The following is a 104,229-nucleotide window of genomic DNA, read 5'->3' as shown; positions in this document are numbered from 1 at the left end:
CCATTGGGATTTTTTGATCCATGAAAAAAACATGGCCACTGTTACTAAAAATAGAACATAAGGGCCCGAATGCAGTTTTTTTTGCAAATAACTCAAAAGTTGTTTCCTTTAGCAAAGTTTTGGCAGCAAGTAATATTGTTCAGCATCATGGGACAGACCTATGCTGAAATTTTCTAAACAATTCATCATTTGATGTAGGAGTTATGGCCCCTGAAACAGTTTTTTTTGCCATATTTTGCAAGTATAACTTTGACACTCTTCTTCTCACAAACCATTTTACAGAATTAAATGCAAGTTGGCTTATTTGTACCTTAGAGTATCCTACACAAACAGACTGTTGGGATTTTTTATGTGAGAAAAAAAAACATGGCCACCACTACTAAAAATAGAACATAGGGGTCGGAAGGAACGTTTGACAATTAGTTGATTTTTACTTATCCTGTCTCATTCCTTAAGTTTTTTTCAAATAAACAAATGATTAACCAGGTGATAGATTCAGGCTCTATTGAGCCTCTAATTCTGAGCAGTGTAGGTCCTGTCTTTTCTCTGACACAAAGCACCGAAATATATTTTTATATTAAACTAAGGATAGATCCTGCCATTTTAGCTGAAGGCCATGTGAGCTGTTGCCATTGTTTGACATCCGTCGTCGTCGTTCACTATTTTTAAAAAAAAAATAGAAATATAACATAGGGGTCAGACAATATTTTTTTGCGTACATCTCCAAACCGTAAGGTTTAGCAAATCTGACAGAATAAAAGTGTTCAGCATGATTAGATCTACATTTTATATGTGGTGAAATTTTCGTTTTAATTTGGTAAACCATGTTGGAAAGAGTAATCAAGGGAACCATGGTTATAGCGTAATCAAAAGAATGTAATCCAAGGACAAAGACCAGACATGGAAAACAGACATACACAACAAAGAACATAAAGTAACTAAAATCATACATACAAAGTAACAAAAGTAAATGAGCAACTCGGACTCCACTAAAAACTGGGAGCATGGACCAGGTACACCGGTAGGGTAAGCGTCCTCTGCTTTTCTAGAAACACCTACCGAGTTGCTCATAAAAAGTAAAGTCCGGGGTATACAAACGAGGAAAGGAAAACTATGACCTGCTGAATACATCAGTTTTCATGGTGCTGATGGATACACCATAACGATCCACGAGTTCATGATGACGACCATAAAACTTCTGTAGTGATGACTTCAATCTTGTAGCAACATAACCCTGTTCCAGAAGCCTATTTGTTAGAGTTCTAGCGCGATACAAAAAGTCTACGTAGTTTCGGCAAGCTCTGGCATAACGTATGAGTTGTGATATGAACACTCCATACGCAGCAGCCGAAGGGATGTTGCCACAGATGAAAGGAAAGTTGACAATTCTGAATAAAAAGTCATCACGTTTGTCGTAAAGTTTGGTCAATAGTTTTCCTTTACCATGGATTTCTAAGTGTAGGTCAAGATATGAGGCTGACTTCACAGTGTCTGTGGTATCCTTTATCTCAAGTTCTTTTGGGGAGATGCGATGTATCAAATCCCCAAAATTAGGATTGTTTAAAGATAATACGTCATCTATATAGCGGAAACTGAGATTGAAGGATCTAGCCAAACGATATTCTTTCTTTCTGATCAGATCAGCTATAAAGTCAGCCTCATAAGAGTGAAGGAATAGGTCAGTAAAAGTAAAGGAGCACGATTTGTTCCCATTGGAATGCCGACCGTTTATTGAAAAACACGTCCACCACAGTGGACAAATATGTTGTCGATTAAAAATTCCAGCATTTTGTAAACATCTTCCTCTGTATATTTGGAAAATGATTTGGAATTATTTCTTACAAAGTATGAGGAATCTCTACCAAGAACTATATATTTGTATCTAGGTGTACTATCTTTTTTGTAAAAACAACGATGTATAATGTTTTTAAGTCGGGATTTCAACTGAGTATGGGGAAGAGAAGTATACAGTGTTGAAAAATCATGGGTTATAATGCTATTATATTCTGATATTAGTCTTGAACTGATTGTCTCAAAACAAATCTTTCGAATTTTTCAGGATCCACATTGAATTAATACCACTACGGGAGTAACACGTGTTGTATTAGGACTGCAGACCCTCTTTGACAGTTGTGAGTATAGAAGTTAAGTTTTGAAAGATTTTTGGTGGTACATTTTGCAGATCCAGCTATGAAACGTTGTTTGTATGAATTCTTGTGAAGTTTGGGAATCCAGTACATAGACGGTAAATCACAGTCATCGTCCTTGGTAGAGAGACCAAAAGAGGATAGCACAGATTTATGGTTTTCCACAATCTCTTCTTTGGAGAGAGTGGTAGCAGTGTAGGCCCTATCACTGCTATTATTTTCTACGTCTACCTCTGATAATAAACATTTGATATAAAACGTTTTGCAGACAAAAACAATGTTGTTTTGGGCTTTGTCTGCTGGTACGACAACATATTTGTCATGGCACTCATTGACCTACTTAACACTTTCATTCGTTTCAAAATTAAAGACCTCACGGCCTTTATTGCCCTTTTTCATTTTTTTTTTTGGCTATTTTTTAATGTTGTTTCTTTCAAAAATCTTCTCCTTTGACACTATTTGACCAGTATGAACCAAAGTTGGGGTATCCTGCGTAGATCTGGTGTTTGGATTATTTATCCATCGAAAAATATGGCTGCTGTTACTAAAAATAGAACGTAAGGGTCAGACAGAGGTTTTTCGCATATAGCTCCAAAATCGACAGGTTTAGTCTAATTCTGACTTAGGGTAAATGTATTCAGCATCATCCAAAGTTCAATTTTCGTTTTAATCTGTTAAGCCATTTTTACAGTTTTCAGCCAATATCTTGAAAACTGACAGATAAAAGAAATTTTCAGTTGCTGAAATGATCCTTATGATAATGCCTATAAAATTCTTCGTTTAGTCAAAATTGTCAGACAACTCCTTGTTAGAATTATTGCCCTTGAAAGACAAACATTTAACCAGGTCAGTAATTCAGGCTCCTGAGAGCCTTTTGTTTCAAATTTGATCCTGGCTAAACCCTCCCCCTTTTCCGCCATAAAAATTAAATGGTAATTCCCTTGTGTATACCAGAGGCAGGGCTGAATTGGTTTTAATAACCCTTGACATCTACCGTTCAAGATTTCAATGGGTTATTTAAAAAAACAATAGTCTTGAGGATGCTTTCGTGTGGGGTTTCAGCCAGGGTTAGCATCTCATTACAGTAGCATCTATTCAAATAAACCAGGATATACGAGGGAACCAAGGTAAATTTTGCGCTTGATTAGTTTATAGTTTTGATAACTTGACCCGTGAAAAAAAGTAATTTCTTCTTGAAACCTTGCTCACACAAAAAAAGTAGTCACTTGGACGTCATCATAGGGATCTGCAGAGGTATTTTTTTTTATCTTTTCTGCTGTCTTCCTTTTCTCTTCTTCTAAGTTTCTGTTTTATTCATTTGGCAGAAAGGACTCATTTTATAACATCTCTGGATAAGGATCATTCCTTTAAAATAAAATGTAGCGACGACCATGATCAGCAACAAAGGCTGAACACGCTCCTTACTCTACTAAAAAAAGTCGGTGTACAAATTTTGAAGGTTGGAGATGTCGGTAGATCGTGATCGAGAAAGTGGAAGTTTACAATTGGAAAGTTAAAACATCACGTTTGTCAAAAAGTTTCGATCTCAAATTTCGTATGATGGTATTAAGCAGAAAGCTGTATTAGTTGTCTCTTTATTTAATTTCAAGTTCATGTGGGTATACTAGTGTAATGGGAGTGACGTGATTATCATATGATTTCATTATGGATATAAATAGTAGTGAGCTGAGCTCGGAGTTTTACATTTAACTGTCTATTTTACATATGCTTAATGTGTTTGAAAACGAGATTGGGTTAATAAACACGAGTGACAATCGTCGCAATGATTGGTCAATTCAGTAGGCATTTAGTATTTAAGCTAGTTCATCGGCGCGGTTTATCGCTTCTTCTATAGATAGCCATTCAGGTGTGTAAGAACACCGACTCAACGCTGTAAGACTGTTACAGTCTGTATGTTCTGTATGTTTTATGCTTCAAACTTATCTATGGTTATGCCGTTTTCTCATAGGAATGTAACATTCTGAGAGAATACTTTGCTTTAGATTTATTCGGACCTTTCGGCTTCTTTACTCGCTGAATTATCATGAAATTATTTGTATTTTTGGTTTTCTGTCGAGCTACAAATATGGCGTGGTAAACGAACGTTTAGGGTGTTAGTCAGTCACTTCCAGTTGCATTGTCATACTGATTAATTTTGAAGTCATTAAGCGTTATGCATTTATAAGCGATATGCACCATTGTTTTATATCAAAGGCTGTGTACTTGGCTCAAATAAACTGTGTTTCTAATGGCGTTTTCATTTATACAGTGTTATAGTTACAGAGCCCAGTGCACGAACGTACCACATAACAGGGTGTCCTGTATGAGGTTACTAAGTCAGAATATAGGTAGTTGATATTGACACATAAATCTGGAAAAGCGAATACATCAGCGAACGTTCAAACACTTACCACCATTTATTAAAAAGAATATCACACTACTTATATGGTTAGATTGATATAGCTGTTTTCTTAGTCAGATTTCTATGGGTTAATTGGCCATTTTCACTGAGAAACTTGCGCATGCAGAAGACTCCCGTTACACTAGTATCACTTGAATTTAAGATTCAGAGATGATACATCATGTGCATTGTACATAAATAAATTACAGCTCTATGATAGAGGAACAGAAATTGAAAGACTGGGCTGGTCACTTTCTGTAGTAGCCCTTGTAAATATCTAGTTTCATACAAAAATAGAAACAGAACAGTCAAGATTGGAGCACAGTTAGTTTCCATAAGTATCCAATGGTCTGTTGAAATACTTGTACTCTTAATTGACAAAAATCACTGATATCTATTGGGATTCCTTTGTTCGTTTCAACTTTTTGTTTTTGTTTTTTGTTTTTGTTTTTGTTTTTGTTTTTTTGTTTTTGTTTTTTGTTTTGTTTTTTTGTGGGGGGTATATTTGTAATCATTACTATTTGTTACCGATTTCGTAGAAGTTCTATTTTTTCAAAAATATTGATAAAATAATCAAAATGGTCCTTAGTAATCTTATTATCTTTAAATAAAAATCATGATAACCATCCTCCCAAGTCAGGGTTTTGAGTCGACATTCGCTTCCTCAGCGATAAACCTATGATCGTTTGTTTCATGTAAGTAATGATCCAAGTCTGTATTAACTTGTTTTTAGGATACCTATATCAATACACCAAGTTTAGGCATAATTATACCTTTAACATTGACACCAGTATATTAAAGGGAAATATATGTTATCCGCAGTTTTTTATATACTTTAGCCTTAAAAAAAGAAAATGAATTCGAAAATAAATAACATGTCGTAATGGTTCCTTCCTCTCAAAGTCAAATTAGCGAGAGATTTAAGATATTCAATCTACACGTACAATCAATTACTCCACAAATAAAAGCAGATTTTAAAATAAATATTTAAATTCCTGCTGCTGTTGAAAGAATTTTTTTAAAACAATTTTCTCACTCCTAAAAACTTTTCCAAGATGACAATGATTGTTGCCTAATATGTCCTATTTGGATAGAAAAATCTACAAAAGATATTATGACATTCTTCAGTTTACAAGCATTATACTGACGGGTTGTTGAGCGACCTACAGCGAAAAAGCAACATATTCGTTTCTTCTAGGTTCATGTAACAACAGGAAAATTTAAACTTTTTTTATTTGAGCATAGGTCGACCTAGACAAGTAAAACGTAACCATGTTGTAACTGGTGCTGACGACACTCTTAAACCATACACACTGTCTTTTACTCTATCTTATGGAGCCTTGTTTATAAGACAACATAACTACTTGTACTTGTTTTTTTTTTTCATTTAGTTTTTACGAAATCAAAGGTAAAACTAAAGCAAAATATACAGATTCATCCTTGGGACGATATCTTATTAATTCCTTTCAAAGATTAAATTACAGAACAAATATTTGCAGAACTCTCCGGAATCCAGGGTAGAATTCTGCAGTAGGTACATTAGAATAGACGTCTAGCTGCACTGAGGAGTTTTGGGTCAAGTGGGTTTTGTAGGTTTTATTTCGGCAGTGATGACATCCCATTGACAGGGCAGATCTCATTCCTATGAAATATGCTAATGAATAGAAAACTTGCGATAAACGTGTTATATGGCTGTATTTGATCCTTTGTAATTTTGAAGGGTTTTCAGAGTAGAATGGTTAACGTCAAATTGAAATTTGTTTTTAAAATCACAGATTTTATGGAAAAGTAAGGTCGAATCCAACAAATGACTTTTTAAATGAAAATTATAATATTACATGTTTACCGATACATTGTGTTAAAACCGTAAATCTAATTAAGCGCTTTTTGTGTATTCATAAATAATTGGAGAAAAATGAAACGGAAAGAAGGCGTTAACCAAGTTTTCTTCTTGCTACTTAAATATTGTATATCACATTTAAACAATTATTTACTTTTCATTGAAATGAATTTCTGATATGACATATGCTTAAATTTTTAAGTATTGATATTTTAAAGTTGACATTCTCAAATTAGAATTTTATCGGTAATTGCAAACCTTCCGATGTTAAATGTTCAATTCTATTGTCACTTTTCCGACCCCTATTGGATTACGTGAGAAAAGAATGATTTAAATACAATTTCAGTTTTTTTAACGCGTCATTAATGTATCTTGTTTTCAGATACAGTTTGTGATTGTTATATTCCGGATTCTGTGTGTCGTGTTTCTCTTTATAGTATACCCATACATACAAACTTTGATGTCTACACAAAGATGTGTTTGTTTAAAAATTCTGATCTATATATGACAGGTTAAACACTGAATTAAAAGGGTGGCAAATTTCACTTCACATATTGGCTGTGAAGTGCTTTGTTTATTGGTTAAAAAGGCCGGTTTCAGTGATTAACTCAAATGAACAATATTGTGCTATTTAAGCGGAGTTTAATAGATTGATTTTGATAGAGATTTTGTCATTTTTCAACACAACATTAATGGTCATGGCTCAGCTCCAGCATCGAGTTGTGGAACTCATATCAAAGAAACCGCCCCTAAGGAAAGACCGTGATATTCTAGTTGTGTTACCATGGTTAAGGAGGAAAAGTGACTTACTTAAAGACCTAGACAATGGTAAGTTTATTTCTTGTACAAAGATTTCCTCAACGGTATGATAGGTTGTGGTTAAAAGATCGGTCGAAATGATGATGACAATAATAGGAGTCGAGATGATGATGATAGCAGTCGAGATTATGACAATAATATGTGGAATTATACATGTACATGTGCGTGTTCTTATTGTTGTCAAACGTGTATTTGCGTTAATTTTAAAAGTAAGAATTTGGCATTAACATGGTGTCGTCTGTGTCGTGTTACTGTAGTACTTTATCAGGTGTTTTTTTTTTTTTTTGATGTTAGGTTATTAAGACCATTTACATTTTGACATTGGGGATATTTTGACTATTAATACTCCCGGGATCTTTAATACATCACTTCGGACTACATTCCATCTGTTGTTAATGCTTACATGGGTTTCATCGATTTGTCAGCGTGAAATTTCAGACTTTTCTTTTCACAGTCAGGGGACAAGGTCGTCAAACTCATTACCTCTCTGACTTTTAAAGGGTATTCTCAAGCGCATACCATAATGCACCATGTATCGATATTCGCATTTCAGGTGCGCATTAGTGCCTCCCTATTACCAACGCATGTTCATTATTTTTTTTGTCAGGAAACTGCTCTCATGGTACTTACTTTTACAAAATTAAGAGGTCAGACACAACCAGTGGTCAGGAAAGATTTTGTTTTTCAAAATGGGCCATTTTTAGCTTTTTTTTAAACAAATAAGACCCGATGTAGCAAAAACATTGTCTACTATACATGACAAGTATGTTGTCATACCAGCATTGTTTTTGTCTGCAACACGTTTTACATCCAATGTTTATTATCAGAGGTAGACGTAGAAAATAATAGCAGTGATAAGACCTATACTGCTACCACATTCTCCAAAGAAGAGATTGTGGAAAACCATAAATCTGTGCTATCCTCTTTTGGTCTCTCTACCAAGGACGATGATTGTGACTTACCGTCTATGTACTGGATTCCTAAACTCCACAAGAATCCATACAAACAAGGTTTCATAGCTGGATCTGCACAATGTACCACCAAACCTCTTTCAGAACTTTTTACTTCTATACTCACAACTGTGAGAGAGGGCCTGCAGTCCTACCACAACACTTGTTACTCCCGTAGCGATATTAATTCAATGTGGATCCTGAAAAATTCGAAAGATCTTTTGGAGACAATCAGTTCAAGACTATTATCAGGGTACAATAGCATTAAAACCTATGATTTTTCAACACTGTATACTTCTATTCCCTATACTCAGTTAAAATCCCGACTTAAAAACATTATACATCGTTGTTTTTCCAAAAAACGATGGTACGCCTAGATACAAATATATAGTTCTTGGTAAAGATTTCTCACACTTTGTAAGAAATAATTCAAAATCATTTTCCAAATATACAGAGAAAGATGTTTACAAAATGCTGGAATTTTTAATCGACAACATATTTGTCCAGTTTGGTGGACGTGTTTTTCAATAAACGGTCGGCATTCCAACGGAACAAATTGTGCTCATTTACTTGCTGACCTATTCCCCTTCACACTTATAAGGCTGACTTTATAGCTGATCTGATCCGAAAGAAAAAATATCGTTTGGCTATATATTGTATTATCTTCGAACAATCCTAATTTAAGGGATTTGATACATTGCATCTACCCCAAAGAACTTGAGATAAAGGATACTACAGACACTGTGAAGTCAGCCTCATATCTTGACCTACACTTAGAAATCCATGGTAAAGGAAAACTATTGACAAAACGTTACAACAAACGTGATTACTTTTTATTAAAAATTGTCAACTTTCCTTTCATCTGTGGCAACATCCCTTCAGCACCTGCGTATAGAGTGTTCATATCACAACTCATACGTTTTGCCAGAGCTTGCCGAAACTACGCAGACTTTTTGTATCGCGCTAGAACTCTAACAAATAGGCTGCTGGAACAGGGTTATGTTGCTACAAGATTGAAGTCATCACTACAGAAGTTTTATGGTCGTCATCATGAACTCGTGAATCGTTATGGTGTATCCATCTGTACCATGAAAACTGATTTATTCAACGGGTCAGTTTTCCTTTCCTCATTTGTCTACCCCGGACTTGACTTTTTATGAGCAACTCGGCGGGTGTTTCTAGAAAAGCAGAGGACGCTTACCCTACCGGGGCACCTGGTCCATGCTCCCAGTTTTTGGTGGAGTCCAAGTTGCTCATTTGCTTTTGTTACTCTGTATGTATGATTTTAATTATTTTATGTTCTTTGTTGTGTATGTCTGTTTCCATGTCTGGTCTTTGTCCCTTGATTGCATTCTTTTGATTACCGCTATAACCTTTGTTCCCTTCATTACTCTTTCAAGCTTTTAATGTTCCATGTTTAACATTCTAAATAAAATCCTGTAACTTTGTAAGGCAATTTTCAGCTTCTATGGACATATGACCCCTGTCTTTCCCAATCACTGGTACAATGTCGCTCAACCTTCCCTGTAACTGTTCGTAATCAATATCAGTTCGAAGTTCTAAATAAGTTATTAAAATCGAGTTTTCCAATTCAGTATGTAAACGAATTATTTCAGAGTTGATAGTTGTCTATATGGATCAATCTGTTTAAACAACTTACTCCCCATGCCTTCGAACTTTACAAAAATCTTTACAAATGTTTATTTAGTTTGTATAAACAGTCGTTTAAGTAGAGTAACACTCAATAAGACATGGCTATCAGTTAAAACAGTTCTGGTGTTCTATTTGGCACTTGAAGTTTGCTCTACTTACTTCGGCTGTACCAGTCGAGGTGTACTTTAATGACATTTACGCTAAGGCTATATTCATTTCATTTTTTAAGTAAATGCATTGCAATTTTTTTAATTGCATAGCTGAAAACTAAACTCCGTAGAAATTATTCATTGCATACCCATTCCTATATTCAATAGAATTTATATTCAAGCAGTTATATATGAGTTTTGATTCAGTATACAATATGTATTGTTGTAGAGCGTTGTCAGTTCTTCTACTGCAGTGTTTGACGTTTTCAATGATAAATGTGTGCGACTAGAACACAATATTGTTTGCTGTTAAACAATGGAATATTAAGTTCGTATTTACCCATTTTTTTTTACCTTTTAGAGCATCTTTTAGGACTTATATTTTTGGGCATTCGTATATTAATAGTTATCTGGATCTTTCGCATGTTCTAGTAGACTAAAGTATTTGATAAACCAGGTCATGTGTATTTTATTGGTCTAGTTCATGGATTAACTAAAATGATGATTTTTGCTCTATTTAACGTTACAACACGCGCAAATTGTACCCTCATTTTAGATAGCACGAAAGAAAGATACAAAAAGTTTAACTCACAACATGCAGTATCTACTTATAGATGTGTAGCATCTGCCTCAACAGGCCTATATACAATTATTCACTTTCTCAGTGTTGACATATCTTATAAATAATCAATTCCTCTGTGTCGACGCTTTCTTGAATGAACCCGTGCAAATATTTGTGCAAGAAAACCATTGAGAAGACGTTTATAGACTAACCAACCAAGGGATGTTTGATTTTACCGTATTACTCTTTTATTTGCTCACGATTAACGCCAATATTTCATTTCCAGCTTATATTCTTTTAAGTGGATATTAGATTTTTTTTCAATACTTTCTTTAGTATCAATCGATTTCTCTAAGTTCTCATTTTCAAGATTTAATATAATAAAAATTGAGTTAAAGCTATTTTTAAAAGTTAAACGCTGTTTTTACTAAGTGTGGTCTAGAAAAGTACCGGTAACTATCGAATACAAAATAGTCTACGCTGAAGTAGTTTGGCTTTTTTGGTTCATAGACATAAGAATTTGTGGCAAGATTTTATTTTAACATAAAAGCTTTCGATAAAAACAAATCACCGAAATGTCATATTAATATTTCGTTTCTTTAATCTCAAACCTATTTGTTGGCTAAAATAAAATGTAAATGTCCCTTACTATCGCCGAGAGGACTTTTATATTACCGACAAAAATACCGATAAAAATCACTAACGCTTAATGGAAAAGACAACAGTTGTTATTCAGTTTTGATTTCACTCTGAATTATTTAAGACGTGTTTTGTTCCGGATGTGTAATATCATTTGTTCTAGGTGTCGAAACATACATAAATCTATATGTATATTACATAGTTTGTCTCATCAAAAGAAAGCTTATATTTATCCTGAGCTGTTGTTTGAACAAAACCATTAAAACACGAATCCTTATTTTCAGACAACCAATTGACTACATTTGAGTTTAAGCTCTTTAGAAATATCATATTAAAAAAGTTTGTATAAAGTAATGCCATTAAAAAGTTGGTAAATCGGAGTTTGGTTTCGAGCAGGTAAAAAGTACAAATTGGTTAATGTGAACTTTCTTCCTTTCAGCAATTTTGACCGACGTGATTAGGAATTGTGCCTATCTGAAAGCGTGTCGGGATGACGTTGTTATCAGGCAAGGAGAGACAGGGGATCGGTAAGTTATTGGTATCTACACACAAAGCCCTGACGAAAGAACAAAATCATAACAAATCTTTCGAGGAATCTCCTTAAAATGTTTGAAAACAACTATACAGAGCATCCGGTCACTGAATTCCTGTTCTCGGCAGATACTTTGTAGTAATGTTCTTTCAGACAAGTTTCACCCGTAATATTTTGGAGGCTTGTCTGTTCAGGAATCAGTTATGTTTACGCCCACGCCCTAAATCTTGGATCCGCACTTGAATATACCTTACTCCATACACTGTATTTTACTTTGTTTACCCAACAGTTTGAGTTTTAGCTCACTTGAACCTAACGCCCATATGATCTGCAATCACCACTTTACGTCCGTCATCTCTGTCGTTCCTTCAAAATCTCTCCTGAAACCACTCAGTGGATGATTACGTAACTTTGGCAACAGTTTTCTTGTGTGTATCTTCTTTCAAAATTGTGTCAATTGTGCAGATCAAGCGTGACTGTCATTGTTTTTTTTAGACCATAGGGGTGAGGTCACCAATTTCTATATACATCCCAAAAAACAATGAGATACTAGAAAGTACATGCAATTTGACTTCGTTTTGAAGAGCTTCTACAAAAGTCTTCATTTTTTCGAAGTTGTACAACTACTCTTTATTGGAGTAATTACCTTCGAAATGTCGAAATGGTGATATTTGTGATGTCGAAGCATATAATTTTACAATTGTAATAGAGGACTAGAAATAAACTTTTAATTATTGGAATAATTCTTATTAAAATGCCTACTAAAGTTTTCATTGGACCGAAGCTGTATTACTTCTGCTTCTTTAGAGTGTTTTCCTTTTAAAGGCCAAAATAACGATTTTGTGGGATTTCTCAGCTTATAATTTGAAACCTGTAATAGATATTGTTAAAATGAGACCTATGATAATACCTACAGAAGTCTACATTAAGTTATAGTTGTAGACTGACTCCTTATTAGAGCTATTGCCCTCAAATGGTGAAAATGACGCTTTTTGCAGATTTTAGTCAACATCTTGGAAATCATTATTGACAGAGAGAAACATTCAAACATGAAAAAAGGCCTACAAAAGTCTTTATGGTCGAGGTTGTAAATGACTCCTTGTTAGAGGTTAATTTTATATTTGGTTTTAGATAACTACCATCAAGTATTGTCCTGAAGACGAAAAGTGACACTTTTTTTTTCAGAGTGACTCATAGTTGGAGTTTTTGCCCTTTAAAGGCGAATAATACGTTTTGGCCAATTTTGGAAGCCATTATAGAAAGAAATAAACTTTCAATTGATGAAATGATCCGTATGATAAGGCCTACAAAAGTATCCATTGAGACGAAGTCAAAGAAATACTGCTGTCAGAGTTTAAAGTTATATTTGGTTATAGGTTATTGTTTGTTCATAATTACTATTCAGTATTATATATTTTTTTATTTCGCTACAACTCTCACGGATAAAAACGAAAACATCATTGTGCTGTAATGGTAGGGTTCTACTGTGCTTTTCTGGATCAGTGATTCAATACTGAACAAATCAAGACACAATCTAGTATAAAACAAACAAAGCATAACTAAAATACCTTAATTGTTATGCTTTCAAAACAATCAAGGGGATATTGTCCAATTTCACAGAGGTCCAATTCATTTATTTCTTTTTCAATACCTTTGATAGATTTTTCATTATGCTTACGGGAAGGACAGCAGTTTACATCGACACGACGAAATCCGACGAGGATAGTTCTCTAATGGAGAATGAAAAAAATGACCATGATGCACAAGACAAAACTAATTTGGACTTGGACCGCGGAAAGAAAAAGAAACTTGACAGGAACAAGTATGGGAAATTCATCTTACATTATGGTAAGTAAACTAGTTCACATACAAGTACAATGAATGATGGAACAATAGTATATACAATTGTATAGGTAATTATATGCACATTCCAAAAATCCACTAAGAGAAACATAACTGATTGTAATTTTGGTAAACAAATCATTGTTATTCAGCTCAAGAGATATTTTTTTTCTCGTTATGTAAGAGTAGTTTGGAGCTCTACACACTATTTTATAGACTGGGAATCACTGATTTTAGTACAGTTCACATGAACACATTAACTCAACTTATCGATAGCGTATATGCTTCTGAGGTTACGAAGAAACCAGCAAAAAAAAAAAAGATTATTTTAACAAAAAGACAGAAAAATACTCATTTACGACACCAGTGTTTTATTAATATAGGCAGACCGATTGGTGCGAATTTTGCAGATACAGATTTAGTCCACTTTTGTATTGTGAAAAGACGAACAAAAATAAATTATTCCTTGCGTTCTATCGCAGAAACAAAGATAATTAGACCGACTGCCCCTTGTCATTCATAACTTTATCGATTGTCCCTCGCTTCTTATATTTATAACTTTTCAATAAGCAACAAAAGCTCGATTTGAGGCCAATTTACCTTCAATTAATACGTTTATAGCCAATAAAGTTATTATTTTGTTATAAAGCTTTTATTAAATTCCCGACGTTACTATTCAGTTTGAAGTTTCTTATGGGTGAGTTCACGTAACGTTTTTGGTGCTTTATAGTATAAGATCGATTTCACTTTCAATGCATCATAAGCTCCGAAAGTTTAATACATAATTTTTATGTACATTTCAAACTTAATTATAACGGTTTTTGGACGTATTACCAACTTGACAAAACCGTTGAAGTTTCAATAACTCGATAACATCCTCAGAATAATAGATTCACCCAATGAATTCAAGCTACTATGGGGATATCTACATGTTGAAAATTTTAATCAAAATCTTAAATTTATCTACCCAGTAAGCCGTTCAAGTTATTTAATGATACAGTAAGATCTAGGTGGATGTTCATATCTCTTTGTTGGTGAATAGTCATTTTCGGAATAACATTATCCCAACGTCATTTTAGAGGCAGGAAAGAGTTTTGGTGAAGTTGCCCTAATGAGCGAAGATTCTGTCCGTAATGCAACTGTTATTGCTGACGAGGAGACGGACTTGCTGGTGGTTAGCAGGGAGTTATTTAACCGTTCAATGAAGGTTTGTCTATTGCGTACAAGTACCACGTACTCGATCTCATGCACCAAAATTGAATAAATTGTGCATTAAGGATAACCAAATTTGAATTCTTTAAACGTGAAGTTCACATCGATATTAAATTTTAAAATAGGAATTTGATTCGAAAATATTAAACCTTAATCGAAATAAAATTATGATTAATTTCAGGTAGATACATTTTAAATGAAAAAATAGACATAGGAAAAATAAACATTTGCCGTCCGGAGTGATATCTTTTAGAATGGTTAATTTTAAGTTTAAATTCTCAGTTCTAACTTCGTTGTCAATAGGAAAGATTGGTCCTAGATCAAATAATACAAAAGTACTTTTTTTTCATTTAGTTCAGAATTATTGTACTTTGTACTTGTGAAGACATATCTATCATTTTTTACTATTTGTTCTTGGCCATTTAAAATTATACATTACAGAAAACCACTCTATAAGTACCTCTCTGTCTAAGAATCATGGAAAATGTGTAGAAGGTGTGGCACATGAAGAAAAGAAAACAAAGATTTTTATGGCATTGTCCAAGTATCTACACCTCATGACCTCCAGAAACAACCGTCAGTGTGTTTGTAAAGTTTGGCTTTTTGAGATACTTATAGGTCAAATTTAGTTGAAATGCACAATGGAAAAATGGTGGGAAAATTTGCTAGCACTTCTTCCATGTATAAACAGTCAAAAATATCTATGTCATAGATGCTGCAGGATAAATTTAAAAAAAATGATGTGCCACCTATTGCCTGATTCTTACACAGGAGGGTACTTGAAGACGTCCGTATTTTTGGTCTTTTGTAAATAATATACAAGATTGATTTGATACTTTAAATCAGGCTAAACAAGAAGAAGAATACAGAGAAAGAGAAAACTTTATCAACACGTGTCCTTTGTTCCGCTCGTGGACACCCAGATTCAAACGTTTGTTAGAACTTAGTATACGGAAGGAAACATTTCCATTTGGCACAGTAATAGCAAGACAAGGGGAACCCGTGATTGGTCTTGTATTTATTTTGAGGTATTCTTTACCACGGAATTTATCAATGGTTTCTGGATTAACGCCAGTAAGATGTGCAACAGTTGCCAATTACTAATGCTGAAATTGAAAGTCGTATAATAAAATTGTCTTTACAAGCTGGCAATAAAAGATTGGTCGTAGAATTTGATTTTAATGGTAAAATAACCAAAACTGAATCTTTAATCATAGGTATAAGGTACAACAACTCAATTAAAGTTGAACTGTGTATGTGCGTGTGTGTATGTTTGGGTTGCTTGGTAGGCCCTCCATTTCCAAATACTTTATTTAAGAAATTCAGTACAGCAAGTGTTTGTAATCTCTATGGCCGGCTTAAACTATTATCCAAGCTAGTGTATTTCATTTTTGAAATATACAGAAACCAACATTTTCTTTGTTATTTTTAAACGAATTTAAAGACGTATGAACTAGTCAAGCATTAAGAACGACACCAGCGTCGTAAATATAACGTGAAATACTGACTAAAATAAAACTTTCTCCGTGTATTCTTTCACAGTGGACAAGCAAAATCCACAGTACAACCAACACTCCATGAGCAGCAGTACCCACAGTTGATGAAGTTAGACGTTAACAGTGTGGCTGTAGAGCTAGGAAGGTAAACAAAAGATTTCCTACGGAGAGGAAACTGTTTTCATTTCATCTCAAATACTTTTAAGGATTTAGTCCAATACATTCAATTAATCTATTTTATCATTCTTATGAAGTTGTTATGTATCACCACTAATAGAAGAACATTCTAAAACTAGCCAATATATTTTAACAGAGAAAACTACAATAGGGTTACACAAAAGAAAGATAAAGATTTAACACAGGAACAGATAAAGATAAGAAGAAAGGAGGGCTATGCAGCAGCTGAGAGACATAGGTACCAAAGCAGGATAGAGCTGTGTTCTATAGAAGAGAATGATCTAATAGGTATTGAATACTAATGTTCTAAATCACTATTACACTTACCTGGCTTTGATAGTGATTTACACTACCGGTATGTAACATTTATATGTCTATTGGACATCCTTTTCCATAATACACAATTACCCATGCAGTATATAGAAATGTCATTGAAAATTGGTATTTAAATATTTCCTCATTGGTACTATTTTGTATGTGTAAGGAATTAATACCTCCAGCAGCCAGAGTTTAACTATGTCTCACTGCAATGGTGGGGCGACATATTGTTTGTGTCTAACATGTTCGCATAATTCCTCTGAACAGAATTTCATGAAATTTAATTGGTAACAATGACGTCATACGTAGTTATGCATATTATCAGGAAAGTTTGATTCCCTTAATTTTATGGGAGTTATCATACCCTCTTTAAATAAAGAATTTATCATTAGTATTATTGTTAGCATTGTATGAAAATTCTATTCGGAACTTCGTGTTATTTGTTACATAAAATCTTTTTGCAGGCAGAAACAAACATTTTTCTATATTATTTGTAGGCGACCTAGAGATGGTGCTGGAATTAGAGACAAGCTTCAGTACGGTGACATGTACTGCTAATACTGTTGCTATGGTGCTTGATGCAAAAAATTACGACCGTCTAGTTGCCAAAAAGAACCAACAAACAGTCACTCGAATGTGCCAAACGGCAGCTCAAAAAATGCATTACAGACTACATGCTTACAAAGGCGATCAAGTACCATTTCTAAAATGTGCTTTAAAAAAACTTAATTCGAAACTCCCGAGAAAACCTGAGTCAAAATATCAGCGGAAAACTATTCAAACAGACAAATCCAAGATCATGGAAAGTTTAATAGAACTGTTTCTTCAGAACAAAGGCCCACTGATTGAACCCTATGTTCCAGATTCGTTGTACTACCGAAAACTTTCAGCAAGAAAACTGCGGCATATGGAACAAGGACAAAAACTACACGAACGTTTACATCCGACGAGAAAACGAAGAACCGTCCCGAGGAGTTTAAAACAATTAAAAAGAGTCGATGCCGAGAACGAACTCTTAAACTTACCGGTCAATAGTCAAACGGCTCTCGTTAGGTCATATTCACAGCGTCCAGGCACTGCTCTAGGTATCAAGGGGGAAGAAAGATCAAGAGACAGAATGTCTGCTGGTAGACCTAAAACAGCCACAGAGAGGAGTACTAGTTTTTTCATCACAGAAGTAGATGGTGACCATATTACGAACGTGGCAAAGCCGTTTGATGCTCCTCACATCTTCGAACAAATGGACCAAATACAACAAGAAAAGACTGAGGCTCGATCGACTGTAATTTGCTCTTTAACTGCAAAAGAGGAACTGAAACATTATATGAAACAAACAGATCATGGCACTGAATCTACAATAGATGGGTTAACTAACGACGATTTCTTTGATTGGGAAACAAGTGACTCGAATCTAAGATCTCTTGAATCAAGACTAAAAGACTTTTGTACACAATTTGACAGTAGTACTAGAGGGCCCCCTCTTCTAGCTGAGCTTAAGAGGTTCTTTATTAAAGACGAACGGGAGGTAATGTAAAAAAAAAATTATGATAATTTATTTAAATGAGATACCGATCCAGTTTTTTAGATATAAACTATAATATTTTATGTTATTTGTGATGTAATTTTTAGAAGAATGAATGAGTTATTTTTCGCTTCTGGATTTGAGTGACATCTTTTGTGGTTTTATCAATCAAAATAGTAAAATAAAACTGTAGAAAAAAATTACAAGGTAAAGAAAGTGCCTTTTTATACCTTTTAGCACAGATCAAATGGTCATAAAAGTTTATTGATCAATGCCAGCAGAAAATACATGTATAATAAATGTTATATTATTATCTGATATTGAAGGAAACATATAAAGTTGCGTTTGAAGTACTCGGAAGTAATGTCTTTAATTATGCATGTAATTTTAGGATGACAATGAATTCGAAATTAAAGTGCCAAGACCTGGTGGAACAGTCTACGTACGAGCCAAACAATGTGACGGCAAAACAGACGCACAGACAGGCGAACACCAACACGTCCGTCACTATGTAATTTCGCGAGAAAATAAACTTGACACTTCAGTAATGTTGCCACCACCACGACCGATGAGGTCCGGAAGACGCAGTGACTTGGGCAGCAGATCGTCATTCCGCAGAACTCCGAAGGCGACAAGTGTTACACATTAACCTAAAATTAGTTAGAATAAAGATATCACTAGGAAAGAAGCAATAGTGTCGTCTTATTTGTTTAATGATACGTTAATACATTGAACAAAAATTTCAGCTTTGGTCATGTACATCCTCTCAAATGGTTTATCATCTTCTGTGTCCCTGAGGTCTGAAGTCCTTACCCTGACTATCGGAAAGACAGTTATAATCAGTAGTCTTGAGTGTATCCAGAGAAAAAAAACGAAAGCAAAAGCAAAATCATTGGTCGTGGAGAGAGACAAAACAAACAATTTTTCGGTTAATACATGAAGCTTCTAATAAAATCTATAATGCAATCGAATATAGCATCTTCCATTGAACTATTTTACGAAACTAAGTTAATTGCTTTATGGGGTTCAGGGTGTGTTACTGTAGCTTCAATTGGTACTTTTCCAGAACAAAACATGTCATCGAGCTCCAATTAGTTCAATAAATGTGTTGCAAATAGTTAAGTTTCTTTAACTATAAATTGTCCATGATAAGGATATTCTTATTTTTTTTAAACTATGTAACTGTTTTTCAGGTAAATGTATAAAGCATAGATAAAAACTCTTTGCCACTAAATCTTGCGTCATCAGCCTCATGTAGCAGCCAGATTTAAAAAAAAGTACAGATGGAAAAGAAACTTTTATTGATGTAGATTCAACGGGGAGTCTCTTTTTAAAGATATGAATGTTGTTCGGTTGTACTTTCTACTTTTTTTTAGAATATATGGGGTCTCTAGAATCCTTTTGCGTTGAACATTTGGAAAGTTACTTCAAAATGTCAAATGTACTTGCAGAGTCTGAATTGAAATGTGCCTGTCATTTCACTCGGAAGATAGTCCATACTTGTCCCTTCTAAATTCTTGCCCTTCCTATAACGGTCTCTTTTTGGTAAGTTTTTTTTTCCAGATATTAAAATGAAGAAAGCTTTTAACCTATACAAAGTTCATTCATTTTTGCTTTTCTTTTTAAATTAGTATGGCTAATTTTGCACGTTAGTTGATGTTGTTTTTCTATCTACATGTTGCTGACATTCAAAATAGTTATCGGCTCTTGAGGAAAGGATATCGCCCCTTAACATATTATTAACCAATATTTCAGCATCGTTCATTTTATTCCGTTTGATTCGTTAATTTGATTTGCCAGTTAATGGATCCATTCATTGAACATACTAGGAGGAAATGCATGATAAAAAAAAATCGACTCAAGCACAAGTACTAGTTCATTGGCAAAATAAGATTTTAAATCAAATTAACAAATCAGACAGAAATAATGGTTCTCGGTGCTTTCCGTAAGTGAGTTTCCAACGATGCATTCAAATTTGATACAGCTCACTAATTCAGGTTTGGCAATGTATAAGCCTCTGACAAGATTGAAAGTGTTTAAGGAACTTTAAATTTACAATTAGACAGAAGAAATAAGTAATTTTTTAAAAAGCTGTAGAAAATAATTATTTCTACCCCTCCCACCCTTATTTTTGACGTTAGGACTATCACTCTCTTAGAGGACCCTTAACCCACCAAAATCTCCCTTTTCAAAACCAGTAAAAAACTTTTTAGGCCTTTAATTCCTAAATTGTTCAAGTCACAATGTAGTGACATCTTGTGGTACAATTTTAAATAGTTCCATACACCTATACTTAAGTTATGGTATGGAATTCATCAAAATGCCCCTTGTATATAGGTCATTATGACATAACATGAAGATATCATAGGAGAACTTTTATCTGTCATTGAGACAATTGGAATAGCATGAGAGAGACTTTTATCTGTCATTTAGACAATTGGAATAGCATGAGAGAGACTTTTATCTATCATTTAGACAATTGGAATAGCATGAGAGAGACTTTTATCTGTCATTTAGACAATTGGAATAGCATGAGAGAGACTTTTATCTATCATTTAGACAATTGGAATAGCATGAGAGAGACTTTTATCTGTCATTGAGACAGACAGGATACCATATGAGAGACTCTTATTTGTTATTAAGACAGATATGGTAGCATTGGAGACTTTCATCTGTTATTGATACAGATAGGATAGCATGGTAGAGACTTTCATCTGTTATTAAGACAGATGGGATAGCATGGGAGAGAATTTCATCTGTTATTAAAACACACTATGATCTGTTATTGAGAAAAATAGGATAGCATTGGAGAGACTTTTATCTGCCTTTGGACAGATGGGATAGCATGGGAGAGACTATGACATGTAATTGAGACAGGTAGAATAGCATTGGAAATACTTTCATCTGTTATTGATAAACATAGGACAGCATGGGAGAGACTTTCATCTGTTGAGACAGAAAAGATAGCATGGGAGAGGCTTTCATCTTTATTGAGGCAGATAGAATAGCATAGGAGAGACTTTCATCTGTTATTGAGACAGGATAGCATGGGAAAGACTTTCATCTGTTATTAAGACATAATGGATAGCAAGGGAGACTTGTATTTGTTATTGAGACAGATGGGATAGCATATGATTGACTTCTATCTGTCATTGAGTCAGATATGATTTCATAGGATATAATTCATCTGTCATTGAGAGAGATGGGATAGCATGGGTAAGACTATGCTCTGTTATTGAGACAAACAGGACAGCATGGGAGATAACTTTATCTGTCATTGAGACAGATTGGATAGCATGGATAAGACTTTGCTCTGTTATTGAGACGGATAGGATAGCATAGGAGATAACTTTATCTGTAATTGAGACAGATGGGATAGCATGGGAAAGACTACGACATGTTACTGAAACTGATAGGATAACATAGGAGATACTTCTTACCTGTCATTGAGACAGATGGGATAGCATGAGAGAGACTTCTTTCTCACTAAAGAGACAAGAAAATTCCTATTTTTAGCTGTGTGAGATTCCTTATCTCACCCACAGGTTGAGACAGAACACATGTGCTTTCCTGATAAAAAAAATGGCACAATTGAATAAAGAGTTAAGAACGATCATATCTTAGCAATATGTGTTTGAAAATTCTTCAAACATAATAGTTGTTTCGAGAATAATTGGTGATTGATTATTTCTTGCAGTTTGTTTATACATGTACTGTTTTAAGGGGACCCATATTTTACATCTGGTTGTGATGTATCACTTGCCTGATATGTCATGATCAATCGTTAAATGAAGGTCATTTCAAGTCTTTAATTGGAAAACTAACTCGAAGTAGAAAAAGAATCAAATACCTGCTTTTCTCATGCAAGATTTGGAAATCTCAGGCACCCTTGGGTTAGATGCAATAGGTCTTTAAGTTGGAAGAACCTTGTTAAAAAAAAAACAGTTTTGAAACAATTACCCTAAGGTTGGTGTCTGAGATTTCCCTATCTTGCAACTGTATAGGTGTAAGATTATTAATATCTACCATTTAGACAGACAGAATAGCATGGAAGACACATTAAACTGTCATTGAGAAAAAATATTTATGTTAAAACAAATAATTTATTGAAAGACTATAAAAACATTCAACAATAAGTACGAAAACAAAAATGTTACTGAAACTTACATACTGTTAGTGATCAAATATGCTGTATGATTTACAAAAAGATGTTTTACCAATATGTTGCTTACTACAGTATCTTTTGAAAATTAGTATGTTTACAGAAAATATTTTTAAGCTTTATTGACACTCCTTTAAAAGGAAGGAATGGGCGGACATAAACATAAGATATTTCATACATAATTGAAGCACTTCCAAATATTCAAATATGTATCATACATGTACTGTAAAAACTACTACTGGTTGGCTGCTAGTGGGAACAAAAGACTGTTGGTTATCTTACAAAGCCATATCATGAGTCGCCTGCTAGTGGGAACAAATGACTGTTGGTTATCTTACAAAGCCAGATCATGAGTTGGCTGCTAGTGGGAACAAATGACTGTTAGTTATTTCACAAAGAAATAGTGCAGATGATGAATAAAAGAAAATATTTACATGATGAAAAATGTAATCACAAAATAAATAACTTCCAGACCTTGGAACCAGATAAACCAGGTACCAGGTAAATTAATTGTATCATTTATAACTCTGTGTTTGCCAAAGATGGCGATAGCTTTTCCACTTCACTAATTTGGTTCTCTTTATAGGAATGGTTTGCTAAAAACCTTGGACAGACCTGAAATTAAAACTACAGGAATGGTATTTATACATTTCACATGAATTTACACATTTATGTTGTGAAATTATCAACATACACATTCTTTTTACACTGTTTTATGTTTCAATGGAGAATTTTTTGCCCAAACAAAAAAGCATAGATAGAAATGTTTCATCAACAGCATCTGATTTCTGTTACATAGACTCTTAAAATATGAATGAAGTATATATTTAAATAACATGTAAAATGATAACAATACCTTAATAGATGGAAGTCACAAAAATAACTTTGACTCTGAGAGACTTCACAAGGGACCTGATCTTAATGGTATGGAATATTGCTGTACAATTTCATTGCGATCCAGTGCACTGACTTTTTATAAACTGGTATACAGGTGAGGCTTAGAATTGTGGAAAATGTGAGATTGTGCCAAACATTTTCACCTGTTCAAGCTGAATTCATACATCAAAATTAAGGCAAGACAGTGCTTTCATACTACAACCAAGAAGTTGAAAACAAAATCAAATCATGCCTTGGAAAAACAACAGATTTTACTTAAAGAGGGGACTTCAAAACAATTTCATGTTTGTGACAGTATGTCACCACTAAATATAGGGTTAAATATTTTGACTGATTACACATGATAATAGAAGTGTAAAAACAGACTGAATGCAACTGAATGCAACAGTACCCAGTAAATAGAACTCCTCTCAGAGAAAGATGTTCACCTAAAAACAAATCAATTGTTCAATCAGATTAAAAATAACTTCAAAGTTTGAAAGGGAAAACAAATCAATTGTTCAATCAGATTAAAAATAACTTCAAAGTTTGAAAGGGAAAACAAACCAATTTAAAAAATGTATACTCACTGTAAATAAAAAGCTTCCCAGGGTGCCGCTTGATACAATTGCAGAGGTAAAACCCTGAACAGTTGGGGCAAGTATATATTTGATATTTGATGCAGTAAAAGAATTTGACCCTTTTTGGCCCCTAATTCTTAAATTATTTCACTCTCAAAAAATCAATCCATGGAAGTACATGTATGGAACTCTGTTGTAGAATTTCAAGGAGATCCATTCTTTTTTACTCAAATTATAATATATTAATCAAAGTGGTTCCTTTTTGGCCCCTTATTCCTAAATGGTACCAGTTACAACCTCCAAAATAAATCTAAGCCTTGCTTTGAGGGTATAGCAACTAGTGGAACAATTTCAAAGAGATCCATTCTTTTTTCTTCAAGCCATCATCCAGAAATCTGAAAAAAATGCTTGTTGCTGGCTCATTTGTGGACTTTTATTCATAATGACATCTTGTAGGAGTTTGAAGAAATCCATTTTAACTGGTTCAAGACATAACCTCCAAAATGAATCCATAGCATCCTTTGGTGGTTTGGCATCTTGTGGTACAATTTCAAATAGATCCATTCACTTATAGTCAAGTAGTAATCTTGACATCAGGAACATGATTGTTTCTGGCTCCTTTTTTGCCCTTAATTTTTAAACAGTTTCTGAAATCAATCTCAGTCAGACCTTAGTGGTATAGAATATTGTGGAATAATATTATCAGTTTCCATATGCTTCCACTGGAGTTAAATACATGTAGGTAATTCTATGAAATGATTGTTTTTGGCACTTTGCTGACCCTTGATTCCAAAACAGCTGGGAGCAAAGACTCTGAAAATCAATACCAACCTTTCTTTTGTAGTTTTAGACCTTATCATAAAATTTTATACAGATCACTCAAATAATATTTAACGTTTGTGCAAAAAAAAAAAGTGTTGTCAACAAGAATAGCCCATATGATTGTAGGACCACAAATATAAAAGTAATTGTTTAAAAAGGATGAATTTAGATTTGATTGGGCAGTACAATGAGTACAACTTTTCTTTATGGAAAAAGTAAGAACAAAACAAATGTAAGACTAGCTTAACTGACAATAGTTAATACAAATATAAAAAAAAATAAGCACTTCAATAAATAAATCATGAAAATAAAAAAAGAGATCTGTAAACAACAAGTCAAAATGTTTTGGATTAAAAGGATTTTTATACAGTAACACACAGTTTCAACTGCATCTTTTTTTATAAAGAATTACAGAACCTCAGTGAGCATGCTCACTATATCACACACGCACACATTTGCGTCCCACTATGTATTTACAACTACTAAGTTTGAAGGAAATTAATAATAAAATGGAGGCACTAAAAAATGGTCCTCCTTCACTGATTTCTGTGAAAATAAATATCATCCAAGATTTTATTGCTACTAATCATTTATCAAAGTTTGAAAGATATCAATAAAAAATGGAATTTCTGTGAAATCAGTACCAATCATGATGTTATAGGTACTAATCATTTACCAAAGTTTAAAGGATATCAATAAAAAATGAAGGCATTATCAATGTGACAAGAAGTTGTGATGGATAGACAGAAATATAGGTCAAAAGACATTATACCATAATAAGTATAATTTCAGAATTACGCTTACACCACACATACATGAAGTTGTCCAACCATTTTCCACAAATGTAAAACTTAGTCATGCAGCAGCTCAAACCTTACATATGTATTTAATTTAATTTCTAAGTATATACAACCAGGGCCTAATCTAGACATCAATGAGGAGAAGTTTTAGTAAATTATGTTTGAAAAATTACAATACTGAGTTTTGTTTTGTAATCTATCACAAACTTCTCCAAGACAAATGTGATAAAAGTTTTTGCTCATTCCTCCCTGTAGATTAGCTCTGTTTACAACTATCTACATATTTACAATATTACAAAAGCTCCTGATCACAGTCATTTGAAAGTACCAGATTGATAATTAACTGAATATACACTACAAAATACATGTTAAGTACCAGTCCATATAAAATTCAGACACTGCCTGTGGTAAAGTGATTCATGGTGTAGAAAACCCATGGATCCTTTCTGTATTTAGTTCTGTACTATTGAGAAAACTTCACTTTAACTTCCAACTAAAATCAACCAGATCAAACCAAATCAAGAACGATAACTCTTGCAAAGTACTAATTTCAGGTACAATCTATATAAATTTTATCTCAAAAGCGCAAACCCCAGATAAAAAAATAAGACTAGTTATGTGATCTATAATGGATGCTGTGCAAGAAATAAAACCGAGTTTGGTGGGTTTTTGACATGAATGAATCATCTCATGTCTGATTTTTATAAAGACTGGTACTTAAATACTCAAATTAGATGTAAAATCTTCAATAAAAAATCAAAACACCCCTAGACAGTTTTAAATTGGTTTTTGGTGTCATTTGCTGAAGTTTTGGCCTTCTTAACGATGAAGCATAACTAAATTATGCCTACAATATGTTTTCAAATTTTCAATCCAATTACAATCTGTATAGTAATTTTGAAAAGAATTCAAGGACATTTTATGAAAAACCTTATATCATAATTGTTTCACTAAAATTTAGAGAACAACAATTTGGAATTATTTTTTATTTAAGAAAAAAAGTAAAACAATAATACACAAACTTGACCCTTACTTAAGGGTAAGTCATGCTGTCATGACTACGGGGGTTAGTAAGTTTTCCTTGCCTTTTGTTATCCAACTAAACTTACCCCTTAGCCATGCCAGCACGACTAACCCCCTTAGTAGGGGTTAATTTCACAAATTATTTTTTTAAGCATTTCCTAAACTCTAAAATAATTCCCAAACAAATGATACCTTGTTTAAAGTACATTTCTAAATTACATTTTAAGTTTATACTAGAAGTATTTTCAACTGGAATGAGAAGTCATATTAAATTAAGAGTAAACAAAATCAGTGATTGAAAAAAAAATATCAGTGCCCAATGGCTGTGTGTTACCCATGAACATTTTCTTGGCAAAGTAAAGTAAGTCAATGCTTATATAATAACAAAACTGAACATGAAGAATGAAAGCTATGAACATCCAGGGTTTGCTCTTGCTTCCAAAATTCAGTCAGCAGGAAAACTTCCAGAAATTGGAGACAACACGGCAGCCAAAAAAAATGATTCTTTTTTTTTTTTTTTTTTTTTTAAATTTGACGGTAAGTCGACAGATGAGTTAAATTTGTCAATCAAAATAACTGTCATTTATGACATACGTGTACCCAAATATCACTCTTGATGCATGTATAAAGCAGGTTTATGACATACGTGTACCCAAATATCACTCTTGATGCATGTATAAAGCAGGTTTATGACATACATGTTACCCAAATATCACTCTTGATGCATGTATAAAGCAGGTTTATGACATACGTGTTACCCAAATATCACTCTTGATGCATGTATAAAGCAGGTTTCTAAAACAATAGTACTTCTCCAGATATAGGTGTTTTATTTTATCAAGGAATTTATATTACTTTATTCATATAGTCCCTGTTTTCAGAACTTGTTGACCTTCATACTTTGTGGTCTGATTTTTATCTTAAATAATTATTTTTTTATTATATAAATTTTCAACAATCTTCATTTTTTTATCTATGGGATGCAATTTCTAGCTAACTACCATGACCTATTAATTGTGTTAATTTTTTGTTCTTTTTCTTATACTGGATATTATGACTTCAATTCATCCATGTATGCCTTTAGTATTTCCTTATTTAGATTTGGGGAATCCCTTTTCTGTTTGTTTAATGAGTTTACCGCCAAAAAAGGCACATGGCCATTAGAAAATATAAACAAAAGACATCCATTTTCTTTTATCAATTCTTGTATTTGGAAGTGTTTTAGACAATTCCTGGTGGGATTTTAATTATTAGATTTAATATATTCTTTCATAAGGTAAATTTGCTTCTGAATGTATCATATGGTTTAACAGGGTTGTATGTAGCCACATACTAATGGCAATGATTGTGTTTACCTTTGACCAAATGATCAGAGTTTTGATTGGCTCAATAATATATTTACATCTGAAAGACACTTCCCATGAGTTATTTGAAGGGATGACTAATTAAATGAAGTCACCTGGTCTAGTTACCTTTGATAGGCTTCAGTCATAAATTGGTTATATGGTCAATCAACTCTAACCAGGTGTCAAGGTTGGTGCTGATTGAAGCCTGTTGCAGACAATTTTAATATACAAAACCTATAGGCACCAAGAACATCACCAACTGGTTATTTTGTCACCAGATCAAATACAAAATTGCAAATGCGACTTTGGTGAAGCCCAGTGACATCACTGGACATCATGTTTTTGCTTATGATAAAATAAAAAAAAAATTACTCATTTTCAATGAAAGCGTAAAATGTATTTGGTCATTTGGATTAAGAACAGATTATTTTAACTTTGAAATTAATAAGAATAAAAAAATGTTACTTGTCAAAGAAGTAAAAAAAATAAGGTTGATTGTTTCATTGAAATAAAAACTTCTTCGATGTAAAAATATCATTAAAGAAATCCTAAAAAGGTATGTTATGATTATTCACTTATAAGTCGCTTGCAGAGAATGCTATATTTACATGAACCTGCTAAAAAGAAGCAGGAAAATCATTTCTGATAAAATGACAAAATATTGTGATGTTTTAAGTTGATATAACAGCTTTATATCTATGAGTTAATATTAGGTCAGTCTCAGGGAAAACCAAATCCCTGGAACCCTTAATTACAGGCTGTCATTAAGCTCTTGTGCATGTGTTCCATGGTTGTATAATTAAGGTCAGTCTCAGGCAAAACCAAATCCCTGGAAGCCTTCATTAATGGCTGTCATTAAGCTCTTGTGCATGCCTTCCATGGTTGTATAATTTGGAAGACATAACTGGTTAAAACTAAAAATACAATATAAATATATGAATGTTGATATCTTTGTGGTACCAATCATAAGGAACTGGAAGTGGATTATTATTATCATATCTTTACATAATCTTACTCAATAATGCTTTCTTTACATAAAAAAAAACTGCAAAAAAAGGAATAACAAAAAAATACATTTCTAAGTGTTTTTTTTTTAATATCCTATTGAACCTTTTTAAATACTTTGCTAGCAAATAACCTTAGTGTGTATCTTATTAGTGAGCTACAAAATTTATAGAATGTCACTAACCATGTATGGGCAGTTGGTAAACTATCAACACAGTAAGATGTATGGCTGATGGTAAACTTTGGATCTAAATCTTTAAATCCCCCTGGTGGCAACTGTGAGCTACCTGTGGTGAACTGTAACAGTCTGGCCATCTGTTCATCTGTAAAACTAGCTACTATTGCCCAAAACCAACCTAACATCTAGAAAAACAAACAATATCATCAAATATTTTGTGGTATGAAGAAATACAATTATACATATTTGTCGACCCAACAGCCTAGCCTAATTTTAGGGGCATTAAGACAAGGACAAGAAGCTGAATATGAGTATAAACTTATTACTGGTCTCATCTGTCACAAATGGACGCTTTATTCACAAGTTGATTGATGGTGACATTGTAATTAATTTTATGTGTTATGAACAATTTATAATATCAATACAATGTACAACCATCTGAAACCACCAAAGTGGACAGATTTCTAATGTATAGTTTATTGTTTGCATATATGAAACTGTGACTAAGTGATACTCTCATAGTCAACAGACCATGACTGCAGGGGCATATGCATGAAAGAGAGATGGAACTGTGAAATAGTCATGTTTATGCAACTACACACCAAATAGGATGTACCTAGCACAAGTGATTCATGTTTAAATTACCTTATCAGAAAGCTTAACATTAAACATCTTAACAAGAAATTTTGAGGTCAATAGACCATAACTGCAGGGGCATACATGTAAAATGGATACAGAATTGTGATATAATGATGTCAGTGTAGCTGCATACCGAATATAATTGACCTAACATAAGTGGTTCATATCAAAATGACCTAATCAGAAAATGTAACATAAATTCTCAACATGAAAGGACTACACACATTGAGGGATGTTTTTGGCCGCTGGTAATAGAATGTAATCAATCTGCATTTCTGTTAAGGACTTCATGTAGGACAATAATATAACCACATTATAATTTATCAGTTACTTCTTATTGAGAAATTACAAGTCAAACATATTAAAAAAAAAAAAAAAAAGTTTTGGCAAAAATAGCTAAAATTTGGTACAAAATAGATCATTTTTTCAAACATGAGATGACTGCACCAATGTAGACTCACTAAATCTTCAAAAATTCTGATAAAAAAGACAAATATGCTTAAAAATATTACATGGGTCTATAATGCCATAGAGACTTGTATTTCATGTTGAATGGGTAATTTACTTCCTAGTTTTGTAAAATTTAAGAAAACAAGCTATTTTGACCAATAATTACAACTTAAATTGCAAAGTACAGATGAGTTATAAATATAAACAAAAAAGTTTTAGATTAAAAACTTTTGTTTAGCAAGTAAAATTTGTTCTGACTCAAACATCAATTTTCAAGAAAATAAGGGGGCAAATTTCACCTGTAAATGTACCTAAACCTTCGAAATTCAGAAGTCAACAGACAGTGACTGCAGGGGCATATACATGAAATGGATACAGAACTGTTATATACTGATGCTAATGCATACAGAACTGTTATATACTGATGCTAATGCAGCTGCATACCAAATATAATTGACCTAGCACAAGTGGTTAATATCAAACTGACCAAATCAGGAAACTTAACATGAAAATCTTAATGTTAATGCTGATGCAAATGCCAACCCTGACCATGAAAAAAAAATTGATACCTTAGTCTCGACTTCCTCAATATTAGTCACTTGTGAGACAAAAACTAAAAATTCCTGAAAATCTTACCTGAGTACCAACAAGTTGAGATACTTCAGCATATAGTTTAAAATCTGAAATACTGTAATTATCTGTACCACACATTAACAGCTGAAAAAAAAAATGGATTTGAAGATTTCATCAAAAAGAAAATTAAAAGATAAAATTGAACATTATGAATTTGGAATTTTTCAGATAAAGATATTGACATTCTTACGAAACACAAGTTTTCTGTATATATATATGGAGCACACAAAGTAAACTATGAACAACTTCATTTAGCAAATCTGACTTGATATATGATACACCAGTAAATTTATAACTGGGTTTACCTCAAGTTCATTTTCATCAAATATACTGAGTAAATTATCAGATATCATTGAGTTAAGTCCCTTGAGGAAACTTTCCACTTCCTCTTTGACACATGTCACAAGTTTGTATTGCGCAAGGCAATTCAGGTATTGAATCTTGTTATCCTCAGTAACTTCTGTCTTGCTGCCGTTATGGATTAAATCTACAGTCTGCAAAAAAAAAATGAAATGTATGAATGCTAACATGAATGTCTCCTATGAAAAAAACATTTACTTTACCAAGAATTTAGATGTAGAATATCTACATTATTAATCTAATTTTAATCAACTTACAGAAATGCAAATAATTTCATGCAATTTCTCGTATCACTTTAAAATGATTTTAAAATAAGTTACTCCCATACAGCAGGTAATTTTTGACAGATGCCAAATTTCGCAATGTGCTATGTGAATAGTAGTATAAAGTTTTCACAGACTCTCTTTTTTGCATCTTCATGGTTGAAAATAATATTTTTAATATCTGGACTAAAGTTTGGTGAATTTTGATTTTCACAATTTCCCAAATCCTGCCAAAATTTACTGCTATATGTTATATGAATCACAATCAAGATGAGTGACAAGGCAATGGTCAATGGTTGATTAATTCTGCTTTTCATTAGTTTTCATGTCAAATTCTCCTACATGGTATTTGCTTTTTTTCAGAACAAAATGTACAAGCTGAATAGATATTGTGTCAAGGCCTCCTATATGGTTTTAGACTTACCACAGGCGAGTAAAAAGAAGAGTTCATGTCCAATTAAAAATTTGTCACAAGAAAAAAAAAATGTTCATATGAAAACAAATGTGTTTCTGCTGCTGAAAAACAGATTTCTCTGAAAAACAATGAGTTTAGTATGTATACTTAAGACTATGAACATGTAAACCCTTAATTTTGATTTATCTTTTTTTGCAAGTATCCTGAGGTAATCATCTTCCTTCACTGACATATGAAACAAAACCTTTTACATTAAATTACAGTGAATAGTTTACAAGCCTGGAACTGGGAAAGTAATTTTTAAAAGTAGTAGTATCAATTGACATTTATTATTCTTCTCCATGCATATTTCTTTGAAACACCTAACCTGATGATTGAAAAGTTAGTTATTACATAAAACATGTACCTGTATGCTTAGGCAGACAATAAACTGACACAGTAATATCTATATACCAAGTATATATACCTCCAAGTTACGAATATATTTTAGGATGACTTTGGTCTTGGTGAATATATGGATATGTCCCATCCTCATTTTCCGTAAGAGATTGGTCCAATTACTCTCAAAAAAATAACTTTGTTTTTACGTTGTGTAAACTCATGTTCTGTGTTATTTATATTTATCCATGTATGTGACCTTAATCGAAAAAATGAAAACTGGAGTGGACCTAGTGCCACCACCATCTGGGTATTTCTTCAGTATTGTGATACATATCACCATTTGCCCACAATATCGAAATAACTATCTTTTGTGGTTCAGGTGCATTGTTGCAGCCCTATAAGAATCACATACCAAAAAATCAATTCAATGTCTGCAAGCATTTAGGAAAAATCTTGAAAACAGTAATTTTTATAAAAGGCCCATAATTTTGGTAAAAATCAGTGGAGCAGAGCGAAACATAAACTTGACCTGAAACTAATCATGGTAGACTCATATACCAAAAAATCAGCTCAATATCTGCAAGCATTTAGAAAAAATTACAAAAATCTAATGACGGACCAACAGATGGATGGGTCAAAAACATTATACACCCCAAAACTTTGTTGCGTGGGATATAATAAGATACCTTTGATAGCTGACCATCAACATATTCATCTTCAGAGAATGTTAAACCCATATCTTCTATACTGTTTTCCTCTATATACTTAATCTTGGATTTATACAAGTCTGGATCATCTGTTTCAAAATACTATCAAAACAAAAACACAAAGGGAGAAATATAATACTTCCAAGAAACATATTATGTTTATAAACATAATGTTTTTACAGAAAACCTATGTTATTAGCATTTACTTTACATAGTAATTCACTGGGCCAACATCTAATTCAGTTTTTCTTATGAAATGAACTTAGTGACCTTGAAAACCATTGGGGTTTTAAATATTCATAATGGTCAAAGCCCTTGAAGAATGATAATTTTTTAAGTTTTCAATTTGGTGTTTTGGATGGACAAACAGTAGTCTTATTGATTCCTTTCCAAGTTAGGAGATGAAAAGTAGTAAAGCATTATCTTAGTCACAAGCTAACCTGCTTAAAACTGAAAATACTTTTAGGGTAGTTTTCATGTAAAATAATTTTCTACTAACATACAAAGTACTTACCTTATAATTGACTTGAAGTCCAATTACTTGAGCAAGGAATGATCTAGTAAATTTAGCTTTTATATACATCTGAGAAGAAGTTCCACATGAGGAATCCAGTAAACATTTACCTACAAGTCTACCAGATAGTTCATAATATCTTAACTTTACACCAGCATTATATCTTGGATGGATCTGAAATAAAGCAGTATTTTTTAAAATGAACTAATAATTATTTTAATGGCATATTAAGGGCCAAGTATAGGTGAGTCAGTCTGATTAACAAGACCCATAGATGTTTGGACCTGCATTTCAGTCACCACACAAGTATCTTCAATATGTATATTAACACATAGCAAATTAACAAACCAGAGTCTGGGTTACCCTAAAGTAATGAAAAACAATGAAGTTCAATTTGCTAAAAATGTAATAAAAATTTAGCTACCAAAAAAAGTAAGGAATTTTGTGTTGTGCTTGCTTTGTCCAATTTCACGAACACATTTATAATATTTATAACAGTCAAGATACACCTACTAGGATATTGTTCATTGTTTGCTTATTTGTGCTTTGTTGTGCAATTTTGCTGAGATATGCAATTCATCAGTTATATCTATAAAAATTAAATTACAGGTATATTAAATTTGAGATTAAGACTATACAGTACTTCACAGTCCTAACAGTTTGATTTATTTGTAGCATGATTTAGAAAAAGAAAAAAGATGTGTGAATGTGTAACAATATAATTTAACATGATGAAAAAAAAAATTGCTTAAATACATTCTCTAAATATTGCTAAAAAGCCTCCCATTGAGTTCTTTTTGATTTGATAATATTCAAAATATAATTCATTCATTAGGGACCCTCCATGAAATCACCTGAAATTCTGATGGCATGCAACATTCAAATCAAGAACTTGGCATTTTATGTATAAACAGAATTACTTACTAAACCCTGAGAGTGGTCAGTAAACCTTGTAAACAGTCCTGACCTTTCAGGGTCAAATAATTCCGTACATAACACCAGTACCCACTCTCTTCTCAAACCTCCCCAATCTAAACCTAAAATAATAACAGTCAAACAGGATATTGATGTTGTCTGAGTTTAAAACAATATCCCATAATACAGCATTCCTAAATGAAATGAAACATCAAAGATGAGTACCTTTGCTGCAGAAAAATATGTCAAATTTTAGTTACAGATAGAAAACAGAAAAAAAATCACAAGGGTATAATATACAAGTCTCTTCTCTATGATATAAACATGACCAAATTATTGGCAACAAGCAATGACAAAATCAGATTGGACTTGCAATCCACACTAAAAACCCTAGTTATCACTGTTTTTTTAAGTAACTGTTCTCTCAGTTTTTTCCTTCTTTTATTCCCTTTATTTTTTTCAATAAATACATAAGAAATAAAACAATTGCTTTCATTATCCTACCATAGCAGCTTTAAGTAACAAATTCTTCCATAGATTGGCAAGCTTTTCCATAATTTCAAGATAAATTTTTTGTGACTTACCTAGTTCATTAACAAATTCTATATTAAATGTTTTAAACCAGTCAGACGAATATAAACTTTTACAGGCTCTGTATGACTACAATAGAATAATAAATTAGAATAAAATCTACAAAATTACAAAATTTATCCCAAAATTAAAGAACCTTAGTGAGCGCGCTCACATACCCCATGCATCCCCATGTTGGATACTCAAGTAAATTTGTTCATAAGAGAAATACATGTAGAAGGACCCCAATAAAAAAGGAATTGGAGTATTTTTTCAGGCATTAGATAAGATTGCAACAAATTAAAATTTAAAAAAGATTTTTGATAATTATTTTTTCTTTTTCTTTATCTTCTAACTAAATTCTGTTACACAGAATGGTAGTTTCAAACTCCAGATCATGATTTCTTTGAGTTTTAATTAATCCAATGTAAATATCATTGTAATTTGTAATGGTGAACTTATATACCAAAAATCATGTCATAATCTGCAAGCGTTCACAAAAAAAGTCTGAAAATCAGTTATTTCTGTGAATTCAGCTAAGTTCAAGGCATGTAATTTTGGTAAAAATCATAGCAGCTGAACGAAATGTAGACTTGACCTGTAACTTATCATGGCAAACTTATATACCAAAAATCCTGTCAATACATGTATCTGCAAAAACATTAAAAAAAAAAGTCAGGAAAACTGAAGACGGACTGACAGGTCAAAAACATCATACCCTCATAAAATTTGTTGCATGGGGTATAATTATGACTTTACAATGGATGTGAGTAAAAAATTCAATTACTGTATAACAGTTGTATTTATGAAACAAAAATAACTTTTCAATTTCTTACAACTTGCAGTTATGTTGAATAAAGTATTTCATTTGATACAGAGGATGAACTAAGATCAGTTGGGGAATATATGGACATAAAATTCAAGCTTGATACAACTTTAAATGTTGATTGTGATTGACATGGCACAGGTTTCTGACACATACTGAAAGTGGTCAAAGAAATTTAGAAATTAAACATTTAGTCTCAATTAGATCCAATATCTTATTTTTAATACATGTACAAGGTTAAATAAAGCCTACCTAAGAACCTGTAAAAATTCAAGTCTTTGTAATGAACCCTAATGAAATTGGAAAGGAAAGAAGCTATTTCAATTAAGTTGTTATTGCCTCATTTTGACCCTACTTCTCAACAAACAACCCCAAAAAAACAACCCAAACCTTGTTGCACAATATCACAAATATCCATACACTTATACTCAAATTATTGTCTAGAAACAGAAAAATGTAGTTCTTGACATCTTTTGACTCATAATTCCTTCTTTTTTTTTCTTCTTGTGGTATTGAATCTTGTGGTACAATATTATACAAACTCATATATTTACACTCAAGTTATTATCTGGACCCCAGATGCCCTTGAATGACCACATCATCTTAATTTAAAATGGCTTAATTTATTTGCATTCATTTGAAAAAAAAATTGCAATGTACGATAGTCTTTACATACACTATATAATAAATTAGCTCTGTCTATTTTCAAGGTGACATTTCCTCTTTTGGTTAACTTTTTTATTTCTTGGAAGAAAAAAATTCTTTTATCTTGGAAAGTCTCAGAACCTCCTAAAAAGAAATGTATACATTAGACTTCATCTGTGAAAACTACTTCTGTTAGTAATTATATAAGTATACTGATGTACAAAACTGATAGTTTTAACTTATATTTGAATCTGGAACATTGATGCTGTTATTTTGATAAACATTCTGTTTAACAAGAACTTGACAGATTGATTGTAAAGGAATTTCTTAATTGAGCCAATGAAGACTTTTAGTGGTGAGACATCACATCCAAGATGGATACAGCTCTGCAATGAAGCATGCAACCAAAAATGATTTAATATATATCAATAGTTATTACAGTTAAATAGTTAAATATTCACTTTAAAATCTCCGCTATATTAAAGGCATTAAGTCCTTTAGTACACGTCTATTGATAAATCTGACCTATATTTCTTAGAAGAAAGTTAGTAAATGTAGCTGCTATAATACTCCTATCCTTTGTTGCTAGAACTACTGGAAGCTGTGAACAGTCATATATCTTCATTACTGGGCATTCATATTTGTTGTTATATCCAACAAAAGAAAACTGAAAAAAAAATGAATAAAAAGGACAATGACAATATCTATTTTTATTTTGTAGAAATAATTATTTGTATTTTTTTCTCATTTAAAGCCTGAGAAAAACAACCAAGCAATATACCCTAGTTTTTGCACAGAAGGTATACAATTATTTTCAGAAAGAACACATGCATTCTGATGTAACTGAGTCATTGTCAAGTAGAAGTTAAAAATGGTTGATGCCAACCATTCCAAAATTAACTGAAACTGCCTTATAAATATTATGTAAATTAAATCAATTCAGGAAAATGTAGTGGAAGAAGAATTTAGAGTGAGATGTAAACAAAACTAGATCAAATATGAACCTCTGACCAATAAAAGATCTAGTTAATTACCTAAATAATAATTATCTATCTAAGTGTAAATGGATGTCTATATAAAAATGATTTCATTATAATAAAAGTGTAATTGTATTAATATTGGTGAATATTATCCTTACAGAGAATCATATTGCACTTAGAAGAATATGCAATATAATATCTGCTTGGGACAGTATTTAGGAAATAATTCATGACGCTGAGGGTCATATGTCAACATATGGACCAGTTGGTTGCCCTAAAAAATTATATGGACCGAAGCGTTGTTGAGGTCCATTGAATTTTTTGGGACGACCAATTGGTCCATATATTGCAATTTGATTGGAAGTAGCAAGAACTATTTGCTATAGTTTACTTTTTATATATAGTGTACTCTAGATCATTCAAGTGGAAAACATACACAACTTCTTAAATTATGATGTCATGTTCTTAATTTTAAAGCGAGGTAGTCCATATAACTTCCTACCAATATCAATCAATATCACGTTACATGGACTAACAGTTATTTCTAAGAAAGTAAACAAATAAAAACCTAACAATATGATATTAAACAATATAAACAGAATAACATTATAACATTATAACTGTACAGATCCTCTACTGTCTTAACCATTACTATAAGAAGTTGTGATGTAAACACGCCATCATTTACATCATGTGCTAATGTCCATATTCCATATATCTATGAGTTTATATCAGATTTCATGGTGGTAGGTTGATGGCTTGGAATCCCGCCAAGGGACACAAATTTGAAGCCTCAAATTGATTTTTGAGGTTTTTTTTTTACACATTTAGATTACAATAAAACTGTGTAGCAATAATCTAGGATAAACTGCCCATAACGCTAGGAAAAGACTATACCTATTACATGTATGATGAATAATACATCAAAATACATTAATAAATTGTTTTTGTCTACTTGATACATTCAAGTTATAAAAATCAAAAGCTACCATAAATAACTGTACCTTTGTTGATGGACAAACTCTCCATGTATGAAGCTTCTTACCAATTATTTTAAACAAATATTCTTTTACTGTAAGTTGCTGAAATAAATGTTGATGGACTGATCAAATGAGATTTTAAAATAAATGTGTCAAAAAGACAAGCATTCTCCATCTAAAAATTTCTCAAATACTTTTTAAGTCGTATATTTTAGATCTTTAATGTTTTCATCCTCAACAAAATCAGAGGCATAATGTTTATTTGTGACACATCAACACACCCAAAGTCAATACCAACCTTCCTTTTGTGTTTTGGTACCTTGATATGATGTCAAATCTTCTGATAAAATTTCATTAAAGTCCTTCGAATGCTTTAAGAGGAGATGTGCTGACAAGATATACTGGGTATGGACTGTTATATAGACAGATATGGGATATCCCATTTACCTCTGACCTCAAACTTAATTTGCAGAGGATATTAAAAATGTCAAACTGAAAAAATAATCATGTATCTTACCTTCGGTGATATATATACATAAACTTTCTTTGCTTTTTCTTCTGAATTTATACCATCTGACAGAAGCCGTGCTTCATACCATAAATTATGACTTTTCTTTGATGTTGTCTTATTTACAGTTTCTAGGTCATCCTCTGAAAAATTACAAATTGATTTTTCCATGAAAATATCAGGAATGATGGTGAGAACCTGGTTAACTTTATACCATATCAATAAACAACATCTGAATTATTGTCATTCAGGGATCTCCATGGATCAAAATGAACACATGTCTCACTCTCTGGTTGGACAAATTTTCATTGTGGTGCATGTCCTTATGCACAGATAATAACATGCCAAAAAAAGTATGATAAGGTTTGATGTGACATATTTAATAGCACAAGCTATAACATAGAAATCAACAATGGTAATTTTTTTTTCTGTCCGTATTGTCTATTTAAATTATACCACGGTAAAGTTTTCCCTTCCCTATTTTGTGGAAATATGGCAATTTTTAATCAGTCTGTAAAAGTTTGCTGTATGTCATATTTTATATCAGATAAAAAGAGAAAAGTCTGTAAAGTTATCAATGCAAAAGTGAGAACTTGGTGCCCGGACAACCATTGTAATGCAGGACTGTGTGTAGGGGAATGTTTTGAACTCTTTCATACCAGAAGGGCCGTTACAGAGGAGTGAAGCAATAGAAAATCATGAATAAAATAAAATTGGCTAAATTCAGTTTCTGTTTCTTTATTCAGTATTTGTATTTTAGTGAAGAACACTTCAGTTAAATTAAGATAAAAGCAGAAATATACAATGATCATGGTAAGTGATTTGGGTATAGATTGTTTATCTGTGTAGAGTACATGGTTGTCTAGAGCGTTCAATTAATTTAACAACGTAACAGGAGCCTGCAACGTTTAATTAACTACGTCGTAACAAAGGAAAAGTGATGCCTGTGATGTTACCGTAAAACACATGCGCCAAACATATAGATTTATGACAGGTATAGGTGATTAATAAACAAGAGGAATTGGGAAAAACAGTGCGGATTTGCAATGCATGACTCAAATTTGAATACATGGCGCACGCCAAATGAACATTTAATTCTAAACAAATGCTAATTAATTTTGGAAAAATTGATACCTGTGAAGCCATGGAAATTTATATCGTTTTAATTAAAAGGCTTTACCCTAAAAAAAAAATCAATCCAAACCTTTAATTGTAAGGAACATTATGATAATCTTCAACAGGGCCAGCTTTTAACAAGGAAATTTTTACACATTTTTTTTAGGGCTATTTTTACACAGTCTGTTAGGGGCAATTTTTCAAGTCAATCTTCTTCTAGACAGTCTTAATTTAAATACTTTTTTTATAAATTGTATTATAATCTTGCCTTGCAACAAGTTTTGGAGACAGTGTTTTATTTTTTCATTTAATTCTTGCAGCTTAATAATATAGATTATTAGATATCTGCATTCCCATTGAACATATCTTACACTGGCAATCAAAATTATAACACTTAGACTCATGCAAATGTAAACAGGGTGGGAATTTTCGTTTGAATTACAATATACACTCAACACAATTTGAAAGCAACATAAAACAGTAGATTCGTCTAAACATTAATAATGACTACAGCATTAAAATCTTATAGTTATTGGGATAAGACTGCCACCTCAGTGTGAATAGTAAACATCCTAATTGAATAATCTAACAAAAAAGCAAATGTATAATGTTACCACTGATGACTAGTATATTAAAATCTCCATTTCTAAGTTTATTATCTCCATATGAAACAGCAGCTTGGTAACATCCCTCATGTTCCATCTTGATGTGCATGACCAATTGTTTACTGTCAGGATTGTGTATGATTTGTGTAGTTGGTACATATCTTTCCTTTCTCTCAGTCTAAAATTGTAATATATATATGTTCTACACATGGATTAAAACTTTCAAGAAAATAACCAGTTGATTCATCAGTTTTGCATAACAAGCAAGACAGCATTGATAGCATAGGCAATAACAACTAACACAGCCTAATATCACAGACAACAACAACTAACAAAGCTTGATATCATAGGCAGTAACAACTAACACACCCTGATATCATAGGCATTAACAACTAACTCTGCCTGATATCATAGGCAATAACAACTAACACAGCCTGATAACAAAAGACAATAACAACTAACACAGTCTGATATCATAGGTAATAACAACTAACACAGCTTGATATCATAGACAGTAACAACTAACACAGCTTGATATCATAGACAGTAACAACTAACACAGCCTGATATCAAAAGACAATAACAACTAACACAGTCTGATATCATAGGTAATAACAACTAAAACAGATTGATATCATAGACAGTAACAACTAACACAGCTTGATATCATAGGTAATAAAAACTAACACAGTCTGATATCATAGGCAATAACAACTAACACAGCCTGATATCAAAAGACAATAACAACTAACACAGTCTGATATCATAGGTAATAACAACTAACACATTCTGATATCATAGGTAATAACAACTAACACAGCTTGATATCATAGGTAATAAAAACTAACACAGTCTGATATCATAGGTAATAACAACTCATACAGTCTGATACCATAGGCAATAACAACTAACACAGCCTGATATCATAGGCAGTAACAACAAACACAGCCTGATATCATATGCAGTAACAACTAACACAGTCTGATATCATAGACAATAACAACTAACACAGCCTTATATCAAAAGACAATAACAACTAACACAGCCTGATATCAAAAGACAATAACAACTAACACAGTCTGATATCATAGGTAATAACAACTAACACAGCTTGATATCATAGACAGTAACAACTAACACAGCTTGATATCATAGACAGTAACAACTAACACAGCCTGATATCAAAAGACAATAACAACTAACACAGTCTGATATCATAGACAATAACAACAAACACAGCCTGATATCATAGGCAGTAACAAATAACACAGCCTGATATCATAGGCAATAACAACTAACACAGCCTGATATCATAGGTATTAACAACTAACACAGTCTGATACCATAGGCAATTAAAAAACATAGCCTGATATCAACATCAACAATCTTTTGCCCATTTGTTTGCACAACAGCTACATTATTGTAGGGAACAGAATTATGAATTAAGATAACTGTTTACTTCACACTGAGTCAATTGAAGTTGAATTACAAAATAAAGAAAAAAAAAGATATTTAAAAAAATGTCACATTTTCATTTAAAATGATTTAATGTATTACCTCTTGAACCTTGATTTTGAAGTAGTTTTGATGGTCTGTTTTGTACAGTGCAGGGTTATCATAGCAATCTCTGGTCTCTATAATCAATGGATAGGACTGGCCTATTGTACACACTATGGTGGAACAATAATTGGTAAATCCTGTTCTACTGGCATCTATCACATCTACAAATAAACAAATAAATTGTTGTACAGAATATATGTGTGCAAGTGTACTTGTAGATGTAAAAATGTTATCAAAGGCATATTTCAATTTCAGATGTCTATGAAGTTTGAAGGAAATCTGTCACAAAAGGAAGCACTATTCAAACAACAAGCCTAAATCAATTATTGTTATCTAAGTTTACTTCCCAAAAAAGTTGTCTTCCTTGACAAATTTCAATGAAAATCAATTTTATCTCAGCTTTTATTGTGCCTCAACATTCACCAAAGTTAAAAGGAAATCAATCAAAAAATGGAAAAATGGAGGTAAAAATCAGAAACAATTTTTCTTTAACTAAGTTCCACATCCCCAAAAAGTAGTCTTCCTTGATTGATTTCAACGAAAATCAAACCCATCCAAGCTTTAATAGTTACCAATTGCTAAGTATTCTCCAAATTGTGAAGGATTTTAGTAAAAAAAAAAAAAAACCCAAAAAACGGGTAGTGACAATCAGATGGAGAGAAGGATAGATGGGTCAAAAATATTATACTACACAACTTGTTGTGTGGGGTATAATGAAGGTTAACTAACCTGCATCAAAAATTTTGGTAAATGGACTATTTTTGATGTGCTTCCCATTGACCAAGACATGGATTTTATACATTCCAGACTTATGTACAGTGAACTGAACTGGAACTAAATGTGTGTCTCCTTGTTCTGTACTTCTGGTACATGTGATCTTGTCACCTTTATGAATAATTTCTACGGTTATTGATCTGGTATCCTTCAACTTAAATGGTCTTCCATTCTTCTTAAAAAGCTGAAACATTGAAATATCAATCTACAGTATAGATCAGCAGTCATCAAATCAACTGGGCAAATTAGTTTATTTGGCTGAAGAATATGACTTAAAACCTCTTCGGTATAACAAAATAAACCTTCCTTGTTTCAAATGTACCAGGTACTAAAAAATTACTTATTTTGTAATTTGAAGTTAATAATTTTTTTTTAATTTCTCATTTTCAGATATCCAAAACATAACTAAATATTCTTTCTAGTTCAAAGAATTAAGTATTTTACCCAACCTTTCATTTTAAAAAAAAAAAGCAACATAAAAGCCTTTTTTCTCTAATTCATGAAAGATATACACAACTTGCTGTCTTTTCACATGTTAATCATGCCTTGATGGATAGCACAAAAATATATGTTTACTTGGGGTCATTACCTGAACTGTAAATGCCATGGTTTTTCCAACAACTTGAGGTTCCTTCCAATTCCATTGTACTGTACAATTCTGTGATGAAACATGGTCTCCAATAAACCAGCTCCAAAACCATCCCTTGTTAGTGTTACTTATGTTAGAATATCTAGTGGTATTAAGATGGATTCTAGCTGGACTTCTAGATAAAAATCTATTTGGAATCCCTTCAAAAAGCCTTGAGACACAATCCGCTACCATAATGAAGAAAAGTATTGCTCCTCCAAACATTAATGTCAAAACTGAAATTAAAAAAAAAGATAAATATAAATTACATCATAGACGTCAATAATATCTCATGATATCCTGACTGCTCTGTGATTGTAAGCTTTGATTATAACTGATTAATTTACTCTTATTTTCCATGTAAAGACATATTGCCAATATTCCAATACCTCTTAAATGTTTATTTCCTGCAGTAGCTTTAAACATGTAATACCAAAACAAAAAAAAAACAAAAAAAAAACATGAAAAACTCAACAACAAAGCAGACAATTTTAATCTTTAAATCAACTAAAATCAAACAGTCTGTGAAAGCACGTCCAAGAAAAGACCTTGTGTAACAAGATGAATAAATAATACGTGTTACAATGCAGACGTAACAAACTTTTGTCCAGTATTAAGTACCAATCCATATAAAATGCAGACACTGCCTATGGTAGAGATGATACAAGGTGCAGGAAAACCCAACAAACATATGTCTACATATGCTATATTATTACAAAATGATAGCCCTTTCTGTACTCAGATCTGTATCTTCAGAAAACCAACCATTTATCTTCCCTTAATTCAACCAAATCAAGAATGGTAACTCTTACAATTCACCAATTTCATACATTTCATTGATATAATTTTTTTCACAAAAGTGCCTCAATGTGTAGAGTTCAACTGGAGACAGAGTTGTTTATTTGGATTTTATTTAAATATGTGGAACAGCAGCATAAAGAATCTTGAACATTTCAACCAAAATGTGCATTATATATTCTATATGGTTTCAATGGTAATTAGTGCCTAAATTCTATTCTGCAAATTAGTGAGGAAAAAATGCTTAACAAAACTACACAAATATTAACTAAAAAGAGTGTTAAAAAAAACTGCCAATTGACAATTTAAAGCTGCTATAAATGGCTGAGCAGCAGAGTAAGTTTGTCAATCATCTCCTACTGCAAGTTCAAAGTAACTGAATTAAAAAAAAATACATACAGTATACCTCTAGTGGTCTTCTCAATGAAACAGTAGCAAAAGAGAATTAGTACTTTTGGTCTTCCAATATACCATTCTACATGTACTATGAAATATGCCTGCTGCTTTACATGGTTGACTTAATGGATACACATGATACAAAAGACAGATGGCATTTGGACATTTCTCGCCAACTATGATACAGAAGACAGATGGCATTTGGACATTTCTAGACAGCTATGATAGAGAAGACAGATGGCATTTGAACATTTCTAGTCAGCTATAATACAGAAGACAGATGGCATTTGGACATTTCTTGTCAACTATGATACAGAAGACAGATGGCATTTGGACATTTCTAGTCAACTATGATACAGAAGACAGATGGCATTTGGACATTTCTAGTCAGCTATGATACAGAAGACATATGGCATTTGGACATTTCTAGTCAGCTATGATACAGAAGACAGATGGCATTTGAACATTTCTAGTCAGCTATGATACAGAAGACAGATGGCATTTGGACATTTCTAGTCAGCTATGACTATAAAGAAAGTCTACTTTGGCATGATTTTAAAAAGCTGGAACTATATTCAAAGTAATAATAAGAATACATGTGACAGGTGCACAAAGCTGCCCCCTAACTTTGATAGTGTGTAAGAAGAATCAAATACACAGGTAAACTAATAACTTTGTCTGTCTGTATTCTAATTATCAAAATTTATTTTCAATTAAAACCATGGTTCTAAAAAACAGTCTGAAGAATTTGTCATTTTATCTTAACATCATACTGCTAGTTTTTCAAGATCCTGTTTCAATAAAGAAATCAATTTATTGTAGAAGAAAGAAATGTTATCTTTGAACACAATAGATGAAAATAAGAGGACTAATATCAGATATTTTGTACAAGATAAAAATGACTGAATAAACTTGATTTAGATTTTCTCTCCATTACTTCCTGTAAGAGATTTCAGTAAAAATTGGTTAACCAAATCTGATTGTAAATAACATCATTGAAACAGCATGAAAACTGTATTTGATTTATTGACATAGATTTCTATTCAGTGTAACAAAGCGATGGGAGTCATTAATTATCTTGAATGTTATAACTGCACATGCTATGTTTGGCTAAAATTCAGTTAATTTCTTTCCTAATTCATGTTGCAATGTTCATTAGATTATCAACATTTCTTATATAAACAGGCAGGCTACACTACTTCATCTATAAACATTGACTGACAAATTGAGTCAACAATTATTGTTGTGTTTACATCATTTCCTCATAGATTTGCATTGAATAGTGGCACACAAACAACTAAATTTGTTGTGCTGCATAAAGTAGATGTTTTCTATTACCTTAAACCTAATCACTTTTTGACTGAAGGTTTCAAGATTGTTCTTTGATTTATACTGATTGAGAATGCAAAAACACATACTACCACATTATTCAGGATTGCCTTAAAAAAACACCATTTATGAATAAGATAAAAGGTCCCATGAAGGACAATACAATCAAATACAATGATATAAAACCTTGATGTAAATTTGTTATTAATACCAAAAAACTAATATTCTAACCATCCTCTAGAAGCAAAAGGTCAGTCAATACCAAACTATACAAAAACAGTCAACAAAAACTTATTAGTAGAGAGAGAATAGAAACCCTAAATCAATCATAATTCACCATCATAATATGGAAGAGAAGCAAGTGTTTAGAAAAGCAGATTATGTTACTCTACCAGTGCACCTGGTCCATGCTCCCAGTTTTTAGTGGAGTCCAAGTTGCTCATTCACTTTTGTTACTTTGTATCTATCATTTTGGTTATTTTTTGTTCTTTGTTGTGCGTGTCTGTTTTCCAAGTCTGGTGTTTGTCCCTGGATTACTTTTGATTTCTGCTAGAATCTTGGTTCCCTTGATTACTCTGTCAAGACATTAAAGGAATCTGGATAACCGTATAAAGCATATTCTAAAACAAGTTCAATAAATATTTCAAAATTAACTCCAGGAAAAGCCTTCCTAATATTTGTTTCAGCTCTACATACATATTGTTAAATACTTTCATTTTCATACATAGAATTATTTCTCAAATTTATTCTACAGATTTCAGCACTTCCATTATCACCAAAACAGTGCTTCAGAGCAGAATACAAAAGAGAAAAATCATGAACCATTTCATATGTCAAATATACTCTAAAGCTTTACTCCTCAGTGATGTATTAAAACATTAAAGCATATCATTTGGTGACCAATTATAACGATTAGCAAAAATAGAAAATTTCATCCAGAGAGCTTTAAAACAATTACCATCAAAATCAAGTAATTCATCTGCATACATGTACACACCAGTATTCATATTGAAATATCACATGGGTAACCCTTACAAGAATTCACTGTCTCAAATTTACAATTACAATATTATAGATAAACTAGTAGACACCTAAGATTAAAATTTATCATTGATATTTATAATACTAATGAACCTAAGTTTTCTGTAAACCTTTGAAGCTCAATAATCTATAGTATTTGCACTTTGGATTTCAATCAATCAATAATGCTCAGACAAAAAGTAAAACATATAAAACAGGGATGATACTTCTCCATACTATTCCTCCCTCCTTTGAAAAACTCATAAAAATGAACACTTCATCAAATAGTATCAAAGTCTCTCCAGAATACAGTCTTCATCACTCATCCTCTGATGTGCATACACTTCTAACTGCTGCCACCCATGTCGCAGAATCGTGTTGTGTTGCATTGTAACAATATAAAATCCAGGTCGAATGGACATAAAAATGAAGTCAGTCCAATGTAGAAAAAAAAAAAAGTTTACTTGGTTGCATCCACACATCATCATCCTATACATGTACAGTCACAACAAATAAGCAGTTAAATTGGACATAAATAATTCAAAAACACCACACACAGACAAAACATGTCTACAGCATACAAAAGTTATTTACAATCTCCCAACAAAATTAACATAACAAACTCTTGATTATTCTAATTATGATTAACTAGGAATACTGTGAGTTTGCTGTGAGCAAGATCACAAAGAGAAAGGACTTAAATGTAAACACTTGCTGGATTATTTCCTTTTGGCATCACCCTATAGTACTTATATTCCTTCATGCACATCTACATATGATACCCAACATTCCCTTAGCATTTCATCCAAATCCCTTGAGTGGTTTCAACAACAGGAGGAGTTGTGCTTAAAAGCTTTTAACATGTAAGACCCTTAATTTGGATTATCATCCTTTGGAGTCCTCTGGGAGTCACAATATTCCTCCAAGCACATCTACACATGTTACTCAACTTTCCTATAAATTTCATCAAAATCCCTTGAGCAGTTTAAGAGGAGTTGCACTTACAAGAAATAAGGACAGATGGACGGACAGACAGGGTGGTACAAATTATAAATGTAATATAAATTATACAAATTTAAATGTAATAGAAATTGCAAATTGAAAAGTCAGGTCCACCGACTAAACAAGATATGTGTATGCTATATATATGTAGAGGTTCAGCAGATGGAAATTGGTAAACATGGTATGAGACCTTTTACTAAAATTGTATAATTCAAATTTTAAGTGGCTGTAAAATTTAGTTGCAGTATTGAATACTTGATCAGTATTGAAGGAAATGTTACTTTCAAAACTCAAGCCATTTCTTAATATTGGTAATATAAAAACAATAAGAAGCAAAAATAATGAACAAAACAAAATAAATAGCTGTATGCAAATTAAAAGCAAACATACCTTCAGGCCATCATGTAAGGAATAGGGATTTTCTTGTTTATATTGATCAGAACAATCCAAAAGAGAGATGAATTCAATTACCAAAGATATTACAGGATGGATGTGATCTATATGTAACACCTCTCTTTAGTAAATATTTCATGTATTTACAGTAGAATTTGATATTGCAATCAAATTAATATGCTATTATGAATATTATGGTATGGTTCCTTTTGATAAACCACTTTTGGCTTTCATTTACAAAATGGGATCAATGTGAGTAACATTAATTGTACGAATGATTTAACAAGTAAGGGGTGATTAATGCATATGCAATTCTTTGATTCCCTTGAGTTCAAGTAAAATCAATAAACACAATATTAGCTAATGAAAACAACAGGATGCTTCTGTAGAACAGGCAGACTTATATTTATAAGGAATATCAAGTCATTCATTAATTATATAGTCTTATAATAGGAGCATACTCTGTTTACAATAATGATTATTACTATGCTTTAGTACATATACCATCTCCATGGGCATATTTAAATCCTTATCTGTAGAATTTTAAATGTTGCTAAAACTTTAACAAAAACAGACATTTAAAAGCATGGAAATACAGTAATATCATCTTTTAAATTTTCCTTGCAATTCTCAAATAAAAAGTGGAGCAATGTGCAATATGATTCCCACAATAAATGGATACAAAAATAAAATGGTTAGAAAAAAATCATTGCAAAAAATTAATCAAATTAATCTTTCAAGGGCAATAACTAAAAACTAACTGGCATAAGCTACTGGCAAAATTCAAAGGAGACTAGCTTATTGCTTAAAAAAATCCTCAATTTGGTGAAAGTTGATATTCAATTCAATGTTGACATAGAAGAAATAATTTGACTTTTACCAATTCTGGCCCAAAATTGAAAACTTAAATACAAAGTTAGTTCCGGATAAACAACAAACTTTAAACATTCAATTTTAATGAATTGAAACAAAGCTTCATTTTGGCCCTCAACCTGGGCAAATTGAATACAAAGCCAACAAATGGCTCTAAAGAGACTGAATAGCTCACCGTGTTTAATAGCTTAAAAAAGTTGAATACATCCAAAACCTAAATATGGTCAAACAATTTTGCACAGATGATATTTGTCATGATACTGAACATTAATCATGATTCTACTTATGTTAACTGAATAATATACTAAAAGAGCAAAAATTGTTAATAAATGCAATCAACAAATATTTCCTAAATTTGCACCAATCATAAATTTTCACATACTTTTACATATATATTGTTTAAATTAACATTAATTATCAATTTGCTATTGTTTTGTTAACAACAAGCAAAAACAGGGAAAATGGTGAAATGACACTTTCAAGGCCCATAACTGCAAGAAGGGTCAACAGATATTTCTAATAATAGATATCGAAAAACTGAACATTTTATCAATTTACAATAATCATCAATCTGCTTTCATTTTTAAAATTTAAAATAATGGGCAAAAACTGCCAAAAAAGGTAAAATTAACATAAAAAGGGTAATAACTCCAAAATTAGTGAATCGATTATCTTGAAATTTTTAAGGAACATAAATCTCTTCGAGCCAAAGAGCCCAAGATGCATCAAATTTCTTCTATCTGTTCTGGTTTTTAAGATATAAAAAAAATTTACAGTAACACCCTTTATGTTCTTTTTTAAGTAACAGCATCAATGTTTTTTTGGTGAGGGATCACAACGAATGTAATTTTGGGAGTAAACATGTCAAGAATGATTGTCACCAAGTTTTACCGAATTCTGTTCAGTGGTTTCAGAGGAGAAGATTTTTAAAGAAAAGTTACTGATGGACAAAGCTCACGAGGGAAACCAAGTGATGAAAAAAGCTCACATGGCCTTTTAAGCCAAGTGAGCTAAAATTCAAAATGAAAAATAAAAACAAAAAGAAAAACTTAGAAATAACATATTGTATAAACCTCAAGAAATCAAAGAAAACTTTATTTGGGCTGTGGATCTACTTATAAATCAATTATGTAAATACTTCACAAATTAAGGAATCTGAGAATTTTTTTTTTTCTTTAAACTGTTTAACTGTGGAACCTTTGGACACTATTGTTTAGTAATTTGGAAACAGGACACAATAAATGCTTATTACACCCACAGAGGTTATACCCTGGTTAGCTGGGAAAATATGGACACAGCATTCAAGCTTGAATCATTTAATTTTATTTAATGAGACATTTAATCTTATAACAATTTGATACAGCTTTAATAGCATTAAAACCTATGATTTTTCTACACTGTAAACTTCTATTCCCCATACTCAGTTAATATCCCGACTTAAAAACATTATACATCGTTGTTTTTCCAAAAAAGATGGTACACCTAGATACAAATATATAGTGCTTGGTGGAGATTCCTCATACTTTGTAAGAAATAATTCCAAATCATCTTCCAAATATACAGAGGAAGATGTTTATAAAATGCTGGAATTTTTAATAGACAACATTTTGTCCAGTGTGGTGGACGTGTTTTTCAACAAACGGTTGGCATTCCAATGGGAACAAATTGTGCTCCTTTACTTGCTGACCTATTCCTTCACTCTTATGAGGCTGACTTTATAGTTGATCTGATCCCAAAGAAAGAATATCGTTTGGCTAGATCCTTCAATCTCAGTTTCCGCTATATAGATGACATATTATCTTTAAACAATCCTAATTTTGGGAATTTGATACATCACATCTACCCAAAAGAACTTGAGATAAAGGATACTACAGACACTGTGAAGTCAGCCTCATATCTTGACCTACACTTAGAAATCGATGGTAAAGGAAAACTATTGACCAAACTTTATGACAAACGAGATGACTTTTCATTCAGAATTGTCAACTTTCCTTTCATCTGTGGCAACATCCCTTTGGCTCCTGCATATGGAGTGTTCATATCACAATTCATACGTTATGCCAGAGCTTGCCGAAACTACGCAGACATTTTGTATCGCACTAGAACTCTAACAAATAGGCTTCTGGAACATGGTTATGTTGCTACAAGATTGAAGTCATCACTATAGAAGTTTTATGGTCGTCATCATGAACTCGTGGATCGTTATGGTGCATCCATCAGCACCATGAAAACTGATTTATTCAACCGGTCTAGTTTTCCTTTCCTCGTTTGTCTACCCTGGACTTATCTTTTTATGAGCAACTCGGCGGGTGTTTCTAGAAAAGCAGAGGACACTTACCCTACCGGTGCACCTGGTCCATGCTCCCAGTTTTTGGTGGAGTCCGAGTTGCTCATTTGCTTTTGTTGCTTTGTGTGTGTGGTTTTGGTTGCCTTATGTTCTTTATTGTGTGTGTCTGTTTTCCATGTCTGGTCTTTGTCCCTGGATTACATTCTTTTGATTACTGCTATAACCTTGGTTCCCTTGATTACTCTTTGAATGGAGGTTATAAGATTAAATGTCTTATACAGGATACTTGGTGTTGATCACAATGGAAGTAGTCAAATAACATAAATACTTATAATATTACATAGACAAACAGACAATGTGATATACAGTGTACCCCAAAATTTTGCTTCTGGAAGATACATTAACTAACTAAGAGCTTTGTGGAGCTAGGGACTTACAGTTCATTATGGGCAAAACAACTGGTTTGGGCACAATAAAGCACAAAATTTGTAATTAAAAAAAAAAATTCAACCAGAAATAAAGAAGTCATATTTTTAAGGCCCTTTGACCACTTATCACTCAATAATCATAAGAGATATCTGTAATCTGGTTGAAATATGCAGGGATTTTCATAAGGAATCTATTTTAAAATTTGGATATTGGACTAACAATATGAAAATTGTTGATTTGTTTGGGCTAGGCCCAATTTTTTACCTTTTTTAACTCCATAACAGTCAAAGATAAGCCTAACAAGTAGGTACCGAAATTAAAAAACAGAATCTCAAAAGGATTAAAATGACATCTGATTCATGAAAATCAGATCAACAATAAGCTTTTCTTATCTATTCTAATGATAACACCCATTTCCCCTCAATTTGCTCCTTATTTCCAAATGGAGTGGGGCAAACCCATTTTTACCCAATTTTTATAAAAAAATGTTTTTAAATTTCAAAAAGATTGAACAAGTTTTATTCAAGTTTTCATAAATTAAGTAAAGTTAACAGATGCATAAGACAATAACACAGAGAACAACTACGACAGTAGGTGACACCAATAAATGTCTAAAAAAAATTTGTGTGGCCATATAAAAAGTCGATCTTTGTGGGAGTCACCCCTTTGCCCCTTGTAACTTAAAAATCAAAAAAGATATCAGAAATCTGATTATAAACTGCTGGAAGGGGTTTAAAAGGAATCCGATAAAAGAAATTAAATCTGACAAAAAATAAATAAAAGATTTTTTTCTGGCATGGCCCAAATTCTTTCCCCTTTAATTCCAAAACTGTGTATGATAAGTCTACCCTGTAACAATAATTTTTAACAGAATTTAAAAAGAAACACATTGGCATCTAAATCATCAAAATCAGATTAACAACACATATTTTCTGTCAACTCTAATGATAACACATGTTTCCCAATTTTAGCTCTTATTTTCAAAAGGGATATGACAAAACCCTCCAAAAACAACAGGGCCCTCTACCATGTCATTAGGGAAAATGAGTTAAAATTTCTAAAAGATTGCATAAGTTTTATTCAAGGAGGACAGGGTAATACCATTACATGATAACTTTTTTGCAGATGTAATAATAATCTGTTTAAATTATTTTTAATGAATTTTTGTCATAAAAATTAGTATGGTAAAATTACAAACATTGATTGTAAAAAGTCTCTTTCAAGGGGAGATATATGGCAGTTAAGTTCTTCCAATGGGAGATAACTGGGTGGAAAATGTTCTATAGAAATGTAATGAATGGGAATTACAATCTTGTTCATATTACAAGAAAAAGAGATCAGTGACCCCCTAATTTCTTTTTGAAATGTACAAGAATATTAGATAAGTGATCTTTAGACATATTTTACAGATATTCTTTAAACCAGTCTTTTTAAGAGTGTGAAATTGTGAAAATTCCTTGCAGAATCATAAAATGTGAAAAATTTGCCATTTTGTTGAGTCCAATTATCTCGAAAACAAATTTGATGATCTATGTTTTTAACATTAAATTCTAAAGTATGTTCATTCAAGGTTGAGAAAAACTAGGAAAATCTATATACTAGAAATATTAGGTATGATCTATCTTAAATATTTGACACAGGAAAAGAATTTGACCAGAATCAAAGAGGCCCCTTTTTAACCCCTTCTTCCTCAATAAGCATACCCCCAAAATTCAAGCCAAGCCATCCTTTGGTGGTATGGCATAATTACAAAGATTCATTCACTTATAGTCAAGATATTATTAGATCATATGAAAGATGCATGTTTCTGGTCCAATATTTGGCTTCTGATTCCTAGGTGTTTTAAGTCACAACCCCTAAAAAAATACCAGGCTACCTTTTGAGCCTTTTTATACCATGTGGTATAATTTTCTAAAATTCTATACAATTATACTAAATTATTGTCTGGACATGAAATGTCTACCAAAGACAATACAGCAATGATTACAGCATGATACCATTATAGGTTACAGACCACTAATTCAACCAATGAGCATTTGGAACGTACGCAAAAATAGTCCTACGCAGAAATGACCCCTGTTCCTCATAGTGCTGTGAAAAAAGTTCTCATCTCATTTAAAAAATTTAAACAGTTTCTGAAAGGAAAAACATTTCTGTACATTTTATAGGTGCATTTTGCTTCTTGTGATGTGAAGCCTAATCTCCATAATGATTTCTAAATATACCCCTATCTTGTGAAAACACTGGGATTTCCCATGCTATTTATAGACATTTCACTTCCGGTGACCAGTACTGCACTGCAAGTCTGCTAACCCCACATGCCATTCTGAGGATTGTGAGCTGACATATGTAGAATCATGCTGATATATAGTCCTCTGCAGGTTAAAGTTAAGGTAAAGTCCAGAGAAGCCATCGAATATTGTGAAATTAGCATAGAAGCCTATGGGAAGTGGAATTAGTGGTTTTTAGCCTTATAGAACCACAAATTTGTTGTGGGCATATGACAACTACAAACCATACACTCATTCAAAAGCTTGAAAACTGAACTATTTTAGTATCTGTATTTTTCTAATTGAAAACTCAGTTTTTTACAGAATTTCAGCATTTCACTACTCAGGTCCTTCAATGTTTCTTTAGTAATGAGCTAGTGCTGCACTTGTATTTTGGCAAACAGACAGAAATGTTTTTTTTTAATACATCAATAATGAATTCTGTATAGGTCTACAAAAACCCTCTATGGTCTATAACAATGCATCAAAGTTTCATGGACATTGTTGATGGCATTTTTGATTTATAATCTGCAAACTGGCCTTTCATCCCTTCTGGGGTAAAGGCTGCCAAAAAGCTGCTTCTATATATGTCTGTCCAGATGTTCTTGAGCTGTATAAAAGCTGCTCTGGCTTTTCATACTCTTGCTTTTAAATCTTCATACATCCCGGCTTTTGGTCAACTATAATTCCTGAATATGGTGCCATGATATATCATACCAAGTGGTAAAGTAATATTTAGCCAACCCAGACCAGTGTCTGGGCTCTGAGCTTGGACTCCAGTCTGCAGATCCAATCCAGTAAAAACCAAACGTTAAACAAAGTCCTTCCACTGGCTCTAGTTGGAAGTTCTCTTCCAGCCTTTATCTGTAGGTACAGCTGCCATTTCGTATCAATTACAAAAAGAAATGGAAGTGTGATAGCATAAACTTGTGTGGATATTTAACTCATTTAAGCTGATAAAGGAAAAGCTTATTTAAATCTACAGATACATTCACTGTACAATAACCTAACATGATAAAATTTAGTTCCATGATTATAAAACACATACCAGTACATGTACATGTATCTAAGAATGACACTGTAAAGAAAGTCAGCAGAAGAGGAGGTGCTTGCATAATAAATAATCGGTGTTGGTAAATGCTTGGTTAAGACAGGTTTAAAAGGAAACAAAATGCCTGCAGATCATAATGGCAAGGAATTGGTTTGATTTTAGAGGATTTTAATGTATATTTCTAGGTCAATAAGAACCCAAAAGTTCAATACAATTCTTACTTACAACTGATAAATAGTTTAAACCAGGATGAATGGCCTTGATCCACCTCATTTTTGTAAAATCTTAGCATTTTCACATCTGGTTTGGCAGATTCAGCAGCTTTAATAGCTTTCAGAAGCATTGAATAGACATTCATGTCATTTCCTACCAGGTCATACTGAACTTGGTCAGGGGATAACAAGATCAATGTCTTCAAAGAGATAACATCAATTTTGTTTAACCTGTAAGTAAAGGAAAACAGGGTTTAAATTAAGTGCATGTATAAATTTGATGTGAATTTCACAGAACATCGAAAGTTTCAGTATTTGCTCCCATTTAACTATTAAAGGTAAATGATACAGCTGTAGGGTTGGCAGATCCAAATGCAAGTGCTTGTTCAAAATCACGATAAAAGAATTTGCAGATATAAAAGAAGAAACTGATGTTGCCGAGCCATGAAGAGTAAATTCAATTTGATTGTATCCATTGACCAATTTTATTGTCATTGTTGTTTATTCGGGGAGGGGCATCTAGCCATCTTGACACTGTCATGACAATTTTGTATTAGAAAGAAGTACAATGTAAAGGTATATCTTAAATATTTCATAATTGTACCTTTATCATAATAATTTTAGACTGTAAGGTGTTATCTAATTTGGCATATATTGTTTTTTAAAAAAAACAAAATAATGTACACATAAGGTAAATAGAAGTGCTTGATCTATTCACAAAAATAAAACATTAGATATACAATTACCTATGAATGACAATTTGAGGGATGTTGTATTCAGCATGCAGCCACAGATTAAGCAGTTTCTTATCCTTTGCAGCCGAAACTGCCTTTTTGAGCCGACTTTTAACATCCGTAGGAAGATCACTCAAATTTTCCACATCAGTTATATCTAATTCAGAGAGATCCTTAAGTTCATCACCTGTAATACACAATTTTACATCAATCAAAGTGGCTTTATCTGTAATATCTCTTTTACATGTACCCGATTTAAAATAACTATAAACTATGGATCTGTCATGAACCTCATTCAACAAAGACAAAAATTAATTGCTCACCTGTGTATTGCAGTGTACACAACTTATTTTTCATAAATAAATAATTCGTAAATTGAATGTGAAAATGAAAAAAAATCTATCATATTTGTCAAAGTTGCGGCGTTCGGTTACTACTGACTTACTAGAGAGACTTAGCAGAGATGAAAGGCAATATGTGTTTATTCACAGAATTTCCATGGCAATTTTGAGGCAGACTCTTCTGCCTAGTGCATATGAGGTTTTCTACTTTGTTAAAAGAAATGCTGGGTAGTTCCACTTTGCCACCTGAGCCACACAGGAAGTCCACCATTTGCAGAGGACTGTTTATTGGTCAACAACCCTATGAAATTTCAAAACACAGACTCTGGTACTTTCAGTCATATAAATCTTCGAAAATTTGCCATTCAGAACAATCAATGCCCCTGGCGGCCATCTTCATCCATAAAGTGGAACAAAAAGTTAATCATACATGTATGTCCTTCTTTTTACAGAGTGCAGCTTGCTGTGATCACAGAGGTGAACAGTTGAGACAAGTATGGACACAACATTTAAACTTGATACAGCTCTTTATTTGGAATGTGGTTAAATATTTGACAAGATTCTGATCAGAATGAAAGCAGTCAAAGAAATTCAAAATTAGTAATACATGCATAAAATAAATGAAGCATTAGAAGTGGTAAGTGAGGCCTAAGTGACACATGAATTGCCATTTACATGTATCTATTATTCCAATTTAGTGATACAATGTAATTCAATACATACACATGTACAATTTAAAAGTGAAATGTTTTAACAAATGCATGTTAAAAACAAATACAAAAAAAAAATGTACATGTACATGTATCATACATACTATGTATGTATTATGTCTTAGAAGTTATGCCATGAGTCCAATCAATTTGTAAATATTTTTTCTTCTTCTTTTAATTCTAAAGTCACATTCTGCTGAAATTCTAAATATACAAGAAATGTCAAAAACTGAAGATGACAGTATTCCAAGGCTTTGATTTGACACTTGTCTTTTCATTAAAATTGTACTATAGACTTATTGACACTGAAAAGAAAGAACTTATGAAAAATGTCTACAAATGTGTACAGTTTACTTAAATTCCTTTCTTTACCATTTGGTGGAAGAGTTTAGTTGGTTAGCCTGTTATTTTAAAATAAATTGAACTTTGTTATTCACTACAATTCATCTCCATAACAGAGTTCTGTGACAGCTGCAAACAGTACTTAGAGACTTCACAAGACTAATTTTAGAAGCACAATGAGCAAAGACAGACCCACATCACTTGCACTCATCCATTGACATGAACCCATCAGACATTGTCTTTAGCAAGGAAACAGCCAAGAAAAATGCTTCTGCTCAACATCTTGCTTGACCAAGTATAAAATAACAATCCTCACTTTATAGCATATTATGTAATTATGGAACTTGAATGTTTTTTTTTTTTATTTGAAAGTCTATGAATTATTTTCATGAAATTCTTTGTTGTGGTCCCTTTTTGGCTATAAATTTCCAACCAGTTAGGCCATAACCCCAAAAATCAATATCAACCTTGCTTTTGTGGTTTGGAACCTTGTAAAAGATCCACAAATAACAGCATCATACCATTATATGACCAGATGTTAAAATTGACTAATCAAAATAAAACAATCAATAGTCTCTTGCATCCACCTTCTATCAAAGGCAATCAAACAGTAAAGTTTACCTTTTATTGTTGCAATTAAAGATCATGGTAGTTACAAATGTACATCTGGTTTAATAGTCTTCAATGTATAGAAACTTGTCTAATTTTTTTTTTTTTCATAATGACCACTTCAGAAACTTTCGTCAAAGAAAATGCTACATCTACCGGTATATCTACTGAAGCTTAGAATTTAGAATTGTAGTCAAAACACCTGCTAGATAAAATATTTCAAAGACCCAAATATATTTGATTGAAACTCCTCAGACGTTATCAAAAAAACTTATTTTCAGCTTTAGACTGTTTAGATTACAAATATTTGGAATAGCTTTTGCCAGCTTCAAAAGATGAAATTATTCCAAAACAAATTCAGCAAAAATGGTAAATGACATTATGTTTATTTTACTTTAAAGGGAACATACTAAATGCTTCTTTAGCACTTAAGGAAAATGCCTACCTCATATTAATAGTGAGCACCACAAAGTGATGTGAGCTCTACAGTTATTACATGTATTAACTTAATTTCCCTTAAGGTTTCCCAGTATACTAATGAAAAAAAGTCATGTCCCGGAAGAAACAAATAATAACTGTCCATGCGGAGAAAATTCATTGCTTCCTTACATCAAACAAATCAAGATATAAAGGTTAAGATAACATTTCAGTAAAAATAACTTAATTTTTTCTTACAGTATTGAGTCTATTCTATTTTTTTTTACTTATTAATAGAAATTTATAGAAATGAATATGATGTCTTTTTAAAAAAGTTCCGGAAAAACATGGGATGTACTTATGTGTACCTCTGCTGTTCCACTGTTGCTGTCATCAAGAACCTAACCCCGTGTTGGGAAAAAAAGATAATTGATTATATTATCCAAATTGAAGAATAGCTTTTCTAAGATAGGAAAGGCAATTATTTTCCTTTTTAAATTGATCTTACTTGCTAAAACTGAAAAGGATGTTGCTAGAAATGCTCTTAAGGGTTGAAAATTAAAATATGGCGAGGTCCTACAGTTATCAACCACATTGAAAGCAAGGTGAATAGGAGATGGGGCTGGGATTTTGGAAAAAAACATTTCTTTACTCATTCACTGAAGAAAAAAAAACATTTATCCCATTATTTAACAAGGCAGATTTTCAAATAAAAATATTGATTTCACTTGCTGCTGAAATGTAAAAAAAATATTGCACTTGCGAAACAAAATTCTCATCTGATCACCATCCCTATGAGCCAAAAGTGTTTTTAATGTCCTTTACTATTTTTACGAATCTCACACAGATGGTCCATGTACATGTATGGTAAAGTTCATGTTGCTTGCAGATTTAGGCAATGACTACTCCATATTATAAAGTACATGTGTAGAGTATGGTTCTGAGACTGAGGAAATATATTATATATTATAATATCAATGCAATATCTCACCATTTTTCACAAATATCGACAAATTATCCTGATATTCATTTTCCTTCAACCAAGTCAAAACTGACTGATCTTCATACAGAAGAACACTATGTCCTCCTCCGCTTTTCCAAACAAGACAAGTTATAAGAAAAGTAACAACAATAAGGGCAACAACACGAAACCGGGCCTCAAAAGATAACTTCGTCCATGCATAAGGAAGTGAAATAAATCCTAGAAACAAAACATAAATTATGGATGTGACTGCAGTTATTGTGCTTTCTAATAAATGCAGCAACATTTTTTACTTTCATTTTAGGAAAACTGAGAATAAATCCGCTCAGAGTAAATCCAGCTTATCTTTCTATCGCTATTTTTATAGTGGTTTAAAACATTGCTACGACTAAGAATATTGAATATCGGAATCCTTTATGTAAGGATAAGAAAATACAAGAGGATATACGAAAGGTGTTCTAATAATAGTTTGCTCGTTGTCTTGGCAGCGTTTTAGGTGATGATTTTTCCTAATACAGGAATAAATAACTGATCTCATTCACAGATGACGAATTTTTATTGCCAATAACAAACAAAAACAAGAGTAAGAATTTTCCTCTGTCACAGTTTTCTTCAATTTGTGAAATTTATTTAAAGTTGATGCATTAATTGTCACAACCTCTATTTCTAGGGGGTTGATAGAAGTAAACTCTAATCTCTAGGGTTCTATGCTTTATTGCCAAATAATGTTAATGCCCTCACATATCGTGCAAGAGGCACATTTGTAAATGGTCACAGGAATAGTAAGTCTCCAGTACTACTTTATTGTACCTTAGTAATAGTTAAGTTGAAATCAGATGCGTATATAAGTTGAGTTGATAAGAATATAGGTTGCTAGATTCGGATGAACATAAAAACCAACATGTCCGTTCAGATACTTAGGTAAGAGTGTTCAAATGAAAAAGGAATTAACCCGCGACAATTGCCAACCAATAGATGACGAGAAAACAAGTGTGTACTAATCAAGCATGAAAAAGAATATAGAAGATTACGACTAGATTGCAATACAATCACCAGTTTCCGAAAGCTCGTCTGTCAATCGGTCCAAGTCAAATAGTAAAACATAATACACATTCATACAAGTCAAATATTTTATTACACAATACATAAAATATTCATATAAAACAACATTCCATACTATTACATAACTACAATTATATACATTAATTAAATTACCGATATATACATGTACATGCTGTGATGCATATATCATTTAGCAACTAGGAAGTCTCATGTAGTTGGGATAATCATGACGTGCATTGGCTGTGACAATAACTTATTTTTCAAAGGATGTACCAGAACTTATTTATCGATTGAAAATGGAACTTGCCCCACAAAAAGTTTTTAAGTTTGATTGAATAGATTAAATAATAAATTAGAACAAGACTTTATTTCTCTGACAGCCATATCAAAATTGGTTAAATTTATGTTGACATATGTAACCTTACCTGTCATATTGTGTCTGCCATCGTTTAAATTTGGTCTTAATGTTATCATTTTAAGTTTGGCAATCAAATACTTGTCTTACAAGTGGTCTGTTGATTTAAATAGATGGGACTGGTGTATGATTATTTATGTGTCCTTACTATATGTCTATGTACATTGTTGCATCAGACAAAGAGCCAGTTTTGAATTAAGAAATAATTTCTTCCAGGGGTAGATTTGTACTCATTTTAACATAGGTACGGCATTTATATTTGATTATTTAACTCCGAGCAACAGCAAGGTGTTAAATTAGAATATAAATGCCAAACCCTTGTTAAAATGAGTACAAATCTACCCCTGGAACGAAATATTTCTTTTCTAATATGACAATACGGTAATTTTTGTGACAAAAATTTCCCTAGGCATAGCCAAAATAACGGCAGTTCAGTTTAACCTCCCCTGTATGGAAGTTGGATTAAGTAAGAAATAAATAGTTTAACTACATATCCAAGTAAACCATCTATTGAATAAGATCCATATCAGTATAGTATTAGATAACCTCTTGGCCGTTAAATCATCAAGTTAACATTTTTAAATTAGTGTTTTGTTTCAAGTGACAGCGAAAGGAAAGAGACAGTGCGCAGGTGCTAAAGGTTGGGTTGTACCAACATATACTGTTTGACGATATGAAGACGTCATATTAGAATTATCAGTTTTAAATGAAAAATTTATTAGGTACACTGCATTTCAATTCTCTTCTTGTTGTTCGCTTATTATTTTGATTGTCACTGTTGCCATATCATTAAAGATGGATTTCATTTTTTCATACAAAATAATTTTTCTTGTCCCATTGGGCAAGATTCATTTGAATTTTATTTCTCAGACCATTTTTTTACTCTGGTATTGAACAATCAGACAAGCATAATTGTCAAGCTGTGGTTATATATTCGGGAGGTGTCTGCCTCATTTGCCATGATTCCTGTTTGATACCTGTGTCACTTCACTCCTTTTCCCATTTACCCCAGTTGTTTGGCCCTGATTCAACAAAATCTTGAATTGACACTGAGTAACTACAAGTACTTGTTTACAACATCTAACATTCCAGATATTTGTAAAAATTATCGGTCAAACTGTTCCAGGTTTGGCATTGAAAGGGGTTTTTTATCACAATCTCATCAAATGGAAGCAGCATTTTTGAAAAGTCCTGGTAGTTTCAATTAAATATCAAAGATGTCTTTGAAATGTTTTGTCTAGGCGGCATTATGAATATTTCTAGTGTCTTAATACATTTGTAGATTGTGATGTAGTGTTGTGCTTTAACAAAAGTTTCTCAAGTGTCGGTATGTTGATTTTTTGGACAGTTTAAATCTTCCCGATATACGGTTTGAATTGTTCTAAAGATACATAATTTGAATTGTAATGGTCTAAAATGGCTTTGGGCTGAAATGTCTGGCATTGGTAAAGCTGATAATGTCATTTTTGTAAACATTTGGGTACAGACACATGTACTGTAGACTGTTTTGGCCATCCCTAGTATTGTGGGGAAAATTATGATTCAATTGGTATTTAATCATTGAAGCTAGTGAATGTTTTCTAAGGCAGGTTTGGTTGTAAATTGCATTTATAACAGTATAGCTGCCATGATACTATTTTTAAGCCTGGATTGAAGGTACAAACAAGATATCTGGTTGTAAGTACACTTGTTTTTGTATATATGGACCCAGCTGATTATACATTTAATCAACTTATTGATTGGTATTCAAAATTTGAAACTGATTGACTTGTAAGTTTTGTGTCCTTAATTTTTATTTGTGTCTTTTATTAAATTAAAACTGTCTTTTGAAGAACTTTGAAGCATATTATTGAATTAAATCATTCATTTATGAATTATAAAAATCACCTATAAATGACAATACACAACATGTATTAAGATTATTAATATTTTGGTAAAGAAAACTAAACAGATCAAAATGTATGAAAAAAGACTACTGAACTATGCAAAAGAATGTTCTTATTAATATTCATTGTTCTATTGAGGCCAGATGACCTGGTTAGAATGGACCCAGGGTGAACAAATAATTGGGGCAAAACAACTTGATACCACAGGGAGGGGACCAAGCAAAATAAATAATAGCATATTAAGACAGCATTATTTGGACTAAGAGATATGAAAAACAGATTGATCCATCAAAATTCAGGAGCCTGAAATCTTATCAATGAGTGCCTTAAATGGCTCTAAAATAAGGTATACTGTCATAGGTATCTTCTCTCATATGTAACCAATGGGGTCTGACTTCTGCCAAGTCAACCAAAACTTACATGTTACTGTATTATCCTTGTAAATTCTAAGTGTTATTGTCATACAAAATATAGAAGAAACTTTTTAATGTTATCTTTTATATAGAACATTAGACAAGATTTGGATTGAAAATTTGAAAGGTATAGAAAATAATTTACAATCTCAAAAAATATTGCTGCAATTGATTCTGACTTTTCCAATTACAGTGCGTGATGTAGTTCGTAATGACGGTTCTGTGATTGGTCTCTACCATAGAGTGGACCATGAAGGATTTAGAGGTACTGTGAAGTTCATAGGGACACTTCCAGACACAACAGGTATATAGCACATTGAACACATTTTTTGAATTACCATATTTCCATATGATGCAATATCTTCCTGTTTTCATGAGTAAACTGATTATTGTGTTAGGTATGCATTCATCTAAACAAATAAGTTTTTTCAGGTTTCCAGGAGCCCTAGTATTCTTTTTCAGATTTTTCTGAATACATGTATTGCTCAGGATGTGGTGCGAAGCACAAACTTAATTGACCTTAGAAGATGAAAAAAGCTGAACCTGATATTTTCATCTGTGACCTAGGACCTTAAAAGGTTCTAGATTTGTTTAAAGAGTTATTATGTTAAGTGAAAAACATTGGTGGTTCGTTGATTCTATGTTTACAAGGCAATTACAAGTTGATGTAAGGGAGAACAGATGGATTGTGACTATTTCCCTTCATGATAATTTTGAATAATTACTTATTATGTAGGTACTTGGTATGGTGTGGAATGGGATGACCCCGCACGTGGAAAACATGATGGAAGTCACAAAGGGAAACAGTATTTTCACACAAGGTATTACTTGAACTCACATCATGAAATCATACATATAGTTATACCTGTCTATCCACAGAACTGTAAGAATTAGAAAAGAAGGGCACTTTTACAGCTTTCTTTATGGTATGGGTTTTACCCATTATTGAAGACCATATGGTGACCTGTAGAAGTTTCAATTGTTTGTTGCTTAAATTTTGGTGGATGACTGTCTCATTGGCAACTATACCACATCTCCTATTTTTAGCTCACCTGGCCATCACTTGGCATCTGTTAAAGTTGTCGTGGACAAGTTTCCAAAAATCTTCTCCACTGAAACTACTAGACCAACAGAACGTAAACTTGGCATGATTGTTCCTTAGACTATTGGTCACAAAATGACTGTTGGGATTTATGATCCAAGAGAAAAATGGCCTCCGTTACTAAAATAAAACAGAAGTGTCTGAATGCATTTTTTTTTGCAACTAATAAAAAACCGTTGCCTTTGGCAAAATTCTGGCGTGGGCAATATTGTTGAGCATCTAGAGATGGACCTATGCCAAAATTTTAAAAACCATATGTCAATTGATGTATTAGTTGTGGCCCCTGAAAAAGCTTTCATGTCATTTTTCGCATGTACAACTTTGAAAATCTTCTGCTCAAAAAACATTTTCTCAAATTCAGTGAAAGTTGGCTTATTTTTTCCTAAGTGTATCCCACACAAAATAATCGTTGGAATTTTTAATCCATGAAAAAACATGGCGGCCGTAATTAAAAATGGAACATAGGGGTCTGAAGACATTTTTAAAAAAAATTATTTCTTTAGCAAAATTCTGGTTCAGGTCATAAAAATGTTATTAAAAGCATTTCCTGCATTTGACAATTCAGTTAATTTTAACTTAGCCTGCCTCATTCCTCAAGTTTTTTCAAATAAGCAAATGGTTAACCAGGTGAGCTATTCAGGCTCTTTTGAGCCTCTGTTATTTTTGTATACATTAAGCATTGGGACAAAAAAAAACATTTGAGTTTTGATTCTTGGGATTTATATTTAAAAGTAATTTGTAAAAGTTATTTCATGTTGGTGTTTCTGTTGTTTTTTAGCTATTGCCATCACTTGGCATCCGTTGTCTTTGTTCTCTTTCGTCATCATTAACAATTCTTCAAGCATTGTCTCCTCTGAAACTACTGAATGGATTTGGATTAAACTTAATATAATTTTTCCTTAGAGTATCCTGCACAAAATAACTGTTTGGATTTTTGATCTGTTTAAAAACATGACTGCCGCTATGAAAAAACAGAAAAGAGGGGTTAAACATAGTGTATAAGTGTTCAGCATGATGAGATCTGTCTGTGGTCAAATTGTGATGAAATCTGTTGATCTATGTTGGAGTTACTGTTCTGTTTTGATATTTTTTGCTGTTTTGAAGTCATTACTTTCAAAAATCTTCTCCTTAGAATCTACATGTACTGTACAGAATTTAATGAAGTTAGTATTTCTGTTTTTTAGGGTATCCTGCTCAACCATTTGGATTTTTGATTGGTGAAAAATCATGTCCACTGTTACTAAAACTAGAATATAGGGGTTGAAATACAGTTTTTGGCAAATTACTCAAAAACCGTTGAATTTAGCAAAATTCTGATGGCGAGTATTATTGTTCACCATCAGAAGATGGACCTTCACTGAAATTTTCAAAATGATTTGTTGCCTGTTGTAGGAGTTATGGCCCCTGAAACAGATCTTTTTTGTTGTTTTTCACATGTACAACTCTCTGAAACCAAATGCAACAAAATTTAATGAAAGTTGGCATAATTTTTTTAGGGTTTCTTGCACAAACATGGCAGTTGTTACTGAAAATAGAACATAGGGGTCAAAATGCCTTTTTTGCTATTTTTTCCTCAGCTATAGAAGAATAAAGAATATTTAAGCTTTTCATAAAATAAACATGATATTCCGAGTTAACTGGTAATATTGAAATTAATTTTGGGCGGCCATTTTGCATCCATTTTCACCATTTGCTCAGATTCCAATGATTATTGGTTTCTTTAGGAAACTAGGTGTTTTAAGTTAAAAGATGATGATGAAAGATTGCTCTGGGCAGCCATTTTCATGCTTACTTTTATACTTGCTTTGATTTCAACAAAAATTGGTTCATAATGTAACGGAGAAGACTGTAGATAGTAATATTAATATTATTGTTTACTTATCAAACTGTTCACATGATTTGGCTTTGGTCATGTGACACTGTTACTGATGTAAACAGTCATAACGTTCATTTTGAGCTTGCCTTGGTGTTTTACGTTAAATGTTTGAGTCTCAGTATTTACATAAGTTCAGTTTATTTCAAAACGAGTTTTATCCAAATCGAGTTCATAACATTTGAGTTGATATCCTTGCTCTGATTGGTTGATTCATTTTTAAATGAGTATTTAAGCGAGTGCATGGTGCGGTTTATTGCTTCTTCTACAGATAGCCAGTTCCGGTGTTTATCACATGGTTTCTATACTTTACTACTGTTATAGTTTGTACGTTCTTTGCTTCTGACCTATTTACGGTTTTGTTGTTTTTCTCAAAGGAATGTAGCATTCCGGAGAATACTTGTGGAATTTTTGGCTTACTGATTTAGAGAATGATTTTGGATATTTAGGCTTCTTTATACACTAAAACATTCATACTTATTGGTTTGATGTTGACCGTCCAGCCATGTTGAAATGTAAATTAGTAGTTAAGGTTGGTCAACAGGTAGGATTTTAAATCCCACGCTTTCCCCGTGAACCATGTTTTGGTATTTAAGTTAAAGCCAGTCACCTCCAGTTAACTAGCTAAACCAGTTAATCACTCATAGGCGTTATGCATTTATAAGCATTATGCACCATTGTTTTCCGTGACGCTGTACTTTGTTAAATAAACTGTGTTTCCACATGTAGTTCTTATTCACAGTGTTTAATGACAGAGCCCAGTGCAGGAACAATCCATGTGGGGTGTACTGTATGAGATTTGGTCATAGGTAGTAGTTATTGACATGTAAATCTAGAAAAGCAAATTAATCAGCTAACATTCAAACACTTACCATAATTTATTAAAAGAATATAACACTGCTTAAATGGTTAGATTGCTATTGTTGTTTTCTTAGATTTTAAAGTGTTAATTGGTCATTTTCACTGAGAAACTTGCATTTACAGAAGACTCCTGTTACAATATAGTAAACATGGTCTCCTGATATGGATGGTGATGATGAAATTTTTTCCAATGGTTCTTAAATCACTTTGAAGGCATTTCCAACATTTTACAATTCCTTAGGTACTCTTTCGAACTTACAACATTTATCAGTATATGCTCTTTTTCAGCAATTTTTTTGTCAGACATGGTAACAAAGCATGATACCTTTCTTAGTTAATAGGGCATGGTTTGACAGGTGAGCGACAGGGTCTTGGAATGCCTCTTGTTTGTTAGTCAAAGAAGATTTATAAATCAGGTTGTGATATCTGTAAACAATAGTATTACAGTTAATCCTGCAATTGTTGTCTTCATAGCATCTAATACAGCTGTGTTGTTATTCTGTACATGTTTTTTGCCTGTAATTCATTAGCCTTGCCCATGATTATTTAAGGTTATTATGAAGCTGGGTATTCTCCATGTATTTATTTAATGCTACAAAATGAAATCGATTTGGCAGGACACAATAAGGATAAATTATAAATTAAAAAAATTCTACTGATATTTTAAATAAATTTTATTGCTTTTTCATTGCAAGATGAAAACACTATTTGGGTATTGTCAGAAAATACAGCCTGCATATATATACTGAAAAAGATGTGTACTCCTTGCAATCCCAGATAACCCTACCATTGTATGTGAATTATGATACTGCTTATCTTATTCTGCTAATGTCACATACATTTCATATGACAAATATGCCTGCAGTAATCTGGGAAAGACAATATTTGTCCATTACAGCAGTCTAACTGGTGGTTCATTTATCAGACCTAAGAAGGTTGACACAGGTTATAGTTGTTTTCTGGCTATAAATGATAGATATGGAAAAACAGCTGATGCACATGCAGGGGTCATTGTTGACGATCTGTTTGTCGTTGATGAAAATAAGAAGCAAACAAAAGTTGAAATGGTTGGAGCTGAAAAAGTTAATAAAAAACAGAGGTAAGCTTTTAGAAAACACTTTAAGACATATATACATGTATATTTAGTAATATTTTCAGCAACAAAAAATTAATGTGACAACTATTTAATTAGTGTACTTATGATAAGATGAAGTGCAGAAGTTCCTTTTACAATAACAAACTACATACTTAAACAGCTTTCTTGCCTTGTGTTTAAAGTTTTGAGCATATATTTGGCTTTCCTTTTTTTACTGTAAATCAACTTGTAAATGCATCACCTTAGTAATGGTATGTGTAATGTTTGGTTTTTGCCCATTGTTTAGTCATATGTTCTTAATCACATTATCCTATCATTTTTTTAAAACAGTTATTGTGATTGTCAGGGGATTTTTACTCTATTATGAATAATGAAGGTGCCATTAATCTCCTGCTTGCCAAGTGGTGGGGAGGGGTATATGGTGATAGGGGTGTTTGTCCTTCAGTCAGTACTTCCTTCCATTCATACTTCCTTTACACAGAGGGGTACCATTCTCTTATTCATTACTCCTACACTACATAAAGTGACTTCTCCTTTCCAGGAGTGATAGGGAGAAGTGAGTCTGGAATGGTTAGAAATCATACTTGCTGCTAGAATAATTTATCGCATTGAAATGAAGTTGTATCTGAAGGACATGTATTCTAATAAATAATAAACAAATAAGATATGTTTAATACAGTAATTCCAGTTTCTATACTTGCAAATGAATAAGTACATGTATGATAAGTAACTGTAATTGAATATAATAAGTGATCAGATTTTCATTGAGAACTTCAAATTGTTCTTCAAATCTAAGAATGGTCTGCACCTTCATGTGGTCTCTTCCTGAAAAAGAAAAAGATAATTTTTGTAAATCATCTCTGACATTATGATGAGTACATATTGTAATTGATACAAAGCACAAATCAACCTGCACAGACATGCATGTACATGTATATTTACATGTACATTGTTTAGTAGGATTATTTTCAAAGAATTGATAGTTATAATTTAAATTGATAAATGAATGACAGTGCATCTTGATATGGCTGTCTATTATCCAATAAATTTTCCTAATTTTTTTATAACTTAATAGTTGGCTTAATTATCTTTATTTTTGCCTTATCAAAACAAAGTGTCACTTCAGACCCACATGCACTCATACACACATAACTGTGATCTAATCTGAACCTACCAATTATTAATTTTCTTTTAAAACTATTGAAATCACAGTGAGAGTCTCTCATTAGGGTACCATTCTCTTATCTGCAACTGCTCCCAAATCACTGAACGGAATTTAATGAAAATTTTTCACAGAATATTTATAACATAAACAAGACAAGACATTTGTTTTGTAAAGCTTCACCTCTCATATATTCCCATTCCGTACCTCCTATTGTTAAATATGATCCAAACCAATTATAAGGTTTCATATAGTGAAACACAAACTTAATCCTATATAATATTGGGTACTCATCTCTTATCCATAACTCCTCCTACATCAGTGAACAGAATTTGATGAAACTTTTACAGAAGATGTGTGCCTTCTGTTATATATTTTGATCCAAATAAATTTTTAAGTCAATGTGCATGTTATCAAAGGGGGAGTTGGGGTGTCAATTTAGTGAGCTTCTTTTTTTGTTTTACTTTGTACATTAGTACATTTTTATATTTAGCTTTGTCTTTTAACAGCCAGTTAGATCAGTTACAAGAAGTTGTATTACATGGTATGTCAATGTATGGAGTTGGACCCCATGGTAATGAGTTACTCCAACACACTCCTAACATTCAGGATCTTGATATATCAGCAACAATGGTGTCATCATGGCTTTGTGTAGCAGAAATAGCGGAGTGTTTACCTATACTCAAATCACTTAATGTTAGGTATGTCTAAACTTTCTTAATATCACGATAATACTACTGAGATTGTACGTACCTGTTTAACATGTATCATTTTAATATTTTATCCAGTACATTTTTCAGAGGAATCCAGAATGTTTTCCTTTCAATTATGTATGGAGATTACAAGTGTTAAATTAATCCAAATGAGGTGCTTGAAGAAAATTCTAAAATATATTATTAAGTCAAAATATTTGTATTTTGCAGTGAGAATTTCCTACCAATTATGCCTGGAGCAGATAATGATATGCCATGTTTCCGTTCAGTAGAGACACTTTTTATTAATAGGATGAGCTACACATGGAAGCAGGTAGGAGACTCACTTTCATGAAATATCTCATGATGTAAAGAGCTTATTAGTTCAGTGAAGCCTTCTCATGAGGCAAACAAAAAGTAAAAAAAAGGCAAAATATTTCAGTTATTTACTGTAAATTGTTATTAGATCATAGTTCATATTGCAATGTACACAGGACATCACAGGGAATGTTTACTGAGGAATCCAGAATCATAGGCTCCAGTGATTAAATTTCAGACTGGAGTGATGTCATATTCCTGTTTGACAACTTCATTTATATTTTCACCATATGGTTACTGGAATGGAAGTGGGGGTATTTTTCTGTGAACTTTTCTTACAGTTTTTGTGGTCAAGCAATATATTGCACAAAAATCTATTGTAAAATTTGTTATCACAATGCAAATCTCTTATTGTTCTATCAACAACAGGTGAGCAATTCATACTTTCAGAAACATTTTGTTAATTTGGTAGTATAGCATTTAACAAGCCAGTGCCATTTTAAGAAATACACGTATATTGTTTCAGATTTTGCAGACTTGTAAGATGTTTCCCTCTTTAAAAGAATTGCACTGCTGCTTTAACTATGTTGAGAAGTTATCTCTTCCATGCTCAATGGATCATCTGACACTTCTGAATCTAGAGTCTAATAAAATTTCCTCATGGGATGATGTTTTACAGCTAGCTGGTTTATCTAGGTATGTCTTTGTAAGTACTGTATTTTCCGGACTTTAAGTTGATACTTTTTTCAGCAAAGTGTCAGCCTCGACTTATTGTCCTCTTCGACTTATATAAGGATTTTTCAAATTTGACTTATCTACGTTTTTTTGTCGATTTTGATCAAAATTAGGCAATTCAATTTATACAGCACATCGACTTATAGTCCAGAAAATACAGTAATAAATGTCTAGTGAAAATAAATCCAGAGGCTGAGATATGATTTTGATTAAGCATTTGACTTACTTAGTCCTTATGACTCTCGTAGATCTCTTTTGATTTTCAAGTTCAAAGGTCACTTATTTACACTGGGTTCCATTGACTTTGATTTTTGGGGGTTTTTTTTTGTGATGCAGGTGAAATATTTTGAAAATTTTAAATACTGTCACAGAATTCACATTACTTTTTTTATCTTTAAGCTATAAAAAGTGATGCCCCTAAGAAATGTTAAAATTTGCTATTATAAAGCATAAAATTTGATACAGCTATCTTACAATCACATATATTTCTTACATGTTAACAATCTTCCTAGCAGGAGAGTATGAGGTATGTTAGCTTGCTTTTTTAATATGTTATAAGGTTAGAGACATTGATCCTGAATGACAACAGAATAGAGAACATTTACTTCCCTGATGTACCACCAGGAGATACAACACAATGTTTCCAATCACTCAAGTCACTTTATGTCAGCTACAATAAGATATCAGAGGTATGATTCATTATGTCTTAATCTGTTACTTAGCCTAAAAGGCATGTTGAGATAATTTTTTTCTAAACCAGCTCACTTTTTTTTTAAATATGGGTGTGATAATATCTATTTTTCTCTACCATTGTGTTTAAAAATGACAATGTGAATCAAGTTGGCGTTTTCCCATGATTGTAAAGGAAGACTTTAAGTTAAAATACATCTCCATCTTGTTCTTTCACTCATGAAGTGTGCTGTTTTTCAAAGCCTTTATATAAAATTTTAAAGCTGTACCATTAGTTTTCAGTTCAAATGTCAAATCATTCCTATTATGGGTTGCTAAGAAAACTGAGAAAACAAATGAGTTGAGCAACCTAATCAGGAAAAAAAACAAACTTACACATGGTACAAACCATCCAGATGAAGGTTCAAGCCAGATTTCAAATTCTCAGGAAAGGTTGATGATATTTTTGCAGCCAAAATTTATAAAACCCTAATTAAAAACCATAACATAGTATTGCAAACAGAAAGTAGATTTGCAAACAAGCCAAAAAGAACAAAGAATCAAGTTTCACAATGAATTTCAAATTGATTCACCGAACATTTATAAAATCAATAAAAATAAGCAACAAAATCTTTCTGGCAAACATGAATTTGATGTGTCACCTACCAAAAAAGATAACAACCTTTCAAGATGAAGCTGCATACTGAATTTCAAATCAATCACATTTAGGGTAGCAGAAATGTTTGCTATGAAAAAGTTATTGGATAGACACCCTAAAAAAAGGAATAAATTGTTTCTGCAAATTGATGTGCACCCAAATCAAAATGTGTACACATGCTACAGTCCATCAAGATGAAGCTACATTCTGAATTTCAATTCATTCACAGAAGAGTTGCTGAGATAGTGCCTAAAAAATAAACAACAAAATCATTCCAGCTAACAGGAAGATGTGTGACTGAGCCAAATAGCTCACACATGTGACAACTTTTCAAGATTTCAAATCATTCTCGTGAAGAATTTTCAAGATTTTTGTGACAAAAATTTTAAAAAACAGATTTACGCTACAAATGTGAAGCAATAAAATTTTAATATTTCGATGTCTAAAGATGGTGTTAAAATACTTGATTCAATATTATGATACTTGTGTATTTTTTATGGTTCATTTATTTAATTTTTAGTGGAAAAGTATAAATGAATTGAACAAACTACATCAGCTGGAAGAACTAAAGATGGTACATACACCTATCATGGAATCAGCTTCACCTGAAACTGTTCGTCAGATGATCATTGCTAAAATATCCACTCTGAAAATATGCAACAGAACAGAGGTAATTTATTGTATTTTCAGAAAGTTACAGACCAATATTAATTTTTAGTAAACATGAGTTTGTGATCTCTAATAGATGAGAAAAAAATTTTTGGTAACAACGTTTGGCATGTGCCACTCACTGTTGGAGTCCAAATGTGCTAAATCATTTCTGTACAGATGTGGACTATTCTATTCAAATCTGAATTTATAGATTTATCAAAAGTAAGGAAGATCACATGAGCTACTCAAATTACATGTTTGAGAATTATTTATAAGTTTTCTCATGTTATTTCTTGTTTGAAATGTTACCATGATGGAGAAGATTTCTTTTCATTTTTAAAAATGTATACTAAGGTGATTATAACAACAAAACGAAAATAGGTATGGTGTATATGTCAAAGAGACAAACAAGCCCACCAGGGTGAAAATGTCTGGTCTATAAACTACAAAAACAGATTCTTTAAGAAATGTATAGGTGATGATATGATCAAATGTTTTTGGTTTACAGATTTTTGAAGACGAAAGGAGAGGAGCAGAAATAGACTACTTAAAAAGATTTGGTCCATTATGGTTAAAGTCAGGAGGACACCAAGATGAAACAAAAGATAGTACTAGTGGAGATTTTCTACAAGAGCACCCTCGGTATAAAGAATTTGTTAAAAGTATGTAATGTAATGTGTGTAATACTGTTATAGTACAAGTGCTTATTATTTTTCAATTCTTCATTTAAGATAAATCCATACCCATATTGATTTTGTTTGCAGTTAATGAAATTAAAAACCTTTACTACATTGTTAGGTTAGACTGAAGAGCAATTCACTGCAGTTACATTGTTTGCCTTAAATTACCCAAATAAGACTGCTTCCTCTAATGAAAGTTACCCCAATTTGTCCCTCCCCCCCAAAAAAAAAATGGCTGAAAATTCTCCTATATAAGATCAATTATTTCCCAATAGGAAGTCAAAGTGCAGGATACTGGGTATGTTGTTTATGTTCTAAATTACTGATAAATTGTTTCTGGCTTTTTATATCCTTGCAAATAAAGTTTTGGAGGGATTTTGATGATTTTTTTTAATGTTGAGCTTCATAGGTAGATGTGCATGAAGGAATATTTTTACTGCCAGAGGACTTCAAAGGGAGATAATCCAACTATTCTTTCATGCATTTCTACATATGAAGCCCAACCTTCCAATAAAATTTCATCAAAATCCCTTCAACAGATAAAGAGGAGTTGTGCTGACAATTTTTAACATGTAAACCATCACTGTCGGAGGACTCCGAAGGGAGATAATCCAACTTCAGGTTTTTTTATTGAAAACTTCTAAGCCCAACTCCTCCTTAACTGCTTCAGGAAATATGAAATTTTACAAGAAGGTTGGTATGTAGATTTACATAAAGGAATATAGCTCCTGTTGTGGTATTCCAAAGGGAGATAATTGAACTTAAGGGTTATATATTTAACTTCATATTTGAAAGGGGGTACTCTCTTTGTGAACTTGTCCACAATATTTCTTGTTTTTATTATCCTCTATAAGATTATTAATCATTCTAACTACAAATGTAAGGTATTGTACTGTTATTCCAAATTTTCTAATAAAAAAATAACACCCATTTTCCAAATTAAAAAAGGATGGAGCAGTTTGGAAAAAGCAAACAATATCACTGGTTACTGTGCTTTAGTAGAATGTTGATGGATATGGATACTTACTTGTTCAAGAATAACTATTTCAATAAAATTAATCAATAGATAGATGCCTATAATATTCTGTTGTGACTAATCTATAAATCTTCATACCATTTTATCAACAGCAAATACCGGTATATTTACTTTTAAAATTGTTGCATTACATAATATTTATTCTTTACTTCTATTCAGAGCATGGTGCCCCAGAAAACTCAGAAATGGAACAGAAATCAAAAACCTTAAAAGACAATCTTATCTGTATCCTTTACTATCAAACTCTTATTGGCGACTGGTTGGTACTGACTTAAACTACAAGACAGTACAAAAGGCTTGAAATGTTCTTATATTTTTTTAATTTGTTTTTTTTTCCAAGTAGCCACATACCTTGAAGATTTAATGTCTTAAAAGGAGATGATTTGACTGAAGACCTCCCAAATCTAATTTAAGCATTATCTCAAGTACTGTTTAAATTTAATTAGAAATTCCCAAAATCTTTTTCATTTTTCACTAATAGAAATGACAATGATTTTCTGTTCATATAAAGCACTTAATCTATACTGTAAGTGCTTTACATGACTACCATGTTATGAAAAACATTTTTTCATAGGTCATTTCCCTGTAACTTTTGCTATTTTTAAGTTTTTTCCTTGACAGTTATTTATAACGTTGACAAATTTTAAAACTGGATATTATAGACAAATCTAATTAAGATTTACCAGTAATTAAAAAAGTAATGAGTATTTGACAAATCTACTGTACTGATTTGAAGAAAATGGCAAAGTCCCACAAAACAGGAAGTCAATATCAGATGACACCCAAGATGGATATAAACATATGTCCTGTATAAAGCCACACACCAATTATGAAATCAATCCATCAATTGGGAAATAATTATGACAAAATTTGGATGGACAGACAGCCAATGAAGACAATGTATTCAGTATTTGTAACCTTATAATTATTTTCTACCTTCCTTAACATTTACTAGCTGTGAAAATTAGAAATCCAGACCAACCTGACCAGAAAGTCATTACCAAAAAGATACCAGGTAAACCTTATTACTTGCATACTTATAAAAGGGGGAATATTGAAACAAAAAGAAAAAAATAAATTTTGCTTCCCAAAAAATATGAATAAATATTCAAGTCTCTGATTTTGGAAAAAAAATCTGATTTGCACTAGGTGCACACATTCTCTGATTTGCACTAGGTGTACACATAATCTGATTTGCACTAGGTGCACACATTCTCTGATTTGCACTAGGTGCACACATTCTCTGATTTGCACTAGGTGCACACATTCTCTGATTTGCACTAGGTGCACACATTCTCTGATTTTAAATATTTGATTTTCTAGAAACACTAGATTGATATATTTAATTGCAAAATACCATGGCAGTGGAGTTTATCTCCTTCAGATAAATCCAGATGACAGTTCCTTAGTTATTTATAAGAAGTAAATGTACCAAATAACTTTGAATAGAAGTTGTTATGCTTATTTTGAAGAAGTCTTTCCTACGCAATACAATAAGAAATGAAGACTTCAATTTATAGTTGTGCTTTAAAGGCTTTTTTCCCCCTCTCATAGTACTTTTCTTTCTTACATTAGTTTGCAAATCAAATCTCTTTATATGATGCAAAATGCAAGTATTTACATGTATATGTTTCACACCTGGTCAGGATATGATGTAAAGGCTGTCCAATTGCCCGGGACAAGTAAAATTGCCATTCAAAGAAGTGTAAATTAAATAATATCTGTCTGAAAGACAACTAAATTTCTCTGAATTTTCAAATAATCTCATGAGTTATAGTATTTTCTTCTTCTTTTTCTCACCTAAACCTTTGTAAGAGAACAGTGATTCTAATTTTTTTATATGTCAGAACAGATTTGACTAGGCTAGCTTTTATCATTTCAGTCACTATGGTGCTTCAAAAAGTGAAGGCCTTAATTCAGAGACTGTACAAAGTTGGAGCAGTAGAAATGAAACTTTCATATGTCAGTAAAAAGGTATTTATGTATTATTTATGTATTAAACACCAAAAAATTCAGTAATTTTGCAGTATTTCCTATGAATGAACTTATGTAGCATTTACTAAGTTTGCTTAGTGCATTACCTATTTAATTTTTACAATGATACTAGATCTTTGTGTTCATTTGAATTGAATTCTATAGATGCATGTCAATGAGATGAAAAGTATAACCCAATAAGTAATAAAATATTCACTGAATCACAAAACATAGGGAATCTCATTTCCCAATTTGCATTTTAAGATATAAAAACAGGAGATGTGGAATGATTGCTGATGAGACAGTCATCCACCAAAAGCTAAGCAACGAACAATTTAACTTCTACAGGTCACCACGCAGTCTTCAATGATGGGCTAAACCCATACTGTTAAGCAAGCTGTAAAAGGTCCCAAACTAAGAGTTTTTTTTTCAGTTTTATCAAAGTTGTGTGTTGTAACTAACACTTAGTTGTAGAGAAACTATTATCTGTTCCCTTTGCTGTTTGAAGATTGTAGACCTTTTACCAACAATCATTTTCTCAACAATTTGTACTTTGTGGAGAACAATTTTATTACTTTAATTTCAGATGCCTGATCAGGAAATCCCTTTCGACAATGACCTTCGCCAGATTTCCTTTTACTCTGTAGAAACAGATGATGAAATATTTGCTAGATGGTGATATTCCAGTAAACCTTTTCGATTATGTTGCACTCAAATTGACAGTGGATTTACTAGCCAAGACGTTATTATAGTCCAACCAACTAGGAATGTATTGCTTGATGTAACAGAAGTGGTCATCATGATTTTGTACAGCCTGAGTTGCAATCCATACGATTCATTAGAAATAAAATCAATTTTATTTGCTTTTCAGAGAAGCGAAGAAGTTGGGAAGGGCACAATATTAAAACTGATTTTTTAATTATAAGTCATTATTTTGACAGATATACAATGGTATACCACTGTCTGAGTGTGTCAACTGTAGTACAATAACTCAAAAATTCTGTAATGGATTTTAATTATTTTATGGTACATTGTTTATCAGCATGGCAAAGTTCCCTCCATTTTTCAGTGTTTAATGTATTTATCTTCCTTTAATTTATTTCTTAAGGATGGGACTGTCAACAATGAAAAGGGGGAAGGGTATATCATGTGCTTTTGTGCAGCTGTTCTTTTTGTTTTTTTGTTTTTTTACAAGTGTTGTACATCTCTAAGTACATCAATTGTTTACCTATTTGAGCATTGTTGCCCTTTCGTAAAACTTTGGAGAAAAGAATGAAAATTTAAAGTGATGTACTTGTACACATATTTCTGAAAGATGTATATACTGTGTTCATTTTACAGAGTAAGTTAACATTCGTTTAGTACCACAATTATGTTGTTTAGAAACACTAATTTATGATTATTTTATATGACTCATTAATTTATTGATGATTGTTAAATATTATGTATTCTAATGATGGATAAAGGCCTTACTTAAATAAGTATGTTTCTTATTACATCTTGCACTCATCAATATAAAGCTTAGGTTATTTGTTGTAAAACAAATCATTATATATGAAGGTAATGATTGGGACAGGAATTGAAATTTAAAATACCACATATAAAAAATTTATTTTGCAAGAGTCCAATGTTACTGATTAAAATCTCTTAATGTAACAATACAAGATTGCTATGTATAGCCATATGTCCTCCCTCCTCCTTGCTGATAAAATTCTATCAAAGTTGCATATATACCTTTGTCCCAAAACTCTTGAAAACTTTTTTTTAGCAAAATATTGGTCTAGAATGCATATCTACACTTCATTACAATACATTTTACAAAATACAGAACTAAGGAGATGCATCCATAAGGTCTTGTACTGCTGAGAAATGTTGGAAATAATTACATAAAATTTGTTGAATCAAAATTATATATATCTACATTTCATAACGTGAATTCCTCCAAATTTGGAAGGAATCTGACAAGTTGTTTCATCAGAGATGTGACCACAAATTCTTGTGATGGCAGACAATAATTATGGCCATCCATTGTTTTATGATGGGGGAGAGTGACTGTGTTTGAACCCCAAAATTTTAAGGGCTAATCTTGACCAAAGGTCCATATAAGCACTTGAGTCTGTCAGAATCACCTGTAAAGATTGCAACTGAATTGTAAAGAAGGAAAGATTTATGAAAAGATGCAGAATTGGTTCCTTATGGTTGAAATTTACAGCATTGTTGACAGCAATTAACTATAAAAAAAATCTTTTTTTTTTGGTGCCACTCAAACCAACATAGGTGGCTGCAGCTTCATGTATCTAAAGTAAAAAAAAAAATACAGTCATAAATTACTTTTTTGGTGTAATATTTCTTCAGTCACACATATTTGGCAGAAGACTTAAAAAAATCACTTAGTTACACCCTATCGCTGAAACAGATCATTTAAGAAGTATTAATTTGACATGTGTTAGATGATACTTAAGAACATTACAGGATTGTGACAGCAATAACCTCTACTTATCATCCACCACTGGTAGTTCTTACACTGCAGTGACAATTGGAATATGCAATTTTTGAATATTGAATTGCAACCACATCAGAAAAGACATTATTTTTTTTACTCCACAAACAGGAATTAAACTGGGTAAGAGTGATCTTCTATAATTGATTCTGGTTCTACATGTACATTGTTGTTCAAGAATGTCACACAAGGCAGATTATAGATTCTGATTGGTTCATCTTCAGATACTCTGACATGATAGGTGTATAAAAATCCCATGAACAAAATTGCTAGACTAAAGGACGAAGTGAGCTTATGCCATCACTTTGCCTCTATCGTTCTTAGAAAACTTTTTACATTTTGCTCAACTACATAAACACCCCCGACCAATTTTAATAAAACTTGGAAAAAATGGGGTGACTGAGGCTGCTGGAAGTTGCCGTTGAAACCTTATAGAGATACCCATTTTGGCCTATATCTCTGTTAATACTGAGTCAAACTTGACAGAAATGATAATTGAGAAGGCTTCTAAACAGGATTTAATTTTGGTTCTGCTATCTAAGCTTCTAACTGGCCAATTTTCAAAGATCAACACCTATGAAATCATAGGTGCCAATGTTTTTTTTTTGACATGATAGGCCTGTTGACCTCAATGCTCTCTTAAACAAATGGTTCACTTTGTGTTTAACTTAGGTGGCTCAGTTGGTGGCAGAAATAATGTATGTGTAATGAACTTCTTTACATATTAAATGATTTATTTTTTTGGTTTCACTGAACGATACAAACACTTAATATGAGCCTCTAGTTTGTAAATATTATATTCTTCGTTTCATAAATCATATTTAAAAAAAGATGCGTAGTTTGGGCTCCCAGGAGCCTCATACATTGGGAGCACTAGATGATTGATATAAAAGGTAAAACTGACAAAAAAAAGTGTTTGTAGACAAAACTGGATATTGGATAACTCAAAATTATACATCTTGATGAATTTGGCAATAGATAGTAATATGAATTATGATTCCTTGAGTATCATCAACTAATTTTTTAATATTATTAGTTATATGCAAGCGACAAACCAGTTAATTTACATGTACATGTAATTGCTGTTATTGTCAGTCATCATTTGACTTGTCTTGTTACATTCCAACAGAAACTAACTGTATCTACTACATGTAGCTATACATGTATTGCAACTCTGGAAAACTACATGTAGCTATACAGACCCTTTCTTCAAACTTATTTCCGTTAATCCTCCTAACCATGACATTTCATTACATTCTACTGACTGCCATCACTATAACCATTTAATATAAATATACATTTATTTATAAAAAAGGTGGAAGTCAACCCTGGAATGGACCAACTACATGTATATGCAAAATAAAAAGGCAAGAATTGTTCAGTTAATACAGTTAATTAAAAACCTGATATTCAAGTGGTAAACTGCCAAATATGTCAAAAGAAACTACAAACAGGTACAGTGTATGTACATGTACCAATTGGTTCACATGTGAACACTGCGAAGTTTCATTTGATCAAAATCAAAGGTATGACCCATGAAACAATATCTACATTTATGTATTGCACATTTGATATCTCATGACAACCTTATAATATGTATACATCTAGTACTCTGAAGAAGAAGTAATAACCAATTATATTGCAATTGTCCTATGTTCACAACAGTCATAAACATACAGAACAAAACACTATTTTACATACAACAATTGTGAAATGCTAATCTGCTGACTAACCCTATGCAAAAACTTATTTTTTGTTACTCCACTCTATCTTCAGCACAACAACTATTCATAAAGCAAACAGAATTTAAAAATGTAGTTTACTTAGTATTAACCCACATATCCCAAAGGAAAGGTATTTGATCAAACTGTGATTTCATTTTTCTTCTTTTTATATCCATTGAAAGTTCAAACTTTGCCATGGAAGACTTGACCCTAGCAACTAAAGACTCATAATGTCTCACATTCAGTGGGGTTATTTCTCCAGGATCATTCCTAATGTCATAAACTATTGGATTACTGAGATCTCCTCCAATACAATCATTAGTTACATTGTTGTATCCAAAGTAAACTTTATAATCACCTACTGTAGCTGCAGACAACTCACCAGTACTACAGTAATGAAATAATACTTTATGAATTTCATCTGATTTTCTGTTTGGATTTTTGAATATTGATATTAAACTTTTACCATCAAAACCTCTAGTATGTGTTTTTTGTAGTTGATTGGGTTCACCAATTAAATGTTGAATAGTTGGAAAGATATCCAGAATAGAGGTAACAACTGATGTTTCTTGACCTGGAGAAGTCAATCCTGGCCATTTCACTATAGCTGGTACTCGTAATCCTCCTTCTAACAAAGAACCTTTCTCCCCTCGTAAAAGAGACATTTTACTACCATGTTTTAATGTTGTGCCTTTGTAAGGATCGGTCACTACAGCACCATTGTCTGACAGGAAGAATACAACAGTATCACTTTCTAGACCCTGCTGCTTTATTGTGCTCAATATTTCACCAACACTCCAATCTAGTTCTAGTATTGAATCATAATACTTGTTAATTCCAGATTTTCCAACAAAATTTTTGGAGACAAATGCTGGATGACCAGGCTGATGGAAGGAGACAACAAGTAAAAATGGAGATCTTTTCCTAAATTTAAGATAATGAACTGCTTTTTCGGTTATTTTATCATTTAAAGTTGTATCATTGTAAAATTCCTCCCTCACAACATTATTTTCAAACAATTTGCATGTTATGTTATTTAATGGCAACATCCAACAATAAATTCTGAATACAATTGTGCTACAACAGGAGAGAATGACTGCACATATCAAAATCTTCAGGCTTATAAAGGAAAGCATTTTTGATGTGATGAGTAATATAACAAATGCAGCAAATATTGGTGCTAAGTGTGATCCCATCATCCAAAAATAATCTGTATCTGTGAATACATCCTCAGAATCACTACTACAGCTAGGGCTGTGACCCATCATTGTCCCATAGAATCCTCCAAATCCATGGCTTGTAGGCAGGGTCCAGGGGAAAGATCCCAGGCCCCATCGCCCAAACAGAAATGCTGAACTTCCTTTCATACTATAGTATTTTGCCATGTTCATCTCATACTGTGGTATGCCACCAGATTGAGCTACACTCCAGAAACTTGGCCATCCAAACATTCCCTTAACAAGTCCCATTCTAATTGGTTGGCGCCCTGAAAAATATCACGAAGGTTTTATATCATTTTCTTTTGCATATACATGTACACATACTACATTTGAATTGCAAAGATACATGCAACTTTAAAACATCATTATAACCAAACTTAGAAAAAGTCAACAAAATAATATTTAATTCCAGTAAAATAACACATTCTTTATATTTTTGCCAAAAAGAAAATCAGCATAAAGCATAATACAAATGGACTCCAGCAGATCGACAAAACATTCAAATGTAAGACATATACAAGACTTATGTGAAGGAAGGATGGATAAAGAATGATATCAAAGTTATTGTCTTTTTGTGATCATTGGTATAATAGGGATGGAGTGTCGGCGATATACATGTACATGTATATGCTAAGAAACATGAATGGCTCAAAATTGTTCTGTCAGAAGTCAAGTGGCATACTTCTGAAATGAAATATGTAGTTAAGAAGTAATTGTTTGAACTTTAATTGCAGATGCACACTGCATGTCATAGGAAGTCTTAAATTTTCCTATTGTTCAAAACATTGCTCATATCAAAGTCATTATAGCGTACAAATAGTTCTGTCCCTCATAGGCAAAATCTAAAATCATATTATAAACGCATTTATCTACACTTAGCACTGATTTCTGTCAAACAGTGCTCAAATTCAGATGCTGCAATTCATAATATTTAGCAACTATGTGTTTTAATAAAACTGTATGTAGCATATTCATCCTGCCCATTTTGATTTTTTTAAATCATTCTTATCCATTGTCCAAAGCAAAAGTTTTTTATGAAAACTGATTTGTTCAATTTGGCATAGTTTTCCTTTTCTCTTTCGTCTACCCTGGCAGAGGATGATTACCTTACCGGTACACCTGGTCTATGCTCTCAGTTTTAGTGGAGTCAAAGTTGCTAATTTACCTTTTTTTGTGTCAGGGATTGAACTTCAGACTTTTTTCCACTAGCTAAATTCAGCAAGTACTGAAAATTTACACTCACTTAATTTAAGTTTTTTGGGTTATTTCTGTACATTACCTATATGACATATAGAATTCCACTAACAAATTTTAGCAAGTGGTAATAATTTCTACTAGCAAAACCGAATTTCAAGCAATTATTTCCCCTTAAATTTGTTAAAAGTATGTATGTATTATTTTGGTTATTTTATGTTTTTTGTTGTGTGTGTCTGTTTACCACTTCTGTTTTCATCCCTAGATTACATTTTTGATTTCCACTAGAATCATGGTTGCCTTGATTACTCTTGTATCAGGAATTTATTTTTTTTATATTAAAAAATAATTTCCTCAACTTTTTTTTCTTTTTATCAAAAAGTATTCAATAAATACTAAAATACCACTAAAATGTTATTATAAAAAATAGTTGTCAACCAAGGAACTTTTTTTATCAAACTCCCTGGTTGTGCTCCTTGGTCAAACAAGTTGACCAAAAAAAAAGAACTAATAGAAGATAATATTTATTATATTCTATTTACTGCTTTTTTATGTTCCGACTGTGTTCTACGTTTTGAACCTTTTTCATACCTGTGAGTATGGCAGCAAGACTGCCAGCATCCGATGGAACTGAATACATTCTGGTTAATTTGAGACCTTTTCCTGCAAGTTGGTCAATATACGGAGTTGTAATAAATGCGTTGCCAAAGCAGCTGAGGTCGGAATAACCTAGATCATCCGCAATCAAAATAACAACATTCTTTTCTGCTTTGATGTTACTTAACATAACACTTGATACATATATAATTGACAATAACGATGCCAGAGACGATGTTGTTGACATATTTTCTAAGGAAGTGATTAAACGCCAGGACAAACAGAGAACAGAACAGAATCAATTCCGTTATGGCAAACCTTAGGCGTTATCAACTGTTTTCATGTCTTGTACAACATAATTAAGCCCAAATTACCACTTATAATCTGTTATGCTAATTGGACCTTATGGGGTATTTTTTAAATCAAAAGTCATGTTTTTATAATACTTTTGTTACAAATTTTGTTGATCCAATTAACAGTCAATCAATTAAATATGATCGCAATTAATAACAAAAGAAACGAATTTCTCAGTTCTTCTGCGCTTGATCTCAAAATTCTGGAACGGCTTGTGGGAGGAGTTTTCTTTCCAATAAAAACCATCATACTTAACTGATGGGATCATATCCAACTAGCTGTACGATAAATGAGTAAGGAGGAGTTCTGTGTGCCAGTAATGAATAAGAACACAGGAATGGGTTTAGTTGATGGTACGTAAATATCCGGGTGTAAATACATGTTTTTGTTTGTTTGTATTCGAGTTTTTCTTTTGTTTTTGTTTTTCCGACTCAGTCGGTATAGTTTCACTTCTTACCATGTGACCTTAAAGACGCTCCATGGAAACGCAAGACACCCGATCGCAATTCTGTTTTCCCGATTGGCCAAATACTGACAACTCAGTGGCGTTCGAAAAAAATGTGTCGAAAATTAAAATTGCGTGCCATGTGTTATTTCCTGTATGAAGTGTAGAAAATAACAAAAATAACACATACAAAGAAACTAAAAGTAAATGAACAACCCGGACTTTACTTAAAACTATGCATGTGATCGTAACAACTATTCACACCTGAAATTGACCAGCCGTAACCAAATCGAACAAAGAATAGTATTAGAACTTTCGACTCGCATTACCTTGTATGAAAATCAGTAGTTTCAGACATTCCCTACCAACAAGTAAGAAGAACAAAGTTTACTGCGTCGGCTTTCTTTATTTCAAAGATAGTACTTGTTACATTTAAGTACGTTCAATGCATTTAGTTACAGCAGTAAAATAATTTAAACAACAATTTCTTACTTTCACTGATTTTATGCGTTTTTTATTTATATTTTTGTTAATGATAATTAAACTAAACGTATTGATGGAAAAACCTGGAGTTATTTGTTTGTTCTATATTTTTTTCTTTTATATTCCAGACTTATTTGAAGACATCCTGGATTTCATTCATGATGGAAATATATGTCAACAGAAAGGAAGAATAGACACGTCTTTAACCAAATCAAAAAGTCAGCCAATAGATGTGAGTCCTAAGATTCCAGACATTTCTCAATTCTTACAAGAATTGAACAGATTATCAACAGAGCTGACTTTCTATACTACTAATAGGAGAGGTAGAAGAGTCAAAAGAAAATTGTTTGACGAAGATGAAAAACCAGTTACAAAAAGACGGCGCTGTTTGAATACGTTAGAAGATGAACTGTGGTGGACAACGGATCAAAGAGTGTGACATTGACATGTGCAACTGAAATCAATGAACAGTGAAATATAAACTGAGACTGTAAAGTGTACAGACGAAACAACTTTCTTACCCAAAATAGACTGTCAAGCACCGAATCTATTAAAATAAAAGTACCCGGTAGATCGAAATCAGCCATTTCATTTATGACATTTCCACCTGCTTGAACGCATTTTTATGTATGTAATATTTCGTGTTGTTAGTGCTTATAAACAGCCAGTGCTATTTTGTTGTTGTCCTTTTTTTTGTTTTTTGTTCTTTGTTTGTTTGTTTGGTTTTTTTTTACAATAAAACTATATTTTATCAGTCTTGATATGAAGTACAACCTTTATGTAAAACTCTCATTCACCCAGCATTCTCAAAATAACAAAATTCTACCGGGCAAATTTAACAAACGTGTGGAACAAAAAAATGTGACGGATGGCCTTTGTGAACACAAAATCCCAAACTTTGAAAACGTTGGCCACTCGTTTCTCAACTTACTTGTGCTTTGACTGGGGTTCTGATAATTTAAGTACTTCTCTGTCTAAGAATCAGGCAAAATGTGAATAAGGTAAGGCACATAAAGAAAATAAATCGCGGATATCTCAAAGTGTACGTAAAGTTTGCCTTTTTTAAGATATTGGTAGATCAAGTGCACTTTGGAAAAATGGCGGGAAAGTTTTCCCGTACCTTTTCCTTATTTAAGCATTCAGAAAATATCTATGTCGAAGATGCTTCGGGATATATTCAGATAGCTTCTCAGTTGTTTTCTAGATGTATTGAATATGTTTGAGGGAACAAAGACCCATATGAGAAAAGTCAGAAAAAGTTCATTAAAATAAAAAAAGAAATCATCGTTATTCAACGTTAAAAACATTTTGATATAAAAAAAAAACGTTATATGAAAATCGAGGAGGTGACAAACATAAAGTAATAATCCTAAACAGAAAAAAAATTATCTAACAACATGGTGCGGCGAAATTTTATACATGTCTTAGTTTTCATCCAATGACGCTAAACATGTAATCGAACTACTGTTGAATCTTTACTCTTATATACAATAAAGCACTTGGCATTGCATATCACTTTTTATGTGAAAATTAAGAGCATTTCAGAAACAAATTTTGTAAAACAAGAGTAAGGACATTTCGAAGAAAGAAGTTTTAATTGGAACATCAACTTACATACACAAATGCTTTTCCAATGATACCAAAGAGGTTAGAATTGCACATTCAGCATGTTTTTTTGTTTTTTGTTTGTTTTTTTTTTTAATTCCTATGCAATTTACTCATTGTGTGTGAAAAAAGAAACAAAATCTTAATAGTTGAGGTCCTACCAACTCATTAAATACTTCTACCAATATCTATAAAGCAGATCTTTACCAGTATCCGAAAGTACTACTCTGCAATTAAGTTCAATGTCATAAATCTGGAACCGACCAAAAAAAAAAAAACAAACAAACAAAAACAAACAAACAAAGAAACAAAAGCAATGATATGATTATTTCATGATAAAAATCATTGTTACTTAATTGAACGTTCAAGAAACGCAACTTGCCATAAAATTGATTATGCAAGCATTTGACTAGGTAGAACAAAATCCTTATATATTCATTTCTTAAAATTTTACTTTAACACATTTTTGTAACAGACAGTTCGAACCTCCTCCCATCCCATTGTAATCAATCACTGACTGAGTTAAACGAAGGATATTGCTTTGCAATCAAGCCTGCTGCATATGTAGCCGATAAAATAGTTGTCTACACAAGTACGACCAGACAACCAATCAGTTATATTTTATCAGTGAATAGTTGACGTGGAATCCTTGCAATACAAGGAACTTTGTAATTTTCCAAAAATGTACATCATAATTATGTTGACAAGTCCACTTTCATTTATTTTATTCTGTTTTTAAACATAAATACAAAAATACCGATCATATATATGGTAACTTTCGGTATGCTGTACACCTGTTTCAAGGAGTATGCTTTCATCAGCTGTTGTAGAAACAAATATGTAGAAAGATAAGTTATATACAAGAAAGTTCTCAAAACCAAAACCATCGAAATAGGAAGCCAAATCCATCACTAAGAGGTTCTGCTGTGAGTAGTACAACGAATGAAGACTCGGTACTTTCAGAAATGAATCATATCTTCTCAGATTGTCTCCAGCAGAGCGTACTCATTTTTCAAGATTAAGATGTTCAAACTTAGCCATAGAAACTGGGATGTGGTCTTGAGTCCCACGGAATAAAAAAAAAATTTTATCTTAGTAAGGAAGGTAAAAGAGACGAAATTCATATATTCTTTCGGTGTAATAATCCAATGGTTAATAATTTAAGATCTCGTTATTTTCCAGATAACTACTAAAAAAATTGTCTTTTTGCAACATTCAACGATGTAAATGTGTGCGTATATAGTATAATATTGACTGTTCTGTGTATTTGTCTAATACGAAGATGTACATGCCTTTTTTGTCCTCATGTAAACCAATTGTGACACAGGGAGTATCTGAGTGTCCGGGGCTATCAATAAATCCACGTAGTTATAAGAAGTGGTGACCAGTAGCTTCTTTAAATGACTTGAAAAGCTTTAGTATTTGTTGAATCTTTACTCTTATATATAGTAAAGCACTTGGCATTGCATATCACTTTTTAGGTGAAAATTAAGAGCATTTCAGAAACAAATTTTGTAAAACAAGAGTAAGGACATTTCGAAGAAAGAAGTTTTAATTGGAACATCAACTTACATACACAAATGCTTTTCCAAATGATACCAAAGAGGTTAGAATTGCACATTCAGCTTGTTTTTTTTTAATTTCTATGCAATTCACTCATTGAAAAAAGAAACAAAATCTTAATTGTTAAGGTCCTACCAATTCATAAATACTTCTACCAATATCTATAAAGCAGATCTTTACCAGTATCCGAAAGTACTACTCTGCAATTAAGTTACATTATGTGTTTTAGCATATTATCATGGACATTTTCATTCAAGAAAATTATGCTTATGCAAAGTAACTAAAACAAACATAGATTTTTACTGAAGAATAATCAAGAAATAAGGGCTGTCTAAAAAAGGATAACATTGGAGAACTTAAAGCCAGTCAAAAGCTTGTCAACTTAACTTCTGTTTTAAAGACAGCCAAAATTCTCGATATTTCCACCCCTGTGTATATATGTATATTCACAATGGTGAACTAAATCCAGTCTATTTTAGTAGTGACAGCCATTACATCAAAATCCCCTTGCACAGATTGTTAAGGATATTCTAAGAACCATTCATGCAAAGTTTGGTTAAAATCTATCCAGTAGCTTTAGAGGAGACAATTTTCAAAGTTGGAAATGTAAAATTTCAGCAAAATATCCATTTCAGGACCAATGAAAATGTCACTGTTAATCACAGGTATAAAAAAGGTTGATTTTCCTAAACTACTCCCTGAAATAAAATACAAGCACCTGTCCCAATGTAGTTCCACGTAACCGTATGAAATGTTTCAAGGTATTACAGGTCTAGATTGGCACAAGCATCACATTTAAAAAAAGATAAATCCACTTATCATACTTGACATGATATTACAAAAACAACTAAAATATTCTTATATAGCAATGTCACTGTACTACACACAAGTTCTTTACAAATATGCAAATTTGTATCATTCCATTACAATGTGAACAAAGTAGTAGAGGGAGGGCCAAGAGGACCCCAAAGTCACCTATTCCTTTATTAAAACTGGGTATTTACAGATCAGGGCTTGGGATAGCAAACAAAAGTTTAACCCATATAGTTTAACATGAAATTAAAATAGTACCCAGTAACAATCATTAATATAGAAAAAATGTTTGGTCTTGAGATTTTAATTTACATTTAAAAAAATGACTCCTTAAAGAAAACTTCTATGTTTTTAATATGATGACTCTTTCATTTTCACCTGTCCCATAGCCTTGTGGTATATTTTTCTACAACATACTAATATTGTAACATCTCTAAAACTGGAAAAACACACTTACTTTCATTGAATTCAATGTACAGTAGTTATAGAGAAAAAATAATTGAAAATTTGCTGTAAGATGACAAAAATCATTATAACATACCCCCACTAATATTTGAAGGAATTATACAACAAATTGCTTCAATCACTGTATGTATTGCATATAATTGGTCCTGATAGTCTATGCACACAGTACACATGTTCCCAGAGGCTTCACATTAGAGTCTACTCCTGTATTTGGAAGAAGGATGATTACACTCATTGTAAGGATTTGTAAAAGGAGGATGTCCAGATCCTAATTTCCAATTAACGGTAAGGTGGTTCTAGGCCATCATTCCTTCATTTCCCCCAACAAATTTTAAAACAAACACTCGTCAACAAAAAAAAGGGGGTTCCAACCCACTGCATCTCCCCAATCTGCCATTGAATGGACACCAAGTGATGAAAATAAATCATATGGCCTTTCTGCCCAAGTGAGCTAAAATGTATGTTTCAATTTATAATCCCTACATAGATGTAACTCAAAATGTAATAAGACAACAGCAACTGTTCATCAAGAGCTTCCAGTTTTAAACTTCTTCGCTGGATTTATTTCATCAATATCATCCGGCCAAACAAAAACTGCATCTAATTTGCGTACTTTTTCTGATGTTTTTCCAAATTGTTCCGATACTTTGCTGACATTCCTAAATTCTAAATCATTTTCATACAATTCTAATTGTTCTTTTGCATGCTTATAAAAATTTGATTTTGGTGCATTCAACATGGAACTTGTTGGACCTGAACAATAGAACTTGTAGTTCATCACCAACCACACAGCTATAACAGCTTCGTAGTTAACACTGCCATCAACTAACACTAAGTCATGACGAGGTCCTTCAAGTAGCAGATCATTTGATGAGTCATAGAAAATGAAGATAATCTGATGCCTTGTTATGCCAATACAAGGAATTAAAAAGTGATCAAATTCTGGATGTCTCTTTTTTTGAATGAATGAAAAGACTATTGCTTTTGCTAGCAGTTGGCTTTTGGTTCTTGATGTATCGAATGTTAAACTTTCAACTCTTCCACCAGGACTGGTGTCACCATCCTCCTCCATCACTGTAACAAACAGTGAAGGATTACCAAAAACTACATCCAGAGATCCATGCCATGCATTTAAAGCCCCTAAAAATAAAAGACACATTTGTAAACCACAGGTTATCCCGTTGAACATGTCAAGGTTGACATATTTCTGTTACAGATGTTGGCTACTATCTTAGATGTATCATTTGTCTTCATATTGTCATGGTGACCTATATTACAGTATTATCACCTGAATGCTGATTTAGTTCTTTAGATGTATCTGTGTACAAGTTTACATAATCTTACAATTTACAGTTTTAACATAGATGTCAACTAAATATTGTAAAGCTGAATACAGTGATCATCTTTTATCTAGATGCTCATCATACTACCAAAGATGTACATGTATCTGTTTATACAAGTGACAGTTTACACAATATTATAACTAAAAGTTTCTAAGATATATGAGACTTGCGAATAAACTTACCTGAAGTTGATGAAATGCAAAATTGAGGTCACATGATTTTAATGTCTTGATATGGAATTGACATTTTAAGTGCATCTTGTTTAAGTCTGGTGACATGATCCTGAACTTTATACTTGCTGAAGTATGTGAAATATTGGAGGTTGCATACTGATTAAATTGTATGTATGAAATTGAAGAAACTCTAATTGTTCCATTCCTTCCATCAAATAGATAGGCAGAGATATACCTCATGATAAACTTATCAAAAATACCACTAAAATTAAGCCCTAACAAGGTCATTGTATTTGATAACATGTCTTGTGATATTTTTTCTCTATAAATCTTTTTACATACTTTCTAACTTCTGATATACCGTGGTTGTCAACCCAGCATGGGATTGATTTTACATATGATGAGGACATAACTTTTCATAGGTTTAAAGGTACATCAGACAACTGCTAGTCCTTTGTGCATTTGTGTAATGTATAATCAGTTTCTTTATTTCGCTTTTATCAAGGGATTCAAGACTTTTTTGAACTGTTTTTATATGGTGTAAAATTTTTTTCCACTGTGGCCATATTAACAAGGGAAAGGTTGTGATCACACTAAAGAACTTTAACAACATTACACTGATTTGCCCCTGTTACATGTTAGGAATTTCTGGCCTCTGTATGTATTGTTTTGTTTTCACTTTCAGTTTACTTTTATGTTTCTGTAGTATATAGGGGCAACTATTTCGTGGAACCTGAGTATAATATTGTTTTGAGACCAACTGCAGCCTGCCCTGTTTTGTGAGGATTTTCTTACCTTACATTGAAGACCCATGGGTGGCCTAGAGCTGACATTTTTCATCCCAGTAGGGCTGTTGTCTCTTTGACATATTCACCACATTCATTCTCATTACATATATGCACTGGATGTTCATAATGCTCCTGTTCAACCATGGTCTGATTTCATGTGATTAAAATCCTGAAACCAGACTACTGAAAATGGAAGCAACAACGGACAAAATGGACCAGAAGGGTGTTAAAAGGGCTAGTAAGATAATTGCTTTCAAATAATACCAACTGAAAAAATAATCATTGCATACCGTATTTCTATATTGATGTTTCTGGATTTTTTGCCAATACAGTGTATATATATTACATCTGCATTTAACATTCCCTCTCCAGCACTTGTATGCCAGAAATTAGTTTTTGACATCATAATAGTTCTTGGTTACAACTTTGATATTTATGTGCAATTTTGGCATGCTGGAAACAATTTCATTAAAGATCAGAAGGGTGCTATGGTTGGGTTATTACCTCTTTTACACATTAATGATATTTGTTGTTTTTATACTGCAGTCTTTATTAAAGAATAAACTTTTAAGCGTATGCAAAATTAAACATGCTGTAGTCTAAAATCATTTCTTCTTTCAGCCTTATGGACTATTAAGTGGGTTGATAGAGTGAGCTGAATCCTAGACCTGTTTTCCCCTAATAAGTGATGCACATAAATTTACCTATACTTGTGTCTCCATAATAAGAGTCCATATTATCTGTACAGTCACCACAAACACAACTCCTTATTCTGATATGACTGTGTTGATCCAGTGTATAGTCATCAGTTGAAGATAGTCTGCTTAGAAAATGCCTTACAAGAACAACTGCCCAATCACTTTCCTTTGGTGCAAATTGTGGTACACTATCTAGCTTTTTAATTTTTGAAAGCTCGTCTGAAAAAATGGAAATTTAAGATCAACATAATAACAAGAGATTCTAAGCCTGTATCAATCACCTGGATAAGTATAAATAAATGTCAAATAATTCCACATGATGTGAAAATTGCTGTTCATAACTGATTTTCATTGTCTGCAGTGATAAGGCATCTAATGGGACATTAAATGATACCCTGCCATGTTGCAAACAAATTTTACAGATAAAAACAACTTAAAATGGCCATAATCAAATAAAACTAATATCTGAACTTTTTCTATTTTACTCATAATTATATCAAGTTTGACAAAAGTCTCATTTACATGTACCTTCTAAAGTTATCACCTGGAAACCATTGGGGGACTGACAGACAGACGGACACACAACTTTTTGGGTGATATCACATAAAACTTTGCAACTTTGTGTGGTGGGATACAAAAAAAAAATAATGAAATAGTAAACTAGGAAAACTGTGAGCAATGTTCATTAACTTGATACCCACACTCCCCACACTAACTTGATACCTCCCCTTTGATAACATCCACCTTTTAACCTCCACTTTGATTTGGATCAAATTGTTAAATAGGAGGTGCACAATGGGAACATGTAATCAAGTTTCTGTGAAAGTTTCATTCAATTTCATTTATTGGTATAAGAGGAGTAAATGATAAAAGATGGGTCTCCCCTAAGTAACAGAAGGATGGACGGAAGGACAGAAATCCCTCTTACAAGTGGGGGTATAATAGTAGTTAATTTTTGTATTATTGGCTTTTAACTACTGACAACATGTTTTCTGCACTCCATGGAGCTTGAAACACCCAATACAATAACATGGCCTATGAAGAGTTAATTCTATGTGGTTTTAGCTTAAACATTTTTGTAATTGAACTTTTTTTTTTATAATTTCAATTCAAGTTGAAATTAAGGTGGAAGTATAGGGGCCATGACCATTTTTGAAAATGTTTGCTAAGAAATGATTTTCATGGCTTGATGAATATTAGTGTATATGAATTTTTTTTTTTATTCACACTTCACAGACCAACAACAAATGTGTCAAATCCTACCGAAATGCGAATTTGATCACCCTAAAGAACTTCCAATAGTCACTGAGGCTTCAATGTATAAGAAAAATTGTAAAAATTAATTCGTTACATTTTAGCAATATAAACTTCATGTTGCATCAATTCAATTGAAATTGCAATGAATTTGCTTGATATGTGCAACATATGTCCATCCAATACCAAGATATCTATGATAATTCATTTATACTATTTTTTCCCTGAATTTTCTGTATTTCAAAGCTATTTTTTTTCAGGGATGGAAATGATGAGAAAGGAAAATTAAAGTAGAAATACTGAGAACAAACTCTGGAAGAGAATATCCCTGCTTTAAATTGACTTTAATGTAAAACCTTTAATTTGGATTACCTCCCTTTGGAGTCATCCACCAGTAATAATATTCCTTCATGCACATGTACATGTACTTATGATACACAACCTTCTAATAAAATAACATAAAAATTCCTTTATCAGTTAAGGTGTTGCCCTTACAAAGTTTAAACATGTAAAGCCCTTATTATGGATTATCTCCGTTTGTAGTCCTCTGAGAATAATTAAGTTCCTTCATGTTCATCTACATATGATGCAAAACCTTCCTATAAAGTAACTTAAAAAATCCCTTGAGTAGCCAAGGCACTGTTGTGCTTACAAGGTTTTAATATGTAAAACACCCTGCATTTCAACTGTGGAGTCATCCAACAGTAATTGTATTCCTACATGCAGATCTACATAGGATATCCAACCTCCCAATAAAATTTCTAAATACCCCCCAAATTTGGTTTGCAGAAGGGGGGAGGGTATGATAAAGTTAGGTTACTTCACTTAAAAAAAACTCATGAAATAACAGGAACAAATTACAATGTAACTATTGATCTAAATCCTACTCTTTTAGATCCTCAATGAAGAAAGAAAAAGTTCACTGGCCAGAATGGTCCAATGATTATATGACACCTTTGCAGACAAATGAGAAGGAAAGTTCAGAGTATTAATACATGCACTTTTAGGGATCACACAAGGAGTGAATTCACTAACACTACTTTCAGGCAGGGAGTGTATATAAGCGGGAGATGTCACTTGTAATAATCTATAGAAAACACTACCGTTGCTATTTATTATTAAAGACATTATTAAATGAAGTTCATTATAATACAAGGCATAGTCTCTACTATACATTAGATGACATTCCTGGACCTGAAATATGTCATAAATATTACAGGAAATGTGGCAAGGGACTTTAGGGGACAGATTAAAAACTCTATGTATACGAATGAAATCTACAAATGCAATATTCCAACTAAATATTACCCCAGTAAAGTCATTTATGTACAGAGGATTCCACTTAATTGCATGCCTGATTATTGCATATTTCTGTTCACTGCACAGCATATCAAGAACCAAATCATTTCCCATCTCTTCCATGTTAAAAATTCCTCTTAATTGCAAAGGTCTACATAGACATTCCTGTTTATTGCATATTTTTTTCCCAAAATGTTATAAAAATTGACACTTTCTGGCCTTAGCAATATATTTTAACAATTACTCAATTAAAAGGTGTAGCTAATTCAACTGTTTGATATTAGGAGTCGCTTGACAGACTGTATTATGTTTTTATATTAAAATTAGTCAAAAAGCCATATACATGTAACTTTATTTCTATGTTAGTAATTATATTATTCTGGATTTCATCAATGCCCTGGAGTTGTTCAGGTATAATACCACTATTAAGAGGAAACAGTTGCCTGCACATACCAGAAAGTAGTCCGTAAAAAACAAAGTAGTTCTTAGGATGCATTGTATATTTTTAGTGATTTAGCCTGTATATGCAAACTGGGTGTCATCTGAAAGCTTATCATGTCAGGTATACACTGAATACAACAGTTTTGAACTCTGATGTAGAGAATAATTTGTCAGAGTCTAGATCTTAAGCCCATTGATTTGTCAAATATCCAAAAGGAAAGTAGTATTTTTAGTACCTGTCTACTCTCACTTCACTGTTCTTTCTTAGAAGACATTGAAGGTATGCTTCAAATTTTATGAGAGAGTCTTTAAAGGGTCCCCTCTATGATAAAACCTGTTAAAGTTCATTTTAACAAACTTTAAAAAAGATTTGGACCTTGAAAATAGCTTAATTCAACATACAAAGTAATGAGATTTTTAATAGTGGTTTTATACCTTTATATAGGAACAGGAAGATGTATAGGAGAATACGAACATTACACAATACCAAATTCAACATTCCTGATAATAGCATATTCCTGCTAATTGCATAATTTCTTCTGACAAATTGGGTATGTGATTAACAGGAATCAACCATATTAAATTTATATATGGTCTTAGTAAATATTTCCCTTCCACTTGTGGAGTAAAACAAGGGGATGTCCTTAGTCTCACCTTGTTTAATCTTTATATAAATGAGCTTTCAGATGAACTAAATGATGGTTCTACTGATCTAATTTCAATTGATGACAAAAAAATAACGTCTTTAATGTATGCAGATAACATAATTTTGTGAAGCAGTCCTTTCCTTCAAAATTCTCAATTACTAGCCCGAATAATAGAGGACTGTATAGGATTCAACTAGCCCAAAATGAGAAATGTACACATCATTTCACTAGTCCATGGCTTCAGGCTAGTGGCTAAAGGCAAGCACTGCAGAAGGGCTACAAAAAGCATTTAATATTGTCAATAACTTTTGTATGGCTTGGAAACTTAATGTCAAATAAGAGAAATCAAAGATTATATTTTTTTTTAACTCAAATGGTAAATCATACCATAATCAGTTCAAGATATATACTGAAACACTAGAAACAGTTAAATCTTACTGTTACCTTGGTATTGTCTTTAATTATACTGGTAACCTAAACTTATCCAAAACACATTTAATGGAAAAGGGAATGGAAGCATGGTTTAAAATATAGAAATCCCTATCATTAGACAATCCTTGCAATTTGTTGGAAAAATTATTTGACACTTTAGTTGTTCCTGTTATATTATATGGAAGTGGTGTTTGGGGAGCTGTAAAAAAAAATAGACTCCAACCCATGTGAACACCTACACCTAAAACTTGTACAGAAAATTTTTGAGTCCATTGTAAAGCAACAATAAGAACATCCTTACACCTCGGAGTCAAATTAAATGTTTTGAAGTTTATAGTTCATGTACTTAACTTCCCAAATTCTCTTGTTCATAATATTTATAATAAAGTTAAAAGATAGTAGTGTGTGGATGTCACATGTCAAAAATGTTGAATAATCTAGGTTTCTGCTACCTAAATCTGAACCTAAATAACATTGAATTTTACATAAATAGAATTGAGCAAAGAATAGTTGATCAATCAAAACAAAATATAAATAATGTGATATCAAGTGAAAAACTATCTTTTTTTGGAAAAATCTACACCCCTTTGAAAGGATCTGCTGATCAAGACATTTGTAAAACTAAATCCGACAGATCCAACTTTCATAAATTCCATTATAGTGACCATGCTTTAGCAATAGAAAAAGGGAGATATAATAATATAGACAGATATAAGAGAATTTGTAATTCATGTAATAATGGTAATATTGAGGAGGAACACCGCTTTTTCTCAACATGTTCTCATTATACACAAAAAAGAAAACAATTCATTGAAAAACTAAAAATAATCAGTAGTTTTTACGTACTTAAATTCATTTTTCTTAATGATTTAATTTACTTACTAAAAAAGCAGCTCATACAGCATACTCATACATGCCAACCTTTTTGGAACCAAAAGTGGTAGGGGGGGTCTGGGGGGTTGCCCCCCTGAAAAAAAGTTTATCCTGGAAGCAAAATGCTGCATCCTGGGTACATTTTGGAGGATGAAAGACTCCTGATAAGGGGAGTGAAAACTTACTATTTTGTGCTTAATATTTGCTTATCTCCCTGATTTTTTTAACAATGAAGAAAAATGCTGCATCCTGCTGGGCTTCATCCCCCATCTTTGAATTGTATCAGGAATTTTCCCAAAGTTCAAAATCTAGCACATCAATAAACTTTTTTAACTGGTGCATATGTATTTAAATAGCCAATGAAAAGGTCAGGTTATATACTATGTCAGTAATGCCTTTCACTCCCCTTTATTTAACTCCCCCAGTAATGGCAAAGTCGTCACATTATGGACTTGACCATACCGTAGAGTTGAATTAAATAAAGATGGAAAAAAAAATCAGTAATCATTTTTGAAATCGGTAGAAAAGTTTCTGAAGTCGGTAGACGGTAGAAACACCAGAAAATCGGTAAACTACCGCCTAAAGCAGTAGGGTTGGCATGTATGCATACTTAAATTAATAATAAACTTTTTAAAAAAGAATGTGGGAAATCAGAAAAAATGTATAAATAATTCTGTAAAAAGTTAAACCACTGTCACATCATGCTCATAAAAATATTCATGTGTAATTATCCAATGTGTGTTAATATGTTGCAATGTAATTCTTTATATTACATGCCATAACCATTTAATGTAAATGTGTTTGACTATTAGAGTATTGAATAAAACTTGTGTACTTTTCTAATTTATGAAACTAAGGCGAGCATAGCAAGTCAAATTTTTTAAAAGGTTTTGCACAGGTCAGAATATTTATTTTCAATTCACTAGGCAAGGTCAGAATATTTTCTGGTCAGATTATTTATTTCCTGCATAATCAGAGACAGATTATTTATTATCAAAATCTGCCAGGCAACCCCCCACCCCACAAAGATAGGCAAGAATATAAATAATGGTCGCCCCCTTACCGGTATTAAGAAGGAACTTCAATAATCTAGCTAAAATCACTCTATCTGCATAACCTTCAGGGATATATTTGTCATCAATTAAGTAGTTAGACAGAAGTTCAACACCTGGAACAAATATGCTCCCAAACGGAAAAAGTTCAGTAAGGTAGAGCTCGGTCTCGCATGAGGCCGAAGTGAAAGATATCCCATATCCTGCCACAGCATTGCAGCTTGTGATCTGTAACAAAATAAGTGCATTGTCTTGCTTAGCAGTTAAATTTATAAATGCTTTTTTCAGCTTATTGATATGTTTGAATTCGTTTCTAAACTGTTCGCACACATATTTTGACGGCGAAGGCTGCTTTACAGATATTTTTTCCGCCATACCATAGGTAGTTCCGGTCCGACAAATTAACATCTAAGAGCGCACGGATGTTGTAAAAAGCGCCCGAAGACTTGTTCGAGTAAAAATATTTAACCCGAGAAACCCATGATTTTCTCAAATAATTATTAAATTTATATTATACGATACTATAAGCATTTGCTTTCCCTATTTTCTTCAGAGTCTAAAAAAATGTTCAACGAACTAATAAAAAGGGGTGACTAACAGCAGAGGCCTATAATAACCCGTAATTTTTCTTCTAAAATAATTTAATTACAGGTCTTAATTTATCTTCACAATTATGTTTTGTGAATGGGCCTTATGAAAGGTTTTTTTTGTCTAGTATATTAAAGTCGAACTTATTATAAAGGGATGAGTTCGTTTTATACTAAATTCGGCCATAAACTAAGAAGAATTAACTGTTCCATTTTTTTAGATACACAAATTACTGACAAAAAAACTATATTTCTATCAATTGACATTCACATAAAAGGTCAATGTCAAAGGTCAGAAAAATGGAAAGCGGCTCATCAACCTATCATAATATACCCCAACACCAAATATCAAAAGCCCTGGGCAAATCAAATGTCAAGGTTAAAGAAAACCAATTTTGGTATACGACATATTGTCTTCATATGATCTTATTATATAACAATCATTAAAAGTCTTTGTAAAACATGAAAAATGTGACGGGCCAGACAAAAAATTGGCTCAATATCCATTATTTGACCTTGAAATTACCTTGGTCTTTAGATCAGGGTAATCGAGTTAGGTTCGGGACACCATGTCTTCATACGTCCTATTGACATACAAAAAATAGGCCTATGTTAAAGATAAAAAGTTATGACCCGGGCAAGAAATAAATTATTTGCCTTTGAGGTCAATGGTCAAGGTCAAGGGTCAAAAGATTGAAAAAGTTAAGGCCCGGACAAACTTTGTATGAGATGAAGAATGAGAAAAGAAGATGAGGAAAAAGAATTTACACAAAAACAGTGTGTCCCCCTTCTGGGGAAGGGGAGACAAAAATAGTTAGTAAAATATAATAGATTTTTTTTAGTTTGGCAACCAACAGGTTCCAAATCGAATTAAAAAAAAGCGAATTCAATGGAATAATAGAAAACCAAAATTTTTTAAAAAGTATTTTCGGGTACAATGTAGATATCTTTTCGGCAATGAAGATATCTTTTGTGGTAAAATAGCAAGAAATTAAAGTTTCAACCTAAAACCGCCTAAATCTACCCCTGACAACCCATGCTTTGCAAATTTTAGGGGAGGCACACGCCCCCACCTGAATCCGCCCCTCTTCCGACTATCTGCTTTAAAACATATGGTCTAAATATAAATGTCAAAAATATGTCCAATCTGATTTAAAACTATTTGGCTGCATTCGATTTGTTCCATGTACTCTAGCTGCAAAGAGGTTTCTAAGAATCTCCTTTTGTTATGCCCGGTGGTGGTCAATTTTTCAACACTGACTCGGAATCGGCCGTCCTTTTCGAGTGGTAAGCACGAACAAGCATCTTTATCATATTTTTATTGACCATATGTATGCATCAATCGTGTCTCATCTTTTCCTTCTGAAACTTAGTGTTGGCAGTTTTAATATCCTGTCTTTCCGGATGTCGTATTTTTTTAGATCTGGGAACGGTTTTGTGTCTCTGGGTTTCGACTTTATCTATCATACCAATTTGGTTTACTTTGCAGCTAAAATGAATGATGTTATCTTACCAAAGACTTGTAGAGGGGGATAAATATTTTTGTCACTAATAGTACGTAAGCTGAGAATACGGATTGAAGCCCATCGAGCTCATTTTCGCGTTATAACAGGATATATTTTATATGTCATGAAAACACACATTATGGAGGCCGAGGTTTTTTTTATAATTTTTATTCAGTTGCCTATCATTTAGTTGAAATATACGTAGCAGTGAGTTTCCTCGCTGTGGTCATGAATGAACTCCGTGAAAGTGACAGAATTTTGAATCAATGACAAGCAAGAACCTACTTAGCGACCGCCATTTTTTATATCAAATCTTCATGGTGGTCGCTGTATAATCATGAGGGGGGACAGCTAGATAATTTGAATGCCTTGCTTAAAAAATATTTGGCAACTAGCACTTATCGGCATTAATAGAAAGAATAAGGTACTTTTCTGTTGTTGTTAGTATTTTATAGAACATGACTTTTTTTACACCAGATAATTGTTGCTCCTATATTCTTTTCATTCTTGATATAGAAGTTTCATAAATGACTTCACTTGACCAAAAAAAAAATGTAAGTACTACTTTATATAAAGAACAAAACAATTTTAAATCTCCATTTCGACCTCCAACACAAAAAAGGGAAAATTGAAAATTTCAGGAAAAAAAGAAAGCCCAAGTGTAAAAATACAGGCGGACAAATCATCAGTTTTCTTCTTTTATATATATATTCTCAAACAGACGTTTCGCATTATTATGCACAAGAAAAACGCGACTTTTTTTTACGAAAATGAGATAAACCCCTGCTCATCAACTAAAATGATTTCCAGCAGGCGCGTAGCTGAGGCCAAATTGAAGTGTAGGCAAAATTACGCCCCCCCCCCACCGAAGCTCCGCGGAGGTAGCGTTTTAGAGCATCATTTATGCCTCTCCTGGATGTATTTTATCTATAAAAAAAATAAATAAATTGGCGAAATTAAGTGCAGCCAAAAGCTTTTTTTGCCTAACGGCAGCTACGCGTCTGTCCAGGTACCCTTATACCTCACATTTACGAATCATTTTGTACCTATACCTCGTTTAGGCAAAAATCCATTTGTTTTGTTTTGTTATTCTTCTTACATACTTTCTACAAAACGAATTAAATTGAAATATATAGGTATCACCAGACAGCCAAATATCTCCGGGCTTTTTTTCTTAGTCAGAATTTATCAAAATTGCAAGAAATTGGGTTTTCGATTTTCCAATAAAAAGTCGCGTGTTAGACTTCACAAATTATTGCTCAACCAAAACGTCTCAAATTTGGTATCATTCGATAGATAATTCTATTTTCTATTTTTGAAAACTATTGACCAAACTTTACGACAAACGTGATGACTTTTCGTTCAGAATTGTCAACTTTCCTTTCATCTGTGGCGACATCCCGTCAGCACATGAGTATGGAGTGTTCATATCGCAATTCATACGTTATGCCAGAGCTTGTCGAAAGTACGCAGACTTTTTGTATCGCGCTAGAACTCTAACAAATAGGCTTCTGGAACAGGGTTATGTTGCTACAAGATTGAAGTCATCACTACAGTTTTATGGTCATCATGAACTCGTGGATTGTTATGGTGTACCCATCTGCACCATGAAAACTGATTCATTCAACAGGTCATGGTTTTCCTTTCCTCGTTCGTCTACCCAGGAATTGACTTTTCATGAGCAACTCGGCGGGTGTTTCTAGAAAAGCAGAGGACGCTTACCCCAACGGTGCACCTGGTCCTTGCTCCCAATCTTTTAGTGGAGTCCGAGTTGCTCATTTACTTTTGTTACTTTGTATGTATGGCTTTAGTTACTTTATGTTCTTTGTTGTGTATGTCTGGTCTTTGTCCCTGGATTGAATTCTTTTGATTACCGCTATAACCTCATCCTCCCAAGTCAGGGTTTCGAGTCCTTCCTGGGTTTGAGGGAGCGAGGGTGGACTGAAAACCCTGACTTGGGAGGATGCTATAACCTTGGTTCCCTTGATTACTCTATACAGAAAATACACGAAAAACTAGTTTCCTAATTTTCATTTAAGAATTTTCCAAAAAGTTAAAAATATTACCCCTTACCCCTAGAAAACTGGTCACAGTATCAAACAAAATTTTCATTCACATCATGCCGATGATGTAAAACTCATATTTAAGATAATAATGTATTCAAATATCTGATCAGTTCAGGTACTTAGATATTCCCCCTGGAGTTACAATCATTATAAATAGGGGAACCTTCAGAATTTCAGATACCGTAGTTCGAACAAACTGTTGTATGATACAGCATATGTATAGTTTTTCAAGTTGGATTAGGCTAAAAACTGCCACTTTTACCATGGAAAAATACATGAACCAAAATGTTAATCATTAGTACATGTATACCCACGATATAAAAAGACATGCTGGGTACCATTATTTTAATTGTCGATGTATTCAGTATCTCCGATTTCAGGTGCTTGTATCTCAGTTTCAAGGTGACAACGACCTTTTCATAAAAAGGGGAACTATCGGAATTTCACATTTTCTTCTATTTCATCCGTGGGCATTTTTTTATTTGAATAAAATACTTCGAACAAGCTTTTGTGTACTCAAATACATTTATCTAGCATCTTGGCTTTCCAATGAGGCAAAGTAATGCACAATTAAATTCATTAAAGGCCATTTAGGCGAATAAATTGTACCTCATACTCCACTAAAATCCTAGCTTACAAACTGAACATAATTCGAACGCTCCCTTGTGTTTTTTTGATGGGGATATCTATAACATTTCTTCTTTTCTTTTATTATTTTTTTTTCACATTTTATCCAATATTACTACATCAATCATGGTACCACTGGAAAGCTGGGACAACGGCCAACATGATGATTCCAATATATATTTTAAAAGTTTCTTTACACGTGATGTCCCAAGAAGACTTAATGCACAAACTGGTCACAAGTCACACGTCATAGTTTTCCTTTCCTCTTTCCTCTACCCTGGACTTGACTTTTTATGAGCAACTTGGCAGGTGTTTCTAGAAAAAGCAGCAGATGCCTACCCTACCGGTGCACCTTGTCCATGCTCCAAGTTTTTTGTGGAGTTGTTCATTTACTTTTGTTACTTTGTATTATTTGGTTATGTTCTTTGATGTGTGCTCCTGTTTTCCCTTTGTGGTCTTTGTCCCTGGATTACTCTTGATTT

The 104,229-nt window shown here is 32.6% G+C and overlaps 6 protein-coding genes across 10 annotated transcripts; 3 read left to right on the top strand and 3 right to left on the bottom strand.

Annotated features, from left to right (window-relative positions):
• The first annotated feature begins 6,816 nt into the window (after nucleotides 1–6,816).
• Nucleotides 6,817–19,376, top strand: LOC148624034 (uncharacterized). Its single transcript, XM_088566454.1, has 9 exons — nucleotides 6,817–7,216; nucleotides 11,600–11,687; nucleotides 13,353–13,540; nucleotides 14,614–14,741; nucleotides 15,593–15,774; nucleotides 16,289–16,387; nucleotides 16,556–16,707; nucleotides 17,235–18,262; nucleotides 18,651–19,376. The coding sequence occupies exons 1-9, from the start codon at nucleotides 7,081–7,083 to the stop codon at nucleotides 18,906–18,908; spliced, it is 2,259 nt and encodes a 752-aa protein (XP_088422580.1). The 5' UTR covers nucleotides 6,817–7,080; the 3' UTR covers nucleotides 18,909–19,376.
• Nucleotides 19,377–27,025: 7,649 nt separating this feature from the next.
• LOC148624033 (apoptosis-resistant E3 ubiquitin protein ligase 1-like) lies at nucleotides 27,026–60,064 on the bottom strand. The gene is made up of 19 exons (XM_088566453.1): nucleotides 59,726–60,064; nucleotides 56,328–56,502; nucleotides 55,595–55,812; nucleotides 43,483–43,757; nucleotides 42,849–43,077; nucleotides 42,117–42,280; nucleotides 40,569–40,737; nucleotides 38,848–38,981; nucleotides 38,355–38,432; nucleotides 36,896–37,037; nucleotides 36,402–36,514; nucleotides 34,914–34,989; nucleotides 34,339–34,451; nucleotides 33,415–33,588; nucleotides 32,880–33,002; nucleotides 31,080–31,268; nucleotides 30,778–30,858; nucleotides 29,059–29,237; nucleotides 27,026–28,783 (listed from the first exon to the last, which is right to left on the bottom strand). Exons 1-19 carry the CDS (start codon nucleotides 60,000–60,002, stop codon nucleotides 28,681–28,683), a joined length of 3,012 nt encoding a protein of 1,003 aa, XP_088422579.1. The 5' UTR covers nucleotides 60,003–60,064; the 3' UTR covers nucleotides 27,026–28,680.
• A 188-nt stretch (nucleotides 60,065–60,252) lies between these two features.
• On the top strand, nucleotides 60,253–78,480 carry LOC148624032 (tubulin-specific chaperone E-like). Its single transcript, XM_088566447.1, has 14 exons — nucleotides 60,253–60,299; nucleotides 63,686–63,796; nucleotides 64,229–64,313; nucleotides 68,227–68,427; nucleotides 70,096–70,287; nucleotides 70,510–70,612; nucleotides 71,123–71,292; nucleotides 71,891–72,020; nucleotides 73,179–73,328; nucleotides 73,818–73,971; nucleotides 75,185–75,250; nucleotides 75,981–76,040; nucleotides 76,908–76,999; nucleotides 77,586–78,480. Coding segments are annotated over exons 1-14 (1,608 nt in total). The 5' UTR covers nucleotides 60,253–60,298; the 3' UTR covers nucleotides 77,679–78,480.
• A 114-nt stretch (nucleotides 78,481–78,594) lies between these two features.
• Nucleotides 78,595–85,183, bottom strand: LOC148624031 (steryl-sulfatase-like). Of its 2 annotated transcripts, none has more exons than XM_088566446.1 (2): nucleotides 85,046–85,183; nucleotides 78,595–82,709 (listed from the first exon to the last, which is right to left on the bottom strand). In XM_088566446.1, the coding sequence occupies exon 2, from the start codon at nucleotides 82,690–82,692 to the stop codon at nucleotides 81,319–81,321; it is 1,374 nt and encodes a 457-aa protein (XP_088422572.1). In that variant the 5' UTR covers nucleotides 82,693–82,709; nucleotides 85,046–85,183; the 3' UTR covers nucleotides 78,595–81,318. The 2 variants fall into 2 exon arrangements, with proteins under 2 accessions (XP_088422572.1, XP_088422571.1); XM_088566445.1 differs by lacking the exon at nucleotides 85,046–85,183 and adding an exon at nucleotides 84,229–84,752.
• Nucleotides 84,756–86,212, top strand: LOC148624030 (uncharacterized). 3 transcript variants are annotated; one of them, XM_088566451.1, is made up of 2 exons: nucleotides 84,756–84,941; nucleotides 85,645–86,212. In XM_088566451.1, the coding sequence occupies exons 1-2, from the start codon at nucleotides 84,878–84,880 to the stop codon at nucleotides 85,953–85,955; spliced, it is 375 nt and encodes a 124-aa protein (XP_088422577.1). In that variant the 5' UTR covers nucleotides 84,756–84,877; the 3' UTR covers nucleotides 85,956–86,212. The 3 variants fall into 3 exon arrangements, 2 of the variants coding, with proteins under 2 accessions (XP_088422577.1, XP_088422578.1); XM_088566452.1 differs by lacking the exon at nucleotides 84,756–84,941 and adding an exon at nucleotides 85,180–85,404; XR_015919599.1 differs by lacking the exon at nucleotides 84,756–84,941 and adding an exon at nucleotides 85,387–85,469 and having other exon boundaries at nucleotides 85,645–85,773.
• A 1,604-nt stretch (nucleotides 86,213–87,816) lies between these two features.
• Nucleotides 87,817–99,354, bottom strand: LOC148624029 (uncharacterized). Of its 2 annotated transcripts, none has more exons than XM_088566449.1 (3): nucleotides 98,974–99,354; nucleotides 92,971–93,183; nucleotides 87,817–91,102 (listed from the first exon to the last, which is right to left on the bottom strand). In XM_088566449.1, exons 1-3 carry the CDS (start codon nucleotides 99,335–99,337, stop codon nucleotides 90,489–90,491), a joined length of 1,191 nt encoding a protein of 396 aa, XP_088422575.1. In that variant the 5' UTR covers nucleotides 99,338–99,354; the 3' UTR covers nucleotides 87,817–90,488. The 2 variants fall into 2 exon arrangements, with proteins under 2 accessions (XP_088422575.1, XP_088422576.1); XM_088566450.1 differs by having other exon boundaries at nucleotides 87,817–91,036.
• Nucleotides 99,355–104,229: the final 4,875 nt, after the last annotated feature.

Source organism: Perna viridis, chromosome 2 (assembly GCF_037379345.1).
Source record: "Perna viridis isolate PV_CMFRI_1.1 ecotype Kerala chromosome 2, ASM3737934v1, whole genome shotgun sequence".
In the NCBI taxonomy this organism is placed as follows: Eukaryota; Metazoa; Mollusca; class Bivalvia; order Mytilida; family Mytilidae; genus Perna; species Perna viridis.
This window is presented reverse-complemented; position numbering and strand designations above follow the sequence as displayed.

What these genes read in the sequence shown, in the direction of transcription:
- LOC148624034 (XM_088566454.1), top strand. Translation starts at nt 7,081, where the DNA reads ATGGTCATGGCTCAGCTCCAGCATCGAGTTGTGGAACTCATATCAAAG. An exon ending in CAAGGAGAGACAGGGGATCG is followed by an intron (nt 11,688 to 13,352) that starts GTAAGTTATTGG and finishes TACCTTTGATAG; the next exon opens with ATTTTTCATTATGCTTACGG. An exon ending in GTGGCTGTAGAGCTAGGAAG is followed by an intron (nt 16,388 to 16,555) that starts GTAAACAAAAGA and finishes ATATTTTAACAG; the next exon opens with AGAAAACTACAATAGGGTTA.
- LOC148624033 (XM_088566453.1), bottom strand. Translation starts at nt 60,002, where the DNA reads ATGTTGCTGCATTTATTAGAAAGCACAATAACTGCAGTCACATCCATA. An exon ending in GTCGATATTTGTGAAAAATG is followed by an intron (nt 56,503 to 59,725) that starts GTGAGATATTGC and finishes TGTGTATTACAG; the next exon opens with GTGATGAACTTAAGGATCTC. An exon ending in CCATGGCATTTACAGTTCAG is followed by an intron (nt 43,078 to 43,482) that starts GTAATGACCCCA and finishes TCAATGTTTCAG; the next exon opens with CTTTTTAAGAAGAATGGAAG.
- LOC148624029 (XM_088566449.1), bottom strand. Translation starts at nt 99,337, where the DNA reads ATGGCGGAAAAAATATCTGTAAAGCAGCCTTCGCCGTCAAAATATGTG. An exon ending in GAAGTTCCTTCTTAATACCG is followed by an intron (nt 93,184 to 98,973) that starts GTAAGGGGGCGA and finishes CCATTTTTTCAG; the next exon opens with ACGAGCTTTCAAAAATTAAA. An exon ending in TTATGGAGACACAAGTATAG is followed by an intron (nt 91,103 to 92,970) that starts GTAAATTTATGT and finishes TTTTATTTTTAG; the next exon opens with GGGCTTTAAATGCATGGCAT.
- LOC148624032 (XM_088566447.1), top strand. An exon ending in GACACTTCCAGACACAACAG is followed by an intron (nt 63,797 to 64,228) that starts GTATATAGCACA and finishes CTTATTATGTAG; the next exon opens with GTACTTGGTATGGTGTGGAA. An exon ending in CTTAAAAGACAATCTTATCT is followed by an intron (nt 75,251 to 75,980) that starts GTATCCTTTACT and finishes AACATTTACTAG; the next exon opens with CTGTGAAAATTAGAAATCCA.
- LOC148624031 (XM_088566445.1), bottom strand. Translation starts at nt 84,481, where the DNA reads ATGTCAACAACATCGTCTCTGGCATCGTTATTGTCAATTATATATGTA. An exon ending in TCTTGCTGCCATACTCACAG is followed by an intron (nt 82,710 to 84,228) that starts GTATGAAAAAGG and finishes GATATTTTTCAG; the next exon opens with GGCGCCAACCAATTAGAATG.
- LOC148624030 (XM_088566451.1), top strand. Translation starts at nt 84,878, where the DNA reads ATGAGTAAGGAGGAGTTCTGTGTGCCAGTAATGAATAAGAACACAGGA. An exon ending in AGGAATGGGTTTAGTTGATG is followed by an intron (nt 84,942 to 85,644) that starts GTACGTAAATAT and finishes TTTATATTCCAG; the next exon opens with ACTTATTTGAAGACATCCTG.